Here is a 123,812-nt window from a genome sequence, read left to right on the forward strand (position 1 = left end):
CCCGCACTTGCGCAATTGCCCGGAATCCGAGCCAAACATTCGCGGAGCGAGTGATCGGCCGGATACAGAAGTGCTGACCTGGCCCTCTGCCGGCAGCGCTGCAACTAACCAGAGGCCTGGAGTTGCATTAGATTGTAAACTTAAAGTCAGTAAATAATTGTACTCCAGAGCTTACGCTCTGTACTTATTGTAACAATCGAATATTAATCTCTCACCCTAACGGGGGAGTAGAATAATAAATGATAATAAAACTAACATAAAGACTTATTAATTTACATGTCGAAATACTTAACCAAATTTCGAGTCAGCCGTTTTTCTTGTTGTTGCTGTTGATAAAAAAAAAGATTCTGAAAAACTTACCGCTGAAGCAAACAGGTTGACATTTTTAAGGCGCAAGGCGGCTGCACCACTGAGAAATAAAGCTGGACCATAGCACCTAGTACTTTTACGAGCTCCTTGCATGCCGGAGCATGTCTGGAACGCTAAGTAATTTATAAGATTTTAATATTTACTCGAATTAAATCCTCTGTTTTATACAGGCATGCTCCGGTACTTGTAATTTGATTTCAAATTCGATTTTGGCAAAATCTTCTGATTTCGTTTTAAAGTGCTCTGGTTTTCGCAAAATTTTCGCAAAAGTTATGCGATAGTAATGTTCGGTTTCTCATCGTTTCTTGCTGCTCAAAAAGCTGACATATTTTTTTCTTTTCAAAATTTTATTTTTTTGTCTAAACAACAACGTGAAAGTATACCTCTTATATGTGCAATTGCTTGTTTTGAAACCAGTAGTAGCCAGAAATTACTGTGCTTAGGAAAATCTAGAGCGGTAACCTTTTACACAGTTTTAATTCCGATGTTCGAAATTACTTTTTTACTCCACTTTGACTATTTAAGTAATTAAATTATATAGCATTATTTACAAATAACACCTTTGGCCCTTCTTAAAATTAATTAATTATTTTATATTTTATGAGTATTTTTACCTACCTGGGGTCACAAATAAATTTTTTATAAAATAACTAAGTCGCAGACTGATCTTGTGGTGAGGTGATATAAACATCAACAGACCACTGAGTATACAATTTTTCCCGTAGTAAATAAGATCTGTTTGATATAAATAAGGCATTTACTTTTCATTTCTGCCAGACAAAGGTTCTCGTCTTAAAAATCGCCAAAATTTTATGAATTCGAAAACCGGAGCTCTGATTTGAAAATGGCAGACTCCAAAGTGTTTAGCCATTGGTCCCCACTTTCACAGTGAATGTGTTTTAACGTAAGTTATTTCCCTTTCCCACTCGCTGGCTCCAGCTGGTAAGCAATGTTCCACATCATCACATTTTAAATCGGGAATAGGTTTATGTTTGATTATTTCATTATTTTTATTTTTTTTGGATAAATATGGTAACGAAGAATCCTGTAAGACGTTAAGTTATCAAAAATCGGTTGTACAGCCTGGCATGGCATTAGGGGAAGTCCATCCGGAGATCTGGTGCTAGCCCTCAAGGAAAGAAGAAGTTCGCTTCGCGTAAACCCAAAACTCTTAACAGCAGAATTCTGCATATACAAATATGAAACACAAAGAGAAAAAAAAACACAAGAACAAAAACACCAAGACCTCTAGCCCGGGCTCAAGCCCTTAAACAACAATTATGACAGACCCACCAGACATTTACAAAATTACCTCAAAATCATATCAATCCCAATTAGGCAACCCAAAACTTATTGTTATTTTTTTTTTTTTTTTTCGCGCTAGTCCCACGGCTACACCTCCCGCCCAACCGACCGAGGGGCGCTGCCGTGTATCGTACGGCTCGAATCGCGGGAAGATAGACGCGATATAGAAGACAGTAAAGGACGAGGAAATATATGCATATAGTAGTTAGATCTAAGAATTCGTTAAGTATGTTAGTATTGATCGCTTTAAAAACGGCAGAGTCAGAATTAGAGATAATAGGATACAATCTATTATAGTCAGAACATAATACTCTGTAGGGATCATGCAACTCATAATTAGATCTACAATGATTTAAAATTAGAGGTACGTAATTTCTAGAAAATCTGCTCGGAACAGTGAAGTTTAGCCGACTAACCAAGTCGGGACTATCCACTTCACCACGAATAAGGTTAAAAATAAAGACTGTTCCAAGCATCGTTCTACGGTTAGCTAAGGAGGGTAAGTTAATTAACATTAATCTATTCGAATAAGGAGGTAATCTACGGTTTGCATCCCAATTAAGGCGCCGTAAGGCAAAAAGTAAGAAGTTCTTTTGAACCGATTCAATGCGGTCCGAGTAAACTTCATATTGTGGACTCCAAACAGGTGATCCATACTCGAGGATCGGACGGACTAGAGAAATAAATAATGTTTTGGTCATGTAAGGATCATCAAATTCCTTTGACCACCGTTTTATAAAACCAAGCACACCCCTGGCCTTATTGACAATAGACGAAATATGGTCTGAAAATTTAAGTTTAGGGTCCAGAAGAACACCAATATCATCAACATGTGTTATTCTGTCCAAAGAGCACCCACTTAAAGTGTAAGTTGCGTGCATTGAGTTGGCACGACAAAAGGTCATAACTTTACACTTAGAGCCATTTAAGTTTAATACGCTATCACGTCACCAGGTTTGAAAGCAATCTAGATCGGATTGTAAGTCCAAATGGCGAGAAATGTCTTTTTATTGCAAGCATAATTTTACATCATCAGCGTACATTAGTACACGCGAATGATTTATTATTAAAGGAAGGTCGTTAATAAATAAGATAAAAAGGAGCGGACCTAGGTGGCTCCCTTGTGGGACGCCGGATGTGACTCGGAGAATACAAGAAAGAGAATTTTTAAAGAGGCCCCGTTGCGTCCTGCCATTCAGATAACTTAGAATCCAATTTAGGAGATCAACAGGGAAACCTAATAAATCAAGTTTTTTTATTAAAAGTGAATGATTAACAGAGTCGAATGCTTTACTAAAATCCGTATAAATGACATCTGTTTGAAGATTATTTTTGAAGCCCTGTACTACGAAGGAGGTTAGCTCCAGAAGGTTAGTAGTTGTTGATCTGCGTTTCATGAACCCATGCTGACATGGTGATATAATTGACCTACAAAGGTGCTGCAAATGAGGAGTGATAACGTTTTCAAAAAGCTTAGGGATAGCAGACAATTTGGAGATTCCTCTGTAATTGCTTGCATTCGATTTGCTACCTTTTTTATGCAGAGGGATCACAAAGGACTCCCTCCATATTTGGGGGAACTGTGTAGATTTCAGAGATAAGTTAAACAGTTTTAGTAGAGGCTTGCACAAGGCTTCCGCACAGAATCTAAGCACACAGCCTGGAATTCCGTCTTGACCTGGCGAATAGACAGGCTTAACTCGCTGAAGATCATAAAGCAGTGAGCTTTCGTTTAAGGTGGGATAGAATATTAAATTTGACTTTGATACCGCGTAAGAGTAAGGCCGTTCAGAATGAGGTAACGTAAAATATGTAGTTTGAAAAAACTTGGCAAATAGATCGGCTATTGCCTGATCCGATGTTACCGAAGTATTTTCAAAAAATAGCGAGGAAGGGTAACTGGTTGTTTTGCGCTTAGTGTTAACGAAATTATAAAACTGTTTGGGATCCTGTGCGAACTGGAACTTACAACGGTTTAAATAATTCTTATAACACTGAGCGTTAAGCACGGTAAAATTTAACCGAGCACTTACATATTTAGAGAATGTAGATTCAGAACCGGTATTTTTAAATTTTATATAAAGTCTGGTCTTAACATTTCTTAGATGTGTCAAGTCTTTATTAAACCAAGGAGTTTTGTTAGAGGTAGACGGATAGTATATCGGAACACAAGAGTTGAAAAATGATTTAATTGCAGTATAAAAAATATCTATGGCATCGGCCATTATGCTGCAAGAATATAGATTGGACCAATTAAAGCCAGATATAAAAAGATGTAGCCTCCGAAAGTTTGCCTTACGAAAACAATGAATTCGTTTGGTTGACTTTTTTGGCCTCTCTTTTATTACGGTACCAGTGTCGATTGTCACCTCGAAAGTTGGATGGTATGGATCTTCTGGTTGACTAAGAGGTGCTACTCTAGTCAGAAACACACTTTCAGGACTTGTAACAACACATAGATCCAATAAACGACCAAGAGAATTTCGAATATAATTAACTTGCGACAACGATATGGCAAGCAAGCCGTCAATAAAGTCATGCTGTGCTATATGCAGGAGAATATTCGACTGTTCTTCTGTGGACCACTTAGTGTCTGGTATAGCGCGGCCCCGCTGCATAGCTCGTGCAATCGCCAGATGTCGATAGAACAGCGATACAGTTGAACTAATCTTAAGGGCAACGGTAGAATATAACAAGACCGTGCACTCGGTCACTCAGGAGAAACTGGTCGATATCCTCCACACGGGTTCCGATGACCGGATGACCAAGAAAGACAGGCTGATGAAGGCCCAGAAAAACAACATCGAAAGATGTAACACAGTTAGGGGAAACCGTCTTTTTGAGGTAGGAGAAGAGGTATTTGTCAAAAATAATAAAAAGTTAGGAAACAAGCTAGCTCCATTATGCACGGAACAAAAAGTGCTGGCAGACCTGGGAACGTCTGTTCTTATTAAGGGAAGGGTGGTTCATAAGGACAACCTCAAATAGATCCCCCCACTTCTAATTTGCTAGTAAGCTATATTTTTTAGTAGTAAGCCAGATTTAAGTTAAAACACTGAGGTCTCACTCTACGTTTGGATTGCAGGTTCGCCCTCACAACGCTCATGACCCTAGCAGAGTCAAATGCACGGATTACCGTGCTGTACCGTTACTCAGCTAGTGGAAGTGCGAAGGAGAGTCTTCAACATTGACAGTTTTTGGGGGTTTTGATTTTGAAAAAATAAGTCCCCATAATAATAATAATATGACAATTTTTTTTTTTTTTTTGGGTTGAGGAGGGGAAATGCCTCATGCATCTCCCGTTTGCCGTCGCAAAAAAGGTATGTGGGGCTTGCAACCACTAAACAACCCCCACCAAAGTAACCGTGTCCTGTTAGCATCTGGGTAATGTAGTAGTTCACTTCTCCGTGCTTCCTTGCAGTCCATGCTAGACCTGCAGGCGGTCTCCAGGGTGCTAGCCCAGACCTCACATCCGTACAACATGAATGCGTTATTCACCTCCATCAAAAGTTTCCGCCTTGATTGTAGAGGGCCGCCCACGTTTGCCAGAAGTCTGCTAAGCGAGTTAGTCGTCGCGGTTGCACGTTTCCTCGTCTCTTGTATGTGTGAGCTAAATGTCAGTTTTGAGTCCAGTCTCACTCCTAGGTACTTTATATCCTTCTGCGTCCTTATAACGGTTTCCCCAACTCTCAGATTGACTAATTGCTTCATGGTCTTCACTGTAGCACACTCTTTGTGTGTATCCCTGATGTGTTCGTACAGTTTGTCCGTTTTGCTTCCTTTTGAAAGTTCCAGAGCATATCACCTGACTTTGTTTTTTTAACCGTCGGAATCCTCTCGTTTCAGATTTTTTCGCAGGTTGCACATCAGCTCGGCATAGTTCTTTCCCTCTGCTGGTCTGACTAGCACAGCTTCAGGGCGAGTGCGCGTTCTTGCGCTAGGCTTGTTTTTTTTTTGTTTTCTCAGCTCCACTGTGCCTTACATCCGCTTCTTTAGTGTTAATTTCCTTTTTCCCCTTCTTATATGTGACCGACAAGAGAGAACGCTATAGTCGAGTTCCCCGACTATCTGATACCCGTTACTCAGCAAGTGGATGTGCAAGGGTGAGTCTTCAACACTGACAGTTTTTGGCGGTTTGTATGCGTTAGAGTGGGCGCGGCAAAAAGTTTTTTGGCAAATTGATAGAAATTTACAAGACTAATACAAAAATGAAAAAATATCAAAACATTTTTCAAAAGTGTGGGTGTGGCAGCTTTGGGCGGTTTGTGGGCGTTAGAGTGGGCGTGGCAACATGAATCGACAAACCTGCGCTGCTTCTATGTCTCTGGAGTCTGTATGCCTAATCTCAATTTTCTAGCTTTTGTAGTTCCTGAGATCTCGACGTTCATACGGACGGACAGACGGACATGGCCAAAAATGGTCGGCCTGTTACATACTTTTCAACGAATCTAGTATACCCTCTTACTCTACGAGTAACGCGCGTACTCGTCGTCACTGTTATGGGCATTTAGTCTCTTCAATATGTCTTCACGATTTCCCGACGTTGAGAGTCCTGCATCTCTGCATTTATGTTGCAGGTCTTTCTTGCTGACGTAATCCTTCTTTGGAGGAATGTTCGTTGCTTCGTTTCTTTGCTTTTTTTATACGGTAATTTTTCGCACGATTTCACTTATTGCGCACTATCTTATCCCACTTCTGAGAATGTCACATACACACCAAGAAATTTGGTTTGCGATGCATAAGTGTGTAAGCTTTCAGTTTGGCCAGGAATTGAAGAATCGAAACGCTATGGTATTAGGTATACTTTAATTAATTAATCAAATAAGGGATAATACACGGAGTAAGGTAAGAATAAGTTTTCATTGATGTTAACGTTTTTGCCGCTTGTTGCAATCACGTCCGCTTCTATCATTGGTTCTCTCTCATGGCATTCCATTATTATAACCGTTACTCGTAGAGTGATGGACGGACAGACGGACGGACAGACAGACGGACAGACGGACAGACGGACATGGCCAGATCGACTCGGCTTTTGATCCTGATCAAGAATATATATACCTTATATGGTCGGAAACGCTTCCTTCTGCCTGTTACATACTTTTCAACGAATCTAGTATACCCTTTTACTCTACGAGTAACGTGTATAATAACCGGGGTCCCAACATAAAGGTTCTCCGGCAAACTTTTTATTGGAAGTCGGCAAAAAACATCTTACTTGGAGCAACCGCCAGCCTCGCCGCTTTGGAATTCATTCATATTGGGAGAACTTACCCGCCCGCCAGGCATTACGGAGTAAGATCCAAATCCACCATCCTCCCGGGAACGATCCCGATATCGCCGGTGTGTCCGTTCCAAGCCTACTATTTACTGAGCGCGGGGAGGGCCATGTTCATTGGAGCCGCAATTTCCTTCGACAGTCGTCGATTGCTAGTCCTGGGGCTAACATTTAAAACTAAATTAGGTTTATTTATATTAATTCTTTGTTCAACTTACCTCGATCTTGGTTAATCAATCCGGAGTCAAACGCGAGCCCGAATTGTCGTCGTCGTGGAACATTGCCGCTAAATTTGGGTGGCGAGAATTTAGTTAGTCCGTCAGGGAAATATAACACATACTCACGTTTGATTCGCACATCCCTTCTTGTCCCTTGGAGCTCCTCAGGATTAGGTATGTAAACGTCCGTTTTAGAAACCGTCTTTAAAAGCACCGCCAATTGAGGGCAATTTTAGGCGCTGTCTTAAAGGCTTTCTAGACTTGTCGCTTTTACCGTTTCATAAGCAGTTGACGAAAAAGGTTGATTACAGCCTAATGAGGTTTTGATAAGGAAATTTGTATGCTATGAGCATTAGTATAATTATGTTTATGTTTATTATAAAATGAGAGCTTACCAGAATGTTTGAGTGAGTGTTCACTGTAAGGGAGATGGAGCCGTCGTAGTCGTCTGGAGCGACGCTGACGTATCGATAATGGGTGATGTCCGGTAAATCCTCCGGGCATCCTAGGTTGGGTGGGTGCGCACGACATCTGTGGCCACCGAAACTTAAAGGTTTCGTCATTTTTTCGAATTCAATGCATTTGTTTACCTTTTTCTGTTTGTTTACGTATTAGGGATCGTAGATGTGTAGAGTTGTGAGACGTCGATAGTTATCGATATGGATGTTGCGAGCTGTGTGGTAAGAGGAATTGCCCCAAATAAGAGATTCAAGCAGTTCGTAACATAATGACACCCAATATAAAACAAAAGAAATTGTCGAGACGACGGCGTCTGGCTTCCAGGCTTGATTGCAATTGCGGAATGGGGTGACAGGCAGGACAGGCGGCTTTGCAGCAATAAAAGCTGAAAATTTGCTGCTGGATCCAGATTTAGCCATCCCTTGGCAGCAACCAAAATTTATCCAGTTTACCACTGTAATCATAACATACAAGCACATTGTAGCACTCTGTTGCAAAGTGTGCATAAACAGTGCAGCCCAAGTACGCGTAATACGAGCATCCACTTGAAGGCTAACATACCTAAATGCATAGTCAGCATTCTCACGTTGGCCAAACGCTGATCGCTTAATATGTGTGCCTATAGCACTCCTCCTCCTCCAGCACCGTGGCTCGCCGACATTTCATATATATATATATAAGATATGCATATAAGCGTCTGCTCCTCAAATTAGACTAAGAAACCTTTGTATGAAGATCATAAAAACTTCGAATGGAGCGGGACCTTCCCTGCTCCACTAAATAAAATAATCACCCGAATAACCAAACAGTGACCTTATTAATACATGGCGACCGTGAGGCAGGAGCCTACAACAAAAGCAATAAAAACGGCCAGGGTCTACTGCTAAAATTTGTGGTGGAACTTGGAATGGCATACTGGACTTTAATAATACTTGGAATGGCATACTGGAAATTATAAATACATGGCAATTACTAAAGACCTGAGTGAGTAGAGTGTGTGTGTAATGGAAAGATACCGCGGCGGAGTAAGAAACAAAATGAAAAAGAATAGCGCACTTAATGTGTAAAACACCCCCCTCGGTCGGAAGTTCACCTGCGATGACTAGTTTCATCTCCCCAGTTTAAATATCGAAAAGGAAATATAAAAATTGGTGGTCTGTGAAGTAGGGACTAGAAAACTTTGTTCAGTGTTCTGTTGGCTTTCATTTACCTTGTTTTTTTTTGTTTTGGTATAGCTTGTGTTATCCTACTTATTTTCATATTTATTTCCATTCAATTCAATATCGTTAGGCGTATTTATTTATTTTATTAATGCAAATAATGTCAAAGAATAAGCGTTAGGGGGCTGGGCAAGACCACCATTTGAGGTCGAAAGGTCCTGCTGGTCTGGTCAACAGTTGTCGAGGGGGCGGCCGGATTATCGCGTTTGTGGCTGTCTGGGGGTCTACCCAGAACGCCGGTGGCCAAGTTGGTCGGATTAGGGATCAACCGGCTCCTGGTCAGGATCACCGCTCGCCAAGGAATTTGAATCTAAGACCATCTTCGAGGAAATGGGTCAGCCGCGGGTTCAGGATCAGGAAAGGCAGAGTTACGTAAGGGACACCGCAGCAGAGTCGTACTGCGCATCGCATGAGTCCGGAGCTGGCCAATTGCTGAGGGAGGAGATCCGAAACGGTTTTCTCGACATGATGCGGTTGCCTAATGAAGTGCTGAAGCCGACCGAGAAAGGCCAGCCGCTGTTGAAGGAATTGGATCGGCGTGCACATGCTCAAGGCAGACAGCCAGGTGTAAGGTAGCTTGTCGTGGACCTACCGTCGATCTCAACCTAAAAGTAGGCACGTTAATTGGCCGTTCTAGGCGACGGGAATAATGTTAATAAAGCCCATTATGTAAGACATTTCTCCAAATGATGGACTTTTAGAATTCAGACTCGGGGTCCCGACCCGAAGCATTTGGTCAGCGAGCAGTTCGTTATTTAAAATACAACCATTTCCATCAAAACTCTATTCAGCAACACTGATTCGGATCAAAACGGATTCAAAACTGAGATTTAGCATCCGCTGGACGGCAGCCGTAAATTATTTATATTTTTTCTACATTCAGTGCCAACCCCTATAGGGTAGGTGTTGTGCTGTACTGTGACCAAAGATTTTTTAAGGCCTGTCACAAAATATTTAATTTTAATTAACGAAATAAATTACCTGAAAGAATAAAATATTTTTCTTTAAACCTGACACCCTTCAGTTACCATTGTTACAAAAATATACTTATATTTACTAATGGTGTAAAAATAAGCACCATTTCTAGCTTCAAAGCGAACGGTCGTGTTTTTTTTCTGCGCTTCGAACTTATTTTTGTTTTGCTAAATCCAGCGGTGGAATTTAACAAATTCTATAATAATTCAATTTCGTAATCCGTACTAGTTAAAGTTCCGTTCGCTTCGCGAGTGAATCTTTTGTGATAAGTGAATTATTTTAATAAATTAATTCAATCTGTTCTCTTTCTGTCTTTGCGTTTTGTTTACTCTCTCTTTCGTGCGTTGTCCGTAGTGCTGTTTGGTATTGTTTTTGTACTTAACTGCACGGTGCACCCGCTCTCTCGCTCTCCCACACAAAATCCTAAAGTGCAGACTGCACATTTTCTGATTTTGTCTTTTGGTACAGTGGTCAAAACCCAATTAAACATGGAAACCAATGTTGTCTGCTTCCATAACAAATGCCGTCAGGTAATAAAGCCTGAGCAGCCAAAAATGACCTGTTGGCTATGTGGTAGAATGGTACACACTAAGTGTGCTGGTTCTAACGGCCGAACAAGTGATGACCTAGCTAAAGGCCCTAATCTAAAATACTGTTGTGATACTTGACTAGGAGTTGCAAATAAAATGCAGCTCTTTATGCGCCAAACTAAAGGTGGCTTGAAAGTACTGATCAGCAGTTTTGGCGTGGCTAGAGATAGTTTTCGTCGAGCTGATGATCTTCTTTCTGCGCTTGATTCACAATTTAATAGCCTCAAACTATTAGAAGAATCTCCAAAGCGCAAGAAAGCCGCTGGGGAAGGGGAATGCCCCGCAACCTTCGGCAAGTGATCAACAGGACTCCACAGCTGATCAGTTGACGATCGCAGCAAACCCGCAAATGTTGCTTAGATCGGCAGCTAAAAAAGATTCGGTGCAATCCGATCAATCGGTTGTAGAGGGAGTCCAGCCTGGGATTGCTACAGATTCCGTTTTGTCCGCACTGGTTTCTCAACCGGTGATTCCACCCGTCCCGAATTGTTTACCACCACAAAGAATTATTGAGTCCGGACTACCGGCTCAAGTCGGCACTTCAGAAATACAACCTGCAGTGCCAAAACCCCTCTCGGTGGTTCCACTAAAGAAACAAATTTTTGTTTCTCGGCTTTCCCCTGATCAAACATCATCTGATGTACTGTCTTATATACAAAACAAAAGCCGACAACATAAAAGTGGAAAAATTTAACTTTTCTTATGCTAGGGACATCTCATCTTTCAAGATAACTGTCCCAAATGAACTATTCTCAACCATATGTTCAGGTGATTTTTGGCCGGAAAGTATGATTGTGAAAGAGTTTGAAGCTAAGATTAAAAATAGAAAAAAAGGGCCCGTGGGAATTAAACTTCCCACAAGTGGCCAGATCACTGCCCCATTCTCCTCTACTACTTCTACTTCTTTATCTAAAAAAAAACTAAAATCTAGTCTCACTATCTGTTATCAAAATGTAAGAGGCTTGTGTAGTAAGCTAACTAATTTGTATTCTAATAGCCTTTCCTTTGCATCCCATATTATTGTGTTTACAGAGACTTGGTTAAAACCGGAGATACTTAACTCCGAAGTTTTCCCAGGTATGTACACAGTTTACAGGCATGATCGTCCCTCCAGGCGGGGAGGGGGAGTCCTAATTGCTGTTAGGTCTACCCTCACGTCAGAGGAGGTACTTTTTGATGAGTTCCGTAACTTAGAATTCTTATGCGTAAAGCTGTCATCATCTGATAGCTATGTTTATATTAAGTGCTCGTACATTCCGCCGTCTTCTGAAATTCCTGAATATATTAACCATTTGTCCGCTATCCAATCCGTTTCAAGCAGACTGTCCGATAGGGACCAACTAGTTGTTCTAGGTGACTTTAATATACCAGACACTAAGTGGTCCACAGAAGAACAGTCGAATATTCTCCTGCATATAGCACAGCATGACTTTATTGACGGCTTGCTTGCCATATCGTTGTCGCAAGTTAATTATATTCGAAATTCTCTTGGTCGTTTATTGGATCTATGTTTTGTTACAAGTCCTGAAAGTGTGTTTCTGACTAGAGTAGCACCTCTTAGTCAACAAGAAGATCCATACCATCCTACTTTCGAGGTGACAATCGACACTGGAACCGTAATAAAAGAGAGGCCAAAAAAGTCAAGCAAACGAATTCATTGTTTTCGTAAGGCAAACTTTCGGAGGCTACATCTTTTTATATCTGGCTTTAATTGGTCCGATCTATATTCTTGCAACATAATGGCCGATGCCATAGATATTTTTTATACTGCAATTAAATCATTTTTCAACTCTTGTGTTCCGATATACTATCCGTCTACCTCTAACAAAACTCCTTGGTTTAATAAAGACTTGACACATCTAAGAAATGTTAAGACCAGACTTTATATAAAATTTAAAAATACCGGTTCTGAATCTACATTCTCTAAATATGTAAGTGCTCGGTTAAATTTTACCGTGCTTAACGCTCAGTGTTATAAGAATTATTTAAACCGTTGTAAGTTCCAGTTCGCACAGGATCCCAAACAGTTTTATAATTTCGTTAACACTAAGCGCAAAACAACCAGTTACCCTTCCTCGCTATTTTTTGAAAATAATTCGGTAACATCGGATCAGGCAATAGCCGATCTATTTGCCAAGTTTTTTCAAACTACATATTCTACGTTACCTCATTCTGAACGGCCTTACTCTTACGCGGTATCAAAGTCAAATTTAATATTCTGTAACACTTTAAACGAAAGCTTACTGCTTTATGATCTTCAGCGAGTTAAGCCTGTCTATTCGCCAGGTCAAGACGGAATTCCAGGCTGTGTGCTTAGATTCTGTGCGGAAGCCTTGTGCAAGCCTCTACTAAAACTGTTTAACTTATCTCTGGAATCTACACAGTTCCCCCAAATATGGAAGGAGTCCTTTGTATGCATAGAAAATAGTTTGCTGACAATTTTAGAGTCGCAAAATCGAAATTTTTGTGAACTTCTGAAACAAGTGCAACACTCACAAAGAGAGCCAAAAGAATCGTTTGCTGTGGTATTGCCCAGGTTTAATCCTGAACGTGCGGGATCAGACGCCCAATCCTGGTGTTCAACGGTGAACTACATCTTGTCTGAAAACCAACTGGAAGGCAGCGCTCTTGTGATGACCCTCAGTAAATCACTGGAAGGAAGCGCGTCTCATTGGCTGTCACAAACTTGCTTTCCTGGTATATCATGGACACAGTTCCCAGAATTGTTTCTGCAACATTTTGCGGGAACAGAAACATTAGCGGCAGCTTTTATGAATCTGCTAAATGGACGCCCCGCGGAAGGCAAGTGCCTTTCGTTATATGGAAGCCGAATGGTTACTTCGCTTATGGCCAAATGGAAGACGCTGAGTGTGGAGCAAATTGCAGTGTCCATTACACTGGCGCATGCAGCTGGAATTGACAGGCGTTTAGTTTTCACTTCCGACATCAACACTCGGAACGAGCTGCATCAAGAACTGAAGGCCTATTCATTTGACGCCAAACCGAGCCACCTTTCAAACGATGGTACATCAGAGCCGCCAGGAAAACGAGCTAAGCCCCACTTTAAGTGTCACAACTGCGGAAAGCCTGGTCACAAAAAGGCGGACTGTCGATCAAAAACAATGGCAGTGCACGTCCAGCCACCCGGCAAGCAACCTTCAGGGAAAGACCGGTCTACTTTGACTTGTTTCAATTGCGGAAAAGCTGTATGTCCTGATCGTCAGGAGCGTTCGTCGTCTTCCAAAAACAACATTGTAAAAGATGTCAACATCTGTACCATTTTTGAACCTGTAGGAACGTTTTCTCAATCTGGTGAGTCGTTCCAATTTTGTTTTGATTCTGGAGCTGAGTGTTCACTCATCAAGGAGGCTACTTCGCAGAGGCTATCTGGATCCAGAATGGGCAACGTAGTTATTTTAAGGGGTCTTGGTAGCAATACTATTTGTAGCACCTTGCAGATATTGGCCAATGTTTTGATTCGTAAACGTTCATATGAAATATTGTTTCATGTAGTGTTAGACAATTATATTAAGTATGACGCTCTGATTGGTCGAGATATTTTGAGCCAGGGAGTCGGTGTGAAAATAACATCAAAATCACTTACTACGTTTAATGAAAAATCTATATTGGCTGTTGAAGTTTCCGAAAAGAATCCTGATTTGGCTAGCGTTGGCACCGATCTGCATGGACCAGATAGAGAACAATTTTTTTTTTTTTTTTTTTTTTTTTTTTTTTTTTGACGCGCGAGTCCCACGGCCACACCTCCCGCCCAACCGACCGAGGGCGCTGCCGTGTATCGTACGGCTCGAATCGCGGGCAGATAGACGCGATATAGAAGACATTAAAGGACGAGGAAATATATGTATGCTAGTAGTAATATCTAAGAATTCGTTAAGTACGTTAGAATTGATCGCTTTAAAAACGGCAGAGAGTCAGAATTATAGATAATAGGATAGAATCTATTATAGTCAGAACGTAATACTCTGTAGGGATCATGCAACTCATAGTTAGATCTACAATGATTTAAAATTAGAGGTACGTAATTTCTAGTAAATCTGCTTGGAACAGTGAAGTTTAGCCGACTAACCAAGTCGGGACTATCCACTTAACCACGAATAAGGTTAAAAATAAAGACTGTTCCAAGCATCGTTCTACGGTTAGCTAAGGAGGGTAAGTTAATTAACATTAATCTATTCGAATAAGGAGGTAATCTACGGTTTGCATCCCAATTAAGACGCCGTAAGGCAAAAAGTAAGAAGTTCTTTTGAACCGATTCAATGCGGTCCGAGTAAACTTCATATTGTGGACTCCAAACAGGTGATCCATACTCGAGGATCGGACAGACTAGAGAAATAAATAAGGTTTTGGTCATGTAAGGATCATGTAACGATTTAAAGTGTTAGTTTGCGTGCATTGAGTTGGCACGATAAAATGTCATAACTTTACACTTAGAGCCATTTAAGTTTAATACGCTATCACGTCACCAGGTTTGAAAGCAATCTAGATCGGATTGTAAGTCCAAATGGCGAGAAATGTCTTCTTATTGCAAGCATAATTTTACATCATCAGCGTACATTAGTACACGCGAATGATTTATTATTAAAGGAAGGTCGTTAATAATTAAGATAAAAAGGAGCGGACCTAGGTGGCTCCCTTGTGGGACGCCGGATGTGACTCGGAGAATACAAGAAAGAGAATTTTTAAAGAGGCCCCGTTGCGTCCTGCCATTCAGATAACTTAGAATCCAATTTAGGAGATCAACAGGGAAACCTAATAAATCAAGTTTTTTATTAAAAGTGAATGATTAACAGAGTCGAATGCTTTACTAAAATCCGTATAAATGACATATGTTTGAAGATTATTTTTGAAGCCCTGTACTACGAAGGAGGTTAGCTCCAGAAGGTTAGTAGTTGTTGATCTGCGTTTCATGAACCCATGCTGACATGGTGATATAATTGACCTACAAAGGTGCTGCAAATGAGGAGTGATAACGTTTTCAAAAGCTTAGGGATAGCAGACAATTTGGAGATTCCTCTGTAATTGCTTGCATTCGATTTGCTACCTTTTTTATGGAGAGGGATCACAAAGGACTCCCTCCATATTTGGGGGAACTGTGTAGATTCCAGAGATAAGTTAAACAGTTTTAGTAGAGGCTTGCACAAGGCTTCCGCACAGAATCTAAGCTAAAGCTTAGGGATAGCAGACAATTTGGAGATTCCTCTGTAATTGCTTGCATCCGATTTGCTACCTTTTTTATGCAGAGGGATCACAAAGGACTCCTTCCATATTTGGGGGAACTGTGTAGATTCCATAGATAAGTTAAACAGTTTTAGTAGAGGCTTGCACAAGGCTTCCGCACAGAATCTAAGCACACAGCCTGGAATTCCATCTTGACCTGGCGAATAGACAGGCTTAACTCGCTGAAGATCATAAAGCAGTGAGCTTTCGTTTAAGGTGGGATAGAATATTAAATTTGACTTGATACCGCGTAAGAGTAAGGCCGTTCAGATGAGGTAACGTAGAATATGTAGTTTGAAAAAACTTGGCAAATAGATCGGCTATTGCCTGATCCGATGTTACCGAAGTATTTTCAAAAAATAGCGAGGAAGGGTAACTGGTTGTTTTGCGCTTAGTGTTAACGAAATTATAAAACTGTTTGGGATCCTGTGCGAACTGGAACTTACAACGGTTTAAATAATTTTTATAACACTGAGCGTTAAGCACGGTAAATTTAACCACTTACATATTTAGAGAATGTAGATTTAGAACCGGTATTTTTAAATTTTAAACCAAGGAGGTTTGTTAGAGGTAGACGGATAGTATATCGGAACACAAGAGTTGAAAAATGATTTAATTGCAGTATAAAAAATATCTATGGCATCGGCCATTATGCTGCAAGAATATAGATTGGACCAATTAAAGCCAGATATAAAAAGATGTAGCCTCCGAAAGTTTGCCTTACGAAAACAATGAATTCGTTTGGTTGACTTTTTTGGCCTCTCTTTTATTACGGTACCAGTGTCGATTGTCACCTCGAAAGTTGGATGGTATGGATCTTCTGGTTGACTAAGAGGTGCTACTCTAGTCAGAAACACACTTTCAGGACTTGTAACAACACATAGATCCAATAAACGACCAAGAGAATATCGAATATAATTAACTTGCGACAACGATATGGCAAGCAGGCCGTCAATAAAGTCATGCTGTGCTATATGCAGGAGAATATTCGACTGTTCTTCTGTGGACACTTAGTGTCTGGTATATTAAAGTCACCTAGAACAACTAGTTGGTCCCTATCGGACAGTCTGTTTGAAACGGATTGGATAGCGGACAAATGGTTAATATATTCAGGAAATTCAGAAGACGGCGGAATGTACGAGCACGTAATATAAACATAGCTATCAGAAAATGGCAGCTTTACGCATAAGAATTCTAAGTTACGGAACTCATCAAAAAGTACCTCCTCTGACGTGAGGGTAGACCTAACAGCAATTAGGACTCCCCCTCCCCGCCTGGAGGGACGATCATGCCTGTAAACTGTGTACATACCTGGGAAAACTTCGGAGTTAAGTATCTCCGGTTTTAACCAAGTCTCTGTAAACACAATAATATGGGATGCAAAGGAAAGGCTATTAGAATACAAATTAGTTAGCTTACTACACAAGCCTCTTACATTTTGATAACAGATAGTGAGACTACATTTTAGTTTTTTGAAGATAAAGAAGTAAAAGTTGTAGAGGAGAATGGGGCAGTGATCTGGCCACTTGTGGGAAGTTTAATTCCCACGGGCCCTTTTTTTCTATTTTTAATCTTAGCTTCAAACTCTTTCACAATCATACTTTCCGGCCAAAAATCACCAGAACATATGGTTGAGAATAGCTCATTTGGGACAGTTATCTTGAAAGATAAGAGTCCCTAGCATAAGAAAAGTTAAATTTTTCCACTTTTATGTTGTCGGCTTTTGTTTTGTCTTGTATATATTATAAGACAGTACATCAGATGATGTTTGATCAGGGGAAAGCCGAGAAACAAAAATTTGTTTCATTAGTGGAACCACCGAGAGGGGTTTTGGCACTGCAGGTTGTATTTCTGAAGTGCCGACTTGAGCCGGTAGTCCGGACTCAATAATTCTTTGTAGTGGTAAACAATTCGGGACGGGTGGAATCACCGGTTGAGAAACCAGTGCGGACAAAACGGAATCTGTAGCAATCCCAGGCTGGACTCCCTCCACAACCGATTGATCGTATTGCACCGAATCTTTTTTAGCTGCCCATCTAAGCAACATTTGAGGGTTTGCTGCGATCGTCAACTGATCAGCTGTGGAGGCCTGTTGATCACTTGCCGAAGGTTGCGGGGCATTACCCTTAGGCAGCCTACCACCAGCGGCTTTCTTGCGCCTTGGAGATTCTTCTAATAGTTTGAGGCTATTAAATTGTGAATCAAGCGCAGAAAGATCATCAGCTCGACGAAAACTATCTCTAGCCACGCCAAAACTGCTGATCAGTCCTTTCAAGCCACCTTTAGTTTGGCGCATAAAAAGCTGCATTTCATTCGCAACTCCTAGGCAAGTATCACAACAGTATTTTAGATTAGGGCCTTTAGCCCGGGAGATTTTAATGGATGGCACCCATCCTGGGCTCCCCAAGAACAAGTACACGAAGGAAAATAACTCAAAGTTTCATTGACAATACGCCACTTATTCTGTTAAAAGACAAATCTACTCACACTTTTCAACACACAAACTTACACACACATCGACCTCACACTCTTCTTTCCAATCCTAGCCTTCACGCCAAGTTTGAAATACTACTACCTTCATGGTAGCGACCATTTACCTATTATCACGACCCTATTCCCAACAACCAATATACAAAAATTCAGCAGACCCTTTTTTAAACTAAAAAAAGCCAACTGGGAACGAATTTGCTAACATATTTGCACAATACTTTTTTGACCTCTCCGGCGAATTGAACTTTTTAGAGGAGTTCCGAAACATTAATATAGAAATAACCTACATAACTATACAACCTCCCAATATCCCAAACCACAGAAGAAAACATAACTTATCTCAGCCCTACAAACATTAAATGGATCTGCTCCAGGACTTAATAGAATTTCATATCGAATGATAAAAACTAGCTCCCCCACAATAAAAAGCAGAACAACAAAACTATTTAATAAAATATTCAGTAGCCACATACCACAAGCCTACAAAACAAGTCTAATCATCCCAATCCTCAAATCGAACACCGACAAAAGAAAAACTTTTTTATACCGACCAATCTCTCTCAACTGTTGTTTATCAATAACGCTATATAAAATAATAGCAAAAAGACTCTGGTGGCTGGCTAGTGGCACATAACAACCTACTTAACGACAACCAATACGGATTTAAAAAAGACAAATGTAGACTATCGCATAACGAAGTCAAAAATGCACACCTCCGTCGTCACTCTTGATTTTTCAAGAGCCTTTAATCGAGTAGGTGTGCTCTACATAATCCACCAATTGCAGGAATGGAAAACAGGCCTCAAAATAATTAACTACATAAAAACCTTCATGAGTAACAGAAAAATAACTATCCGCGTCGGTCCGCATACATCAAAACCATTACCCCTATTCAACGGAATCCGTTAAGGTTCACCCATACCCGTAATACTATTCATGGCTCTCAATAAACTATCTAACATCATATCCCTACACAAAGAAATAAAATTTAATGCATACGCCGACGATTTCTTTCTTATAATAAATTTCGATAAAAACACAAATACAAACTTCAGATTAGACAACCTATTAAACGATATAGAAAATTTGGCCTCCCACTCAGGAGCATCGCTATCCCTATCCAAATACAAACACCTCCACATATGTAAAAAGCAAGATTAGCTGCAACAAAATCGAAATTCCTACAGTTACTTTTTTAAAAATTCTTGGAATGCCCATAAACAATAAATATATATGGAACACACACATAAACTTTACCCAAACTCCACAATAAGCTAAATATAATAAAATGTCTATCTAGTCTTAAATTGAATTTTAACACGTATACACTACTAGATGTCGCGAAGGCAACGGCCGTATCCAAAAAAATTTGTTATAAACAAAATAAAAACACCATTCAACTTCGGAATCCGTCTAGCCCTCGCTCCACCCCAACAAACAACTTACTCTACGAATAAAATATTCCCTCTTCAGATATAAAACGAGACCTACAAATAGCCAAGCTATCACAAAACCTAATTTTTTCCAAAAACACACCAATTCACAAGTTCGTTAATCATAAAAAATAAAACAAATACCAGATAGAACGCTATAGTCGAGTTCCCCGACTATCTGATACCCCTTACTCAGCTAGTGAAAGTGCGAAGGAGAGTCTTCAACACTGACAGTTTTTGGCCATTAATATCATTGATTTCCTAACTATCAGTTAGGCATTTGAAACTACGAAAATATCGATGTTGCAAAACATTTTACAAAAAACATTAAATTTATAATTAAAATATCGATTTTTTTAAAACCATGTCCTTAAATGTATATTTTTGCTTGGCCCCGAAGGTTGAATTTTTACTTATTTTTATACCCGTTACTCGTAGAGTAAAAGGGTATACTAGATTCGTTGAAAAGTATGTAACAGGCAGAAGGAAGCGTTTCCGGCCATATAAAGTATATATATTCTTGATCAGGATCAGTAGCCGAGTCGATCTGGCCATGTCCGTCTTTCCGTCCGTCTTTCCGTCCGTCTGTCTGTCGTCTGGCCGTCTGTCCGTCTGTCCGTATGAACGTCGAGATCTCAGGAACTACAAAAGCTAGAAAGTTGAGATTGAGTGTACAGACTCCAGGGACATAGACGCAGCGCAAGTTTGTCGATTCAGGTTGCCACGCCCACTCTAACGCCCACAAACCGCCCAAAACTGCCACGCCCACATTTTTGAAAAATGTTTTAATATTTTTTCATTTTTGTATTGGTCTTGTAAATATCTATCGATTTGCAAAAAAACTTTTTGCCACGCCCACTGTAACGCCCACAAACCGCCCGAAGCTGCCACGCCCACACTTTTGTATTAGTCTTGTAAATTTTTATCTATTTGCCAAAAAACTTTTGGCCACGCCCACTCTAACGCCCACAAACCGCCAAAAACTGACTGCACTTACACTAGCTGAGTAACGGGTATCAGATAGTCGGGGAACTCGACTATAGCGTTCTCTCTTGTTTTATATAAAATCAGAACTTATTTACTAAGTTTACTCAGTGGTCTATTGACTTTTATTCCACATCACCACAAAATCATTATGACACTTTAATTATTATTTTATAAAAAATTTAAACAAAATGTTGTCGTCGGCAACAACAATTTACGATTTGGTAAGGGTCAAAAGTACGTTGCCAAAAGCTATCGCGATAGAATTCAATAATTAATTAAAAAAGTAAGTGCGAACATCGGAATTAAAACTGTGGTAAAGGTGGCCGCGCAAGATTTTTACAAGACCTCCAATTTTTGCCTTCTCCTGGCTTCAAAACAAGCTATTGCAAAAATAAAAGGCATTTTTCACGTTGTTTGATTTTCACAAATAAAATAAACCAGGTGTTTGAGCAGCAAGAAGTGATGAGAAACGAAACATTCCGATAGCAAAACGATACCAAGAATCTTGCGAAAACCAGAGCACCTAAAAACGAAATCGTACAATTTGCCTCTAATCGAAAAAAAATTACGATTACCGAAGCATGCCTGTATATTTAATATTCGGACCAAAAATTTAGCGATATGAATGTATCATACACCATGACTATATCGATATATTTATCAGATGCTCACAGAGCAAACACAACAAATGAAGCGACTTTTGGTTATCATCTGTCGCTCATATAAATAGAAAATATATAAATCGATAAAATTATAAATAATTTTTAGGGTTTCACAACATAGTTTGTACGAACTTAATAAAATTATGTTACTTGTAACCATTCTGATTCTGATGTAATAGGAAGAAAATGACGTAAAACGGAAAATATTGTTGATGAATTCCATAGAATAGAACATTAAAATTGAATCTTTCTTATAAAAAGAGCAGGGTGGAACTAAGATATAATTCTAAAAACCTAGTATCTTTAAGCCGATGAACTATTCGTCTATGTAAGTTTCTGTCCATTTTTTTTTATCAATTTAGCAGGAGGGAAAGTACTTTGTGGAAATGCTGCCGGCACTTAAACGTTCTCATATTAAATTATTTGTGGCCGTTGCATTAGTCATTAGTTTGTTCATAATACTATTGAGGTATTCAACTCTCCCAGTTTTAACAGTAAGTATTTATCGTTTAATTAGATAGATAATGCTTTTAGGGTTTTACAATTAATAAATTTGTCTTGATTGATTATTATTAATTATAATTAATTAATTAGGGCAAGTTTTTCCTTACGCATTTAATCTAGACTGTCCTCCGTCTTTAAATAAATTTTGCTATGGTTTGCCAAGGATTCGGACCGATATTAGATAATAAAAAACAAACAAAAAATTTATAGATTATATTCAAACTAATAATTTTCTCATATACATACATACCCTACGAAAAAATGTCATTTTTATTCCCGTTACTCGTAGAGTAAAAGGGTATACTAGATTCGTTGAAAAGTATGTAACAGGCAGAAGGAATTGTTTTCGACCATATAAAGTATATATATTCTTGATCAGGATCAATAGCCGAGTCGATATGACCATGTCCGTCTGTCTGTCCGTCCGTATGAACGCTGTGATCTCAGGAACTACAAAAGCTAGAAAGTTGAGATTAAGCATACACACTCCAGAGACATAGACGCAGCGCAAGTTTGTCGATTCATGTTGCCACGCCCACTCTTACGCCCACAAACCGCCCAAAACTTCCACTCCCACACTTTTGAAAAATGTTTTGATATTTTTACATTTTTGTATTGGTCTTGTAAATTTCTATCGATTTGCCAAAACACTTTTTGCCACGCCTACTGTAACGCCCACAAACCGCCCAAATCTGCTACGCCCACACTTTTGAAAAATGTTTTGATATTTTTTCATTTTTGTATTGGTCTTGTAAATTTCTATCGATTTGCCAAAAAACTTCTGCCACGCACACTATAACGCCTACAAACCGCCAAAAACTGTGTTTAAGACCCTTCTTCTCCCTTCCACTAGCTGAGTAACGGGTATATGATGGTCGGGGAACTCGACTATAGCTTTCTCTCTTGTTTTAAAATAAAAAATCGTTTTATACCCGTTACCCCTAGAGTAAAAGGGTATACTAGATTCGTTAAAAAGTATGTAACAGGCAATAGGAAGCGTTTCCGACCATATGAAGTATATATATTCTTGATCAGGATCAATAGCCGCGTTGATCTGGCCATGTCCGTCTGTCCGACTTCTGTCTGTCCTGACTTAAAAGCTAGAAAGTTCAGATGCAGCATCCAGACTCCAGTAACATAGACGCAGCGCTAGTTTGTCGATTCATGTTGCCACGCCCACTCTAACGCCCACAAACCGCCCAAAGCTGCGACTCCCACCCTTTTGTAAAATGTTTTGATATTTTGTCAGTAATGTAAATTTCTGCAGAAAAACTTTTTGCCACGCCCACTCTAACGGCCACAAACCGCAAAAAACTGTTAGTGTTGAAGAGCCTCCTTCCCAATTTCACTAGCTGAGTAACGGGTATCAGATAGTCGGGGAACTCGACTTAGTGTTCCCTCTTGTTTTATATTTTTTCGTATTTTTTTACAGCACTTTTTAAAATTTCAAAATAAACCAACCTTCAAAAATAAATGTTTTTCTTTGCTATTTTATTCTTTAGTAATATTTTATAAATCGAGTCCAATTCTGAAAGATTTAAAATCGTTAATCGGTGTATACTACAATCGTTTAAAAGTTTTTACAGGGAGGAGAACGCTTTTCCGACCCACTCTTCTTAAAAATGTATTAATTGATATTTTTTTATTGGTCATGTAAATTTATACCGATTTGCCAAACACAATTTCGCCACGCCCATTCTTACGCCCACAATGCGTCAATAGCAGTCAGTGTTGAAATCTCTCCTTTGCACTCCCAATGGTATAGTGTTCTCTCTTGTTTTTTTTTTGCAACATAGTTCCTAACAAGGGTAATACACGACACTCATAATTGTAGTACAATTTCTCCTCTGCTTCAAATTAGACGAATTAGTTGCTCTGATCACCTCTTAATTCGTTAAAATTTTTTTTCCCAGCGAGCATTCTTTTGAGATGTGGAAACAGGAAAAGGTCTCTGGGTGCTAGATCTGGAGAATTCGCTGGATGCGGAAGCAATTTGAAGACCAATTCATGAATTTTTGTCATCGTTAACTTGTGACCAAGACAATTCTTGGTGAAAAAGTCCTTTCTTTTCATTCAAATGCGGCCAATTTTTTGCGATTTCGTCCGGCGATTATACCGTTTGTCCAATAACAACTGTTCATGGTCCTTCTTTTTTCAATGTAATAAATGAAAATTATTCCACGCGCATCCCAAAATACAGACGCCATGACCTTGCCAGCCGACCGTTTTTGATCGCTTGGGAGAGGGTTCATCGTGTGCTAGATGGTAGAGCTATGTTTCATCAATTGTCACATATCGAAAAAACTCGGGTTTATTACGCCTAAACATCTTGAAACACTGTTCAAAACACTTGTTCAAAAGTGAGCTCGCGCGGCACACTTTATACAGAGCTTTCTCATAATCTAACATTCGTGAATTATCTGAAGTACACGCTCAGTTGATATCATTAGAGTCCCAGCTATTTCATTAAATTTTAGTTTACGGTCATCCAATATAGTTTTGTAGGTTTTTTTTTTTGACGTTTTTGTTAATAACAACTCTCTTGGGCGTCCAGTCTTTTAACCCTCCTCTGTGCTCATTTCACCACGTCTAAGCTTAGCATACCAATCCTAAATGGTTAATTTTCCTAGGCCAGTGTCCAAAAACTCATTAACGATGCAAGTTTTTGAATCAACTGTATTTTCCTTTCTCTTAATCCATTTTCTTCACAATAGCAAAAGTAGCTTCACTCAAAATGCACTGACAAATATCTATCACATCAATACACATGCTTTGTTTTTTTTACTAAAAAACATATGGTATAATTTAAACATATGTATTTCTTCACTATGGCAGGCCGGCGACTTATCAATTGACCTAGTATTTTCCGGATGATATTAATAGAAAAATAAATAAGCAAAAGTTAAATAAAACAAGAGAGAACGCTATAGTCGAGTTCCCCGACTATCTGATACCCGTTACTCAGCTAGTGGAAGGGAGGAGAGTCTTAAACACAGTTTTTGGCGGTTTGTAGGCGTTATAGTGGGCGTGGCAGAAAGTTTTTTGGCAAATCGATAGAAATTTACAAGACTAATACAAAAATGAAAAAATATCAAAACATTTTTCAAAAGTGTGGGAGTAGCAGCTTTGGGCGGTTTGTGGGCGTTAGAGTGGGCGTGGCAAAAAGTTTTTTGGCAAATCGATAGAAATTTACATAACCAATACAAAATGAAAAAATATCAAAACATTTTTCAAAAGTGTGGGCGTGGCAGTTTTGGGCGGTTTGTGGGCGTTAGAGTGGGCGTGGCAACATGAATAGACAAACTTGCGCTGCGTCTATGTCTCTGGAGTCTGTATGCTTAATCTCAACTTTCTAGCTTTTGTAGTTCCTGAGATCACAGCGTTCATACGGACGGACAGACAGACGGACAGACGGACATGGTCATATCGACTCGGCTATTGGTCCTGATCAAGAATATATATACTTTATATGGTCGGAAACCCTTCCTTCTGCCTGTTACATACTTTTCAACGAATCTAGTATACCCTTTTACTCTACGAGTAACGGGTATAAAAATAAAGAAATGTTTCAAAAGTGTGCGAGTGGCAGTTTTGGGCGGCTTGTGGGCTTAGAAAGTGTATTGTTTGTCCGATTTCCATGATATTCCAAATGATTTTTAGTTCGTTCTTTATTATTGAGAGAGGGACTCTACTCGTCGCTGTTCTGTACTTTTATTGAATGAGTCTCTAAGGGCTTAAAAGCTACGCGGAGTAGCCGCCCAAGCACATATAGCTTATATACATACATATATATATCTATATCTATATACATATGTATATCTAAAGAGAAAACGAGTGTCGTATACATACATAAGCGAGCAGTTGGTCGCGCATGCCCAAAGTGCTGACACGGATCGGCATTCTTGCCTGATCATATTTCGGTTCTGATAAATTTAAATAATAAACCAATGAAAGTGCATGTCCAATCAAGCCTAGTCGTACAGTGGTGACAAGAAAAACACTTACAATGCCAGTCTCCGAAGTACTCGTTGCTTTAATTGCTGGTCAGCTGAGCACTTGAGAAAGGTTTGCAAGACAGATACAAAATGCTTTAAATGTGAAGGCGTGAAACATATTACAAGGGAGTGTCCAAAAGTATCCAGATCTGTGCAGGTGGTTTATTCTTTAAAACGACATAAAGCGATAAACGTGAACGGAGTTGAAATAAATTGTCTGGTGGACACTGGAGCGGATGTGTCAATTGCTTGCAACTCTGTTTTTAGTAAACTGACCGGCGTAAAACATTTACGAACTTTCAGCGCGACCAGACAGCGCTGGACATAATGAGCTAAGTATATACAATATTGTCATGACCAAAAATAACTTAAGCGTTTCTGAACAATTTAAGCGTATAATTCAACCGTTGGTCGACAATTACAAGCCAGCTGAATCTCCAATCAAGTGTCCTGTACAAACGAGGATCGTACCGGACGAAAAAATAAAACCATTACGTCACCAACCAAGTCGGTATTCAGCTATGGAAGCGGCCGCAGTAAGAGACCAAGTGGACGATTGGCATAAGAATGAAAAAGTTCGGAGGTCATCATGAAATTTTGCAAGACAGTGATAGTGAAGAAGAAATACGGAACAAACAGAATTTGTTTGATTTCCGTCAGCTGAACAGGATGGTTATCAGAGAAAGTTTCGCTGCTAGAAAACTGCAACTGCTAGAAAATCTGCAATCTGCAAAATCACTGTCATGGATCTCGAGAACAGCTTCTTACATGTACCGATCGAAGAGTCTAGTCGTAGCTACACTGCTCTTAAAACCAAGGAGGATTTATTTGAGTTCTGCAAAGCACCGTTTGGATTTTGCACGGTTTGCCGTGTTTAACCGTTTTGTCATTGCCATTTTTCAAAACTTGATACAAAAAGATGTCACGCAGATTTACGTTGACGATATAATCATATTCGCTCAAACAAACGGGGAGTGCATAGTCCAGTTAAAGAAAGTCCTGGAGGAGGGAGTTAAAAATGGATTGCGCATTAAGTGGAACAAATTATCTTTCTTGGTAAAGAGGATCATCTTTTTGGGTCACACAGTGGAGGACGGCAAAACCTGGCCAGGAAAGAAAAAAAGAAGTTTACCCGACCCAAGAACATTAAAATGTCCAAGCGTTCTTAGGATTAACAGGATTTTCGAAAATTTTTAGGAGGGTATGCAATAATAGCCAAACCGCTGACACACTTGTTACAGAAAGACACCGAGTTTATTTTTGAAGCCAAACAGCTAAAGGATATACTGTCGAATAAACCTGGCCTGCAGTTGTATAACAGGGAAGCAACAAACCGAACTACATACTGATGCTTCTAGGAATGGGTTTGGCGGCATATTAATGTGACAGCTAACTACAGCTGACAGTTTGGCTTGAGCTGAATTGCGTTGGCCAAACAGAACTCACTGAAATGGAGATAATGGAAATGGGGAAATGCAGATGGTGGGTGCAGAAACACCTCAAGAGCGCTGAAATCATAGGTAAGAAACCCAGTAGTCGCCCCTGTTTCCGCTAAGTATATACAATTTTTTCAAGCTTCGTGTGCTGGAAAATTAGGATTGTGAAGATAGAGTCAAGTTGTGAAGTAGTAAAAGAAGTCCGAGCATAGAAGTTGGTGTGTCGGAGGATCAATCGTCATCAAGTTGTCAAGTTGTTAAGTCTTTACTACTAACTACTACAACAAGTCTAACTATATCAATAAACAGGCTTTTATGCCTAATATTGCAAGGACATCTTACAATGTGCAAGGACTGTATGCATGTTATAGATGTGTTTATTATGTTTTTAATGTGCATACAATATCTCCCTCATTTTGAAAAATAACGTAATATTATGAAGTTATTTTCAAATACACATATTTATATTATAAATTATTATATATATTATTTATATATGTATTTTTTGTTAAATATAATACATTTTTATACCCGTTACTCGTAGAGTAAAAGGGTATACTAGATTCGTTGAAAAGTATGTAACAGGCAGAAGGAAGGGTTTCCGACCATATAAAGTATATATATTCTTGATCAGGATCAATAGCCGAGTCGATCTGGCCATATCCGTCTGTCCGTCCGTATGAACGTCGAGATCTCAGGAACTACAAAAGCTAGAAATTTGAGATTAAACATACAGACTCCAGAGACATAGAAGCAGCGCAAGTTTGTCGATTCAAGTTGCCACGCCCACTCTAACGCCCACAAACCGCCTACAACTGCCACGCCCACACTTTTGAAAAATGTTTTGATATTTTTTCATTTTTGTATTAGTCGTGTAAATTTCTATTGATTTGCCAAAAAACTTTTTGCCACGCCCACTCTAACGCCCACAAACCGCCAAAAACTGTCAGTGTTGAAGACTCTCCTTTGCACTTCCACTAGCTGAGTAACGGGTATCAGATAGACGGGGAACTCGACTATAGCGTTCTCTCTTGTTTTTTATTGTTAAGTGTAATATATATTGATATTCAAAATTAACAAAATGTTTAATAATTAATTAACAAAGAAAAATTAAAAATATATGTTGTATGTACTGGGTGGGTATATGTAGTTATTTTCAGATATATATATAGTGACATATCCATGTCCCAAAGACTTAAGCACATGCCTACACACTAATACACATACAACATGTACACCCAAACACACCCACACACCCTACACAACTCTGGATGTACCCAACAGATACCAGATACCTGATAAGTCACCCACTGGTAGACTAAACATCCGTTGTCTAATTTAAACAATCTATGCTTAGGCCCTCGCATCATCGTTGCGTTCCCACGTTCAAAGCTCGGACTCGCAATCCCGAAAAACAGAAGTATTAGATTTCAATAAACAAAATTATAAGAATCTAAGAGCACTTGTATCCAAGAGCGAATGCACTTGAATCCAAGAGAAATGCAAACACTATTAAAGTCAGCAACTCCAAAGCTTTCTCTCTTCATTTGATCAGAACCCTAAAGTCTAAAGTCCATATTAGAAAAGCTCGAAACCGAGGCTTGAACGTCTATCAAATCAGAGTAATTATCAGAGTTCAGTTTGAGACCTAATTGTAATCGGTCGGTGTTCTTCTCAACTAAAAATATTGTAATCATTCAGTAAAATAAAATTATATTTTTTTTACATATGAGTATTGCGATTATTTAATTATATATATAATTTTTATAAATTTTTATATTTATATATTATTTTTAAACCAAATGGTAATCGCGTGCGGAGAATTATCCTCCTGTTGAATTTGAGAATGATGTTATATTTTTTGATAAAATCATAACATCTGGTCTATGCACGAGAAATATTTTGCTCGACTTAATTGATCAAGAATATCTTCTATTCTTGGAAGTGGGAATTTGTCTGCTAACGGTCAACTACTAACCGCCATCTTTTTTCTGGCAAGTTAGGCAGTAATTTCTTGGGTACCAAAAAAAGTTGGATATTATATTCTCGAAAATCCCGTCTCTTGTTAGTCTGTGAACTTGTTTTTGAATTTCTGGCTTTTGACTTTCTGGCATTCTATGGTTTTTAATGTAGACTGGAGTTATGTCATTTAATCTAAATTTTTACTTATAAAAGATATTCATCACGATTCTGTGTGAGCTGGTCCGCCAGAGGCTTCAGATTGTTCCTTCTTCTAATCAGGTCCCAGGTCCCTTCAGATATCCAGTCTGCTCTTCCACGTTGTTGCAGCCCAATTATTTGCTCAGCTGCGGTCCTTAGCTGTCTGCAGGTGCGTTTCCATGGGTGGTCTTCTAGGGGGATCAGTTGTTCCCGCAATGTGGACGTCATTCTTGTCCTCAGAGTGGAGTCGCTAAGGAGGTGCAGTTTCAGGGGGGGCGCTCGTCGGTGTTGGCTGTTATCAGTGTTCCTTGAGTAGTTGCGGTTCAAATTTATTTCAAGTTCTCCAATGACCAACTTATGATCACTGTCTATAGATGCTCCCCTTTTGTTCCGAACGTCCAGTAGTGAGTGTCTCCATTTCCTGCTAATGCAAATGTGGTCGATCTGGTTGCGCGTGTTACCACTAGGAGATGTCCAGGAGTATTTGTGGACATCTTTGTGTGGGAATATTGTGCCGCCGATGACCAGTTGGAATAGCTGGCAGAGTTCCACTAATCTCTCTCCCTTGTCATTGCGAGTCCCAGTTCCATGTTGGCCCATGACAGATCTTAGTCCGGTGTTGTTGGGGCCTAATTTCGCATTAAAGTCACCCATGAGGAGGTTAATGTCACCTTGCCGCGTCTTGCTGAGGGTTGCTGTGAGGGCAGTGTAGAAGTCGTCCTTGTTGTCGTCTTTGGCGTCTTCCGTCGGGGCATAGCATTGTATATCTGAATCTGGCTGTCATGAGTCTATCAGAGATGTGTTCCCAGGAGTGCAGTGTCTTTTTTATGCGCTTGGACACATAAATCCCCACCCCGTATCTGCTGCCGTCATTGTTACCACTGTGTAGGACTAGATTGCTATTTGATGCTGTGGTTTCCCCACTGCCAAACCACCTCATCTCACTGATTCCAGCTATTACAATATGGAGTCTCTCCATCTCCGCCTCGAACTGTGCTAATCTAGATGGTTCTCTCAGAGTTCTAACATTCCATTGTCCAATTCGTGTCCGTTTTGATATGCCTATGGTCGTCATCGAATTTGGGGGGCCGTTTATGTTTAATTCTCTAGTTTCTGTTTCGGTAATCGGTTTAAAATTTTCGACCGATCTCCTGATTGGCCAGATGTGGCTTATCCCAGTGGTGGTGCTGCCACCTTACGTCATCGGGGATTGTCGTCTACGTTGATGTTGTTAGTCGTAGAAAAGCGAACAGTCCGGTACCGCGCGTCAGGCCCTGCTGGGTGGTGTTTTGCTGTTCGCAGAACACAGGGTGCACTTGGTAACTATGTGGAGGACCCCGTTTTTGCTCCATATAGCGTAAAGAGGGTGTGAAGTGGTTGAAGAGTAAGCTGCCGAAAGTTGTTGTATTAGGCATTATGGATGGAAGAATACTTTCTAAAAACTAGAAAAGTATCTTTTTTTGAGAGGAAAGTTTGTGTGGCCATGCTCTCGTCATGGGTGGGGTTTGAACCCACGACCTCGTGTTTGACAGGTAGTTGCGCTATCCACTACACTACGAGGCCCCATATTCGGTGCATAGTTTTGTTAAATCGTTTTTAAAAAACGATAGAAATTTTAGAAGTTTTAATATTCTAGCTGCCAAAATTATTTCATTATCTAGTGAATGTATTATAGGAATGTTTATTTTCCTAAAATTTTCGGCCCTCAAAATGAACCAATCTTCTTGGTCGTTGAATTCTAAAATACAATGGTATTTTTTAATGAAATCCAAACCAATTATACCAGGAGATTGTATAGGGTGTTTTTTTTAGAGGTATAGAACTTTAAATTGCAATAAAACAACGATGGATTATTCGATTGACATGAATTTTATTGACATGAAAGATAATCTTGTGGCATTACATTTTAAATATGATTTCTGGCATATGACCGCCACGGCTGGCTCGGATGTAGTCCAATCTGGACGTCCAATTTGCAATGACTTTTTCCAATATTTGGCCGTATATCGGCAATAACACGGCGAATGTTGTCTTCCAAATGGTTTAGCGTTTGTGGCTTATCCGCATAGACCAATGACTTTACATAGCCCCACAAAAAGTAGTCTAGCGGTGTTAAATCACAAGATCTTGGAGGCTTATGAAAAATCGGGAACAACAGCAATCTCGTTTTGGGCCCATTCGACGAATCTACGCCTTGCTTGATGATCGTTTGGTTTCAATTCTTGCACGAGTTGGATTTTGTAAGCACGCATGACGAATTGCCAAACCAAACTGAGAATAAATCACTTGACAGCTGTTAAATCGGTCGCCATCTTGAACAGTAATGCCAACTTAAAGTTCTATACCTCTAAAAAAAACACCCGTTATATGGTATGCTATTTCTATATCTATAGTACCTAGAGACTGAATTCTCCCTTGCCCTATTCCCGATATACTAGTTGTATTCAGTTTGTTTAAATCGTTTAGATTACTATTTCTGCATTTAAGCAGGGAAATTCTTGCGCCTGTGTACCAGTAAATTGGTACTCATATTCTTTAGTTGTATAAAAATGCTTAAATTGAGGTTAATTTTATACAGTTTTACTGTTGACTGCTGCTCAAAGGGGCTTGTTGGTTTTCCGTTTGAATATTTCGGACGCTATTACCATTGTTTTGGTTTTGGTTACCCCTTGAGTAACATCCACCTCTATTATTATTTTGGTTACCGCCGCGTCCTCTGTTTCCTCCACAATAACCACCTCGGCCATCATAATTATTATTAGAGATATTATAATTTCCTCATTCATTACCTCTGCTTTGGTAATTTCCTCGGTTATACATTTACACTATTCATTGTGTAGAAATTTCCTGCTACTATGGTCTTGAGCTTATCATGCTCACAATTCCTTGTCATTGCAGAGATAACCTCCTTAGTAGCAAATTTGTCTTCATTATGAGAATCTAGACTATGTCTCTGTAGACTGCGTCAAGCGACCTACGTAGGTTTTTTATTTCAGTTGTATATTGCGCTGTAGTTTTGCGACGCTGTTGTGTATTAAGCAGTTTAGCTTCAATGACATCAGGCGATTCGCCTTTAACTGATGCCTTCAATAAACTTATTATACTAATAATAGTCCTTTCATTTTCAACTTTGTATGATAGTGGACCAGTTATTTTCCTTTTGTCAGATCTGTTAAACGAACAGCGGTGAGAAATCGATTTAAATTTGCCGTCAAACTCAGGTATTGTGAACAAAATTTTTCGCACATATTCCCTTGACGTTGCAACCGAGTCTGTCATTTTGTGTCTTCTTTCTGTCATACCTGAATTATTTGAATCTGAGTTTTCATCTATCAATTCGGGTAATGTTATCACCGCTGGAATTGAAAGATCGCGCAGATCCTCTTCTTTGATTTCTAGTTCAGATTCTCCTAAACTTTCGACATCCTCACCGATATCAGCGACTATAGGTGTGCTTAGTATCGTAGGAATAGTTAAATTCAAGTTGTGTCTGGATCTGACGTTTAACAAGTTTTCATGGGTCCTGTTTAGAAATTTTACTGATTGTGTTAAATGATTTTTTGAAAGTCTTTCTCTTTTTTATGTATTAATTGGCGTGCTTTGTTAAATCATCTTACCAATAAATGTGCATGTTTGTTTCACTTCTTGTTTTGCACTTCTCTATTTTGTGTCATGCACTTGTACGACTTGTCGAAATGCAATTTAATTTCTTTATGTTCATTTCTTATGTCTTGCCAGTCCATTTATATTTTAATATAAATTTATCTGTGCAAAAGAACTTTTTAAATTGTTGTCTCTCATAAAAAGATATTCAGGCATGCTCCGGTGATCGAATTCGTAAGATTTTTACGATTTCGATCTGAAATCGTAAAATTGGTGCTCCGGTTTTCGAAATCGTAAGAATTTTTCGATTTGTAAAACGGGCACTTTTGTCTGGCCGAAATGAAAAGCAAATGCCTTTTTTTATATCAAATCAGATCTTATTTACTAAGGGAAAAAAATATTTAACTCAGTAGTCTATTGATGTTAATTCCACATACCCACAAAATCATTCTGCCACTTAGTTATTTTATAAAAAATATATTTCTGACCCCACCTCAGATTTGACAAACAAAATGTTGCCGTCGGCAACAACAATTTACGAATTGGTTAGGGGTCGAAGTACGTCGCAAAAGCTATCCCGAAGGTTGCCATACTGTTCGTGGACAGGCAGATAAAAGTACTTATAAAATATAAAAAAATTCATTAATTAATTAAAAGGAGGGCGACACGTGTTCTTTGTAAATAATGCTATATAATTTAATTATTTAAATGGTCAAAGTGCGGTTAAAAAGTAATTGCGAACATCGGAATTAAAACTGTGAAAAAGGTGGCAACTCAAGATTTTACTCAAGCCAAAATTTTGCGAAAACCAGAGAACCTAAAAACGAAATCGTACGATTTGGCCCAAATCGAAAAAATCTTACGATTACCGGAGCATGCCTGATTATCTTCTTTTATTTGTATTGTCTTCACATAAGGTACAATTGATAATACCTTTGCCTTCTCTATTTTTGAGCAATGAAATAGTGCACTTGCGTATATAAGTCAAATGTGTCTCTATATTCTTCCTCGAATTCATATACGCTTATAAACGCATTAAATGTACGTAAGATCTGTATAGATCTAAAAATTAAAGAGGGTTCCCTTCTTAGAGTTTCTTCAATAACTTTTTCCATTCTCTTTTGATTATTTTTTTATGATTTTAATTCTAAATATATCTTGTGAGTATTGGATCTTTTTCAATTCTTTTTTTTATTGTGTAAAAAAAAATATTTTCTTCATATTATTTAATATATCTTTTGTTTGTGCTTTTACAAAATTATTATTTTTTTGTTTGTTTTTTAAATTTAGTCAAAATTATTCGCTCTGCTTATATAACGTCTCTTTATTATTTTGTTATGTTTAACCTAGAGCGTTAATATAAACTGAGCGATTTTGACAATTGTTATTTTTAAAAGTAGCCATATAAAATGGCATATATAATGTATATATATTCTTGATCAGGATCAATAGCCGAGTCGATCTGGCCATCTCCTTCTGTCCGTCCGTCTGTTCGTTCGTATAAACGCTAAGATCTCAGGAACTACAAAAGCTAGAAAGTTGAGATTAAGCATACAGACTCCAGAGACATAGACGCACCACAAGTTTGTTGATTCATGTTGCCACGCCCATTCTAACGCCCACAACCCGCCAAAAACTACCACACCCACACTTTTAAAAAATATTTTGATATTTTTTCATTTTTGTATTAGTCTTGTAAATGTCTATCGATTTGCCAAAAAACGCCCACAAACCGCCAAAAACTGTCAGTGTTGAAGACTCTCCTGCTCATTGCCAATAGGTGAGTAACGGGTATGAGATAGTCGGAACACTCACTATAGCGTTCTCTTGTTTTTTTAAATTTTTCATTTGTATACTGATTTTTTTTTTACTTCATTATTTTTTGTGTATTTTTATATATTTTATTTACTCTCCTATGATTTTTTTTTTGTCACACGTTAATTTAGCAACTTTAATGTCGCACAATTTTAAATTTTTCAGAATATTTCGTTTTAGTTTAATGCGTGAAAAAAAAAATAGTGCATTCCTTTTATAATTTATTCTTCTTTGCATGTTTTGAAAAAACAAATTTTCTACGACTCAAAAATTTTTTAAAAATCAATGGTCAATGAGTTGGGGAAGTGAATATAGAAATATCAAAGTCGAATACGATAGTGACAACGGATGGGATTTAGAAACACAAGGCTTTCGTTCTACAACGACAGATAACACTACAGACATAGACGCTGCCCAGTTACAAGCAATTATATCTGAACCGTTAGCCAGGCCTTAGCCCAGCAAGAAGCTAGACTAGCACTGGCATTCCAATCACAGTTAAATGAGATGAAGCAGCAGATGCAAAGCTTGTGCGTGGAAGCACCACAAGTGGAAACTTACAAAAAAATAGCCGTAGTCCAAAATATTCGATGTGAAGTCAAGCTGGACATTGTAAAATCCATTGCAGATTTTACAGGAGAACAAGATGACTATGTGTCGTGGCGACAGTCAGCCGTAGACGCATATGAAATTTTCAAACCATCTTATCAGAAACAAAATCAGGGGATCGGCAAGAGGGCTATTAGTTTCCCATAACACAATCTTGAATTTCGATGCCATTATTGCTCGATTAGACTGCACTTACGCGGATAAAACGTCGCTGTGCGTCCTTCGGCACGGACTTGGAACAGTTAGGCACGGAGAATTTAGCCTAATGCAGTACTACGACGACGTAGAAAAACGATTAACGTTAATAACGAATAAGATCGTTATGACACACGAACTGGACAGTGCTATTCTATTTAATAATGAGGTTAGAGAATATGCCCTATATGCGTTTATTGTTGGTCTTAGGAAGCCCTTGAGTGCCATAGTCATGCCTGCGCAGCCAAAGGAATCGCCCTCGGCTTTTGCTTTAGCTAGGGATTCCGAAGCTATCATAGAACGCACTACTTTTGCTGCCACATATGCAAAGGCTTTGGAGTATATGGCACTCACCCAGGAGCCGCAAAGAAATCAAAACCGCTCACAGGAGCCACAGGGGCTCATTTCTATAAAAAACAAAATAGGCCCCAACAGAATAATCCTGCCCATAACAATAACAACTACCGTAGTCAGTGACCTGAGCCTATGGAGTTTGGCTCCACTATGACGAACATAGGCAACCGTCATCCTTCGGAATCAGTCAACCTACAAATGCCAAGGTCGGGGCCATAAAAGATTTGGTTCCACACGCATGACCGGTCAAAGGCGTCAGAGACGAGAGATAAATGACAGCAAATACGAAAGCGCGGCCGCAGCGGCTGTTACCGAAATAGGCGACGAATCTGGTGATAATGATCAGATAAATTTTTTAGGGGGCGTTCCCGACTGCCGTTCATTGAACGCCAGTTGCAATGGAGTCAACTAAGAATTCTAATCGACACAGGGGCGGTAAAAAACTACATTAAGCCCGTAAAGGAGCTTAAAAATGTAGTGCCGGTCGATTCCCTTTTCACAGTTCTATTCATGGTTCTTAAAGGGTTCGCCAGAAATGTTTAATGAACATTTTTGGGAAAACATCTGCGTTCTTTCTTTTAGACGCGCTGACACCTTTTGATGGTATTATAGGATATGAGCTTCTAGCTCAAGTGGGAGCGAGCTGGAAGCAGAGAAAGGTACAATAAATTATTTAACTGTTTCTGAAAAGCTGCAGCATTACAATTGCGATAATGTAAATTTTACTAACGTAAATGACATCGCCGTACCGGAATCTGTAAAAGTTGAATTTTTAAAACATGATCACAAACAGAACCAAGGCATTTTCAGCCTCAAACGAGGCCCTGTCATTAAACACTTCTGTTTTTGCCACAATTCGCACAAGCGATGATAAGCCGGTATGCCCTAAATTATACCCGCATCCCATGGGTGTGTCTGAGTTTGTTAAGCAAAAAATCGCAGATTTATTGTAGAAAGGCATTATTAGAACTTCAAGGTCGCCGTACAACAACCCAACATGGGTTGTGGACAAAAAATTGGCAAATTATGCTATGTTTACGTAGATGAATAAACTATTAATAATGCACACCGAAGGAAAAATCGGGAATATCAGGAGATAGTGCCGAACAAACTTACGTTCTGATTAAAATGCGAACTGTTAAGGATTTCCATCAACTACGTCCGAAATACTGTACTTAAATAAATTACCGGTGAGGGGTTATAAAAGGCTATGAAGGTGTTAGCGAATTCGTAAGTCTCAATAATGGGGATTCGTAGCATTATTAAAAGGTCTTGGGATTGTTGCTGTGCACCAGTATAAATGAGTTTGGAATCCTATAGCCAATTCAAACCGGCAAAAACGCTATAGTCGAGACTATCGGATACTGAGTAACACTTAGCTAATAGAAGTCCGAACGAGTTTTCTGGCATATCGATAGAAATTGTGGAAAAAACAGGATACTATCAAATACCTGCTCTTCAGCTACTTGAAGCCCGAACGAGAAATTTAAACTTTTTTCTAGATTATCGATAGAAATTGGGAAAACAGTAATAAAAAATAAATGAAATTTAAGACGTTTTTCGTTCCTCCTGGCGTAGGAGGTGCAGAATTCGTAGAATAATTAAAGTCAAAAATAAGCACCAATTGATAGTTTTAGGAAGGTTTCTTAGTGTATCTTTTCTAAATATTTAAGTGTTCGATTCAATTTTGTTTTCTGTTTAATGCTAAATGTTACAAAAACTATTTAAACCGTTTAAAGTTCTAGTTAGCACAGGATCCAAAGCAGTTTTATAATTTCGTTAATACTAAGCGCAAAGCCATTTCTTATCTTCATATTTTAATACCCGTTACTCGAAAAGTTAAAGGTTGTACATGAAAAGCTTTTCCAAGTATAAAAAGTCTTGATCAGGATCAACAGGCGAGTCGATCTGTACCGATAGTACCGTCGTAGTATAAAGGCCAGTAAGTTAAGATTAGGAATGCAGATTCCTGAGACATAGACGCAGTGCAAGTTTGTTAACTGATTTTGCCACGAACAGCATTCTTTTTTTGTTTGCATCTTATCAGATAAAAGCCGAACTTTTTGTCCAGTTTCTAATTTTGAACAGTCCTCTTATTAAGCGGTATCAAAGGAGAATTTAATATTTTGTATCAGTTTAATCAAAAGATCGCTGCTTTACGATCTTCAGCATGTTAAGTCTGCCTTTTCTTCAGATCCCGTCGGAGTTCCTGGCCGTGTGTCTATGTGCGGAAGCTTTTGGAAAGCCTCTTCTGAAGCAGTTTACCGTATCCCTAGGAACTTCACAGTTAAGAAATGATAAAAAAAAAAAATGTCAATAAAAAAGTAAAAACAAACCATTAAGATATTAAGGATAACCTGAACATTTTGGTGTTTTACTTGCTTGCATGCACTCCGCAAACATGCAAAGAATAACAGCAAAAAGTATTTTCATTGAGATTGATGACTCAAACCTCTTACTTTTCTACATCTGAGTATCTAAGGGATGCTGCAAGATTATAGTTATTGCCATTATTGTTGATATAATTCTAGTTGGTACTGTTACACAGCCGTTAGCTGTGTAACTCCAACCGCGCCTGGATTTTCCTCTACATTAAATTATGGTACTCACGCTGCCAGTAACTCTTGTACTTTGTGCATTTGTGCAAGTATCTTGATCATAGTATGAATCGCATTCCTCAGCGGATGACACAAGACCCCACCACCTCTGCACCCTGGTCTGAGAACGGGGCCGCCATAAGCTCCAAACAACCCACTTCATTGCCACCAATTACGAGTGGCAGTGAAAGTACCTGCATAAACTGCTGGATCCAGCATAGAACAAGACCTCCTAATTGTATTCAAAGTGAAAATAAAATCCGCAAGGTGTTATTACTGTCAGTTACAGAGATCTAATTATAAAACTTGTAGTAAGAAATGTATTAATAATTAATCGGAAACTAGTTATGTTTCTATATCAAATGATAGAATAATAAAGAATGTCTTTTTGGCATTCCCCTTGTAGGGATATGAAGACCATTCTTTTATATCCATAAAATATTTATTTAGATTCCTGAGGTAATAAAAAAAATGGCTTTTCAAAAGTGAAAATTATATTTCAACAAATTTTACAAGATTTACAAGTCATGTCGCTGACCTTATATTTTGTGTAAGTGATGCCAAAATTTTAGTCTAAAGTCAACAAACCAAAACTTTCCTTACTCGAAAAGGTTTTTAGTCATCGACGAACAAAAATATTTTCCAAATTCGAAAAATACCGCTGTCAAAGAGGCTCCAAAAATCAAAATTCGAAATTTTAACGTTAAAATTGCTGTCAAAAAGGGTCTAAAAATGCTTTGTTTTAAATGAATGCTGGATATAAAAATCGGTTCATTACAACAAAGTAAGAGGTAAAAGGGATCGCTTTCCCTACCCTAAAAAGTATATATATTATTGATTGGGGTCCATGTCCGTCCGTCCGTCTGTCTGACCGTCGAGATCTCGGTATCAGAAGATAACCACGACCAGTCTTACCAACACAATTTTTCCCTGTCACTTCCACCAGCTGAATATCAACTGAATTGTCTATACAATCGAATATAGCATTTTCCCTTGTTCTTTTTTAATAGGATCAGCTTAGCAAAAGGGTCCCAATGAAAGTAATTGTAACGGTGTACTATGAGGCGTTGTGTCCAGACTCAAAGTATTTTCTTGCTAAGCAACTGCTCCCAACATTTAAGATCGCAAAGTCAATTATGGAAGTTAAACTTGCACCGTATGGCAAGGCAAAAACGAAACGATACAACAGTAAAATTACTTTTGAATGTCAGCACGGACCTACGGAATGCCAAGCTAACATTTACCACGCATGTGCTGCTGAGATAATTAAAGATCCACTATTGCGACTGGAAGTAGCAACCTGCATGATTACGGACAATCGTTTACCCCAAGAAGCCATGTATAAGGTCAGTAGATTTAAAGTTGTAAAATTTTGTTCCCAAAAAATCAGTATATATGTATACATTTATACACTGACAAGCAAAACTGTAACACGAGTTGCATATTCTAACTTCAACGGTCAGTATCTTCTCTCCTATTTTATGTACGATAATAATCTTAGTCTTGTTTTGTTGCTACTATATTTGACTATCGCTTGTGAAAATATGAAGCGATTTGATCATTTGGAATAAATATGCCGAAGCAAAATGTAAAAAAAGTCAATTGTTACAGTTATGCACTGGGGTTAAATATTTAACGAATATTTTATTTGCGATTATTTCAATAATAAGTCCACAGCCCATTTGATTTTTTTAGCTTCGTTATACGATTTGGCATATTTTGGGTATATCGTAGCACCATTTCAGGAGGAATAGCGTACCAGACGTCCTTTGTTCTTCCCCACAGCTCCAACATTCCTCTTGGGGGGATTGCATATTTTGCCAGTGGGGATTTTACATGGCTCCAAAAATGTACATATCTACATATATATATAAAATGCTTTGTCCTCACTGACTGACTGATATATCACAGCCATGGCCAAACTACATGTCTTAGAGACTTGAAGTTTTTTTTTAAAAATCAGAAAAAAAATTTCCAGATTCGTATGTGTATTTTAATTTTTTAATTCCACCTGCAACCTATTTTAAAAAATAAAAAACATAAATTTAAATTGCATTAAATGCAAGCTCGCTAAGCAAGCATTGAAAACGTTCAATGCGTGTGCACGCATACATACACAATTTTAGCGTGGGCAACTGAAAGAGAGCTAGAAAAAACAGTTAGACTCGACTGCAAAGAGAGCCCCTTATTTTTGTGTTCGCTCCCGTGCGAGCAAAGTCGCGAATTTTGTTGTTGTTTTGTTCCCGTGAACGAAGCAGTAATTTATATTGCGTTCTTTGTCATACATACATAATAACGCTCCTTCAATTTACTCAACTCATATTCGTGTTGATACTGAATTAAATGTGTTGGCAATGCGCACAGCGGCCACTCTAGTATATTTATATAGATACGTTTATTATTTTTGAAGTATTTTTAATAGACGCTCTTTATAAACTAGGACGACAAATAAAATAAATCGGTTTATTTAATGGACGGTTTTTATAGACTAGGACGACAAATAAAAGAAATCGGTTTAGATTTTTATTCTTTGTTGTTCAACTTTTGTAGTTCCTGAGATCTCAGCGTTCATTCGACGGACATGGCCCTATCGACTCGGCTATTGATTCTGACAAAAATATATATACTTTATAAGGTCGGAAACGCTTCCTTGTGGCTGTTACATACTTCTCAACGAATCTAGTATACTCTTTTACTCTACGAGTAACGGGTATAAAAATGTCCATTGCAGTCAAGCGCCGCATACAAAAAGGGAAAAAGACGATTTTATGATTACAGATATGACAAGATCAATAAAATACCATTTTGAAAAGGAATGACAACAGCGCTGTAACTGACGGTTATAATATCTAGCGGTCAGTCCGACCGCACTCTTTCTTTCTTCCTGACGTAATACTTTATCATCCAGTTTAAAATGCGCCCTTCGTCCCTTAGAAATAGTGGTGCAGTTAACGAGTGCCCATTTTCGGCGACATCACAACCTCTAGAAATTATATCTGCTGGATTCTGCTTTGTGGGAACATTCTGCCATGTAGCTTTTCCTGACCATTCTTAAATCTCCGCTATCCTGTTCGAAACAAATGTCGAAAGCGAAGACAGATGGGATTATGTTCAGTGAGGAGTAACTTCGGAGTCCGACCAGTATACAAATTGAACGATAGAAACTTTTACTGAGTTTGGATTCTAAGGCAAAGATATGTGAGAAGACGAGCGGCACATACCTTAAGCCTTGGGAGCGTTTTGATTTCGAGCGGCGCTACTTTCGACTTTGAAGTCAACAACGATCATTTATTACCTTCGGCAGGTTTTCTACGAATAAGCTCTCATGGATGCGTCGGCAAAGACATGTAACTGTACCGGTGATAACGGGTCGGCATGCACGAACCGCGGAAAGCCGAGGGGGTCAAACAGCTTCGATATCACTGACAGTATTTTCCGTTTTTTCGCTGAAAGACATCACAAGGCTACAATAAACCTAATGCTTTCGGTTAGGTTAGGCTTTGCCGGCCGTCGGATGAGACCGACGCACTTAGACCTTAGAGGTCCCTTGTGATATGTGTATGTTGTGTATGTTTTTCCCCGTTGCCCGTCGAGGTTAGTGTGAAGTTAGCAGTTTCCCCAGCCCAGAGGCGCTGGTGAATTTTGTATCCGATATGGATCGGTGTCGGACAGGTCGGACGTGTCTATCAGGAATCTGCTTCCTAGTTGAGCAAGTCTTTTCGCTTGCAGTGCTGGGCAGTGGCATAGTAGATGATCTACCGTTTCTTCGTCTTCTTCGACCCTACAGCTACGGCAGAAATCGTTTTACGGGGCATTTAGTCTTCTGGCATGGGTGCCTATCAACCGATGCCCTGTGATGACTCTCATAGCAGTGTTGAGGTTTGCTCTGGTCAAACTTAGAAGTTTTGACGTTCTTTTTAAGCTTATTTTTGGCCATATTTGGCGTGTTAGGCGACAGTGTGAGGTATTTTCCCATATTGTCTGTTTGTTTCGGTTTAGGTTTTCCCTAAGTAGTAGTTCACATGTGGCTAAAGGCATACTCATGCCCTCCATCTCTTGTACGAGTGGCGCGGTAGTGCCTTCTCGAGCTAGTTCATCTGCGATGGAGTTGCCTTCTATGTCCCTGTGTCCGGGTACCCATATAAGGCTGATTAAGAATTGTTGTGTCATCTCGTGTAAAGATGAGCGGCAATTCAATAGTTTTTGAGTGGCTTGAGATTGAGCCAATTGATTTGATAGCTGCTTGGCTATCAGTGAAAATGTTTACGTGTGAGCTTTCCGGGTTTAGTGCTTTCAAATGTTTAGGGCCTCCCTTATTGCTGCTACATCAGCTTGGAAGACGCTTCAATGATCGGAGAGTCAAAACGAGATGCGTAGGCCTAGTTGTTCGGAGTAAACTCCTCCTTCAATCTGTTCTGTAGTTTTGACCCATCCGTATAGAAGCATATAGCATTCTGGGCCCAGGTGTCTGTGAGTTCCACTCGTCCTTCTCTGGGATAATTGTGTTGAACGGTGTTTGTATGTACTCCGTTGGAGTGCAGTAGTCTGTCCTGGAGGGGACTATTTGAATGTGTATTAGGATACATGAGTGACCCGCTTCTTGTAGGTTCCACTGTTTGGTATCTCTAAGCTTGATTGCCGCTACTGTAGCCTGTAGGCTAATTGGACTGAAATCCTTGGGGGTCGTGTGTGATGGTTTCCCTGCTTTGGGGATGAAGAAAATTTGGGACTCTAGCCATGGTTGCGGTAGGTGTCCAAGAAGTAGGGACCTTTTAAAAATGTCTAGAAGCCAGTTTATGGTTGTGTTTCCCGCATGTTGGATTTCTGCGGGTATGATATTGCCTGGACCTGCAGATTTGTATGGATGGAGGACCTTTGGCTGTTTTGGCTGTTTCCTGGAATGTGAGTGTCTAGAAGTATCTCTAGGTATTCCTCACTCGTGCTGGTCCAGGAGCCGTCTGCTCTTTTCAGGTAGCCTAAGGTTGCGGCCGATTCGGAGAGGATTTTTCTAAGTCTGGCTGCCTTAGCTGTATTTTCAATTTCTGAGCAGAAAGAATGCCACGAGGATCGCTTTGCTTTCCTGATGGCCTTTTTGTAGTTTGTAAGGGCTTGTAGGTGGTCCACAGGGCCTCCTCATTTCCTGCCTTGGCCCGGTTAAAAAGGGTCTGCAGTCCATTCGGAGGGGAGATAGTTCTGCCTTTTTCTTTTTCTTTGGGCTTGCTATTGGGGCAGGCCTTTTTTTGTAGTTGCAGGTTTCTGTGAAAATTGAGACTAGTTTGTTTAGACTAGAAATTGTATAAGGATATGAAGGGGGATCCGTTGGGATTTTTTCTCTTAAAATATTTTTTTATTTTTGCCAGTCTGTTTTCCTTGGGTTTGTGAAAACTGCTGGTTTTGGGGGTTGATTGTGAGGGTCGTTTCTATATACCTGTGGTTCGAGAAAATGTGCTTATCTAGCACCCTCCAGGGAGTTACTGTCTCTAATAGTGGTTTATAGACGAAAGTTAGGTCTATTACCTCTTTCGGTACTTAATAATAAAGGTGGGGTCATTACCTTTATTACATATAAAGAGATTTATACTAAAAATAAAGTTCAAGAGAGACTCACCGCGGTCGTTTGTGTTTGTACTTTCCCATTGTGTGTGATGGGCGTTTGCGTCGCAGCCTACTAAGAGGCCTATGTTCTGCTTTTCGCTGTCTTGCACCAGTATTCTTACCAGCTCATCCGCCGGTTCTTGCCTTTCATAGATCATGTACGATGACAGCACTCGTAACGGAGATGGCTGACTCTCCACGGTGACTGCCGCGTTATCTGCATCGCTGTAATTATGGAGCAGAAAAATGGTAAGGTGCTTTTTTACCAAAATGCAGGCCCTTACTTTACCTTCGCTGGGAGCTGATAGAAGCTTATATTCCTTAGTCCCTAAGCCTGAAACCTTTCCTCCCACTATCCAAGGATCCTGGATCAGGACTATGTAGACTCCATCCTCAGCCAGATGGAGTTGAAGAGCAGCGGAGCAGTAAGCTGCCTTACTGTGGTAGAGGTTTATTTGCAGAAGCCTTACGGACATCTGCTGTGGGCATCTCCACCACGATAGTATCGGCTCCCTCCTCGTCCGATGTGTCTAGGTCCGTCATTGGACCCATGTTTGCTATGCTGCGGAGGATTGAGGCATCGGTCGATGCTTTCTAGCTTTTGTAGTTCCTGAGATCTCGACGTTCATACAGACGGACAGACATGGCCAGATCGGCTCGGCTATTGATCCTGATCAAGAATATATATACTTTATATGGTCGGAAACGCTTCTATCTGCCTGTTACATACTTTTCAACGAAACTAGTATACCCTTGTACTCTAACGGGTATAATAACATCACGTTTTTTATATAAACGTATTTAATGTTACATTTGTGTGGAAATCCTTTAAGAGTTTCTTGATCAACTCGTGGCCACATTGGTTATCTGGTAAGTCGCGTGGAAAGGTCGAAACGTACGTATTTTATATCCGTAACTTGTAGAGTAAAAGGGTATACTAGATATATAGATAAATATTATATATAGTCCCATGTTCATTCTCCAAATGAAAAACATAAAACGATCTTTTGAAAGGCTTTACTCTTCAAAAGCCTTATAATAAAAATTTTTTTACAAAAATGAAATTGTAATTTAAAAAGTTTTTTAATGCTCTTGTGCGGTGACTTCTTCGATTGCGTAAGTGATGCTGGACAAATTTTTATTCTGAAATCAGCAAATCATATGTTTCCTACTCAGGAGGATTTTTTGTCGTCTATGAACTAAAAGCTTTTCGAAATTCGAAAACTAACCCTCTCAAACAAGCAAGCTTTGTATAGTTCGAGATTTTCACAAAAAATGTCGTTGTAATTGCTGTCTAAAAGATCTATCTATATAGATTTTTATGCTCTTAAAAATGAATGCTAGATGGTGGAAATCGGTTCAGTATTTTGTTGTTATTTTAAAAAAATGGTTTCGAGGAAATGGAGTTTAAGTTTGCGGGTCTGAAAACAGTGCATGGACGACAGTCACTTTCGGAAGGTGACGATAAGAAGGTTATCGATAAGCAAACATCATAGATTTTTAAGGTTTGATAGAATAATTTTCATAATTAGGGTTAGGTTAGGTTACGTTTTACCGGCCGTCGGTCCGACGCACTTTGACCATTAGAGGTCCATTGTGATACCGTGTATGTTTTCCCCTTTTCCCGTCGAGGTTCGTGTGAAGCTAGCAGTTTCCCCAGCCAGAGGCGCTGGTGAATTTTGGTATCCGATGTGGATCGGTGTCGGACAGGTCGGACGTGTCTATTAGGAATCTGCTTCCTAATTGAGCAAGTCTTTTCGCTTGCAGTGCTGGGCAGTGGCATAGTAGATGATCTACCGTTTCTTCGTCTTCTTCGACCCTACAGCTACGGCAGAAATCGTTTTACGGGCATTTAGTCTTCTGGCATGGGTGCCTATCAACCGATGCCCCTGCGATGACTCTCATAGCAGTGTTGAGGTATGCTCTAGTCAAACTTAGAAGTTTTGACGTTCTTTTTAAGCTTATTTTGGCCATATTTGGCGTGTTAGGCGACAGTGTGAGGTATTTCCCATATTGTCTGTTTGTTTCGGTTTAGGTTTTCCCTAAGTAGTAGTTTACATGTGGCTAAAGGCTGTGAGATGTGTAAGGAGACCAAAGCGCCAAACTAAAGTGAACGAAGTTTTTTACAAGTTCGGTGTCCCTGAAACGGTACGTTCGGACAATGGTAAACCGTTCACATCTACGACGTGATGGGTTCGGAATCCAACACATCAAGACGCCGATATACTTACCCCAAAGCAGGGGTATACACAGAGAAATACAACACTAACTCATGTTTGGTTCGCACGTCCCGTCTTATCCCTTGGAGTCTTTCAGGATTAGGTGACGCATGTTAATACGTCCGTTGTAGTGCCGTCTTCAAAAGCACCGCCAATTGCGGGGCAAGTTTCCACCTGTTTTGTAGATCTCGATGGCTTCCTGGACTTGTCTCCTTGACCGTTCCAAAAGCAGTCGACGATCAATGGTGATCGCTGCCTGATGAGAGACTGACAAGAAAATATAAATAATGTTAGCATTAGTCCATAATTAAGTTTATGTTTATTAAAACGAGTGACGATGTTTGAGTGAGTGTTCACTGTAGGGGAGGTGGAGCCGTCGTAGTCGTCTGGAGCAATACTGACGTATCGATGATGGGTGACATCTGTTAAATCCTCTAGGCATTCTAGGTTGCGTGGGTGCGGTCACCAGAACTCAAAGTTTTCGTCGTTTTTTATACCCGTTACTCGTAGAATAAAAGGGTATACTAGATTCGTTGAAAAGTATGTAACACGCAGAAGGAAGCGTTTCCGACCATATAAAGTATATATATTCTTGATCAGGATCAATAGCCGAGTCGATCTGGCCATGTCCGTCTGTCCGTCCGTTTGTCCGTCTGACTGTCCGTCCGTCAGTTCGTCCGTGTGAACGTTGAGATCTCAGAAACAACAAAACTAGAAAGTTGAGATTAAGCATACAGACTCCAGAGACATAGGCGCAGTACAAGTTTGTCGATTCATGTTGCCACGCCCACTCTAGCGCCCACAAGCCGCCTAAAACTGCCACGCCCACACATTTAAAAATGGTTTTGATATTTTTGCATTTTTGTATTGATCTTGTAAATTTCTATCGATTTGCCAAATAACTTTTGCCACGCCCACTCTTACTCCCACAAACCGCCCAAAGCTGCAACGCCCACACTTTCAAAAATGTTTTTTATTTTTTTATTTTTGTATTAGGTTTGGTTAGGTTAGGTTTTACCGGCCGTCGGTTATCCGACGCACTTAGACCATTAGAGGTCCATTGTAATACCGTGTGTGTTTCCCCTTTTGCACGTCGAGGCTCGTGTTAGGTTAGCAGTTTCCCCAGCCAGAGGCGCTGGTGAATCTTTGTATCCGATGTGGATCGGTGTCGGACGTGTCTATCAGGAATCGGCTTCCTAGTTGAGCAAGTCTTTTCGCTTGCAGTGCTGGGCAGTGGCATAGTAAATGCTCTACCGTTTCTTCCACTTATTCGTCCCTACAGCTACGGCAGAAATCGTTATATGGGGCATTTAGTCTTCTGTCTATCAACCACTGCCCTGTGATGACTCTCATAGCAGTGTTAAGGTTTGCTCTGGTCAACCTTAGAAGTTGTGACGTTCTTTTTAAGCTTATTTTGGCCATATTAACCGTGTTAGGCGACAGTGTGTGGTATTTTCCCATATTGTCTGTGTCTAAAGATGTGTTTAGACTTGATAAGTAAACAAACTATAAATATGTTCTACGAGGGTCGTTTGATAAGTCCGTGACTTTTTGAATAAAATATATTTTTTTCGTCAAAGAAGCGTTTTATTTCTCACATAATCTCCTTTTAGCTCTATACATTTAGTCCAGCGTTTTTCCAATTTTTTATTCCTTCCAAATAATAGGTTTTCTCAAGGCCCTCAAAATAGTCGTTTGTTTCTGTGATGACCTCTTCATTTGACCCGAATCTCTTACCGCCGAGCCATTTCTTCATGTTTGGAAACATGGCGTTTCACGGCATACACAAGAGCTCACACAGTTCATTTACGAAAAAAACATCGACGTAATGCTACTATCAGAAACGCACCTCACAAATAAAAACAATTTTCATATACCAGGATACTTGTTCTATGGTACAAATCATCCAGATGGTAAAGCTCATGGAGGCACTGGAATACTCATCAGAAATCGCATAAAACACCACCACTTAAACAATTTGACAAAAACTACTTACAATCTACGTCCATAGCCTTACAACTCAACAATGGTTCAACGACTCTAGCCGCAGTCTACTGCCCACCGCGCTTTCCAATCTCTGAGGATCAATTCATGGAATTCTTTAACACACTAGGTGACAGGTTCATCGCAGCGGGTGACTATAACGCCAAGCACACCCATTGGGGATCTCGACTTGTGACGCCAAAGGGTAAGCAATTGTACAATGCGCTTACGAAGCCAGAAAACAAGCTAGACTATGTATCCCCGGGTAAGCCTACATACTGGCCAGCAGACCCAAGAAAAATCCCAGACCTGATCGATTTTGCAATTACTAAACATGTCCCCCGCAACATGGTCACCGCCGAAGCACTAGCAGATTTATCATCAGATCACTCACCTGTTTTTCTAAATATGCTAACTCGCCCCCACATCGTCGACCCACCGTATAGACTCACAAATTTTAGAACAAACTGGCCAAGGTATCAAAAGTATGTCTGTTCACACATAGAACTAACGACGGCATTATCTACAAAGGAGGATATAGACAAGTCAACGGAAACTCTTGGAAACATTTAGTTTCGGCTGCAAAGGCTTCAACCCCGGCCAGTGACGTATGCAAAACCAAACTACATCAAAACTAATCGCGAAATCGAGCGGCTGGTATTAGAAAAACGACGCCTACGAAGGGATTGGCAGTCTAATAGATCACCAATTACAAAGCACATGCTTAAGATAGCCACACGCAGGCTTACCAATGCTCTCAAACAAGAGGAAAAAAACAGCCAACGTTCATATATCGAGCAACTCTCTCCCACCAGCACTAAGTACCCTCTTTGGAGAGCTCACAGAAACCTAAAGACTCCAATAGCGCCAATTATGCCACTACGAAGTCCCTCTGGCACCTGGTTTCGAAGTGATGAAGAAAGAGCCAGTGCTTTCGCTGACCATTTACAAAATGTATTCCGACCAAATCCCTCTACCAACACATTATTCTCCCTCCTTTAATAGCAGCCAATCTAGATCCTCAAGAACCCTTTGAATTCCGACCATGTGAACTAGCAAAGGTTATCAAAGAGCAACTGAACCCAAGAAAATCGCCTGGCTACGACCTAATAACTCCAAGAATGCTCATTGAACTCCCAAAGTGTGCTATTCTTCACATCTGCCTGTTGTTCAACGCAATCGCCAAGCTTGGATACTTCCCTCAAAAATGGAAAAAGTCGACCATAGTAATGATTCCAAAGCCAGGAAAAGATAAAACGCAGCCATCATCATATAGACCGATAAGCTTACTAACATGTCTTTCAAAGCTGTTTGAAAAAATGCTACTCCTTCGGATTAGCCCTCATCTTAGAATAAACAACACACTTCCAACACATCAATTTGGCTTTAGAGAAAAACATGGAACCATCGAACAGGTCAATCGAATCACGTCAGAAATTCGTACTGCTTTTGAACATCGAGAATACTGCACAGCCATTTTTCTAGACGTCGCGCAGGCATTTGACAGAGTGTGGCTCGATGGACTTTTGTTTAAAATAATCAAGCTGTTGCCCCAAAACACACATAAGCTACTGAAGTCATACCTATATAACAGAGTGTTTGCAATAAGATGCGATACAAGCACTTCACGCGATTGCGCAATCGAAGCTGGAGTGCCGCAAGGCAGTGTACTGGGTCCAATCTTATACACCCTGTATACGGCGGATTTCCCCATAGACTACAATCTAACAACCTCCACGTTCGCTGATGATACCGCGATACTCAGTCGCTCCAAATGCCCAATAAAAGCCACGGCACTCCTATCCCGACACTTAACATCTGTAGAACGATGGCTTGCCGACTGGAGAATTTCAATAAATGTTCAAAAATGCAAGCATGTTACCTTTACCTTAAACAAACAAACATGCCCACCACTGGTCTTGAATAACATATGCATTCCACAAGCCGACGAGGTAACATATCTGGGTGTTCATCTGGACAGGCGGCTCACTTGGCGCAAACATATAGAAGCCAAATCGACACATCTTAAACTTAAAGCAAGGAACCTCCACTGGCTCATAAATGCTCGCTCTCCACTTAGTCTGGAGTTCAAAGCTCTTCTATACAACTCCGTCTTAAAACCTATCTGGACTTATGGCTCCGAGCTGTGGGGCAACGCATCCAGAAGTAACATAGACATTATTCAGCGAGCACAGCGCCGTGGTACCTTCGGAACGAAAACATACACAGAGACCTAAAAATCAAATTAGTAATCGAAGTAATAGCTGAGAAAAAAACGAAGTATAACGAAAAGCTGACCACCCATACAAATCCCCTCGCAAGAAAACTAATCCGAGTATGCAGTCAAAGCCGGCTGCACCGCAACGACCTCCCAGCCCAGCAATAAACTTATTAGGGCATTAATGAAAAACTATCACTAAGTGAAAGTTAATTAAGTTAGATTAAGATTTGAACACTTATTGTTAGTCTCTTAACACAAAGAGAAGATTCAATAAATAATAAAAAAGCAAAAAAAAAAAAAAAAAAAAAAAAAATGTTTGGAAACAAAAAATAGTCACAGGCGGCTAAATCTGGAGAATATGCTGGATGGGGTAGCAGTTCGTAGCCCAATTTATGAAATTTTGCCATGCTGACTACACACGTGTGCACCCGTGCATTGTCCTGATGGAACAGCACTTTTTTTTCGCCAAATGCGGTCGTTTCTGCTTCAAATCAATATCGAATCTGTCCAAAAGCTCTGAATAATATTCGCCGGTGATCGTTTTAACCCTTTTCAAGGTAATCGATGTGAATGATACCTTGTGCATCCCAAAAAACTGTGGCCATGACCTTGTTGGCCGACAGACCCACCTTGGCCTTCTTTGGTGCACGTTCACCCGGAGAAACCCACTGTCTTGATTGTTCTTTGGTCTCCGGTGTGGTGTGGTGGATCCATGTTTCGTCTACGGTAACGAAACGGCGCAAAAATTCGTTTGGATTGCGGTTGAACATCGCCAAACACTCCTTTGAAATGGTCACACGGTTGCGCTTATGGTCGTGTGTGAGCAATCGCGGCACCCATCGCGCGGAAAGCTTTTCATGTCCAAATATTCATGTAAAATGTGATGTACCCGTTCAGTTGAGATGCCTACAGCCTCAGCTACCTCACGCACTTTCATTCTCCGATCATCCAATATCATTCCATGGATTTTGTCGACGATTTCTGGCATGACGACCTCTTTTGGGCGACCTGAACGTTCGGCATCACTTGTACTGGTACGACCACAACGGAACTCAGTAAACCATTTCTTAACCATTGAAATTGATGGTGCAGAGTCCCCATAATATTTATCAAGTCTTCCTTGGTTTCGGTGATGGATTTTTTACGCAAAAAATAATGCTTAATTAGCACACGAAATTCACTTTTTTCCATTTTCGTTAAAATTCACGAGATCGTCTGCTTTCAATGCCTATAAAACGCAAACCAAAAAACGCAGCTTTCTCAAAATTTTACAGTCAGCTGTTAATCGATAACTGCTGACAGGAGCAGTGTTGTATTTAGAGCAGGTGCGCGGCAAATACAAAAAGTCACGGACTTATCAAACGACCCTCGTATTTATGGGCTGCAATAAACATGGCACGGGACAACATAAATGGCGACTACAGATAAGTACGATCGCAGTGGTCTATTGCCGAAAAGTCAAGAGATATGATCACGTGGGAGGTGATTAGCGCGGTCATAACCACAAACATAGATTTAAGATAAATCTCAGCTGCATTGACCAACGCAGACTGCAGGGTCTTACAAGCGCTGCATTATATAATTAGATGATAAGAACCTATGTAGGAATGAATAAAAGGCGATGCCCTCGCAGTAGCGAGTCAGTTAGATATAAACACCCGAATTGAACTCATTAAGTGTACGCATTAGTTTATAGTGTGAACATTTTGGTCCTTCGAGAAATTCTGTTGTTTTCCCCCACCAGTGGTAAGAAACACAGAAGAAGAAACCACGCCTTAAAGTACTAGGACTATAAGGTGAAACATTGTGTTCTTGCTTTTCCTTGGCTGATCAGCTGGCTCACAGCTCCTTGGTCTTGCATAAATTTCACAGATCTTTCCGACAACATCTGGGAAAACAATCACTGTGACTTGTTCTTTCTGCTTGTATCTTTGGCGTGATCCGTTGGAGGATTTTTTGATTGGTCGCCCAGTTGACCTACCTGTGCCTCGACTCACAGCTGTGATATATAAATATAAAATATTTATTAAAACTATGGATGCTGTCAAGGCCTACAAGGAGTCGCAATTAAAGGTAGAAACACTTGAAGAGATAAATATACCAAGTGGATCAAATTATCTGATTCCGCATCAGCTCGGAGCTCGAGTCCAGTTGATAATCTGGTTCAACTGGTGGACAGAAAGCGGACAGGGTGAGGCAACAGATAAGCCTAATATACGAAACACTAGATAGTTCAAGTGAGATTGAACTAGTCAAGCAGCTGGCAATGATGAAAAGTCATTGGTCCAACGTGACGGATACACTGAAACTGCTTGAAAACAAGTATGACAGAACTGCCTTTGATCAAGATGAGGCAGACATTCTGCAATCTGATGTTGCCGCACTAGAGATGGTACTTCAGAGGAAGTTGGAACAGTTCAAAAGTTCCAACTACGACCTGCCAGAACTCCCAAAAGTGGACCTACCAACGTTCAATGGAAATGCGAAGAAATGGCCACATTTTACGAGCTGTTCTCTGAACTAATAGACAGCAGGAACGATCTCAGCAACACAAGGAAGCTGGAATATTTAAGAGCCTGCTTAAAAGGAGAAGCTCACATGGTGGTTAGCCATTTGATAACGGGATCAGCGGCTAGCTATGCAGCAGCGTGGGAGCTTATCTGCAAACGCTATGAGAATAGCAGAAAAATATTCTCCCAACACTTCAACAAATTAATGGAACTGGAGTGCTTGCTGCCCATGATGAGAAAAATTAGGGAAGTTTTTGGATACTGCGACCGAGAGCATATTCATCATAAAGCAAAAAGGAAAAATAGGAAGCTCTGCTGACGTTATTTTAGCAGAAATTCTGCTGCGGAAATTTTCGCCAGAAGCCTTGCAGCTGTATGAACAGCATGTAAAAAAGGCTAGAGCCATACAGTCCTTACAAGATGTACTGGAGTTTATTGAGCAACAATACAACTCAGTAAACGCCATTACCAAAAATACCGCTCAGCTTGCTACAAGGAAAGTGCAAGTTAGATCGTGTGCCTTTTGCTCTAAGGATGGCCACGATATGATAAAGTGTCTCAAATTCAGAACACAATCAATCGAAAAAAGAAAAAAATTCGTTCAAAAGAACAGCATGTGCTTTAGATGCTTTGGAAAGCATAATGCTATCGACTGCAGAAAGGAAATTACATGCAATCGATGCTCCAAAAGACACAACAGCCTTCTTCATGAAGACACAAAACGCAGTATCAACAGCAATAGCCTTAAGCAAGGCCAAGACACACTATTGGCTACAGCTGTTGTTTTAGTGAAAAACAAAGCTGGAGGTTACAACGAGTTGAGGGCGCTATTGACGGTGAATCCAGAATACGCTGATTTCAGAGGAAGCAGCATAAATATTAAGGATTCCCAGAGTAAGGAGTACTATAGAGGTCGAAGGTATCTCCCAGACTACTCAATTATCAAAAAATAGTGTCCACCTGACGATCAAACCAAATATTCCAAGCAGCTTCAAAGCATCAACGGAAGCATTGGTTTTACCAACACTCCATAGAGCCCTTCCCAGCAAAGAAGGGCTCAGAATCTTGGGACAAAAAACCAAATTTGGATGGATTGTGTCCGGAATATAACTCGAGCAGCAAAGCAAAAACTTATAAGTGTCACTACAACAATAAATCTAAAGGAATTGGAAGATGAAGCCGATGAGACGATTACAGACAATGCAGAATGCCGAAAGAAAATTCCAAGAAACAACTGTCATCAACGAGGAAGGCAGATTTGTGGTTTCAATTCCATTCCACCAAGAGGCAAAGCTGGGGGACTCTCGCAAACAGGCAATGGCAAGGCTTATGCAAATGGAAGAGAAGTTTCAAAGAAACCCAAAGAACGGGTCTGCATACAACGAATTCATGAAAGAATACCTTAAGATGGGACATATGGAATCTGTAAAGACAACGGGTCAAGCTAAATACTATTTACCCATCAAGCAATCATCAGGCCTGGAAGCTTAACTACGAAGCTACGAGTAGTTTTTGACGCATCCGCAAAGACGACAAATGGACTAAGCCTAAATGACGTTATTATAGCTGGTCCTAAGATTCAAAAGGATATATTCGATATTCTAATTAAATGGCGCCAGTAAAGCCAAATCTGAAGGAGGGACAGCTGGTTCTTATAAAACATGAGAACACTCACCCTGCAACATGGCCAATGGGAAGAATCATTAGTACGACTAAAGGACAAGATGATAAAATCCGGGTAGTCACGGTTAAAACAAGCGATGGGGAAGTAAAAAGATCGCTAAACATGATCTGTCAACTTCCTGTTAGCGAAGCAAAACCAGCTGGAGCTGCAACGCCATCTATAACGGAGTCAATGCAGCTACGCAAGGACAAGAAGCTTAGGCAGCAAATTCCAAAGGCAAAAGGAATGGCACTGGAAGCATAGCTACTGTGCTATGCTGTTTATTGATGTTGCAAGCTACACCTGCGACAAGAAATTCGGAAGAAATTCCCAAAGAACTTGGGAAAATTTACGACATCGAAGCAAAAGCTGCAGTTATGGTGAACAAAATTGGTTAAATTGAAGTCGCTACATCCAGTTGGCAATTATTGTTTTATTATGACATGCAAGCCTATTTTGATGTCAAAAAACAATCAGAGGACTTCCTGAAAAAATCCCGCCTGGTTTGCAAAAAAACGGAAGGACTACTGCGATTTCTTCGGCACGATAATACGGACAAAAATTGACAACATAAAAGAAACAGACAAAATACTACGGCAACCGAAAGAAAAGGTTTATACTGTTCTTTGATATCGAAATGCAAATAGAATACAGGAAAATATGCAAACGTTCATAAAAACCGGAATTTGGGAAAACTGACCCAACAAGTCAATATTATTGCAGAAACCATGAAGGAGCACTTTATGGTATATAAGGAGTCAATTAAATTCCTTATGTTATCAAATCAAGTGCGAAACTGGATTGAAGAGGCAGAAAGCCTACAAGCAACAGCGATCTCAATGGTAACGGACATTAGTGAAGGAAGAATTCATCCTACACTAATTGCGCCTAACAAAATGCTCGAAGCTCGAAAAAGTTAAGCAAAAATTAGGACGAAAACAAATGCTACCGGGTGGAAATTCAGTTATACAATTACCACTGATCTATAAACTGATGAAGGCACAAGCTATGTTGAAGGATAATGTCCTATTTATTGAAGCAAAATTGCCGATATACAACAATCAGGAAACGGATCTCTTTGAAGTAATCTCAATACCACTGTGGACAAACGGAACAAAGCTTATTCCGAAATTGAATTCTAAATATTTTGCGTTCAATACAGACATAAACGCATATCACCTAATGTCTGAAATGGAAATTAACCAATGCAGACAAGAGGATTCCACAACATGGCTTTGCGAAAGTAATTGGGCATGGAAAATCGCGGATGATCACTCTTGCGAAATATCTCCATTGAAACCAAGCAAGGCACACTCGTGCGAAATGATGGAATTCCAAGCAATTCGTTCATCAAAGAGATAAGTGGATCCAACCGTTGCTATTTAGACTGTTTCGGAATACAAAAGCTAATATTAGATGCAACGAACAGCATCAAGTTATAAGACTGCCCAATCAGGGCATTATGCAACTACTTGCAGGATGCACAGCAATATTAGGGGATACAACAATAATTACTCCTCGAAAAGTAATTTCGACAGCGTCTGAAATGTCTATCTTCCCCAGTTTACGAATTATAGATGACAAGGAGACATGGAACGTGGTCCCGCTGAAGCACTTGATTGTCAACAACACTAATGAACTGAAAAATCTTCAAACGCGCATCAAGACTCTGAAAAATAACAAATAAGTGTACGCATTAGTTTATAGTGTGAACAGTCTTTTTGTTTTGGTTTAGGTTTTCCCTAAGTAGTAGTTTACATGTGGCTAAAGGCATACTCATGCCCACCATCTCTGTACGAGTGGCGCGGTAGTGCCTTCTATGTCCCTGTGTCCGGGTACCCATATAAGGCTGATTACGAATTGTTGTGTCATTTCGTGTAAAGATGAGCGGAAATTCAATACTGTTTTTGAGTGGCTTGAGATTGAGCCAATTGATTTGATAGCTGCTTGGCTATCACTGAAAATGTTTACGTGTGAGCTTTTCGGGTTTAGTGCTTTCAAATGTTTTAGGGCCCCCCTTATTGCTGCTACATTAGCTTGGAAGACGCTGCAATGATCGGAGAGTCAAAACGAGATGCGTAGGCCTAGTGTTCGGAGTAAACTCCTCCTCCTAATCTGTTCTGTAGTTTTGACCCATCCGTATAGAAGCATATAGCATTCTGGGGCCAGGTGTCTGTGAGTTCCACTCGTCCTTCTCTGGGATAATTGTGTTGAACGGTGTTTGTATGTACTCCGTTGGAGTGCAGTAGTCTGTCCTGGAGGGGACTATTTGAATGTGTATTAGGATACATGAGTGACCCGCTTCTTGTGGGTTCCACTGTTTGGTATCTCTAAGCTTGATTGCCGCTACTGTAGCCTGTAGGCAAATTGGTCTGAAATCCTTGGAGGTCGTGTGTGATGGTTTCCCTGCTTTGGGGATGAAGACAATTTGGGATTGCTGTAGGTGTCCAAGAAGTAGGGAACTTTTTAAAGTGTCTAGAAGCCAGTTTATGGCTATATTTCCCGCATGTTGGATTTGTGCGGGTATGATGTTGTCTGGACCTGCAGATTTGTATTTTTTAAAACTGTGTATGGTCCAATGGAGGACCTTTGGGTCTATGCATAGTTCGATAATTGCCAGTGTGGCGTTTGTTTGTTGGAAGGTGAGAGCGTTTTTACTGTTTCCTGGGAAGTGAGTGTCTAGAAGTATCTCTAGAGATTCCTCACTCGTGCTGGTCCAGGAGCCGTCTGCCCTTTTTAGGTAGCCTAAGGTTGTGGCCGATTGGGAGAGGATTTTTCTAAGTCTGGCTGCTTCAGTAGTATTTTCAGTTTCTGAGCAGAAGGCATGCCACGAGGATAGCTTTGCTTTCCTGATGGCCATTTTGTAGTTTGCAAGGGCTTTCTTGTAGGCGGGCCTCCTCATTTCCTGCATTTGGCTAAAATGCAGGCCTTACTTTACCTTCTCTGGGAGCTGTTAGAAGCTTATATTCTTTAGTCCCTAATCCTGAAACCTTTCCACCCACTATCCAAGGTTCCTGGATCAGGACTATGTCGACTGCATCTTCAGCCAGATGGAGTTGAAAGCAGCGGAGCAGTAAGCTGCCTACTGTGGTGGAGGTTATTTGCAGAAGCCTCACGGACATCTGCTGTGGGCATCTCCAAAACGGTAGTAGCGGCTCCCTCCTCGTCCGATGTGTCTTGGTCCGTCAATGAACCCATGTTTGCTAGGCTGCTGAGAATTCCTAATGCCTTAGTTGACTCTGAATCCGAGATAGGTATCGACCCAACTCTCTGCCCAACTCTGCTCTCAGATGCAGATGAGTTTAAGTGGTCTATCCTCCATACTATGAGTTCAAACTTCCTACCCGCTTAAGGAACCATCACTTGACGATACATATTTTTTACATCGGAAGTCAGGGATTACAACCTTCTTGAATAGTCGGCCCCGCCATCAGGATGTTAGTTAAGGCCCCTGAGACGATGTAAGTACTACCTACTTGTGCTCCGGCCACCGAATTTTCTTTGGATTAGGCGTTTCCATTAGTGGCGAAAATTCTGTAGTGTGCTGTCAATCGACTCTAACGGTTCTTCACTACAACTGAAACTACTCACTACCATTTATTCTCGACTTCACCACTGTGTATACCTTTTTCTAGACTTCAGAATTGCACTCGCCAACACCAAGTAAGTCTCTACGCATCTGTAACCCAGAGTCAAGCAAAGCTCGAGCTAAAACGTATTCACCGTGCGGACGCCTTCAATTGACGTAGCCAACGTCACTCTGTCCGAGAACTTGTCATGCATAACATGTGATAAAGAAGGCTGATCTTGGATAAAAGGAGAAGAAATGTTTTTTGGTGGTGTGGCAACGCTAAACGGTTCTCAGGCACTGTGTATCCATGTAGAAGAATGTGGTGTGAGCGTTCGCAAGCTCGACCCTTTTGGCCTTTGCATTTTGAAACAGTGCGGCCTTTTACAGACAATTGATACATTAGGAGGCAGACTTGACAAACTTGACAAGCCTACAGTTTTGCAGGAAATGATCTGCTTCATAGCAATAGCTGCAAGTTTGTTGAAGAAGGACGACGAAAATAAGCTACGATTATGTGGCTTGCTTGACAATAATTTGTCTTGCTTTGGCTTTGTCGATTTTTCAGCTGATAAATGCTGACACCGTCGATTAAACATTTTTTCAAAATCGGACCAAAGCGGCAAAGTCTCAAAGTCTCATCAAGCTGTTCTCCCATTTTATGTTTGGACACTGGGTCGACTCTATTCAATACCAAATTAATTAACATTGCATTCTAAATTTTTGTATCCCCTTCTACCGACAGAGAACCAGAAATTAACGAAACCGACTCGATAAGGTTTCTCAAGGAGGAGGAGGAGGACTGCTGCGATATATTTTCGGAAGTCTAGGCAATGTTAAACTATTATTCATATTATTAGTATTCTAAATTTCTTCTGATTTGCCAAAAAACTTTTTGCCTCGCCCACAAAACGGCAAAAACAGCAGAATAACAAAAATATTAAACCAAAAAATAGGTTGTTTTTAATTTAATAAATTATTAATTTATTGTTTGAAACGTATTACATTTTTTCTAAAAGAAAACCAACAAGAAAAATTATTTAACTTGATATTGAAGTCACGCACTATCAATATTAATAGTGGGTGCAAAATGACACCGAATGAATATACCCGGCGAATAAAGGGTGGCGCGTCACTTTGCGTTCCGCGGACAAACGAAAGAGGGCCACACAACCATTATGTAAGTGCCGGTGCACAAGCGAAAAGTTCACCGCTGCAGCTGTTGGTATATAAGGCAAGGCTGTAAGTGCGCAAGCTTGTCTTAACTTCCCAACTATTAATGCGAGTTTCAACCAGAGGGCCGGGGTCGACAGTGATTGCAGTAATAATTACAATAACAATAAATTAATGTTGCGTCCAAAAGCGGTTTAATATGTATGTGTATTTTAAAGAAAATACAAATTATAGAAGTTGCTCACACCCGGGAAGCGCCATGAAATTTGTTTATTGAAATGGTGGTAAAAATAATTCACTCAAAAGAATACGTGTGCGGTTTCAATTTTCCTCGTAACTTATATTTTCACATGATCATACTTAAAGCCTAGCTTAACGAAGGTTGGAGAAGTCGGGGCGAATTCGCAAAGGGCGAGAGGGAGCTTTCTTCTCCCGCCTGCGCCCCAAACTAACTTACACTAGACTTCAAATTTTTTACTTCATACAAAAATGATAAACCACTACATCCTATAACTTCAGCCAACACGCACTTTTTAGATACACGACTTCTGTGACGCCTTTATCATAGCGTATAGATGTTGCATCTACGCTCGCACACTCGGATCAGATGGGCTAACCAAGTTTTACATCGCCAGGGTTGCTCCCACCAAGAAGCTATTTATGTCAAAACTATAACTTTGTGGAGCACATTTGTTAGCACATCTCTACCAAAAATCATTAGGGTCTTCACAGGCAGAGAGCCAACTTCGCACTTATAGAGCAACTCTTTCTTTAGAATCGCCAACAATCGGCCACATTAATATCCTTTGCCTGCAATCGAATTGGTGAAATTAAAGAAATTACGTCAGATTGCCACATCGATGGAAGATGGTCAGCGTCGTAAAGCAGCGTGGGTCAAAACCCATTTGGTCAAATTTGTTAATATTTATATCTGCGCTTTTTGAATGTTAGTTAACATAAAAGCTGTTATAATGGGCAATTAGAAAAGCTAGAAAAGAAGATAGGAAGATATAGGCGTTAGGGTGAGCGTGGCAAAAAGTTTCTTGGCTAATCGACGAAAAATTACATAATAAATAAAAAAAAAAAAAAAATTCAAAACCTTTTTCAAAATGTAGGCATGGCAGTTTTGGGCGGTTTGTGGGCGTTAGAGTGCGCGTGGAAACATGGGTCAACAAACTTGTGGTGCGTCTATGTCTCTGGAGTCTGTATGTTTAATCTCATCTTTCTAGTCTTTGTAGTTTCTGAGATCTCGACAGGGCCAGATCAAATCGGCTATTGATCCCGATCGAGAATATATATACTTTATATGGTCGGAAACGCTTCCTTTTGCCTGTTGCATACTTTTCAACGAATCTAGTATACCATTTAACTCTACGAGTAAGGGGTATAATTATTATGAACTGGAAAGATATAGCTAAAGGTGTAAAATAAAAGCAAATATAAATTTAAAAAACGGGAGCATCGATGTAGCTTAGATCGCTCCTGTCAGCAGAGTATGCATTTATTAATAGAGGGCAAGAATCTCTTGGGTTGATAGCTTAAATATTATCTGGCTCTGTGTATCTATGTAGTAAAATGTAATGCGCATTGCCACAAACTCTACGTAATCCTTTTGCAAGAATTAGATTGTGAGTTCAAATTTTTGCATAACAAAGTAACTATTAATAGGATTACAGATCTGTAAAATATGGTCTCCAGATTAAGAAATTTATACAGGACTATTAACTAAAAATCAGTTGTTGAATAGGAAACTATAAAAAAAATCTAAGTTTTGTTAATAAAATAACTTCTAAAAATTTTTGGGTGCATAATTTGCTGATTGGCAGCTGGGTATGGTTCGATAGTTTTTTATCGCAAAAACTACAAAAATTCCTACAAATAGTCGCTTAACGGAATCCAGGTTTGCCGACAATACAGCTGTACTGAGCCGTTAAGGCCCCCAATCCAAGCTACAGAACAGCTGGCATTGAATCTCAGACATTGAGAAGTGTCTTTCTGACGGCGAACTAAAGTAAACGAGCAGAAAAGCAAGCACGTGACGTATACGCTAAACAGACAAGATTGCTAACAACTTTTGATGAACAACACTACTCCCGAAAGCAGATTAAGTATAGTACCTAGGAGTACACATTGACAGAAGACTCACATGGCTCAGCCACATTGAAGCCAAAAAAATTAATTTTAAAGCCAAAAACTTACACTGCCTTATCAACGCTGGCTATCCACTCAGCCTAGACCACAAGGTCTTTCTCTATAATTCTGTATTGAAACCTATCTGGACCCATAGGTCACAGCTTTGGGCAACGCCAACAATAGCAATGTTGACATCATACAGCGAGCACAATCAAAGATTCTGAAAACCATCACTGGGGCACCGTGGTACGTTCGGAATGAAAACATCCAAAGAAACTTTAATATTCCACCAGTCATTAAAGCAATTACCGAACTTAAGGAATCAACTGTTTAGAAAATTTTTTATCGTTAAGATTTCTATTCAATAAATAAAAACAAAATATAAAAGAAAACTAGCTTTATTTTAGGTGGTATTATAAGAACACTTTAAGTAAATCTTTTTGAGAACTTATATTCAATATACATTTTTATTTCTTTCAGTGCGCAAAACAAAACAATTTTAACGTTACCGTCATCCAAAGTTGTTTCGAAAGTAAACGTGGTACGGATTTACTTAAAGCGATAGGAGAAGCAACTCATTTACTAAGGCCTCCTGCTACATTTATTCCAACAATCACAATAGATGGGTCCCAAGGAAGGCAAGAATCAATATTAAAAGACTTACTTTCTGAAGTCTGTAAAGCAGCTGGAGATTCAGAAGAAGTTAAAGATGTATGCAAAAATTAAAAACTAAACTTATACTTCTTGCTGGGTGAGATGGGGGTTGCTGTCCTGGAATTTTCCTTTTGGGCTGAAATAGAAACACTCGAAAAAAAGCGAACACTTGACTTTTCGTAAATGCGCGGGTGCGACCGGGCGTATGTTTATTCTGCGAAAGTCAGTTTTACACTAAAGCTTATTCTAATTAGCTAGGCTATCCCGAGCGCAGCGGAGACTTCAATTTGAGCTGCCACCGGGAGAGTAACATTACTCGGTGGTGAAGAGCGGAGATCGTGTGACAGTCCGAACACCCCTTTCAATCACTGGGGTTGCAACATAGCCATCCTACGACAGGCAGCTGCCGGTAGTTGAATGGCGAAAGGAGATCGAAAACGAAATGAATAAGAATGGATGATTAGTGCTAGTGAACTACAATTAAGGACGAGAGGCGCGCCTATTTATTGTGGAGATTTGGAAGACTCCGTCGGCAAAACCAAAACATTTGCCACTGGACGTTTAACAACTCCACGTGCAGTACGGATATTTACTACACGGACGTTTCCGTCGGCTCCTGGAAAGACAGACTCAATTCTGCCGAGCCGCCACTAATTAGAGGGTAAGTTGTCATACTTGATGACGACCATGTCATCGATGCGAAGATTTTTAGTCGGGGCCTGCCTTAGTGCGCTTATGGAGTTATTTGAGGTACTCTTCTTTCCATCGCACACGGAACTGCTGATGGATGCTTAGGAATGAACTGAAACTTGGCACTGGACGCTTTTCACTTAGGCAGTGATATTCCACAGGGAATTCTCTGCGCTGTGTTCGAAATTAGGAACCGCTCGGCGGCGGCGATTTCAGTGGCCAGCAAATGCACATCAGATGGAGATGTCTGCTTCCTACACCGCTGTATGAAGCGATGAACATAAGCAAGGACCCGTTGAGCTTTCTCAAGCTTGGAAAAACGTGCCAACAACTCTTCAGAAGGAGCGTTTTCAAGATGGACTTTCAGAGCACGCTTCTCCAGGTCGGTCACCGGAGCGTTGTCGACCTGAGTTGGCCATTGGTTGCGTGGATTTTGCAACCAAGTCGGTCCGTGCCACCATAACTGGCTATCGGCTATCTTGGAGGGAAACTCCTCTACTTGCCAGGTCTGCTGGATTATACTCAGATTGAACATGAGACCAATTCTCTGTTTTTGTGGCCTGGGCCATCTTCGTCACCCTATTGGCTAGAAATGTGCTCCACTGGTACGCTGGCTTGCTTAGTCCGTCCAGCAGTGAAGTCCGGAATTGATCGTAGGTATCTGTGGAATGATGGCTGCAGCCATTTCGGAAAGCAATAACGCTCCGCACAGCTCCAGTCTTGGGAGCGAAACCGTTTTGACTGGTGCTACCCGGGTCTTCGCGGTCAGGAGTTGCACCATAATGGTGCTGCCCACCTCTACGCCGCCCCCTAAGCATTTTGCGATGCATCGCAAAAGCCCTGATGCTCGACCTAGAAATCTGGGTGAAACGAGAGCCAGCGTGGAATGCGTATCTGCTCTAAAAACGAATAACTTTGAAGAAAATTAAGGCATCGTTGAAAAAGCTCATTTGGATTGTTTTCGTCCCACCCAAGCTCCTGTAGCCAAATCTCCTGCATGAAAATTTTAGCTCGAACGATAAACGGCGCTAACCAGCCTGCAGGGTCAACCAATTTGGCAATTTGGGACAGGACTTGGCGTTTTGTGAAGGACGTTTCAATAGCCAACTCTGGCGGAACGAAGAAGAATTCGTCGGAGGTTGTCTTCCAGCGAATACCGAGGGTTTAGGCAGTGCTTTCTGCATCGATCTCGAGAAAATCAGTATTTAATAGATGGTTGCTCTGAACGGCCTCTAAAACTTCTTTTTGGTGGAGGTCCATTTCCTCAATGGAAATCCGGCGGAATTCAGAGCGTCTTGGAGCTCTTGCACCATGAGCTGAACCTCTTCCGTGGAGTCCGCTCCGGCTAGAACATCATCAACATACATGAAATTTCGAATGATATTGCTAGCTTTTGGATGGCTGAGTTCTACGTCAGCTGCTAGCTGCTGCAGAACTCGGATGGCCAGGAAAGGCGCGCAATTGACTCCAAAGGTAACTGTTTTCAATTCGAAATCTCTAATTTCCCCTCTATTGTTACGGAAAAGTATTCGCTGGAATGGAGTGTGTTTCGGGTCTACCCAGATCTGCCGATACATTTTTTCGATATCGGCGCTGAACACGTATCGGAAATAGCGCCACTTCAGAATTTGAATGGTCAAGTCGGACTGTAAGACAGGGCCATTTAAACTGGTACCATTCGATGAAGGGCTGGAGGCATTGAATACTACACGGAGTTTAGTAGTTAGGCTTTCCGGTTTTAAGACGGCGTGATGTGGCATATAATAGGCGTTGCAATCATGGGTAGGAAGAACTTGTCGCATGTGCTTTAAGTAGAGATATTCCTGGATCACCGAATCGTATCTCGCTTTTAAGGCCTTATCTCTTTTTAGACGCTGCTCATTTCTAAAAAACTGAGCCAACGCGAAAGACCTAGAATGCCCTAGCCCGGAACCGATATGTTCTGGGTCGCGAAAAGGCAGAGTAACGACATATTTGCCGCACTCGTTTCTCGTGGTCGTTTGAAGGAAATTCTTCTCGCACATGGAATCGGATTCTTTTACCAACTTTGTTGGTATATTCTCCACCTACCAAAATTTTGTGAATGAATTATCGAACGCGTGGGAGATCTGCGTCGAAAAGGAGGAAATTCTGCTTTGTGCTGAGGCTGACACTGGCCCAGTTAATACCCAGCCGAAAATTGTCTCTTGCCCCAAGAGAGAGCCACAAATGTTGGTTTATGCTCCACTCAGAAGCACCGAAGGCAGAATGTCGGCTCCGATAAGGACACCTATTTGTGCGCTCTCATAGAATTTTGGATCCGCCAGTGGAAAATCGGGAAGATCCGAAGGAAATTTTGCGGAATGGGGTAGGAAGGCAGATTTCCGGCTAGTTGAGAGAGGACATTGGCCGTCGTCTCCAACTGCAACGCGGGCCTAGTCGGAGATCGGATGGTGAAACTGCAGAGCTTCTTGGACTGAGCTTCTACTGTTTGTTTTAAGCCTGAGACTTGGGCTTGAACAACCTGGAATGGCAATCTAATTAGATTGAACAGTCGCTCGGTTATAAATGTTGCCTCTGATCCGGAGTCGATCAGGGCGCGTGCCTTAAAGTTAGTGCCAAGATGGGAAATATTGAACACGGCAGTGCCAAGAAGGATAGCTCTTGAGCCCGTGGCGAAGTAATTTTGAACACCGGCTTGCTCATTAGGAACAAAATTGGCTTGATTAGCCAATTGATTATGCCTGATTATGCTTGATTATGCCGGCCACGGCAAGTAATGCAATTGTGCGTACTTTTGCACTCACGAAGCTGATGTCCCTTTGCAAAGCAGTTTAAGCATAGCTGCTTCCTTTTAATGTAGGCTGACCGGTCGTCAACCGACATTTGAAGAAAACGCGGACATACACGGACAGGATGGTTTTCCTTGTTGCACAAGTCGCAACTTTTGAATTTTGGAGCCACTTTCGTCTCGTATGAACTTATTTTTCTAGAGGGCCCACTTGAATGAATCGCTTTGGAGTGCGACTGACTTGGTATGGGTCTCACATCATCGATGGCCTCTAGGGTTCGATGACGCTCTGTGAGGAAGGTGTTCAGCTCTACCCATGTCGAGATGTCGGCTTTTTTTTTTGGAGCGACTGCTCCCATAAGGAGAGAGTTATCTTGGGGAGCTTGGATGAACACAGATATACCAGCAATTCTCAATGTTGATGCCTGACATTTCTATTGATTTTTAATTGACTGTTTACCAACAATCCTTTATTTTCGAAACGCTCTCTTAGGTTCTCCCATGCAGAGCGGAAACCCTCGTTGGTGAGAGGCGAAATCGAAACGATGGCATGCGCGTCGCCACTTGTTTTGACATTTAAATGGAATAACTTTTCAACCGTGGATTATTAATATAAATGGCTGTGAAAAGATCCCGGAAAGTCGGCCAGCGAAGATAGTCGCCTGCGAAAACTTCTGTATCGCATGGAGGCAACCGACAGCCAGAGGAAATATAGGCCTGGGGCTGGGATGGACTGAGACATGCCCTGCTCGATTTTATCAACGAGCTGGGCAACACACCTTTCATAGACTGAATAGCAATAACTGTATTAAGCCCTGAGAATAGGCATATTGCCTACTGCAGCTTCGCCTGCTGACACAAGGCACTCTGAGCAGATGTCGAATTCCTTTTCAACCTTGTCCAAAAGGTTTCGGACTTGGTCGCGACGGTAGCTAAGCATCGTGACGGTTGGAGCTGCAGATTCCGGAGTGTTAATCTGAGCCTCAAATTCGCTTAAGCGGTCAGAAACCGAAATGAATTTGGCTAGCGCTAGATCGGAAGCAGTCATATTTTTAGCTGTACGCTGTACTGTGGCTTTGGATGGAGTAGCACAGTCGTCGGAATTCTGCGCAGGCGTTATCACCGAAATGCTTGGAATTCTTGGACTCTTGGGCCCTTGTGTTGAAAAAATAGACCTGGGTTTGTCAGCGGACAATTTCTTCTTATCGTTCCCGATAGGCATAATCGAAGAAATGCGAAATGGAACGCAAGCGGTTTTGGAGCACGGTCACACTTTTTCAAATGTGGACAGATTCGTTAGACTGCACTTAATAAGTTTAAGATTGCTGCCGTGAACGGTAAAAAGCAGCAGAAAAAGACCGTATAGGATGTAACGGGTGTGGAAGTGGTGCAAAATTTACGAAGTGGAAACGCCGTAGTTCGGACTAATTGGACAGCTGACTTGGAGTGACCAGCAAATTGTATAAATGACCGGTGATTTTTGGTAATCAGGTCCACCTGATTTACGGTTGGAACACTTGGAATGTGGAACACGGTCGAAAAAATGTTTATCAGAACTTAGAATATAATATTTTTTTTTACAACTGGAAACGGAGAAATTTGGAATGGTGGAATTGGAACCTTTTCTCCGCGTTGTAAGTACTTCTAAAAACAAAAACAAATTAATATCCAAGCAATACAGGAAAAAAATTTGTTTGTGGTTTGGATTTGCCGACGGGAAACAATTTACACTTTGGTATTTAAAAGGAATGCAGATAATATGCGCAATGTATGTCGGTAATATATGTGGGTGTAATATATGTAATGTATATGTGATATATGTGGATGTTATATATGTAATGTATATGTGATATATGTATGTGGGTGTAATATATGTAATGTATGTGGATGTAGTATATGTTGATGTAATATATGTTGATGTAATATATGTTAATATTTTATTTGGAATGGCCAGAGGGTATGTGCTGTTTGTTTTGTTATTGTATTCTTCGATAGCAAATTGTATTAAGTGGACTGCGGAGTTTAAGCAAAAAATGTGTTCCGAAAAGAATTTGGCTTGCGTTGGACACAGTGAAACGAGAGCAGAATTTTTGTCTTTTTTGGCAGAGCTTTGGACTTAGGAATTTTACTGAACTTGGCACAAATTATTTTCACTTTTTCACATTTGGAATTTTGCACTTTTTTGAACTTTAATTCTTTTTCGGGATGAATATTTAAATATATTCGGAGATTTGGACTTTGACTTTCTCGAATGTGGTCGAAAGGGAACGGTCGGTAATATGGCGGCGCCCGTAGGAATGAATAAGTACTTTTCTTTATTTGCCTTTTGTCGGAGAAATCCGTTAGATTTGACAATAAATTTTCTTTTTGGTCTGAAATAGAAACACTAGAAAAAAAGCGAACACTTGACTTTTCTTATATGCGCGGGCGCGACCGTGCGTTTGTTTATTCTGCGAAAGTCAGTTTTACACTAAAGCTTATTCTAATTAGATAGGATCTCCCGAGCGCAGCGGAGACTCCAATTTGAGCTGCCACCGGGAGAGTAGAGTTGGAGACTCGATGGTGAAGAGCGAGAGAGAGTGAGAGGGAGCGGATAGCGGGTGACAGTCTAAACCCCGTAACTTGGAGACTTCTTTTACATCTTTCTGTACTTGTGACTAACTTTAATCTTGTTATGAAAATTATAGTCAATATACAATTATCAAGCGGTCTTTTAGTTTTTGGTGCCACAAATCAAAATAGAATGCTAGCTGTGTGATTTTAAAAATGTGGAACATACAATCAAAGAAATCTCCAAACTTTTGTGCAACCACCGTGAGAGGTTTTGGTACTTCAGATTGTTTATCTGAAGGGCCAACATGTGCCAGTAGTCCGGTCTCAATATTCCTTTTAAACTAATAGGGACAGGTGGAATCACAGGTTGAGAAACAAGTGCGGACAAATCGGAATCTCTAGCAATCCAAAGGTAGACAGTCCACCTCAACCACAACGTATAGATCGAATTGCTCCAAATCTTGTTTAGCTGCCGATCTTAGGATTTGAGGATGTGCTTCGATTGACAGCTGATCAGCTGTGGAGTCCTATTGATCATTTGCAGTGGCTATGGGGTGTTTCCTTTAGGCATTTTACCACCAGTGGCTTTTTTGCGCTTTGGAGATTATTTTAATAGCTTAAGGCTGTTAAACTGTAAAGCTAGCGTAGAAAGGAGATCATAGGATCGACGAAAACTATCTCGACCTACGCCAAACTGCTGATCAGTCCTTTCAAGCCACCTTTAGTGTGGCGCATAAACGATTTCATCTCGTTTTCAGCGCCTAGGCAAGTATCACAGTTTTTTAGATATAGGCCCTTAACTAGGTTATCACTTGTTCGGCCTCTAAATCTATTGCACTTAGTTTAGTCAGGCTTTATTACCTGAAGGCATTTGTTTTAGAAGCAGACAACATAATTTTCCATCTTTTTAAGATCTTGAAACTTGGAAGCGAGCTGTTAAATGTACCGCAAGAGCGCAGTCAGCACGCTTAGAACATTCAAATTTGTGTGGGAGAGCGAGAGAGTGAGAGAGCGGATCCACAGCGCGGTTTACGTACATACAAAAACAACACCAAACAGCACTGGGGACAAACGCTGGGTTGTTTACAAAATATAATTATAAAGAATTTATTATAATTTTGCTACCGCAACTTAAATTTGAAGCGCAGAAAAAAACATGTTCGCTTGCTTTGAAGCTAGGAATGCTATGACAAATGTTAAGAGAACATTTGAAGTAGCACAAGCTGCAACAAAAAGTACAAAAAAAAAAGAACAAGTTGTGTGCATTGCAAGAAATGATAAGCATCACCGTTTGAGAAAGTTTAAACCGCAGACCCTTTTCTATGACTAGAGATAGTAAACATTAATAGTTACTAAACACAGAAAAATTCATTTGTGAAGCGTTTTTATAAATGTTACGACAATGCTCTAAACCTTTAGAGGATCAATTCATCTTTATTAAATAGTGAAATCTTTATTAACGATTCCTACATAATGGAACGGGTCCAATACTGAAAAATAAGAATAATTTTTCTGACAAAAAACTTCTTCTCGACAATCAATTTGTTTATCTGGCTACTTAGTAGACGTACTCTGGGGAAATACATAATGTGGAGTAAAAGGAATTTTACTATCTGTAGGAGACGTATAGCCTTAGACGAGGTACTGCATGGTACACTTTCTTTAACCCGGGTCTTCTTTTAAGCGACAAAATACTCCGTTTTGCAACTTCAATTGAGTTGCCTAACCCATTGAAATCAGATTTAAGCTGTGGCCATACTTCAATGCGACCTGATTGCAAATTTTAAAATTGTAAAATTTTATTGTATATGGCAGTTCCTCCACTGACAAAAACTTTTCTATTGCACTGTCAATTTATTCTTACCGCTCTGATACTAACCGCAGTGAAGGGTCTTTTGATGGGATTAAAAAAGAGAGAGATTCGACCGGTAACTAATAAAATCTGCTTCTATAAATATCTCTATTTCTTGCGAATGGTGTTGCCTCGATAGTTGCGGTGTTCAGGCTATCCTGTTAATTGTGGCATGCTTTCATTAACTTCGGCCTTGGCCTACTTTTATGTATTTCAGGTCTTCCTTGGCCCAGGCGCATGCTCAAAGCGCAGTATTCTTGTTTGCTAGCTTTTTGTCTCAGTTGACTTCCGCTTTCGCCTGTCGCTGAAGCGATTGACTTCTTCCGTCCATTTTTGGGCTCTGATGATCCTGCCGTTTTCTTCCTTCTGATTTAGGTCGCTGATGTGCACGGTGCCGTTTCGGTAAAGAATCTTACATATTACTAGCGTCTGCAAACCCCTCTTCCGCTTTTGACAAATGACGCTCCTATGCATTTCCTTGATTTTTGTGGCCAGTTATCGATTGGCCACATGGCATTCTATTGGTAAGTCATGATACTCCCGCCAGACGGTTTCGCTTGGTTGCAGCAGGACGCATAGCTGCACATCTTTCACCACATATTCTTTTCCTGCTCTATTCTGAATTGGCCTAGAGTGTCGCCTTCCCATAAATAGTCTGGGAACTTTTGAAGATGTGTCTCTATTTTCCCACGGATATCCGTGATCCACCTGCATTTGATTTTTGACTTTGACGTGGAATAGTTTTTTTTTTACCTATCTTCTCACACAAGACAAAGTCTTCGCCCTCGGGGCTTGTAAGCTATATTATCCCTTCCGTGTTTCAATTTCTACTTTTGTAGAACCCATGCTCTACCGTTTATTTAAATGTAAGAAATATTTTTACATAAGTGGGAGCACATCTTTAAAAGCGATCCGACCTTTTTCCCGTTGATATTGATAGAATTTATTTGATTTAATACTTATTTTAAATTAGTTTTTAACTCTTTTTTATCAGAATAATTGCTGTTCATTGGATTCAGACTGCTGAATTGAAGAACAGCATCCGATTTTGCCACACCAATGTGTTGCCTGCTAACTCCTTTGTTCCTTAAGTACGGTGGTCAAATTCCTCTAGCGGCTATAAACGCGATGGAGCTGAAAGGTGACGTAGAAACACATCAAAACAATTACCAAAGGAATACTGCTGCCTAATTGTGGCTTCATGCAAACTCCCTCCTTAATGTGCTCAATGTGCTGGAGATTTTTCAGGCTTAACAATTTATAAATTACATCTAAAGCTTCGCGGCTTATTTAATTTACTTTTGCTTTTATTATTAAGAACATTACATTTTCAGATCATTTTTTATAAATTTGACTAGTTTGACTAATATTGTTTTAGGTAGTCCTAACCCCAAAAAAAACAATAAACGAAAAATCTAATTTTAAAATGAATTCTATAAATAGTTTAAAATCTTTTTTTAGGATCTAGCCTTGGCCGTCTGATCGTCCGTCTATCCTTAGAACTATATAAGCAAATATTTTTAGGTTAAGGTATCTGATAGTCGAGAAACTCGCGTTCTCTCTTGTCTCATTTGAGACATTGTCTGTTTACGTTAATTGTCTATTTACAGTTTATTTCCCATTCGTTTCTTTGATTTTTAGAAAACTTTGTCGCCGACTTAATAATTTTTATAAGTCCTATTGTTGGCCTGTTGAAGTTTTGAACTAATATCTTTCTCAAATTCTGCAGATCCGTTCAGCAACCTCAATTGAGTTGGGTTAGCCCAATTAATTCTTCTGATACTTTTCTTCTGCGAATTTCTGGGAATCGCTATGGTCTGTTATTGCTAAACCACCAATAATAGTACCCTGAGATAGATTATTTAACACTCACTACCATAAATTCGCGACTTTAACACTGCGTGTACTTTTTTTTTTACTTGATACTTGGACTCGTCAACATTAAGTAGATTCAAGCACGACTCCTCTCTACGGATATTTAAGCGGTGGTCAAAGCTTTCTGTGATAAAATTACCTTAGGAATTGGCGTATAAAAGTGTTCGGCCCAAAATAAATTCATTTCTGTTTGAAGTAGCTAAGATTGCGAATAAGACGGCAAGGGGATAGATCAGCGGTTAACTTAATTTTGCTCTGTGATTATTCTTGCCAAACCTTTCTACTCAAGCTGTTATTGTGGCTGTTATACTTCAAAACCTAGTAGCCTTTCGATTATAGCCAATTTCCATTCGTTTTGTCTCGGTTTTTTCGATCCTCCTTGACTCTGGAGCGCGCTCAAAGTGCAGTATTTTGCTTTTTTCCGTTGACTTCCATTTTCAAGCCCTCCTGTAATATAAATTCAAATACGATTCAAAAAATCCATGGAAAATCAAATGAAAAACCCGTCTTTCTAAGCGTTACGGTTACCGGGAAAACAAATAAAAGTTCATTAACATTAGTATAGTGAAATAAGGTGGTAATAAAACTTTTGCATCCCTATTTAGGCGCCGTAAGACAACGAGTTAGAAATTTTTTGAACCGGTTGAATGCGATTCAAATAAACTTCTTATTATGGACTCCAAAAAGGCCGTCCATACTCTAGGAGCGGACGTGTTGAGCTAAGCTCAAGAAAATAAAACGACGATGGTTTTGTAGATAACTCAAAAGATTTGGTTTACTTCCCTCTGCAAAGTTTGGCAGCGATGCGCAAATGCATAAAGTACAAAATCGAGAGTTGATTGATTGCAGAGCGAACAGTAGAACGCTAAGCTAAAAATGTAGGTGCCAGAGTTATACAAATATAGATAGCGCAAAAGGGGAGAGCTTGGATGGTCACGCAGATGATCTGTATAGATAACAAAGATAATGCTCTTGAACTGTCTTCAAAGTTGGTATGTTTACAAATAACAAAACGTAGAATTTTCTGGCAGTTGCAAAACCCGACATATTCCTACCGTTGGAAGCGTGGCTTTCAACAGAATTCGCTTCGTCGATCCTACTGCGGTATGACTTCAACGAAGGCTTCTCCACCTACCCATATACCAGACAAAAGGCCATCTTTGCCAACAGAGTGTAAAACGTGATCTATATGGCTGCCCTAATCCTTTACTTTGACGGAATTCCAGTACTGGCTTTTCCGTTAATGCTGTAGGTGGCCAATAAGTTATGAAGTCAGGTCATCCGAGCGAATGCAATATACGGAAACAACCCATCTCAACCGTGTTTCGTGCCTAGCGTCAGTCCTGGCAGTAGCTTGACTTGACCAACGCACAGCAGTTCGTAGAAGAGAATGGCGCCAATCAGCAAATCTATACGCTGAGAACGATGAAACTCTGGGTCCGCGAGCTTAAGATTTTTGGGTATGTTCCAGTGGCAAATGTCAATGTCTAAGCAGGGATGACTTTCAATAATATAGGAGGTAATATTAGCAGTGATGTCGGCCGAGAAGTTAGAAGTTCGAGATCGCATTGAAATGTATACTGAGGAAACATCTGTTTCAAAACTAGAATCGCCTATTCCAGTAACACAAGCCGCCGATTTCACCTTTTCAAGTTTAAGCTAATTTGCGAATCCGGATAAGGTGCAGGTGAGATCCAAGGTCAAGCATAGTACGGCAAGGAACGAAGATTCCTGAACGGTTCCTCACTAATACATTGGCTAGGAGCACAACATCTTCACCAAGATCCTGAGCAAGAAAAGCAGCAGGCGTTTCAGGCCGTGCAGAGTGAGTCAGATGCAAGCGTTTCTCCAGGCTGTAACCTTTGATGCGGGGAAGGCTAGGCCATGACTTGCAGATGAAGAAGAGTGTGGTGCTTAGATCCGCATGCACGGCAATTGCCTCAGTTGATGACCATTCAAGGCAATTTAAACAAAGAGACAGTCTTATCGCTTCTTAAAGACGATTATCTGGGGTCTGATTTTTGAAACTCTGCCACTAATAAATTAAGTGCCCGAAAGCATTACAGATGCATTACCTATGCCTATAGGTCGTAGGGCTGAAGCTTGTGACGAGAAGGGCGGACGTACGCAAATCAGATGCTCTGTTGCTTCCCACCTGATTGCCTTGCGCATAGCTTGCCGTATTTTAGCTTCAAAGCGAACGGTCCTGTTTTTTTTCGGCGCTCCAAATTTTTGTTTGTTTTAGCCAAATCTAGCGGTGGCCCTTAATAAATTCTTAAATAAATACTAGTTAAAGCTCCGTTGGCTTCGCGAAAAAATGCATTATTTAAATAAATTAATTCAATCTCTTCTGCTTCTGCCTTTGTGCTTTCTTTACTCGCTTTTTCGTGCTGTTTGTTGTTGTTTTAGTACTCAACTGCACGGTGTACCCGCTCTCTTGCTCTCCCACACAAAATCCTAAAGTTCTAAGTGTGCAGACTGCGCTCTTACGGTCATTTTTTGTGACACTGGTCACAATCCAATTAAATATGGAAACCAATGTTGTCTGCTTCCAAAACAAATGCCGTCAGGTAATAAAGCCTGAGCAAAAATTACCTGTTTGCTATGTTATAGAATGATGCATGCTAAGTGCGCTGGTTTTAACGGCCGAACAAGTGATGTCCTAGCTAAAGGCCCAAATCTAAAATACTGTTGTGATATTTGCCTAGGAGTTGCTAACGAAATGAAATTTTTTATGCCTCAAATGCCCCGAAACCTCCGGCAAGTGATCAACAGGACTCTACAGCTGATCAGTTGACGATCTCAGCAAACCCTCAAATGTTGCTTAGATCGGCAGCTAAAAAAGATTCTGATGTGGAGGGAGCCCAGTCTGGGATTGCTACAGATTCCGTTTTGTTCGCACAGGTTTCTCAACCGGTGATTCCACCTGTCCCTAATAGTTTACCACCGCAAAGGAATATTGAGTCCGGACTACCGGCACAAGTTGGCACTTCAGAAATACAACCTGCCAAAACACCTCTCGGTGGTTCCACTAAAGAAACAAGTTTTCGATTCTCGGCTTTCCCCTGATCAAACATCATCTGATGTATTGTCTTATATACAAGACAAAATAAAAGCCGACAACATGAAAGTGAAAAAATTTAACTTTTCTTACGCTAGGGACATTTCATCTTTGAAGATAACTGCCCCTAATGAGCTATTCTTGACCATATATTCTGGTGATTTTTGGCTGATTAAAACAAAAGAGAACGTGATAGTCGAGTTTCCCGACTATCTGATACCCGTTACTCAGCTGGTGGAAGCTGGTGGAAATCGATAGAAATTTACAAGACTAATACAAAAATGAAAAAATATCAAAACATTTTTCAAATGTGTGGGCGTGGCCCAGTTTGTGGGCGTTAGAGTGGACGTGGCAAAAAGTTTTTTGGCAAATCGATAGAAATTTACAAGACTAATACAAAAATGAAAAAATATCAAAACATTTTTGAAAAGTGTGGGCGTGGCAGATTTGGGCGGTTTGTGGGCGTTAGAGTGGGCGTGGCAACATGATTCGACAAACTTGCGCTGCGTCTATGTCTCTGGAGTCAGTATGCCTAATCTCAACTTTCTAGGCTTTGTAGTTCCTGAGATCTCGACGTTCATACGGACATTGCAGTGTGCAATGTTTAACACACTATATTTTTAATACTATTACAGATAACTTATGCCAATGTATTTTGTCTAAAAGACAATTTTATGACAAAAAAATTTCTTGTACTTCCAACAACAACAACAACATGACTAATTCATTCAAACGGTAGACTTAAGAGATAAGAAAAAGACCACTAAGGAAGAACAAAGCAAAACCAACCAATGTAACGGAATCACTACCTAGTCATATTCTGCGAATAATAACACAATGTAGAATGCAAAATATTTAGAATTACTGCAGATCAGTAAAAGTTTAGCAACGATGGTACGTGGTAAGCCTATTTGCACCGAAATCAGAGTTTTGATTAGAGATTATTTTAAATCTGGGAAGACAATTAGTGAAATAAGCAAACAATTAAATTTGTCAAAATCGTCGGTTCATGGGGTGATCCAAGAACATCCACCATTTAAGGGTCGGTGACATCGTGGTTGTCAACACTGATTTGCATTATGGTTTAGATGACCATGGATCGGGTAGCGACCATTCAAACTACCAAAGTAAATGCCTTTGCGATGTCTATTCAAAATATTTTGCTAAAACAGTCGCTAAAACAAAAATTGGTCAACACGCACGATGATCGCAAATACCCATTGCAAACAAACATTGCTTAGGCAGCGAGAGCGCCGCTGTTTGAGAGTGTCATGTGCACATAAAGATCGGGCATGCTAATTATGGAAATTTTAAGGAAATGGTATGGTTTGGTATGGTAATTTTAAGGAAATTTAAGGAAACATTGTGTACAAACATACATGTTCTTAGGTTTTAAAGTTAAAATTTTTGTATATAAAATTTTTTTTTTTTAATAATCGTTCGACCGAACAAAGATGATAGAGGGTGTAGTATTAAATATTTTATCCATACGTACCAGTCAGTTTTATCACCCGATAGGTATGACCGGATGTATTCATTAAAAGTTCTATGACTTCTTTCCACCGTTCCTACCGTCTGATGATGGTGTGCTGGTATGGTAATTTTAAGGAAATTTAAGGAAACATTGTGTACAAACATACATGTTCTTAGGTTTTAAAGTTAAAATTTTTGTATATAAAATTTTTTTTTTTAATAATCGTTCGACCGAACAAAGATGATAGAGGGTGTAGTATTAAATATTTTATCCATACGTACCAGTCAGTTTTATCAACCGATAGGTATGACCGGATGTATTCATTAAAAGTTCTATGACTTCTTTCCACCGTTCCTACCGTCTGATGATGGTGTGCTGAAGAAGTTATATTTTCTACTTTCAGGTATTTGCACAAATCTTTGATTATTGAATTTCTGTATTCAGTTCCCATGTCCGAAATGAACGTCTTCATTGAACGAACTTTAGTACAAAAGATTCAAATAATGCTTTCGCTACTGTTTTTGCGCTTTTATTTGCGATTGGAATGCTAACCAAATATTTTGTCAAGTCGCATATAAGTGTAACAGCATATTCATTCCCGTTTTCTGACTTTGATAGTGGACCTATCGTGTCCACTATAACTCTGTCAAATGCGCTAATTGGTGTCTCTGTAATTGATAACGGAGTATTAGTGTGTTTTATAATTTTTGCTTGCTGGCATTTTTGACATTTCCGTATGTATGTACTTTTTTATATCTCGTCATACTTTTCCAAAGGTTATGTGTTTTAATCCTGGCCCACGTTTTTGTAATGCCTGCGTGTCCTCCTTGTGTTGTATCGTCATGGTGTGTAGACAGGATTGCTTCTTTTTTATACCCGTTACTCGTAGAGTAAAAGGGTATACTAGATTCGTTGAAAAGTATGTAACAGGCAGAAGAAAGCGTTTCCGACCATATAAAGTATATATATTCTTGATCAGGATCAGTAGCCGAGTCGATCTGGCCATGTCCGTCTGTCCGTCCGTCTGTCTGTCCGTCTGTCCGTATGAACGTCGAGATCTCAGGAACTACAAAAGCTAGAAAGTTGAGATAAAGTATACAGACTCAAGGGACATAGACGCAGCGCAAGTTTGTCGATTCATGTTGCCACGCCCACTCTAACGCCCAGAAACCGCCCAAAACTGCCACGCCCACACTTTTGAAAAATGTTTTGATATTTTTTCATTTTTGTATTGATCTTGTAAATTTCTATCGATTTGCCAAAAAACTTTTTGCCACGCCCACTCTAACGCCCACAAACCGCCCAAAGCTGCTACTCCCACACTTTTGAAAAATGTTTTGATATTTTTTCATTTTTGTATTAGTCTTGTAAATTTCTATCGATTTGCCAAAAAACTTTCTGCCACGCCCCCTATAACGCCTACAAACCGCCAAAAACTGTGTTTAAGACTCTCCTTCTCCCTTCCACTAACTGAGTAACGGGTATCAGATAGTCGGGGAACTCGACTATAGCGTTCCCTCTTGTTTTTCTTTGTATTCACTAAGGTCACCGGGTTGAGTAGCGCCACTCTTAATAGTTTTAATGTTTCATTTCCCATTTTCTTAAAGGTATCTATTGAAATGTTATTAAACCATTATTATCAAACCATTATAGTTCTGGGGCAATACCGCTCCGCATGCCTCCTTGCTAGCATTAGTTATGATACAGAACTCTGCTTAAGTCGGGGTATTTCAGCAAAGTTGGATTCATTAGTTCTTTTATAAGGTGTTCGAAGGCATGCTGGCAATCAGCTGTTCATTCGAACTTTACATCTTTTTTACATAATCGTGTTATGTGACGGAAATAATCTGCAAAATTTTTTATAAAACGTCTAAAATAGTTACAAAATGTTACGAATCTTTTGGCACTGTCTGCATCAGTAGGCACTGGATATCTCTGTACAGCATCATATTTAATATCGACAGGCAATATGCCTTTATCAGTTCATTTGTGTCCAAGAAAAGTTACTTTACTCATGAAAAATGTGAAAATGTGATCTATTCTTGGAAAGGGGAACTTGTCAGCCAACAACTTTTTATTTATTTGACGATAATCTATACCTAAACGCCATTTTTTTTCTTTTGAATTCGGTAAGGATATCTTTGGAACTAGTAATATTGGGCTATTATATTCAGATACAGCTGGTTCTACTATCTTCTCTTCTATTAATTTAGTTACCTGTCTCGATACTTCGGCTTGTTGTGAATGGGGGTTCTAAATTTGTAGTGATTGGCTCTGTCTCCAATCCAAAAATATCAGTATATTAAGAACACAGTTCAGTCAACATTTTCTCAGTGTTGGGACAGGTACGCTATATTTTTACCTAGGTAAGGTACAAGGTTTTTACAAAAATAAGTACCTAGGTAAGGTAAAAGGTTTTCAAATTTTTCTGTACCTAGGTAAAGATAAAAGGTAAAAACAAGTATACGAATTTTTAAATTTTTTATTCGGTACTTTTTAAAATTAAAATAACAATTCATATTTCTTTCTTCAAATAATTACGCAAATTTTGTTGTTCAGCTACCTGGCTTGAGCTTTGGAAACAGAAGAAATTTGCTCGCTTAGGCCACTTTTGATTTCATGGCCTCATATGACGCATAGCTGTTTGGATGCACCCTCTACAAAAAAGTATTAATAGAATAAAATATTTTTAAAACTTCATAACATTTAATTTTGTGACGGAATTTTAATTTTGGCGAAATATTGTATGTGCGTATGTAAAAATGAATGGCTACTTCAATATATATTATCAATATTTTGGCGCCAATTATTGTATGTGCGTATGTAAAATTGAATGGCTACATCAATATATATATTCAATATTTTGGCGCCAATTATTGTATGTAGAAATTAATGGCTACATCAATATATATTATCAATATTTTGGCGCCAATTATTGTATGTGCGTATGTAAAAATGAATGGCTACTTCAATATATATTATCAATATTTTGGCGCCAATTATTGTATGTGCGTATGTAAAAATGAATAGCTACATCAATAGATATCATCCATTTCCAATAAATATTGATGTAGCCATTCATTTTTGATTTGGTATAGAGAAAACGTCGACACATCAAAGCACAATTTTTATATTTTCTAAATTAAATGCGCTTTTATTTACAAAATCATTTTTTTCCATGTACAAATACACATTTCGCGCATTAAATATTTTCCGAGAAAATACCCTTTTTACACATTACAAAATTTGATTTTGTCCATAAAATGTTCTTTAATTTAAAAAGTATAAGCTAACTTTTATATCCCGAAGCACAGAACTTATACTTATTTTCATTTACTTTACTTCACTTTTAACTTGCACAGAAATACACACATATGAACATATAATAATATTATAACCAATATAGTATAATATTTATACTATACTTGCCTTAAGATGTTTGTGTAAATTTCCAGTCGAATTTTCGTCGAATTTAATCGCTTTATTTACACACAATACACAATTCACATCTGGCTTAAAAAATTGGCCATTTAAAACAAAAGGTAGTTCCTTTTTTTTGAGCTTTCTTTTACGGACATTTTTCGTCTCTTATGGACAGTTTTGGGTTCTTTCACAAATTGTTAAGGTATGATCAAATATGAGTGTTTGATTTAAGCTAATAATAACCGAACAGCATTTGCATGGAAAATTGTGAAATTAGAATCGAAACATAAATAATTTTCTATGGTGGAATAAGCTTATTATTATTATTGTGGAGTTTTATTATTTTGTTCAAAGGAAAATTATCAAAAAGTCTATTTAGTAATAAATAAAGCTAACACAAATATTTCAGTACCTTTTTACCTAGCTTACCTAATTCTCTAGGTATACAAAAATTTGTACCTAGGTAAGGTAAAAGGTAGCATAATATTTGTATACCTAGGTAAGGTAAAAGATACCACAAAATGGTACCTATGTATGTACCTAGGTACAAGTATCTAGGTACTCCCCAACACTGCATTTTCTTATGTGCAGATGGAAAGTTTTTCTTTAATCTGCTTAAAAAATTGATTCGGCTCTTATGTAGTCGTTTTGGTGTACTATTTTGTAGTTAGTTAATGGATCGAAATTGATTTTGCTAGCGTTTGTTGTGTTGTGTTAGTTGTGTTTAGTATTCGGATGTACGTATTTTTTGAATCTGATTATTATTATTTGGTTTTAGAATGAAAAAATTACTTTCTGTAGTAAAATCTAATTGGCAATTGAATGTTTTGTTAGATTACAACTATTCCGTCACCAGGGATCGGAAAATTTTCGTCCACAACATGAAAATTGTGCGGTACTATATAGTTACCGGTTCTCATCTCGAGAAATGTTAAACCTATTGAATTTATTGAACCCTTTCCAATTCCTGTAAGTTGTGTTATATTATTATGATCTGAATTTGTTTTAATGACCGATATATCGGCGACTATGTCTGCTAGAAATGTAAGCATCCTACATGTGTGTTCATTTTGCACTTTTATGAAAATATTTAGATTGAGATTGATGGTATGAACCTTTTGCTTTACTGTTCTTGAATTTCTAAGGGAGCCTGCTAGTTTTCCGACGTGCCTAGTGCATGTCTGAGATTACCATTTTGGCTATAATTTGAGGAATTGCGGTTTTGGTGGTTATAGTTACCACCACCTCTGTTCTGGTAGTTATTTTCTCTATATCCTCCACGTCCTCTGCCATTGCCATTGTTATTATTATTATTATAGTTGTTGTATTGGCCATTATTGTGGTTATAATTATTTCTATAATTACCACCTTGACCATTTCCTCGTCCTCGGTAGTTACCTCTGTTGTAACTTCCTTGTCCTCTCTTGTAAAACAATACGGAACTTGCACTTCCTGTCATCTCAGTGCTGCAATGGATATATTTACTTATAGCTTCGTCCATTGTCTTAAATGTTCCTGCCTCTAGAATTGTTTTTAGTTTTCCGTGATCGCAATTCTTTGTCTTTGTATTGATTGCTTCCTTTGTGCTAAATTTGATAGCATGTTCTGGTTGCAATCCTTCATCTATATATATGAAGATTCAAGAGACTTGCGCAAATTTTCAATTTCATTTGTAAATTGTGTGGCTGTTTTACCTTTTTGGTAAACATTTTCCATTTTTGCACTTACTACGTCCGTTGTTTCTCCTACGACCACTTCTTCTAGTTTCCTGATAATGGCATTAATTGTAACTTAATTTTGGATTCTATAGAGTGGCGTTCCGATAATTTTTGATTTTATCACTTCTATGGCAATAGCTTCATGTGGTCTCTTAGTCATGTTAACCAACTTGACCAACTTAACCAACCAACTACGCAAATGGATCTTTTTACCGTCAAATTCCGGAATCGCCGTTGAAATGTCTTTTATGTTTGCCCTCTGAGCAGTTGCTTCGTCCACCATGATGACAGATTTTGTTTCTACTTCGTCTATGTCTGACTCAGCCAATTCTTGCTCCGTCAATTCAGCTAGCGTTAATATAGCTGGAATTGTTAAATTGTTCTTTTTCTATTTCTGTTTCTGCTCAAATATCTCCTTTTTAATATTTTATTATGTTTTACGTATAACGTCAGAAGGAACTGGGCTACACTGGTAATTGTCAAAATTAGGAGTAAAACCCACAGTGCTTGAATATATTCTGTGTGATCTACAACTTTTACGTTGTTCACGACATTAGCGGTGTTGTCTTTGGTCTGACTATAGTCAGATCCGATCCAACCCATATTTGTTAGTTAAACGATTATCTGTTATTAAATTGTTATTAAAATTTTTTTTTTTGCTATTATTTTTTCCTACACTTATGTCTGTACAAGAAAAAGTTAGTTAGAGAGCATGTGTATGGTTTACCATGGTTATAATTCAATGCCGTACACATGTTTTTTGTAAAAGTAAAAAAAAATAATACTAATCTCTGTTAATTAGTATTTTTTCACGCATCGGCTTAATGTTTTTATTCTTAATATTAAGACAGATTGGGGCATTGGTATTAAATACAGCCTCAACTGCGCTATTGCGCACCACTGCACAATTTGGCTACAATTGCTTCCAGATTTTTGGTTTGGTTGGTTTCTTCTTCCTCCGTAGTTGTGGTCTTTAGAAGGTCCTTTATTAACTTCCTTTGTTGGAGCAGCTTGATCCTCTTGCCGCTTCTTTTATTTTTTATTTTCGGATTTCGCTGTCTTTTTGCCCTGTACCCAGCTATTGTGAGTGGGCGTGGTTCATCGTTTGAATACACCTCTAGTGCCTCTTTTAGAGTAGGTGCATCCCTTTGCTCGATAGGAGCAGAGTCCTTCAGTTTGCTGCTGCTGTTGTAGTCCGGGCTTGATCAATTATGGTATTGTATTTCTTCTGGTCTGGTCATCGCACAGATTTGTGTTTATATTTTTATAGAGTAGAGTAAAAGGGTATACTAGATTCGTTGAAAAGTATGTAACAGGCAGAAGGAACCGTTTCCGACCATATAAAGTATATATATTCTTGATCAGGATCAATAGCCGAGTCGATCTGTCCGCGTCCGTCCGAATGAACGTCGAGATCTCAGGAACTACAAAAGCTAGAAAGCTGAGATTAAGCATACAGACTCCAGAGACATAGACTCAGCGCCAGTTTGTCGATTCATGTTACCACGCCTACTCTAACGCCCACAAACCGAAACTGCTACGCCCACACTTTTAAAAAATGTCTTGATATTTTTTATTTTTGTATTAGTCTTGTAAATTTCTATCGATTTGCCAAAAAACTTTTTGCCACGCCCACTCTAACGCCCACAAACTGGGCCACGCCCACACATTTGAAAAATGTTTTGATATTTTTTAATTTTTGTATTGGGTATGTTAATTTCTATCGATTTGCCAAAAAACTTTTTGCCGCGCCCACTCTAACGTCCACAAGCCGCCGCGCCGTCATTTTTGAAAAATGTTTTGATATTTTTTATACCCGTTACTCGTAGAGTAAAAGGGTATACTAGATTCGTTGAAAAGTATGTAACAGGCAGAAGGAAGCGTTTCCGACCATATAAGGTATATATGTACGAGCCCCAACCACTATTAATTCGAACATTATGTGTTTTTGACAGTGTGCAATGTTCAACACACTATATTTTTAATACTATTACAGATAACTTATGCTAATGTATTTTGTCTAAAAGGGAGTTTTGTTCTCTTTACAATTTCTTGTACTTCCAACAATAATTAACAATTAATTAATATTAGAATTGTGTAACATCGCCCCTGGCCTGTATTAAACATTTAACACGTTTTGGCATTGATTTTAATAAATTTATGCAATGTTCTCGAGAAATCGAGTCCCATATCTCTTGCAACTTAATTTTAAGGTCAGAAATGCTCCTTTGTGGCTCATTTCGAAGCTTGCTTTTCATTAGCCACCAAATATTTTCTATAGGGCATAGATCTGGACTATTTGATGGCCAATCTAAAACCTCCATTTGCTTATATTGCAGCAAATTTTTGGTTATTTTGGCTGTGTGCGATGATGCTCCGTCCTGCTGAAAAGTGAATTCACCACAATCTGCCAGTTTTGGTATAGATGGCAGCAAACTTTCTTCCAAAATATTAATATATTTTCCAGCATTAACCGTCCCTTCAAAAAAATGCAGCTTCCCCAATCCTTTGGCAGACATACATCCCCATACCATAGTGCTTGCAGGAAACTTTACAGTCCTTTTAAGGCAGTCTTTATGGTATGTTTCGGTTTTTGTACGGATGATGCGTTTCCTCATATCGCCGACACTAACATAAAATTTAGCTTCATCGCTAAATATGATGGTGTCTCATTGCCGTTGAGCCCATTGAAAACGCTTTTTTTTTTTGAAGAAGCGGTTTTTCCTTGGCCTACAAGTCAGAGAAGATATTTGGTATGATACACAAGTCAGATAAGTAATTTTGTATGATACATAAATAAAAACAAAACATACTTTATAGAAACCATATCCAATATTTTTTAACTGCAGTCGCGTCCATTCTCTCTTGACAGTTTTGCCAATTTTCTGCGACCACTCTTAAGCCACATTTCTTAGGGATTGGCGACGATCAACCTTCACAATTTTGGCCAGTTCTCTTTTTTCACGGGTTGTTATTGTTGAAGTTCGGCCTCTATTCGCGATATTATTTTCAATACTCTCAGTTTTCTTAAATAATTGGATCACCCCATGAACCGACGATTTTGACAAATTTAATTGTTTGCTTATTTCACTAATTGTCTTCCCAGATTTAAAATAATCTCTAATCAAAACTCTGATTTCGGTGCAAATAGGCTTACCACGTACCATCGTTGCTAAACTTTTACTGATCTGCAGTAATTCTAAATATTTTGCATTCTACATTGTGTTATTATTCGCAGAATATGACTAGGTAGTGATTCCGTTACATTGGTTGGTTTTGCTTTGTTCTTCCTTAGTGGTCTTTTTCTTATCTCTTAAGTCTACCGTTTGAATGAATTAGTCATGTTGTTGTTGTTGTTGGAAGTACAAGAAATTTTTTTGTCATAAAATTGTCTTTTAGACAAAATACATTGGCATAAGTTATCTGTAATAGTATTAAAAATATAGTGTGTTAAACATTGCACACTGCAATGTCCGTATGAACGTCGAGATCTCAGGAACTAAAAAGCCTAGAAAGTTGAGATTAGGCATACTGACTCCAGAGACATAGACGCAGCGCAAGTTTGTCGAATCATGTTGCCACGCCCACTCTAACGCCCACAAACCGCCCAAATCTGCCACGCCCACACTTTTCAAAAATGTTTTGATATTTTTTCATTTTTGTATTAGTCTTGAAAATTTCTATCGATTTGCCAAAAAACTCTTTGCCACGACCACTCTAACACCCACAAACCGCCCTAAGCTGTCACGCCCACACTTTGAAAAATGTTTAGATATTTTTTCATTTTTGTATTAGTCTTGTAAATTTCTATCGATTTCCACCAGCTTCCACCAGCTGAGTAACGGGTATCAGATAGTCGGGAAACTCGACTATCGCGTTCTCTCTTGTTTTAATCAGCCAAAAATCACCAGAATATATGGTCAAGAATAGCTCATTAGGGGCAGTTATCTTCAAAGATGAAATGTCCCTAGCGTAAGAAAAGTTAAATTTTTTCACTTTCATGTTGTCGGCTTTTATTTTGTCTTGTATATAAGACAATACATCAGATGATGTTTCATCAGGGGAAAGCCGAGAAACGAAAACTTGTTTCTTTAGTGGAACCACCGAGAGGTGTTTTGGCAGGTTGTATTTCTGAAGTGCCAACTTGTGCCGGTAGTCCGGACTCAATATTCCTTTGCGGTGGTAAACTATTCGGGACAGATGGAATCACCGGTTGAGAAACCTGTGCGGACAAAACGGAGTCTGTAGCAATCCCAGACTGGGCTCCCTCCACATCAAAATCTTTTTTAGCTGCCGATCTAAGCAACATTTGAGGGTTTGCTGAGATCGTCAACTGATCAGCTGTAGAGTCCTGTTGATCACTTGCCGGAGGTTGCGGGGCATTACCCTTAGGCAGCCTACCACCAGCGGCATTCTTGCGCTTTGGAGATTCCTCTAATAGCTTAAGGCTATTAAATTGTGAATCTAGCGCGGAAAGAAGATCATTAGCTCGACGAAAACTATCTCTAGCCACGCCAAAACTGCTGATCAGTCCTTTCAAGCCACCTTTAGTTTGAGGCATAAAAAATTTCATTTCGTTAGCAACTCCTAGGCAAATATCACAACAGTATTTTAGATGTGGGCCTTTAGCTAGGACATCACTTGTTCGGCCGTTAAAACCAGCGCACTTAGCATGCATCATTCTATAACATAGCAAACAGGTAATTTTTGCTCAGGCTTTATTACCTGACGGCATTTGTTTTGGAAGCAGACAACATTGGTTTCCATATTTAATTGGATTGTGACCAGTGTCACAAAAAATGACCGTAAGAGCGCAGTCTGCACACTTAGAACTTTAGGATTTTGTGTGGGAGAGCAAGAGAGCGGGTACACCGTGCAGTTGAGTACTAAAACAACAACAAACAGCACGAAAAAGCGAGTAAAGAAAGCACAAAGGCAGAAGCAGAAGAGATTGAATTAATTTATTTAAATAATGCATTTTTTCGCGAAGCCAACGGAGCTTTAACTAGTATTTATTTAAGAATTTATTAAGGGCCACCGCTAGATTTGGCTAAAACAAACAAAAATTTGGAGCGCCGAAAAAAAACAGGACCGTTCGCTTTGAAGCTAAAATTCGGCAAGCTATGCGCAAGGCAATCAGGTGGGAAGCAACAGAGCATCTGATTTGCGTACGTCCGCCCTTCTCGTCACAAGCTTCAGCCCTACGACCTATAGGCATAGGTAATGCATCTGTAATGCTTTCGGGCACTTAATTTATTAGTGGCAGAGTTTCAAAAATCAGACCCCAGATAATCGTCTTTAAGAAGCGATAAGACTGTCTCTTTGTTTAAATTGCCTTGAATGGTCATCAACTGAGGCAATTGCCGTGCATGCGGATCTAAGCACCACACTCTTCTTCATCTGCAAGTCATGGCCTAGCCTTCCCCGCATCAAAGGTTACAGCCTGGAGAAACGCTTGCATCTGACTCACTCTGCACGGCCTGAAACGCCTGCTGCTTTTCTTGCTCAGGATCTTGGTGAAGATGTTGTGCTCCTAGCCAATGTATTAGTGAGGAACCGTTCAGGAATCTTCGTTCCTTGCCGTACTATGCTTGACCTTGGATCTCACCTGCACCTTATCCGGATTCGCAAATTAGCTTAAACTTGAAAAGGTGAAATCGGCGGCTTGTGTTACTGGAATAGGCGATTCTAGTTTTGAAACAGATGTTTCCTCAGTATACATTTCAATGCGATCTCGAACTTCTAACTTCTCGGCCGACATCACTGCTAATATTACCTCCTATATTATTGAAAGTCATCCCTGCTTAGACATTGACATTTGCCACTGGAACATACCCAAAAATCTTAAGCTCGCGGACCCAGAGTTTCATCGTTCTCAGCGTATAGATTTGCTGATTGGCGCCATTCTCTTCTACGAACTGCTGTGCGTTGGTCAAGTCAAGCTACTGCCAGGACTGACGCTAGGCACGAAACACGGTTGAGATGGGTTGTTTCCGTATATTGCATTCGCTCGGATGACCTGACTTCATAACTTATTGGCCACCTACAGCATTAACGGAAAAGCCAGTACTGGAATTCCGTCAAAGTAAAGGATTAGGGCAGCCATATAGATCACGTTTTACACTCTGTTGGCAAAGATGGCCTTTTGTCTGGTATATGGGTAGGTGGAGAAGCCTTCGTTGAAGTCATACCGCAGTAGGATCGACGAAGCGAATTCTGTTGAAAGCCACGCTTCCAACGGTAGGAATATGTCGGGTTTTGCAACTGCCAGAAAATTCTACGTTTTGTTATTTGTAAACATACCAACTTTGAAGACAGTTCAAGAGCATTATCTTTGTTATCTATACAGATCATCTGCGTGACCATCCAAGCTCTCCCCTTTTGCGCTATCTATATTTGTATAACTCTGGCACCTACATTTTTAGCTTAGCGTTCTACTGTTCGCTCTGCAATCAATTCAACTCTCGATTTTGTACTTTATGCATTTGCGCATCGCTGCCAAACTTTGCAGAGGGAAGTAAACCAAATCTTTTGAGTTATCTACAAAACCATCGTCGTTTTATTTTCTTGAGCTTAGCTCAACACGTCCGCTCCTAGAGTATGGACGGCCTTTTTGGAGTCCATAATAAGAAGTTTATTTGAATCGCATTCAACCGGTTCAAAAAATTTCTAACTCGTCTTACGGCGCCTAAATAGGGATGCAAAAGTTTTATTACCACCTTATTTCACTATACTAATGTTAATGAACTTTTATTTGTTTTCCCGGTAACCGTAACGCTTAGAAAGACGGGTTTTTCATTTGATTTTCCATGGATTTTTTGAATCGTATTTGAATTTATATTACAGGAGGGCTTGAAAATGGAAGTCAACGGAAAAAAGCAAAATACTGCACTTTGAGCGCGCTCCAGAGTCAAGGAGGATCGAAAAAACCGAGACAAAACGAATGGAAATTGGCTATAATCGAAAGGCTACTAGGTTTTGAAGTATAACAGCCACAATAACAGCTTGAGTAGAAAGGTTTGGCAAGAATAATCACAGAGCAAAATTAAGTTAACCGCTGATCTATCCCCTTGCCGTCTTATTCGCAATCTTAGCTACTTCAAACAGAAATGAATTTATTTTGGGCCGAACACTTTTATACGCCAATTCCTAAGGTAATTTTATCACAGAAAGCTTTGACCACCGCTTAAATATCCGTAGAGAGGAGTCGTGCTTGAATCTACTTAATGTTGACGAGTCCAAGTATCAAGTAAAAAAAAAAGTACACGCAGTGTTAAAGTCGCGAATTTATGGTAGTGAGTGTTAAATAATCTATCTCAGGGTACTATTATTGGTGGTTTAGCAATAACAGACCATAGCGATTCCCAGAAATTCGCAGAAGAAAAGTATCAGAAGAATTAATTGGGCTAACCCAACTCAATTGAGGTTGCTGAACGGATCTGCAGAATTTGAGAAAGATATTAGTTCAAAACTTCAACAGGCCAACAATAGGACTTATAAAAATTATTAAGTCGGCGACAAAGTTTTCTAAAAATCAAAGAAACGAATGGGAAATAAACTGTAAATAGACAATTAACGTAAACAGACAATGTCTCAAATGAGACAAGAGAGAACGCGAGTTTCTCGACTATCAGATACCTTAACCTAAAAATATTTGCTTATATAGTTCTAAGGATAGACGGACGATCAGACGGCCAAGGCTAGATCCTAAAAAAAGATTTTAAACTATTTATAGAATTCATTTTAAAATTAGATTTTTCGTTTATTGTTTTTTTTGGGGTTAGGACTACCTAAAACAATATTAGTCAGACTAGTCAAATTTATAAAAAATGATCTGAAAATGTAATGTTCTTAATAATAAAAGCAAAAGTAAATTAAATAAGCCGCGAAGCTTTAGATGTAATTTATAAATTGTTAAGCCTGAAAAATCTCCAGCACATTGAGCACATTAAGGAGGGAGTTTGCATGAAGCCACAATTAGGCAGCAGTATTCCTTTGGTAATTGTTTTGATGTGTTTCTACGTCACCTTTCAGCTCCATCGCGTTTATAGCCGCTAGAGGAATTTGACCACCGTACTTAAGGAACAAAGGAGTAAGCAGGCAACACATTGGTGTGGCAAAATCGGATGCTGTTCTTCAATTCAGCAGTCTGAATCCAATGAACAGCAATTATTCTGATAAAAAAGAGTTAAAAACTAATTTAAAATAAGTATTAAATCAAATAAATTCTATCAATATCAACGGGAAAAAGGTCGGATCGCTTTTAAAGATGTGCTCCCACTTATGTAAAAATATTTCTTACATTTAAATAAACGGTAGAGCATGGGTTCTACAAAAGTAGAAATTGAAACACGGAAGGGATAATATAGCTTACAAGCCCCGAGGGCGAAGACTTTGTCTTGTGTGAGAAGATAGATAAAAAAAAAACTATTCCACGTCAAAGTCAAAAATCAAATGCAGGTGGATCACGGATATCCGTGGGAAAATAGAGACACAGCTTCAAAAGTTCCCAGACTATTTATGGGAAGGCGACACTCTAGGCCAATTCAGAATAGAGCAGGAAAAGAATATGTGGTGAAAGATGTGCAGCTATGCGTCCTGCTGCAACCAAGCGAAACCGTCTGGCGGGAGTATCATGACTTACCAATAGAATGCCATGTGGCCAATCGATAACTGGCCACAAAAATCAAGGAAATGCATAGGAGCGTCATTTGTCAAAAGCGGAAGAGGGGTTTGCAGACGCTAGTAATATGTAAGATTCTTTACCGAAACGGCACCGTGCACATCAGCGACCTAAATCAGAAGGAAGAAAACGGCAGGATCATCAGAGCCCAAAAATGGACGGAAGAAGTCAATCGCTTCAGCGACAGGCGAAAGCGGAAGTCAACTGAGACAAAAAGCTAGCAAACAAGAATACTGCGCTTTGAGCATGCGCCTGGGCCAAGGAAGACCTGAAATACATAAAAGTAGGCCAAGGCCGAAGTTAATGAAAGCATGCCACAATTAACAGGATAGCCTGAACACCGCAACTATCGAGGCAACACCATTCGCAAGAAATAGAGATATTTATAGAAGCAGATTTTATTAGTTACCGGTCGAATCTCTCTCTTTTTTAATCCCATCAAAAGACCCTTCACTGCGGTTAGTATCAGAGCGGTAAGAATAAATTGACAGTGCAATAGAAAAGTTTTTGTCAGTGGAGGAACTGCCATATACAATAAAATTTTACAATTTTAAAATTTGCAATCAGGTCGCATTGAAGTATGGCCACAGCTTAAATCTGATTTCAATGGGTTAGGCAACTCAATTGAAGTTGCAAAACGGAGTATTTTGTCGCTTAAAAGAAGACCCGGGTAAAAGAAAGTGTACCATGCAGTACCTCGTCTAAGGCTATACGTCTCCTACAGATAGTAAAATTCCTTTTACTCCACATTATGTATTTCCCCAGAGTACGTCTACTAAGTAGCCAGATAAACAAATTGATTGTCGAGAAGAAGTTTTTTGTCAGAAAAATTATTCTTATTTTTCAGTATTGGACCCGTTCCATTATGTAGGAATCGTTAATAAAGATTTCACTATTTAATAAAGATGAATTGATCCTCTAAAGGTATAGAGCATTGTCGTAACATTTATAAAAACGCTTCACAAATGAATTTTTCTGTGTTTAGTAACTATTAATGTTTACTATCTCTAGTCATAGAAAAGGGTCTGCGGTTTAAACTTTCTCAAACGGTGATGCTTATCATTTCTTGCAATGCACACAACTTGTTCTTTTTTTTTTGTACTTTTTGTTGCAACTTGTGCTACTTCAAATGTTCTCTTAACATTCGTCATAGCATTCCTAGCTTCAAAGCAAGCGAACATGTTTTTTTCTGCGCTTCAAATTTAAGGTGCGGTAGCAAAATTATAATAAATTCTTTATAATTATATTTTGTAAACAACTCAGCGTTTGTCCCCAGTGCTGTTTGGTGTTGTTTTTGTATGTACGTAAACCGCGCTGTGGATCCGCTCTCTCACTCTCTCGCTCTCCCACACAAATTTGAATGTTCTAAGCGTGCTGACTGCGCTCTTGCGGTACATTTAACAGCTCGCTTCCAAGTTTCAAGATCTTAAAAAGATGGAAAATTATGTTGTCTGCTTCTAAAACAAATGCCTTCAGGTAATAAAGCCTGACTAAACTAAGTGCAATAGATTTAGAGGCCGAACAAGTGATAACCTAGTTAAGGGCCTATATCTAAAAAACTGTGATACTTGCCTAGGCGCTGAAAACGAGATGAAATCGTTTATGCGCCACACTAAAGGTGGCTTGAAAGGACTGATCAGCAGTTTGGCGTAGGTCGAGATAGTTTTCGTCGATCCTATGATCTCCTTTCTACGCTAGCTTTACAGTTTAACAGCCTTAAGCTATTAAAATAATCTCCAAAGCGCAAAAAAGCCACTGGTGGTAAAATGCCTAAAGGAAACACCCCATAGCCACTGCAAATGATCAATAGGACTCCACAGCTGATCAGCTGTCAATCGAAGCACATCCTCAAATCCTAAGATCGGCAGCTAAACAAGATTTGGAGCAATTCGATCTATACGTTGTGGTTGAGGTGGACTGTCTACCTTTGGATTGCTAGAGATTCCGATTTGTCCGCACTTGTTTCTCAACCTGTGATTCCACCTGTCCCTATTAGTTTAAAAGGAATATTGAGACCGGACTACTGGCACATGTTGGCCCTTCAGATAAACAATCTGAAGTACCAAAACCTCTCACGGTGGTTGCACAAAAGTTTGGAGATTTCTTTGATTGTATGTTCCACATTTTTAAAATCACACAGCTAGCATTCTATTTTGATTTGTGGCACCAAAAACTAAAAGACCGCTTGATAATATCTTTTAATTGTATATTGACTATAATTTTCATAACAAGATTAAAGTTAGTCACAAGTACAGAAAGATGTAAAAGAAGTCTCCAAGTTACGGGGTTTAGACTGTCACCCGCTCTCCGCTCCCTCTCACTCTCTCTCGCTCTTCACCATCGAGTCTCCAACTCTACTCTCCCGGTGGCAGCTCAAATTGGAGTCTCCGCTGCGCTCGGGAGATCCTATCTAATTAGAATAAGCTTTAGTGTAAAACTGACTTTCGCAGAATAAACAAACGCACGGTCGCGCCCGCGCATATAAGAAAAGTCAAGTGTTCGCTTTTTTTCTAGTGTTTCTATTTCAGACCAAAAAGAAAATTTATTGTCAAATCTAACGGATTTCTCCGACAAAAGGCAAATAAAGAAAAGTACTTATTCATTCCTACGGGCGCCGCCATATTACCGACCGTTCCCTTTCGACCACATTCGAGAAAGTCAAAGTCCAAATCTCCGAATATATTTAAATATTCATCCCGAAAAAGAATTAAAGTTCAAAAAAGTGCAAAATTCCAAATGTGAAAAAGTGAAAATAATTTGTGCCAATTCAGTAAAATTCCTAAGTCCAAAGCTCTGCCAAAAAAGACAAAAATTCTGCTCTCGTTTCACTGTGTCCAACGCAAGCCAAATTCTTTTCGCAACACATTTTTTGCTTAAACTCCGCAGTCCACTTAATACAATTTGCTATCGAAGAATACAATAACAAAACAAACAGCACATACCCTCTGGCCATTCCAAATAAAATATTAACATATATTACATCAACATATATTACATCAACATATACTACATCCACATACATTACATATACTACACCCACATACATATATCACATATACATTACATATATAACATCCACATATATCACATATACATTACATATATTACACCCACATACATATATCACATATACATTACATATATTACATCCACATATATCACAAATACATTACATATATTACACCCACATATATTACCGACATACATTGCGCATATTATCTGCATTCCTTTTAAATACCAAAGTGTAAATTGTTTCCCGTCGGCAAATCCAAACCACAAACAAATTTTTTTCCTGTATTGCTTGGATATTAATTTGTTTTTGTTTTTAGAAGTACTTACAACGCGGAGAAAATGTTCCAATTCCACCATTCCAAATTTCTCCGTTTCCAGTTGTAAAAAAAATATTATATTCTAAGTTCTGATAAACATTTTTTCGACCGTGTTCCACATTCCAAGTGTTCCAACCGTAAATCAGGTGGACCTGATTACCAAAAATCACCGGTCATTTATACAATTTGCTGGTCACTCCAAGTCAGCTGTCCAATTAGTCCGAACTACGGCGTTTCCACTTCGTAAATTTTGCACCACTTCCACACCCGTTACATCCTATACGGTCTTTTTCTGCTGCTTTTTACCGTTCACGGCAGCAATCTTAAACTTATTAAGTGCAGTCTAACGAATCTGTCCACATTCGAAAAAGTGTGACCGTGCTCCAAAACCGCTTGCTTTCCATTTCGCATTTCTTCGATTATGCCTATCGGGAACGATAAGAAATTGTCCGCTGACAAACCCAGGTCTATTTTTTCACCACAAGGGCCCAAGAGTCCAAGAATTCCAAGCATTTCGGTGATAACGCCTGCGCAGATTTCCGACGACTGTGCTACTCCATCCAAAGCCACAGTACAGCGTACAGCTAAAAATATGGCTGCTTCCGATCTAGCGCTAGCCAAATTGATTTCGGTTTCTGACCGCTTAAGCGAATTTGAGGCTCAGATTAACACTCCGGAATCTGCAGCTCCAACCGTCACGATGCTTAGCTACCGTCGCGACCAAGTCCGAAACCTTTTGGACAAGGTTGAAAAGGAATTCGACATCTGCTCAGAGTGCCTTGTGTCAGCAGGCGAAGCTGCAGTAGGCAATATGCCTATTCTCAGGGCTTAATACAGTTATTGCTATTCAGTCTATGAAAGGTGTGTTGCCCAGCTCGTTGATAAAATCGAGCAGGGCATGTCTCAGTCCATCCCAGCCCCAGGCCTATATTTCCTCTGGCTGTCGGTTGCCTCCATGCGATACAGAAGTTTTCGCAGGCGACTATCTTCGCTGGCCGACTTTCCGGGATCTTTTCACAGCCATTTATATTAATAATCCACGGCTGACTCCGGTTGAAAAGTTATTCCATTTAAATGCCAAAACAAGTGGCGACGCGCATGCCATCGTTTCGATTTCGCCTCTCACCAACGAGGGTTTCCGCTCTGCATGGGAGAACCTAAGAGAGCGTTTCGAAAATAAAGGATTGTTGGTAAACAGTCAATTAAAAATCAATAGAAATGTCAGGCATCAACATTGAGAATTGCTGGTATATCTGTGTTCATCCAAGCTCCCCAAGATAACTCTCTCCTTATGGGAGCAGTCGCTCCATAAAAAAACCGACATCTCGACATGGGTAGAGCTGAACACCTTCCTCACAGAGCGTCATCGAACCCTAGAGGCCATCGATGATGTGAGACCCGTACCAAGTCAGTCGCACTCCAAAGCGATTCATTCAAGTGGGCCCTCTAGAAAAATAAGTTCATACGAGACGAAAGTGGCTCCAAAATTCAAAAGTTGCGACTTGTGCAACAAGGAAAACCATCCTGTCCGTGTATGTCCGCGTTTTCTTCAAATGTCGGTTGACGACCGGTCAGCCTACATTAAAAGGAAGCAGCTATGCTTAAACTGCTTTGCAAAGGGACATCAGCTTCGTGAGTGCAAAAGCACGCACAATTGCATTACTTGCCGTGGCCGGCATAATCAAGCATAATCAGGCATAATCAATTGGCTAATCAAGCCAATTTCGTTCCTAATGAGCAAGCCGGTGTTCAAAATTACTTCGCCACGGGCTCAAGAGCTATCCTTCTTGGCACTGCCGTGTTCAATATTTCCCATCTTGGCACTAACTTTAAGGCACGCGCCCTGATCGACTCCGGATCAGAGGCAACATTTATAACCGAGCGACTGTTCAATCTAATTAGATTGCCATTCCAGGTTGTTCAAGCCCAAGTCTCAGGCTTAAAACAAACAGTAGAAGCTCAGTCCAAGAAGCTCTGCAGTTTCACCATCCGATCTCCGACTAGGCCCGCGTTGCAGTTGGAGACGACGGCCAATGTCCTCTCTCAACTAGCCGGAAATCTGCCTTCCTACCCCATTCCGCAAAATTTCCTTCGGATCTTCCCGATTTTCCACTGGCGGATCCAAAATTCTATGAGAGCGCACAAATAGGTGTCCTTATCGGAGCCGACATTCTGCCTTCGGTGCTTCTGAGTGGAGCATAAACCAACATTTGTGGCTCTCTCTTGGGGCAAGAGACAATTTTCGGCTGGGTATTAACTGGGCCAGTGTCAGCCTCAGCACAAAGCAGAATTTCCTCCTTTTCGACGCAGATCTCCCACGCGTTCGATAATTCATTCACAAAATTTTGGTAGGTGGAGAATATACCAACAAAGTTGGTAAAAGAATCCGATTCCATGTGCGAGAAGAATTTCCTTCAAACGACCACGAGAAACGAGTGCGGCAAATATGTCGTTACTCTGCCTTTTCGCGACCCAGAACATATCGGTTCCGGGCTAGGGCATTCTAGGTCTTTCGCGTTGGCTCAGTTTTTTTAGAAATGAGCAGCGTCTAAAAAGAGATAAGGCCTTAAAAGCGAGATACGATTCGGTGATCCAGGAATATCACTACTTAAAGCACATGCGACAAGTTCTTCCTACCCATGATTGCAACGCCTATTATATGCCACATCACGCCGTCTTAAAACCGGAAAGCCTAACTACTAAAATCCGTGTAGTATTCAATGCCTCCAGCCCTTCATCGAATGGTACCAGTTTAAATGGCCCTGTCTTACAGTCCGACTTGACCATTCAAATTCTGAAGTGGCGCTATTTCCGATACGTGTTCAGCGCCGATATCGAAAAAATGTATCGGCAGATCTGGGTAGACCCGAAACACACTCCATTCCAGCGAATACTTTTCCGTAACAATAGAGGGGAAATTAGAGATTTCGAATTGAAAACAGTTACCTTTGGAGTCAATTGCGCGCCTTTCCTGGCCATCCGAGTTCTGCAGCAGCTAGCAGCTGACGTAGAACTCAGCCATCCAAAAGCTAGCAATATCATTCGAAATTTCATGTATGTTGATGATGTTCTAGCCGGAGCGGACTCCACGGAAGAGGTTCAGCTCATGGTGCAAGAGCTCCAAGACGCTCTGAATTCCGCCGGATTTCCATTGAGGAAATGGACCTCCACCAAAAAGAAGTTTTAGAGGCCGTTCAGAGCAACCATCTGTTAAATACTGATTTTCTCGAGATCGATGCAGAAAGCACTGCCTAAACCCTCGGTATTCGCTGGAAGACAACCTCCGACGAATTCTTCTTCGTTCCGCCAGAGTTGGCTATTGAAACGTCCTTCACAAAACGCCAAGTCCTGTCCCAAATTGCCAAATTGGTTGACCCTGCAGGCTGGTTAGCGCCGTTTATCGTTCGAGCTAAAATTTTCATGCAGGAGATTTGGCTACAGGAGCTTGGGTGGGACGAAAACAATCCAAATGAGCTTTTTCAACGATGCCTTAATTTTCTTCAAAGTTATTCGTTTTTAGAGCAGATACGCATTCCACGCTGGCTCTCGTTTCACCCAGATTTCTAGGTCGAGCATCAGGGCTTTTGCGATGCATCGCAAAATGCTTAGGGGGCGGCGTAGAGGTGGGCAGCACCATTATGGTGCAACTCCTGACCGCGAAGACCCGGGTAGCACCAGTCAAAACGGTTTCGCTCCCAAGACTGGAGCTGTGCGGAGCGTTATTGCTTTCCGAAATGGCTGCAGCCATCATTCCACAGATACCTACGATCAATTCCGGACTTCACTGCTGGACGGACTAAGCAAGCCAGCGTACCAGTGGAGCACATTTCTAGCCAATAGGGTGACGAAGATGGCCCAGGCCACAAAAACAGAGAATTGGTCTCATGTTCAATCTGAGTATAATCCAGCAGACCTGGCAAGTAGAGGAGTTTCCCTCCAAGATAGCCGATAGCCAGTTATGGTGGCACGGACCGACTTGGTTGCAAAATCCACGCAACCAATGGCCAACTCAGGTCGACAACGCTCCGGTGACCGACCTGGAGAAGCGTGCTCTGAAAGTCCATCTTGAAAACGCTCCTTCTGAAGAGTTGTTGGCACGTTTTTCCAAGCTTGAGAAAGCTCAACGGGTCCTTGCTTATGTTCATCGCTTCATACAGCGGTGTAGGAAGCAGACATCTCCATCTGATGTGCATTTGCTGGCCACTGAAATCGCCGCCGCCGAGCGGTTCCTAATTTCGAACACAGCGCAGAGAATTCCCTGTGGAATATCACTGCCTAAGTGAAAAGCGTCCAGTGCCAAGTTTCAGTTCATTCCTAAGCATCCATCAGCAGTTCCGTGTGCGATGGAAAGAAGAGTACCTCAAATAACTCCATAAGCGCACTAAGGCAGGCCCCGACTAAAAATCTTCGCATCGATGACATGGTCGTCATCAAGTATGACAACTTACCCTCTAATTAGTGGCGGCTCGGCAGAATTGAGTCTGTCTTTCCAGGAGCCGACGGAAACGTCCGTGTAGTAAATATCCGTACTGCACGTGGAGTTGTTAAACGTCCAGTGGCAAATGTTTTGGTTTTGCCGACGGAGTCTTCCAAATCTCCACAATAAATAGGCGCGCCTCTCGTCCTTAATTGTAGTTCACTAGCACTAATCATCCATTCTTATTCATTTCGTTTTCGATCTCCTTTCGCCATTCAACTACCGGCAGCTGCCTGTCGTAGGATGGCTATGTTGCAACCCCAGTGATTGAAAGGGGTGTTCGGACTGTCACACGATCTCCGCTCTTCACCACCGAGTAATGTTACTCTCCCGGTGGCAGCTCAAATTGAAGTCTCCGCTGCGCTCGGGATAGCCTAGCTAATTAGAATAAGCTTTAGTGTAAAACTGACTTTCGCAGAATAAACATACGCCCGGTCGCACCCGCGCATTTACGAAAAGTCAAGTGTTCGCTTTTTTTCGAGTGTTTCTATTTCAGCCCAAAAGGAAAATTCCAGGACAGCAACCCCCATCTCACCCAGCAAGAAGTATAAGTTTAGTTTTTAATTTTTGCATACATCTTTAACTTCTTCTGAATCTCCAGCTGCTTTACAGACTTCAGAAAGTAAGTCTTTTAATATTGATTCTTGCCTTCCTTGGGACCCATCTATTGTGATTGTTGGAATAAATGTAGCAGGAGGCCTTAGTAAATGAGTTGCTTCTCCTATCGCTTTAAGTAAATCCGTACCACGTTTACTTTCGAAACAACTTTGGATGACGGTAACGTTAAAATTGTTTTGTTTTGTGCACTGAAAGAAATAAAAATGTATATTGAATATAAGTTCTCAAAAAGATTTACTTAAAGTGTTCTTATAATACCACCTAAAATAAAGCTAGTTTTCTTTTATATTTTGTTTTTATTTATTGAATAGAAATCTTAACGATAAAAAATTTTTCTAAACAGTTGATTCCTTAAGTTCGGTAATTGCTTTAATGACTGGTGGAATATTAAAGTTTCTTTGGATGTTTTCATTCCGAACGTACCACGGTGCCCCAGTGATGGTTTTCAGAATCTTTGATTGTGCTCGCTGTATGATGTCAACATTGCTATTGTTGGCGTTGCCCAAAGCTGTGACCTATGGGTCCAGATAGGTTTCAATACAGAATTATAGAGAAAGACCTTGTGGTCTAGGCTGAGTGGATAGCCAGCGTTGATAAGGCAGTGTAAGTTTTTGGCTTTAAAATTAATTTTTTTGGCTTCAATGTGGCTGAGCCATGTGAGTCTTCTGTCAATGTGTACTCCTAGGTACTATACTTAATCTGCTTTCGGGAGTAGTGTTGTTCATCAAAAGTTGTTAGCAATCTTGTCTGTTTAGCGTATACGTCACGTGCTTGCTTTTCTGCTCGTTTACTTTAGTTCGCCGTCAGAAAGACACTTCTCAATGTCTGAGATTCAATGCCAGCTGTTCTGTAGCTTGGATTGGGGGCCTTAACGGCTCAGTACAGCTGTATTGTCGGCAAACCTGGATTCCGTTAAGCGACTATTTGTAGGAATTTTTGTAGTTTTTGCGATAAAAAACTATCGAACCATACCCAGCTGCCAATCAGCAAATTATGCACCCAAAAATTTTTAGAAGTTATTTTATTAACAAAACTTAGATTTTTTTTATAGTTTCCTATTCAACAACTGATTTTTAGTTAATAGTCCTGTATAAATTTCTTAATCTGGAGACCATATTTTACAGATCTGTAATCCTATTAATAGTTACTTTGTTATGCAAAAATTTGAACTCACAATCTAATTCTTTGCAAAAGGATTACGTAGAGTTTGTGGCAATGCGCATTACATTTTACTACATAGATACACAGAGCCAGATAATATTTAAGCTATCAACCCAAGAGATTCTTGCCCTCTATTAATAAATGCATACTCTGCTGACAGGAGCGATCTAAGCTACATCGATGCTCCCGTTTTTTTAAATTTATATTTGCTTTTATTTTACACCTTTAGCTATATCTTTCCAGTTCATAATAATTATACCCCTTACTCGTAGAGTTAAATGGTATACTAGATTCGTTGAAAAGTATGCAACAGGCAAAAGGAAGCGTTTCCGACCATATAAAGTATATATATTCTCGATCGGGATCAATAGCCGATTTGATCTGGCCCTGTCGAGATCTCAGAAACTACAAAGACTAGAAAGATGAGATTAAACATACAGACTCCAGAGACATAGACGCACCACAAGTTTGTTGACCCATGTTTCCACGCGCACTCTAACGCCCACAAACCGCCCAAAACTGCCATGCCTACACTTTTGAAAAAGGTTTTGAATTTTTTTTTTTTTTTTATTTATTATGTAATTTTTCGTCGATTAGCCAAGAAACTTTTTGCCACGCTCACCCTAACGCCTATATCTTCCTATCTTCTTTTCTAGCTTTCCTAATTGCCCATTATAACAGCTTTTATGTTAACTAACATTCAAAAAGCGCAGATATAAATATTAACAAATTTGACCAAATGGGTTTTGACCCACGCTGCTTTACGACGCTGACCATCTTCCATCGATGTGGCAATCTGACGTAATTTCTTTAATTTCACCAATTCGATTGCAGGCAAAGGATATTAATGTGGCCGATTGTTGGCGATTCTAAAGAAAGAGTTGCTCTATAAGTGCGAAGTTGGCTCTCTGCCTGTGAAGACCCTAATGATTTTTTGGTAGAGATGTGCTAACAAATGTGCTCCACAAAGTTATAGTTTTGACATAAATAGCTTCTTGGTGGGAGCAACCCTGGCGATGTAAAACTTGGTTAGCCCATCTGATCCGAGTGTGCGAGCGTAGATGCAGCATCTATACGCTATGATAAAGGCGTCACAGAAGTCGTGTATCTAAAAAGTGCGTGTTGGCTGAAGTTATAGGATGTAGTGGTTTATCATTTTTTGTATGAAGTAAAAAATTTGAAGTCTAGTGTAAGTTAGTTTGGGGCGCAGGCGGGAGAAGAAAGCTCCCTCTCGCCCTTTGCGAATTCGCCCCGACTTCTCCAACCTTCGTTAAGCTAGGCTTTAAGTATGATCATGTGAAAATATAAGTTACGAGGAAAATTGAAACCGCACACGTATTCTTTTTGAGTGAATTATTTTTACCACCATTTCAATAAACAAATTTCATGGCGCTTCCCGGGTGTGAGCAACTTCTATAATTTGTATTTTCTTTAAAATACACATACATATTAAACCGCTTTTGGACGCAACATTAATTTATTGTTATTGTAATTATTACTGCAATCACTGTCGACCCCGGCCCTCTGGTTGAAACTCGCATTAATAGTTGGGAAGTTAAGACAAGCTTGCGCACTTACAGCCTTGCCTTATATACCAACAGCTGCAGCGGTGAACTTTTCGCTTGTGCACCGGCACTTACATAATGGTTGTGTGGCCCTCTTTCGTTTGTCCGCGGAACGCAAAGTGACGCGCCACCCTTTATTCGCCGGGTATATTCATTCGGTGTCATTTTGCACCCACTATTAATATTGATAGTGCGTGACTTCAATATCAAGTTAAATAATTTTTCTTGTTGGTTTTCTTTTAGAAAAAATGTAATACGTTTCAAACAATAAATTAATAATTTATTAAATTAAAAACAACCTATTTTTTGGTTTAATATTTTTGTTATTCTGCTGTTTTTGCCGTTTTGTGGGCGAGGCAAAAAGTTTTTTGGCAAATCAGAAGAAATTTAGAATACTAATAATATGAATAATAGTTTAACATTGCCTAGACTTCCGAAAATATATCGCAGCAGTCCTCCTCCTCCTCCTTGAGAAACCTTATCGAGTCGGTTTCGTTAATTTCTGGTTCTCTGTCGGTAGAAGAGGATACAAAAATTTAGAATGCAATGTTAATTAATTTGGTATTGAATAGAGTCGACCCAGTGTCCAAACATAAAATGGGAGAACAGCTTGATGAGACTTTGAGACTTTGCCGCTTTGGTCCGATTTTGAAAAAATGTTTAATCGACGGTGTCAGCATTTATCAGCTGAAAAATCGACAAAGCCAAAGCAAGACAAATTATTGTCAAGAAAGCCACATAATCGTAGCTTATTTTCGTCGTCCTTCTTCAACAAACTTGCAGCTATTGCTATGAAGCAGATCATTTCCTGCAAAACTGTAGGCTTGTCAAGTTTGTCAAGTCTGCCTCCTAATGTATCAATTGTCTGTAAAATGCAAAGGCCAAAAGGGTCGAGCTTGCGAACGCTCACACCACATTCTTCTACATGGATACACAGTGCCTGAGAACCGTTTAGCGTTGCCACACCACCAAAAAACATTTCTTCTCCTTTTATCCAAGATCAGCCTTCTTTATCACATGTTATGCATGACAAGTTCTCGGACAGAGTGACGTTGGCTACGTCAATTGAAGGCGTCCGAACGGTGAATACGTTTTAGCTCGAGCTTTGCTTGACTCTGGGTTACAGATGCGTAGAGACTTACTTGGTGTTGGCGAGTGCAATTCTGAAGTCTAGAAAAAGGTATACACAGTGGTGAAGTCGAGAATAAATGGTAGTGAGTAGTTTCAGTTGTAGTGAAGAACCGTTAGAGTCGATTGACAGCACACTACAGAATTTTCGCCACTAATGGAAACGCCTAATCCAAAGAAAATTCGGTGGCCGGAGCACAAGTAGGTAGTACTTACATCGTCTCAGGGGCCTTAACTAACATCCTGATGGCGGGGCCGACTATTCAAGAAGGTTGTAATCCCTGACTTCCGATGTAAAAAATATGTATCGTCAAGTGATGGTTCCTTAAGCGGGTAGGAAGTTTGAACTCATAGTATGGAGGATAGACCACTTAAACTCATCTGCATCTGAGAGCAGAGTTGGGCAGAGAGTTGGGTCGATACCTATCTCGGATTCAGAGTCAACTAAGGCATTAGGAATTCTCAGCAGCCTAGCAAACATGGGTTCATTGACGGACCAAGACACATCGGACGAGGAGGGAGCCGCTACTACCGTTTTGGAGATGCCCACAGCAGATGTCCGTGAGGCTTCTGCAAATAACCTCCACCACAGTAAGGCAGCTTACTGCTCCGCTGCTTTCAACTCCATCTGGCTGAAGATGCAGTCGACATAGTCCTGATCCAGGAACCTTGGATAGTGGGTGGAAAGGTTTCAGGATTAGGGACTAAAGAATATAAGCTTCTAACAGCTCCCAGAGAAGGTAAAGTAAGAAGGTAAAGTAAAGTAAGGTAAGGAGGCCCGCCTACAAGAAAGCCCTTGCAAACTACAAAAAGGCCATCAGGAAAGCAAAGCTATCCTCGTGGCATGCCTTCTGCTCAGAAACTGAAAATACTACTGAAGCAGCCAGACTTAGAAAAATCCTCTCCCAATCGGCCACAACCTTAGGCTACCTAAAAAGGGCAGACGGCTCCTGGACCAGCACGAGTGAGGAATCTCTAGAGATACTTCTAGACACTCACTTCCCAGGAAACAGTAAAAACGCTCTCACCTTCCAACAAACAAACGCCACACTGGCAATTATCGAACTATGCATAGACCCAAAGGTCCTCCATTGGACCATACACAGTTTTAAAAAATACAAATCTGCAGGTCCAGACAAAATCATACCCGCACAAATCCAACATGCGGGAAATATAGCCATAAACTGGCTTCTAGACACTTTAAAAAGTTCCCTACTTCTTGGACACCTACAGCAATCCCAAATTGTCTTCATCCCCAAAGCAGGGAAACCATCACACACGACCTCCAAGGATTTCAGACCAATTTGCCTACAGGCTACAGTAGCGGCAATCAAGCTTAGAGATACCAAACAGTGGAACCCACAAGAAGCGGGTCACTCATGTATCCTAATACACATTCAAATAGTCCCCTCCAGGACAGACTACTGCACTCCAACGGAGTACATACAAACACCGTTCAACACAATTATCCCAGAGAAGGACGAGTGGAACTCACAGACACCTGGCCCCCAGAATGCTATATGCTTCTATACGGATGGGTCAAAACTACAGAACAGATTAGGAGGAGGAGTTTACTCCGAACAACTAGGCCTACGCATCTCGTTTTGACTCTCCGATCATTGCAGCGTCTTCCAAGCTAATGTAGCAGCAATAAGGGGGGCCCTAAAACATTTGAAAGCACTAAACCCGAAAAGCTCACACGTAAACATTTTCAGTGATAGCCAAGCAGCTATCAAATCAATTGGCTCAATCTCAAGCCACTCAAAAACAGTATTGAATTTCCGCTCATCTTTACACGAAATGACACAACAATTCGTAATCAGCCTTATATGGGTACCCGGACACAGGGACATAGAAGGCACTACCGCGCCACTCGTACAAGAGATGGTGGGCATGAATATGCCTTTAGCCACATGTAAACTACTACTTAGGGAAAACCTAAACCAAAACAAAAAGACTGTTCACACTATAAACTAATGCGTACACTTATTTGTTATTTTTCAGAGTCTTGATGCGCGTTTGAAGATTTTTCAGTTCATTAGTGTTGTTGACAATCAAGTGCTTCAGCGGGACCACGTTCCATGTCTCCTTGTCATCTATAATTCTTAAACTGGGGAAGATAGACATTTCAGACGCTGTCGAAATTACTTTTCGAGGAGTAATTATTGTTGTATCCCCTAATATTGCTGTGCATCCTGCAAGTAGTTGCATAATGCCCTGATTGGGCAGTCTTATAACTTGATGCTGTTCGTTGCATCTAATATTAGCTTTTGTATTCCGAAACAGTCTAAATAGCCAACGGTTGGATCCACTTATCTCTTTGATGAACGAATTGCCTTGGAATTCCATCATTTCGCACGAGTGTGCCTTGCTTGGTTTCAATGGAGATATTTCGCAAGAGTGATCATCCGCGATTTTCCATGCCCAATTACTTTCGCAAAGCCATGTTGTGGAATCCTCTTGTCTGCATTGGTTAATTTCCATTTCAGACATTAGGTGATATGCGTTTATGTCTGTATTGAACGCAAAATATTTAGAATTCAATTTCGGAATAAGCTTTGTTCCGTTTGTCCACAGTGGTATTGAGATTACTTCAAAGAGATCCGTTTCCTGATTGTTGTATATCGGCAATTTTGCTTCAATAAATAGGACATTATCCTTCAACATAGCTTGTGCCTTCATCAGTTTATAGATCAGTGGTAATTGTATAACTGAATTTCCACCCGGTAGCATTTGTTTTCGTCCTAATTTTTGCTTAACTTTTTCGAGCTTCTACAGCATTTTGTTAGGCGCAATTAGTGTAGGATGAATTCTTCCTTCACTAATGTCCGTTACCATTGAGATCGCTGTTGCTTGTAGGCTTTCTGCCTCTTCAATCCAGTTTCGCACATATTCCATTATATGTTTTTCGTTTTTTATGAACGTTTGCATATTTTCCTGTATTCTATTTGCATTTCCGATATCAAAGAACAGTATAAACCTTTTCTTTCGGTTGCCGTAGTATTTTGTCTTTTTCTTTTATGTTGTCAATTTTTGTCCGTACTGTCGTGCCGAAGAAATCGCAGTAGTCCTTCCGTTTTTTTGCCAACTGGATGTAGCGACTTCAATTTAACCAATTTTGTTCACCATAACTGCAGCTTTTGCTTCGATGTCGTAAGCAAGGAATTTCTTCCGAATTTCTTGTCGCAGGTGTAGCTTGCAACATCAATAAACAGCATAGCACAGTAGCTATGCTTCCAGTGCCATTCCTTTTGCCTTTTGGAATTTGCTGCCTAAGCTTCTTGTCCTTGCGTAGCTGCATTGACTCCGTTATAGATGGCGTTGCAGCTCCAGCTGGTTTTGCTTCGCTAACAGGAAGTTGACAGATCTTGTTTAGCGATCTTTTTACTTCCCCATCGCTTGTTTTAACCGTGACTACCCGGATTTTATCATCTTGTCCTTTAGTCGTACTAATGATTCTTCCCATTGGCCATGTTGCAGGGTGAGTGTTCTCATGTTTTATAAGAACCAGCTGTCCCTCCTTCAGATTTGGCTTTACCTGGCGCCATTTAATTAGAATATCGAATATATCCTTTTGAATCTTAGGACCAGCTATAATAACGTCATTTAGGCTTAGTCCATTTGTCGTCTTTGCGGATGCGTCAAAAACTACTCGTAGCTTCGTAGTTAAGCTTCCAGGCCTGATGATTGCTTGATGGGGTAAATAGTATTTAGCTTGACCCGTTGTCTTTACAGATTCCATATGTCCCATCTTAAGGTATTCTTTCATAAATTCGTTGTATGCAGACCCGTTCTTTGGGTTTCTTTGAAACTTCTCTTCCATTTGCATAAGCCTTGCCATTGCCTGTTTGCGAGAGTCCCCCAGCTTTGCCTCTTGGTGGAATGGAATTGAAACCACAAATCTGCCTTCCTCGTTGATGACAGTTGTTTCTTGGAATTTTCTTTCGCATTCTGCATTGTCTGTAATCGTCTCATCGGCTTCATCTTCCAATTCCTTTAGATTTATTGTTGTAATGGCACTTATAAGTTTTTGCTTTGCTGCTCGAGTTATATTTCCGGACACAATCCATCCAAATTTGGTTTTTTGTCCCAAGATTCTGAGCCCTTCTTTGCTGGGAAGGGCTCTATGGAGTGTTGGTAAAACCAATGCTTCCGTTGATGCTTTGAAGCTGCTTGGAATATTTGGTTTGATCGTCAGGTGGACACTATTTTTTGATAATTGAGTAGTCTGGGAGATACCTTTGACCTCTATAGTACTCCTTACTCTGGGAATCCTTAATATTTGTGCTGCTTCCTCTGAAATCAGCGTATTCTAAGATTCACCGTCAATAAGCGCCCTCAACTCGTTGTAACCTCCAGCTTTGTTTTTCACTAAAACAACAGCTGTAGCCAATAGTGTGTCTTGGCCTTGCTTAAGGCTATTGCTGTTGATACTGCGTTTTGTGTCTTCATGAAGAAGGCTGTTGTGTCTTTTGGAGCATCGATTGCATGTAATTTCCTTTCTGCAGTCGATAGCATTATGCTTTCCAAAACATCTAAAGCACATGCTGTTCTTTTGAACGAATTTTTTTCTTTTTTCGATTGATTGTGTTCTGAATTTGAGACACTTTATCATATCGTGGCCATCCTTAGAGCAAAAGGCACACGATCTAACTTGCGCTTTCCTTGTAGCAAGCTGAGCGGTATTTTTGGTAATGGCGTTTACTGAGTTGTATTGTTGCTCAATAAACTCCAGTACATCTTGTAAGGACTGTATGGCTCTAGCCTTTTTTACATGCTGTTCATACAGCTGCAAGGCTTCTGGCGAAAATTTCCGCAGCAGAATTTCTGCTAAAATAACGTCAGCAGAGCTTCCTATTTTTCCTTTTTGCTTTATGATGAATATGCTCTCGGTCGCAGTATCCAAAAACTTCCCTAAATTTTTCTCATCATGGGGCAGCAAGCACTCCAGTTCCATTAATTTGTTGAAGTGTTGGGAGAATATTTTTCTGCTATTCTCATAGCGTTTGCAGATAAGCTCCCACGCTGCTGCATAGCTAGCCGCTGATCCCGTTATCAAATGGCTAACCACCATGTGAGCTTCTCCTTTTAAGCAGGCTCTTAAATATTCCAGCTTCCTTGTGTTGCTGAGATCGTTCCTGCTGTCTATTAGTTCAGAGAACAGCTCGTAAAATGTTGGCCATTTCTTCGCATTTCCATTGAACGTTGGTAGGTCCACTTTTGGGAGTTCTGGCAGGTCGTAGTTGGAACTTTTGAACTGTTCCAACTTCCTCTGAAGTACCATCTCTAGTGCGGCAACATCAGATTGCAGAATGTCTGCCTCATCTTGATCAAAGGCAGTTCTGTCATACTTGTTTTCAAGCAGTTTCAGTGTGTCCGTCACGTTGGACCAATGACTTTTCATCATTACCAGCTGCTTGACTAGTTCAATCTCACTTGAACTATCTAGGGTTTCGTATATTAGGCTTATCTGTTGCCTCACCCTTTCCGCTCTTCTGTCCACCAGTTGAACCAGATTATCAACTGGACTCGAGCTCCGAGCTGATGCGGAATCAGATAATTTTGATCCACTTGGTATATTTATCTCTTCAAGTGTTTCTACCTTTAATTGCGACTCCTTGTAGGCCTTGACAGCATCCATAGTTTTAATAAATATTTTATATTTATATATCAAAGCTGTGAGTCGAGGCACAGCTAGGTCAACTGGGCGACCAATCAAAAAATCCTCCAACGGATCACGCCAAAGAATACAAGCAGAAAGAACAAGTCACAGTGATTGTTTTCCCAAGATGTTGTCGGAGAGATCTGTGAAATTTATGCAAGACCAAGGAGCTGTGAGCCAGCTGATCAGCCAAGGAAAAGCAAGAACACAATGTTTCACCTTATAGTCCTAGTACTTTAAGGCGTGGTTTCTTCTTCTGTGTTTCTTACCACTGGTGGGGGAAAACAACAGAATTTCTCGAAGGACCAAAATGTTCACACTATAAACTAATGCGTACACTTAATGAGTTCAATTCGGGTGTTTATATCTAACTGACTCGCTACTGCGAGGGCATCGCCTTTTATTCATTCCTACATAGGTTCTTATTATCTAATTATATAATGCAGCGCTTGTAAGACTCTGCAGTCTGCGTTGGTCAATGCAGCTGAGATTTATCTTAAATCTATGTTTGTGGTCTATGACCGCGCTAATCACCTCCCACGTGATCATATCTCTTGACTTTTCGGCAATAGACCACTGCGATCGTACTTATCTGTAGTCGCCATTTATGTTGTCCCGTGCCATGTTTATTGCAGCCCATAAATAGAACATATTTATAGTTTGTTTACTTATCAAGTCTAAACACATCTTTAGACACAGACAATATGGGAAAATACCACACACTGTCGCCTAACACGGTTAATATGGCCAAAAATAAGCTTAAAAAGAACGTCACAACTTCTAAGGTTGACCAGAGCAAACCTCAACACTGCTATGAGAGTCATCACAGGGCAGTGGTTGATAGACACCCATGCCAGAAGACTAAATGCCCCATATAACGATTTCTGCCGTAGCTGTAGGGACGAATAAGTGGAAGAAACGGTAGAGCATTTACTATGCCACTGCCCAGCACTGCAAGCGAAAAGACTTGCTCAACTAGGAAGCCGATTCCTGACAGACACGTCCGACACCGATCCACATCGGATACAAAGATTCACCAGCGCCTCTGGCTGGGGAAACTGCTAACCTAACACGAGCCTCGACGTGCAAAAGGGGAAAACACACACGGTATTACAATGGACCTCTAATGGTCTAAGTGCGTCGGATAACCGACGCCCGGGAAAACCTAACCTAACCTAACCTAATACAAAAATAAAAAAAATAAAAAAACATTTTTGAAAAGTGTGGGCGTTGCAGCTTTAGGCGGTTTGTGGGCGTAAGAGTGGGCGTGGCAAAAAGTTATTTGGCAAATCGATAGAAATTTACAAGATCAATACAAAAATGCAAAAATATCAAAACCATTTTTAAATGTGTGGGCGTGGCAGTTTTAGGCGGCTTGTGGGCGCTAGAGTGGGCGTGGCAACATGAATCGACAAACTTGTACTGCGCCTATGTCTCTGGAGTCTGTATGTTTAATCTCAACTTTCTAGTTTTGTTGTTTCTGAGATCTCAACGTTCACACGGACGAACAGACGGACGGACAGTCAGACGGACAAACGGACGGACAGACGGACATGGCCTATCGACTCGGCTATTGATCCTGATCAAGAATATATATACTTTATATGGTCGGAAACGCTTCCTTCTGCCTGTTACATACTTTTCAACGAATCTAGTATACCCTTTTATTCTACGAGTAACGGGTATAAAAAACGACGAAAACTTTAAGTTCTGGTGACCGCACCCACGCAACCTAGAATGCCTAGAGGATTTAACAGATATCACCCATCATCGATACGTCAGTATTGCTCCAGACGACTACGACGGCTCCACCTCCCCTACAGTGAACACTCACTCAAACATCGTCACTCGTTTTAATAAACATAAACTTAATTATGGACTAATGCTAACATTATTTATATTTTCTTGTCAGTCTCTCATCAGGCAGCGATCACCATTGATCGTCGACTGCTTTTGGAACGGTCAAGGCGACAAGTCCAGGAAGCCATCGAGATCTACAAAACAGGTGGAAACTTGCCCCGCCATTGGCGGTGCTTTTGAAGACGGCACTACAACGGACGTATTAACATGCGTCACCTAATCCTGAAAGACTCCAAGGGATAAGACGGGACGTGCGAACCAAACATGAGTTAGTGTTGTATTTCTCTGTGTATACCCCTGCTTTGGGGTAAGTATATCGGCGTCTTGATGTGTGGGATTCCGAACCCATCACGTCGTAGATGTGAACTGTTTACCATTGTCCGAACGTACCGTTTCAGGGACACCGAACTTGTAAAAAACTTCGTTCACTTTAGTTTGGCGCTTTGGTCTCCTTACACATCTCACAGCCTTGAACGAACTCCCTCACCTGGATGGTCATCCCTTGGCAATAGAAGTGTCGTCGTAGAATCTCCAGTGTCTTTGCCATCCCACCATAAGCAGACGTCTAAGTGAGCACGATCTACCAAGCTGTGGGTCAAGTTTTGCGGAATCCTCAGTTTCCATTCCTCTTCTTGTAGCTCATCACTTAGGCATGGGTTTCCGCTGCGCTTAAATATAAGCCCGTTGTCGACTTTGAGGTTTTGTAAGTTCTTTAAATTTTTCTCGGCATCTTGCACTTACTCCTGATAGTCTTCGGCAGCAAATTTGGTTGTTTCAAACCCCAATAAATTTGTTTGACACAATCCATCCAAATTTGGTTTTTTGTCCCAAGATTCTGAGCCCTTCTTTGCTGGGATGGGCTCTATGGAGTGTTGGTAAAACCAATATTTGGTTTGATCGTCAGGTGGACACTATTTTTGGATAATTGAGTAGTCTGGGAGATACCTTCGACCTCTATAGTACTCCTTACTCTGGGAATCCTTAATATTTGTGCTGCTTCCTCTGAAATCAGCGTATTCTGGGATTCACCGTCAATAAGCGCCCTCAACTCGTTGTAACCTCCAGCTTTGTTTTTCACTAAAACAACAGCTGTAGCCAATAGTGTGTCTTGGCCTTGCTTAAGGCTATTGCTGTTGATACTGCGTTTTGTGTCTTCATGAAGAAGGCTGTTGTGTCTTTTGGAGCATCGATTGCATGTAATTTCCTTTCTGCAGTCGATAGCATTATGCTTTCCAAAACATCTAAAGCACATGCTGTTCTTTTGAACGAATTTTTTTCTTTTTTCGATTGATTGTGTTCTGAATTTGAGACACTTTATCATATCGTGGCCATCCTTAGAGCAAAAGGCACACGATCTAACTTGCGCTTTCCTTGTAGCAAGCTGAGCGGTATTTTTGGTAATGGCGTTTACTGAGTTGTATTGTTGCTCAATAAACTCCAGTACATCTTGTAAGGACTGTATGGCTCTAGCCTTTTTTACATGCTGTTCATACAGCTGCAAGGCTTCTGGCGAAAATTTCCGCAGCAGAATTTCTGCTAAAATAACGTCAGCAGAGCTTCCTATTTTTCCTTTTTGCTTTATGATGAATATGCTCTCGGTCGCAGTATCCAAAAACTTCCCTAAATTTTTCTCATCATGGGGCAGCAAGCACTCCAGTTCCTAACCTAACCTAATACAAAAATAAAAAAAATAAAAAACATTTTTGAAAAGTGTGGGCGTTGCAGCTTTAGGCGGTTTGTGGGCGTAAGAGTGGGCGTGGCAAAAAGTTATTTGGCAAATCGATAGAAATTTACAAGATCAATACAAAAATGCAAAAATATCAAAACCATTTTTAAATGTGTGGGCGTGGCAGTCTTAGGCGTGGCAACATGAATCGACAAACTTGTACTGCGCCTATGTCTCTGGAGTCTGTATGCTTAATCTCAACTTTCTAGTTTTGTTGTTTCTGAGATCTCAACGTTCACACGGACGAACAGACGGACGGACAGTCAGACGGACAAACGGACGGACAGACGGACATGGCCTATCGACTCGGCTATTGATCCTGATCAAGAATATATATACTTTATATGGTCGGAAACGCTTCCTTCTGCCTGTTACATACTTTTCAACGAATCTAGTATACCCTTTTATTCTACGAGTAACGGGTATAAAAAACGACGAAAACTTTAAGTTCTGGTGACCGCACCCACGCAACCTAGAATGCCTAGAGGATTTAAGAGATATCACCCATCATCGATACGTCAGTATTGCTCCAGACGACTACGACGGCTCCACCTCCCCTACAGTGAACACTCACTCAAACATCGTCACTCGTTTTAATAAACATAAACTTAATTATGGACTAATGCTTACATTATTTATATTTTCTTGTCAGTCTCTCATCAGGCAGCGATCACCATTGATCGTCGACTGCTTTTGGAACGGTCAAGGCGACAAGTCCAGGAAGCCATCGAGATCTACAAAACAGGTGGAAACTTGCCCCGCCATTGGCGGTGCTTTTGAAGACGGCACTACAACGGACGTATTAACATGCGTCACCTAATCCTGAAAGACTCCAAGGGATAAGACGGGACGTGCGAACCAAACATGAGTTAGTGTTGTATTTCTCTGTGTATACCCCTGCTTTGGGGTAAGTATATCGGCGTCTTGATGTGTTGGATTCCGAACCCAACACGTCGTAGATGTGAACTGTTTACCATTGTCCGAACGTACCGTTTCAGGGACACCGAACTTGTAAAAAACTTCATTCACTTTAGTTTGGCGCTTTGGTCTCCTTACACATCTCACAGCCTTGAACGAACTCCCTCACCTGGATGGTCATCCCTTGGCAATAGAAGTGTCGTCGTAGAATCTCCAGTGTCTTTGCCATCCCACCATAAGCAGACGTCTAAGTGAGCACGATCTACCAAGCTGTGGGTCAAGTTTTGCGGAATCCTCAGTTTCCATTCCTCTTCTTGTAGCTCATCACTTAGGCATGGGTTTCCGCTGCGCTTAAATATAAGCCCGTTGTCGACTTTGAGGTTTTGTAAGTTCTTTAAATTTTTCTCGGCATCTTGCACTTACTCCTGATAGTCTTCGGCAGCAAATTTGGTTGTTTCAAACCCCAATAAATTTGTTGGATCTTTCAGGATTTCCTCTACGCATCGTGACAGGGTATCGGCGCATCCCGTACGATGCTTGAATGGTTCCCTTGTAGCTGAAGCGATCATCTGATCGATCTGATCGGTGATGCACGTGAACGGCATGCACGTGATGCACGTGCACGTGATGCACGTACGGCCGAATCATCCGAATGGCTAGAATGACTGCCAGACACTACTTCTCCGTGACAGTGTAGTTGACCTGGTGTTTATTCATCTTGGCCGAGAAGAACGCGATCGGCCGCCTTAACGTCGGCGTAAGATGCGTCGCACTGGATGAGTAAATGGACCGGTGCGCTCGTCAGGGCCAACTTCAGATCGTATACTGCTCGTGCTGCGCTTGGACTCAAGACAAGCTTTGTGTTTTTAATTTTTTTCGATGCCTCGGAGAGTGGTGCTGCCAGTGTAGCGAAGTTTTTCACGAAGCGACGATACCATCCCGATGTACCAAGGAAGGCTCGTACTTCCTTCATGGACCTCGGGTATGGCATCCTCTGAGTCGTCTTCAGGCCGATTGTTAACCCAGGCTCTGGGCTACAAGAAGCAGGTTATTCAAATGCGTCTGGAAATTGGGAGCCAGGATTAAAAGGTCATCCATATTAACAAAAACATTGGACCTCAGCTCAGCTGGTATTACCCGGTCCATCAGCAGCACCAAGCGTTGCGCTGCTTCCGAATGGAATCATCCGGACATGGGATAGAATCCATCCTTGAAGACTCGGGCTTCTTCGACTAGCTCAATGGAATATCTTTTCACTCTAGACACTCCTAGGTCATTCCGTTCAAAGGTATGGACCTGACTCTTGACCCTTTCTAAGGCTTCCCTTTCCTGCCCAGACAGACTCCAGGATTCCGTCTCCTCCTTCGCTTCGTCCATCTCCATTTGCCTGACATTGATTTCTGCTGCTTCATTCATTGACCTCGGTCTAGGATCTCCAGATCCGATGCGCTTTACGGCAGCCACCACCTCGCGTCGTTTATATCCTCTGCCCTTAAAGCGGTCTTTCGTCTTTTGAACCTTCCTCGAAACTAGCTGCATGCCGCTCATTTGGTGTTCCGTGAAGACTCGATTCCGCCCCTCTAAATAGCGACGGATGCGACTATACTTCTTTCGCTGGCAATAATCTTATCTGACTGTGACTGGCGAATCTCTCCCGCTTTCGGGATCTTCCGCAAAGTTCCAGCATCCTGCTCTTACTGCGGGTCGGGGTCTGGTGCGGATCACTTCCACCTCGAGAACTCGTCGTCTTCACTTTGGACATGCTCGCATATGAAGCACTCAACGCACTCCCCCGTAAGTCATCTACGATAAACAACAACTTCTTCGCGTTATCGGTTCGCGCTTTTCTGTCTCTCAATCCTTTCTTAACAACCTTTACAAATTGGTGTTGGTTTTTTTTAGGCGTGAGGCGAGTTGCTGCATAGAATGGATGTAATCATCCGCTTTTTTCCCCTGCTGTTGTTCGCGCTTTAGTAGCTCGTTCTTCCGTTCGTGCTCCGTCTGGTGGCCACAAAACCGTTCCATCAGAGCCCTGCGCAACTCGGCTGACATGGAAGCCTCATACCACGGACACCGGTGCTGACGCTGCTGGAACTACAGTCGAAAAAAAAATCCTCCACGGAATTTCGGTCGTCCTCGCCATCAAACGTTACCTTCCAGCGGTCTACATGGAAGTAACGGAGTCCGTCATTGACTCCGGCATTGGCATATCGTCTCTGGTCGTCCTTAATCTCCGCGGTCTTTAGTCCACCGCGACCGCGCAACGTAGTCGCCTCTACCGGCCTTTTGGTATTCCGGTTTGTCGGTCCCGTTGCTCCCAACTTCCCGAGGGCTAAGAACTGGTGGCCGATGCCGCTATTGTGAGCTGGCCCTATCGTCATCGACTCCAACTGCAACAGTTATAACTATTAATATTGTGATTTCACCATTCACTTTCGTGCTGTCTAATATTCTGTTATATATTTAGATCTTTTAAATTTTATATTTATTGTTTCTTGGCTTAATTATACCATATCGTTGCCCTGTATTGTTTTCTAAAATATTTCGCAATATGGTTTACTTTATGTTTTATTTAATTTATATGTGATGATAATTATATTATATTGTCTCATACAAATGTGTGTTGGAATTTCCCTAATTAGCTAATAAGGATTTGATAATCAGTTAATAAATTCGGAAAATTTACCATTTAAAAAAATTTTTTTTTTAATTTTTATAAAAACTAAGGCTATTATCTGTGTTAATTTTGGCTACTTAAACAAGCTGTAATTTTGATTGATAATCATTTTTTTTTCATTTATGTCCTCTACCTCTTCCTGTGTTAATATTTTGGGATTATTATTATTATTATTTTTACGTTGTAGACAACAGTTTTAAACTTATGCTACAAATGATATCGGCCTTCAATAATATTTACTACTTACTTAAGTATTTAGTTACAACAATATTTCCAATTATCAACAATATTTTTACAGTGATTAACAATTGGGGAATTACGGAGTCTTACTATTTACTTGCTATTTATTTGATGGCAGAAACGTAATTGGCTGAGAGTATCAATATTCATGGGTCAGTCTGCTGTGTCCTAGACGTAGTCTTGTGAGAGATCTCTTCTGGGTATATCACAGGTTTTACAGTGTTTGCTTTAATCAGTTATGCTTTCGTTATTTAGGGTTATCGATTCGCTCGACACGTGCCTGGATGTACAGATTTATTCAGCGCTGCCGTAACTCCACTTGCTGTCGCCGACGCCACCAGAATTGACTCGGGCGCTACATTGCATCCTCTGGAATATTCAAACCACTCACTTCGCTCAAGAGATATCCTCGGTCCTGTAGGGCCATCCGATTTGCACCAGCCTTAAGAATCCTAGTCTCTTCCTCCAGGTCACTGATGGAGCCTGGAGCTAGCAGACTACCCAGAAACCCAAAAGCATTCTGCCCTGCTCCCAGCTAAGGATTCATTTGTATCACAGTTCGCTCGCCATCTTCATCTACATTACTATCATGCCGGGCTGCGGATGCGACAAGTCGTTCGGTCATAACTATGGTCGTCGGTATCGACCAACTCTCAAAAAGCAGCTAATGAGCAAACTGCCTAAGGAGCGGATCACACCGTCCAGGCCATTTTTAAGATGCGGCCAATCAACGTTTATTTGCGCATCCGGAGTAAGCCGCCCACCAAGGCCTACCTAGCCGTCTTCCTTTGCTTTCCAACTAAGGCTATACATGTCGAAGGGGTGTAGGATCTCACGATGGATAGCATTATTGCATCACTCAATCAATCCATAACTGCTGGCGCTCAGAGTTCGTTAACATCCACTTTATTCCTCCCAGGGCTCTACACTTTGGGGGCATATGTAAAGCTGCAGTAAAAAGCGTTAAGGGACTACTCAAGTCAAGTTGGTCGATTCATGTTGCCATGTCAACTCTAACGCCCACAATCCCCCCAAAACTGCCGCGCCCACACTTTTGAAAAATGTTTTGATATTTTTTCATTTTTGTTTTCGTCTTGTAAATCTCTATCAATTTGCCAACAAAATTTTTGCCACGCCCACAAACCGACCACAGCTTCCACGCCCACACTTTTGAAAAATGTTTTAATATTTTTTAATATTTAATTAGTCTTATTAGTAAATTTCTATCGATTTGCCAAAAAACTTTTTGCCACGCCCACTCTAACGCACACAGACCACCCAAAACTGCCACACCCACACTTTTAAAAATGTTGTTGATATTTTTTCACATTTTTGTTAGTTTTGTAAATGTCTCTCGATTTGCCAAAAATCTTTTCTTCTGTGCACTTCCACCAGCTGAGTAACGGGTATCAGATAGTCGGGGAACTCGACTGTAGCGTTTTCTTTTGTTTTGTTTATATTTGAATTCCGCGCCTTATGAATGTTGTTAACATAACATCTGTTGTATGATGCTGCCAACTCGTACTACCGAAAGAGTGGCAGATAGGAAGAAGAAGTCTGAAGATGAAAAAGAGCCACGAGAAGTGGAAGTGACTCACCATTATCGATTACAGGCATACTGACGACTGCACTGCACTCCAAGCACATAGATTGGGATACACGGATATCAATCTGATCGACCTCTTAACAAACTCCACATTTGATTATTAGTTTCCCTAAACCAACGGCTTTACTAATTTGTAAATATGTTAATATGTAATGAAAATATGTTATTATTAGTCATAAACAAGTGTTAATGTGGTATGCTAGATCCGTTGGACGGTTTGTGGGCGCTAGACATGAATCGACAAACTTGCGCTGCGTCTATGTCTCTGGAGTCTAAATGCTTAATCTCAGCTTTATTGCTTTTTTAGGTTCTGAGATCGAAGAGTTTTTACGGACAAACGGACATGGACAGTTCGACTCGGCTATTTATCCTGATCAAGAATATATATACTTTATATGGTCGGAAACATTTCCTTCTGACTGTTACATACTTTTTAACGAATCTAGTATACCCTATCACCCTACGAGTAACGGGTATAACAACGATTTGTATGGTAGCGAATTCCAGCGGTTTTATTTACTTTTGTTTTCAAGAAAATTGGCAGGGATGCGCATTCATGGGCTACGAAATCGAGAGTAAGAATATTTTAGAATTAACTACCGCAGATATGTGGCAAAGCAGAGTTCTCAATTCATCGAATGTAAAAATGGAAGCTTCCCAAAGACCACCAAAGTGAGGCAATCGAGGCGGATTGAAACGCTACTCAATATTCTCCACCAGGAATCCAACACTGCTTTGGTGTGGACGTCGCTAATAAATACAAGAATACACGAAAATACCCAACGCACTTGTTTAATGCCCTGTTTACAGTTTCCCTAAACCAAGAGGATCGTAGAATCGAGAGATTGCGGATAAAACTGAACTTCGGCAAGGCCTTGAAGTTGATTGAAGCTTTGAAATGAAATCATCAGCTGATCAGACACCAGAGCCCAGGCGAGGCGTAGCGTTTTTGTAAAATCGACTCCATCATAAAACTTCAAGAAGGGCTCCTTATCATCTTCCGAAAGCCCTTCCAAAACAGCCGGATCATTTGAACACCACTTCCTTAGTTTAATATTGCCTCTGGCCTCAAGAAGGACTCCTTATCTTCCGAAAGTCCTTCCAAAACAGCCGGTTCATTTGAACACCACTTCCTTAGTTTAAGTTTAAGTTTAGTTTCCTCTGGACAAGAGCGCGGAGCTGGCACCAGATATCAAATCATTAATATAAAAGTCAAGGCGAAAAATCTCAGCACCCACTGGAAATGTCGCCTCTTCATACATAGACCATTAACTAGGTAGGTCACACACAAAGCACTGGAAGTAGCTATATTTCTGACACAACGGTACATTTTACAGATGTCTCCTGGGATTGCAAGTGGATGCGAGTGAAAACGAAGAAGAATCTGGAAAAGCTTTGGCTGAATCAGTGGACCAGCCATCAGAATATCGTTTTTGGAGTATGCTGTCCTATTTCATGAGACAATAATGAGGCAAAAAATACCGACAGGGATTGGATTCTTCTGTGCTTTCTGACATATGTCCCATGTGCTCCTTAATGAAAGCCTTGTATTGGGATTTGATGGCTGTATGCTATAGTTTTCTCTCAAGGCTGGCAAGCGAGCAAAGTGTTTACGAAATGCACTTCACAGTCAAAGTCTTCTTTAGTAGCCCGGACAACTCTCCCCCTCCCAAAACCGCCAAAGCAGCACCTCAAGGTGATCTAGTTTGGTTTTCTCATTGGGCGGAACAATCGCGCACGACGATATTAAAGCCTTTCTATTGGAGCGAACCCAGCCTAAAGGAGTCTTTTTAATTGGAGGCAATCCCGGCAGAAGTCTGACTTGACCAACACATAGCAGGTCCTAAAATGGACTGGCGCCTTTCAACAATGCCTATAGACGCGCTGGGGGCGATTGAACTTTGGATCCGCGAGCTTCAGGTTTTGTGGTATGTTTTAGATAAAAACGTCGATGTTAAAGTTGGGCTGATGCTCGATTATACTGAAAGCAATGACCGCAGTGATAGAAGTCAAGTACTCGGAGGTTCGAGATCGCATTGTTAAGTTAACTAACAAACCATCTGTCTTGAAACTAGAGTCACCTATTCCGGTAACATAAGCGGACGACTTTATTTTTCTAAGCTCAAACAAGCGTACAAAATGGGCCGCTATTAAGTGCAGCTGAGAGCCAGAGTCGAGTACTGCACGGCAAGGAACAAAATCCTGAACAGTTTTTTACTTACACAGTGGCAGTGGCTAGGAGTACCACATCTTAGCCTACATCGTTAGCAATGGACCAAGATGGGTTCAAATGGACTCAAGATGGACCAGGTAATGCAGAGGGTTCTTTCACATGATGAAATGAATCTGAGGCCACGGTTTCAGTAAGCTGAAATCTTTCGTGTGGCGAAAACGATGCTAAGGTCCTCAAGTGAAGCAGAGTGTGGTGCTTGGATCCGGCAATTGCCGCAGTTGCAGTGCCTCAATTGATGGCCACTCTTAAGGTAATTTATACAAAGAGACAATCTTTTTGCTTCTCGAAATCGACTTGCTGGATTTAGGTTCTTAAAGCTCTGACAATACTGAAATTAGTGCCCCGAAGCATTACCGAAAGCGCATGTCAGAAGGTTAAGATTTGTGGCAAGAAAGGCTACGCGTATTAGATTTACGATTAGCTCCCACCTGGCGAATAGCCTGTCATTACGAAATTCATAGTCTCCAGAGTCCTGCATCGCTGCTCCAAAACTTATGCTATGGATTCCCACGTTCGAATTAAATTCCGCAGAGAGGGGCCCGAATAGAGCACGAATATGGGCGTTGCATTTTTCCGACAGCTCACGAAGCATTGAAACGGAACCGCTCTGCACTGTCCTCAGCCTTAAAATCTCAGTTACATGAGCCTGAAAAACTAAATTTCGACCAGAAAATCTATTTTGTAACAACTCAAAAGCGATAGCACAGTTGCCCTACGAAATTTCCAGCAAGCGAACGGTTTCCTACAGCTTTTCAATATTTGAAAGGTCTGAATGGCTATCTGTTATCATCGTGAACATAAAGTAAAATCCAGCCAGTTAGCATAGCCTTCAGAGAATTTTGGAAGCTCAAGGTGGGGCATTGACGGTGCCCTATTCCTGAGTTAAGGTTTCTGTGTGCTACAATCGCGCGTAGAATTGATGTGAGCAAAGATTTGTCAGGCGCGCTTTAAGATCTCCCCACGAACTGAGGATTTAAGCGTTATACGAACTTTATCAAATTTCTCACTCAAATCGCTTTCAATTTGATCCAAATCAAGCCCTTCAAGCTTGCTTAATATTTTTCAAAACGTTTGTTGCAGCCTATCGATCAGCTTCAATCTCACATGCAGAACGGAATCGTCAAATGAAATTACCGCAGAGCTTGATAAAGAATCTGAAGTTAAGGGAAGTTCCCCGGCTTGCCAAGTCGATAGCTTTTCCTCGTCGGTGTTAGATTAGTTGGGGCTGTCCTTTGTTCTGCGTTTTTATTTTATTATTTTCTAGTTATCCGGGTTAGGTGGACGTGCGAAAAAGGAGATTTTTACGACAAGGAAGTAAAATACGTGCCAACAAACGACGCTCTCGGCAAAAGCCCTTAAACAATAGTTCATCCAAATCAGAAAAGATATATACATTGAAGACTTCATAAAATATAACATATATAACTTATAATAATAACTCAGTGAGATTGTGTGCCAACAATGACCTCTGAATTTAAAGCCGCAACCAACAGTGCGCAGCTACATAAGCCCATGTCAAAGATAAATATTAAAGAGTGATAGGCTTCCAGAGGATACATTGAAAACAGTTCTTTTATTCAATACATCATCGACGGAACTAACGATTCGTGAGGCAATAAACTAGTACTCTATAATGCGAATTTGAAGAAAAAGTTAAGTGCTACGAGGTTATTCGAGGAAAATTCAAAAGTAAATACAGAAACTCAACGATACCCAAAAAATATTCACAAAAAAGCGATGCCAATAATCAAGCAATGCAGAACAAAAATGTTTAAGGAAATACGAAATGTTACAACTGTGGTGCCAAGGGGCATACATCGGCAAATTGTGAAAACAAGAGCAAAGGTAGAAAAGCGTTCCACTGTAGCAATTTTGGGCATATTGCAAAAGAACGTCCAACAAAAGCACTCTGTGAAAAATGTGAAATGGGCGCAGCCAACATATGCAAGGTTTCATAACATGCATAACATGCATAACAGTGGACGTATATGACAAAAAGTACACTGCTCTGATTGATATCGGAACTAGTGCTCAGAGTATGGGCTAATAATTAATGTAACGAACTGATTTCTAGATTTCTGCTTGCTACGGATTGCAACGGCTAGCGAGAGAGTTTGTTTGTTCGTCCCACCAAATTTATGATTTGTGTGATTGACCGACCAAAAGGAACATAGAGTTTCAGATTTACACCACCTTTATTCAGTGATGCTTGACAAAGAGAATCCTGTGATCCTCGCCTTCAGATGCGCGTCGTCGCTCCTTCGTCTTCCTTCTTTGCTGATCCCGCGTCGCTCTCGACGGCGTATCCGTGCCGGCTCGACCGGGGTTTAGGATGTTATGGGGACAGGGTGTATCGTCCGTGAGATAAACTAGAGCTTCTCCCCTAACCACCTTTGCCGACCAAAGACTCCACCCCTCCCTTCTTGCGTAAGCCAGGCACTCGTCGGCCTTAACAAAGGACCACCTGTGGACTCGACCGGGGCTTAAGATGTTATGGGGCAGGGTGTATCATACGTGAGACAAGCTAGCGCTCCTCCCCGAACCACCTTTGCGACCAAACCTCCACCGTCCCTTTCTGACCAAGCTTGCGGAGATTTCCTTCGGATGCCTGCTTCGACGCTCACTTGTACTTTCACTTGTTCCGGATCTTGCTCTGCGTACTTCAACTGCATTTTTTTGATTGACTGTCCCGAGCTGCGCCTGCGCCGTCTCTTTTATAGGCCGCAGGAATCCCGCTATTTCCCTTTTTGCGTACGGCTCGCTCGGGTACAAGCGTCCTCTTTGTGCTCGTTCAAAGTCCACACCGTTACCGTTCGACCTTTGTGCCCTTGTCCAGTTCGAGTCCAAGGTCCAGCGCAGTACCGTTAGTTCACGGTATCTCCGCTTTGCCGGCGTCCAAGGTCCATTGTTCACAATTTGACCTGACTGCGCTTGACTCCTCTCGCATTCCAGCCGTCTTCGCTATTGCTAGGCCGATCTCCTGCACCCGGATTTGTGGGGAGTTTTAAGACTCTTCACCTCAAAAATGCTTTCAACAATCTTAAAATGCTGATCACACAAAAACCTGTCTTAAAAATTGTTTATCAACAGCACAAGACTAAGGTGCATACTAACACTTCAATAGATGGATTTGGATTTGAAATCCACAGATGATAATCAATGGCATCCCGTATACTACATAAGCAAACAAACTTCCGATGCCAAACAAAACAAGAGAGAACGCTATAGTCGAGTTCCCCGACTATCTGATACCCGTTACTCAGCTAGTGGAAGGGAGGAGTCTTAAACACAGTTTTTGGCGGTTTGTAGGCGTTATAGTGGGCGTGGCAGAAAGTTTTTTGGCAAATCAATAGAAATTTACAGGACTAATACAAAAATGAAAAAATTTCAAAACATTTTTCAAAAGTGTGGGCGTGGCAGTTTTGGGCGTTAGAGTGGGCGTGGCAACATGAATCGACAAACTTGCGCTGCGTCTATGTCTCTGGAGTCTGTATGCTTAATCTCAACTTTCTAGCTTTTGTAGTTCCTGAGATCACAGCGTTCATACGGACGGACAGACAGACGGACAGACGGACATGGTCATATCGACTCGGCTATTGGTCCTGATCAAGAATATATATACTTTATATGGTCGGAAACCCTTCCTTCTGCCTGTTACATACTTTTCAACGAATCTAGTATACCCTTTTACTCTACGAGTAACGGGTATAAATACACAAGTTATGAACTTGAAATACTTTCCGTAGTTGAAGCATTAGAGAAATTCACAGACAACGCACGTTGTTTTTGCGTATTTAACGGTTTCAACTGCTTGCCGAACACAAGTTGGAATCCATACGCTAAGCTCAAACACCATCTTGTTCGGTTGTACTTCTCTGGCGATCGAAAGCGAAAAAGGCGAAGGAATGCTTACTACAACCAGATATCAGCAGTGTTGGGGAGTACCTAGATACTTGTACCTAGGTACATACCTAGGTACCATTTTGTGGTATCTTTTACCTTACCTAGGTATACAAATATTATGCTACCTTTTACCTTACCTAGGTACACATTTTTGTATACCTAGAGAATTAGGTAAGCTAGGTAAAAATGTACTGAAATATTTGTGTTAGCTTTATTTATTACTAAATAGACTTTTTGATAATTTTCCTTTGAACAAAATAATAAAACTCCACAATAATAATAATAAGCTTATTCCACCATAGAAAATTATTTATGTTTCGATTCTAATTTCACAATTTTCCATGCAAATGCTGTTCGGTTATTATTAGCTTAAATCAAACACTCATATTTGATCATACCTTA

The 123,812-nt window shown here is 40.3% G+C and overlaps 1 protein-coding gene and 2 long non-coding RNA genes across 5 annotated transcripts; 1 reads left to right on the plus strand and 2 right to left on the minus strand.

Moving 5' to 3' along the window:
- Nucleotides 1-6,912: 6,912 nt before the first annotated feature.
- Nucleotides 6,913-7,665, minus strand: LOC120457494. Its single transcript, XR_005616978.1, has 4 exons — nt 7,563-7,665; nt 7,294-7,479; nt 7,168-7,235; nt 6,913-7,113 (listed from the first exon to the last, which is right to left on the minus strand). It is a non-coding gene; the product is annotated as an uncharacterized LOC120457494 (long non-coding RNA).
- Nucleotides 7,666-21,558: 13,893 nt separating this feature from the next.
- On the plus strand, nt 21,559-110,393 carry LOC120457476 (GILT-like protein 1). Of its 2 annotated transcripts, none has more exons than XM_039645029.2 (3): nt 21,559-21,715; nt 39,500-39,835; nt 110,160-110,393. In XM_039645029.2, exons 1-3 carry the CDS (start codon nt 21,608-21,610, stop codon nt 110,325-110,327), a joined length of 612 nt encoding a protein of 203 aa, XP_039500963.1. In that variant the 5' UTR covers nt 21,559-21,607; the 3' UTR covers nt 110,328-110,393. The 2 variants fall into 2 exon arrangements, with proteins under 2 accessions (XP_039500963.1, XP_039500962.1); XM_039645028.1 differs by lacking the exon at nt 110,160-110,393 and adding an exon at nt 62,035-62,374.
- Nucleotides 71,098-76,599, minus strand: LOC120457479. Of its 2 annotated transcripts, XR_005616968.2 has the most exons (3): nt 76,505-76,522; nt 72,088-72,395; nt 71,098-71,207 (listed from the first exon to the last, which is right to left on the minus strand). It is a non-coding gene; the product is annotated as an uncharacterized LOC120457479 (long non-coding RNA). The 2 variants fall into 2 exon arrangements; XR_006356533.1 differs by having other exon boundaries at nt 71,098-72,395; nt 76,505-76,599.
- Nucleotides 110,394-123,812: the final 13,419 nt, after the last annotated feature.

This window comes from Drosophila santomea, unplaced genomic scaffold (assembly GCF_016746245.2).
Source record: "Drosophila santomea strain STO CAGO 1482 unplaced genomic scaffold, Prin_Dsan_1.1 Segkk101_quiver_pilon_scaf, whole genome shotgun sequence".
Taxonomy (NCBI): domain Eukaryota; kingdom Metazoa; phylum Arthropoda; class Insecta; order Diptera; family Drosophilidae; genus Drosophila; species Drosophila santomea.

What these genes read in the sequence shown, in the direction of transcription:
- LOC120457476 (XM_039645028.1), top strand. Translation starts at nt 21,608, where the DNA reads ATGCTGCCGGCACTTAAACGTTCTCATATTAAATTATTTGTGGCCGTT. An exon ending in CAACTCTCCCAGTTTTAACA is followed by an intron (nt 21,716 to 39,499) that starts GTAAGTATTTAT and finishes CTTTTTTAATAG; the next exon opens with GATCAGCTTAGCAAAAGGGT. An exon ending in CCCAAGAAGCCATGTATAAG is followed by an intron (nt 39,836 to 62,034) that starts GTCAGTAGATTT and finishes TATTTCTTTCAG; the next exon opens with TGCGCAAAACAAAACAATTT.